Source organism: Phocoena phocoena, chromosome 15 (genome assembly GCF_963924675.1).
Source record: "Phocoena phocoena chromosome 15, mPhoPho1.1, whole genome shotgun sequence".
NCBI classification, from domain to species: Eukaryota; Metazoa; Chordata; class Mammalia; order Artiodactyla; family Phocoenidae; genus Phocoena; species Phocoena phocoena.
The window spans coordinates 66,789,655-66,933,833 of NC_089233.1; the positions used below are offsets into that span (position 1 = coordinate 66,789,655).

General features: G+C 43.2%; 2 protein-coding genes and 1 pseudogene across 3 annotated transcripts; all 3 read left to right on the forward strand.

Annotated features, from left to right (window-relative positions):
• Nucleotides 1-3,900: 3,900 nt before the first annotated feature.
• RALGAPB (Ral GTPase activating protein non-catalytic subunit beta) lies at nt 3,901-80,770 on the forward strand. Of its 2 annotated transcripts, none has more exons than XM_065892054.1 (29): nt 3,901-4,110; nt 7,806-8,008; nt 14,981-15,144; nt 16,720-16,906; nt 19,762-19,893; nt 28,247-28,425; nt 29,482-29,630; nt 29,757-29,973; nt 33,472-33,673; nt 36,476-36,643; nt 37,162-37,276; nt 37,648-37,795; nt 41,102-41,166; nt 42,607-42,736; nt 44,547-44,680; nt 49,136-49,318; nt 50,579-50,730; nt 56,482-56,669; nt 59,016-59,122; nt 60,740-60,892; nt 63,261-63,470; nt 68,314-68,472; nt 70,087-70,252; nt 73,165-73,287; nt 74,545-74,681; nt 76,373-76,481; nt 77,257-77,335; nt 79,586-79,734; nt 80,577-80,770. In XM_065892054.1, the coding sequence occupies exons 1-29, from the start codon at nt 3,925-3,927 to the stop codon at nt 80,768-80,770; spliced, it is 4,488 nt and encodes a 1,495-aa protein (XP_065748126.1). In that variant the 5' UTR covers nt 3,901-3,924. The 2 variants fall into 2 exon arrangements, with proteins under 2 accessions (XP_065748126.1, XP_065748125.1); XM_065892053.1 differs by having other exon boundaries at nt 3,925-4,110; nt 44,559-44,680.
• Nucleotides 47,073-47,782, forward strand: LOC136134807 (small ribosomal subunit protein uS3-like; annotated as a pseudogene).
• Nucleotides 80,771-86,966: 6,196 nt separating the features above from the next.
• On the forward strand, nt 86,967-90,931 carry ADIG (adipogenin). Its single transcript, XM_065893577.1, has 2 exons — nt 86,967-87,093; nt 90,819-90,931. Exons 1-2 carry the CDS (start codon nt 86,967-86,969, stop codon nt 90,929-90,931), a joined length of 240 nt encoding a protein of 79 aa, XP_065749649.1.
• The last annotated feature ends 53,248 nt before the right edge of the window (nt 90,932-144,179 follow it).

The following is a 144,179-nucleotide window of genomic DNA, read 5'->3' on the forward strand; positions in this document are numbered from 1 at the left end:
GTTTTTGGATGGAATGTCCTATAAATATCAATTAAATCTATCTGGTCTTTTGTGTCATTTAAAGCTTCTGTTTCTTTATTTATTTTCATTTTGGTTGATCTGTCCATTAGTGTAAGTGAGGTGTTAAAGTCCCCAACTATTATTGTATTACTGTCTATTTTCTCTTTTTTAGCTGTTAGCAGTTGCCTTATGTATTGAGGTGCTCCTATGTTGGGTGCATATATATATTTATAATTGTTATATCTTCTTCTTGGATTGATCCTTTCATCATTATGTAGTGTCCTTCCTTGTCTCTTATAACATTATTTTAAAGTCTATTTTATTTGATATGAGTATTGCTACTCCACCTTTCTTTTGATTTCCATTTGCATGGAATATCTTTTTCCATCTCCTCACTTTCAGTTTGTATGTGTCCCTAGGTCTGAAATGGGTCTCTTGTAGACAGCATATATATGGGTCTTGTTTTTGTATCCATTTAGTTAGCCTGTGTCTTTTGGTTGGAGCATTTAACCCATTCACGTATAAGGTAATTATCGATATGTATGTTCCTATGACCATTTTCTTAATTGTTCTGGGTTTGTTTTTGTAGGTCCTTTTCTTCTCTTGTGTTTCCCACTTAGAGAAGTTCCTTTAGCATTTGTTGTAGAGCTGGTTTGGTGGTGCTGAATTCTCTTAGCTTTTGCTTGTCTGTAAAGCTTTTGATTTCTCCATTGAATCTGAATGAGATCCTTGCTGGATAGAGTAATCTTGGTTGTAGGTTCTTCCCTTTCATCACTTTAAGTATATCATGCCACTCTCTTCTCGCTTGTAGAGTTTCTGCTGAGAAATCAGCTGTTAACCTTATGGGAGTTCCCTTGTATGTTATTTGTCGTTTTTCCCTTGCTGCTTTCAATAATTTTTCTTTGTCTTTAACTTTTGCCAATTTGATTACTGTGTGTCTCTATGTGTTTCTCCTTGGGTTTATCCTGTATGGGACTCGCTGTGCTTCCTGGACTTGGGTGGCTATTTCCTTTCCCATGTTAGGGAACTTTTCGACTATAACCTCTTCATATATTTTCTCTGGTCCTTTCTCTCTCTCTTCTCCTTCTAGGACCCCTATAATGCGAATGTTGTTGAGTTTAATGTTGTCCCAGAGGTCTCTTAGGCTGTTTTCGTTTCTTTTCATTCTTTTTTCTTTAATCTGTTCCGCAGCAGTGCATTCCACCATTCCGTCTTCCAGGTCACTTATTCGTTCTTCTGCCTCAGTTATTCTGCTGTTGATTCCTTCTAGTGTAGTTTTCATTTCAGTTATTGTTCATCTCTGTTTTTTTGTTCTTTAATTCTTCTAGGTCTGTGTTAAACATTTTTTGCACCTTCTCGATCTTTGCCTGCATTCTTTTTCCGAGGTCCTGGATCATCTTCACTATCGTTATTCTGAATTCTTTTTCTGGAAGGTTGCCTATCTCCACTTCATTTAGTTGTTTTTCTGGGGTTTTATCTTGTTCCTTCATCTGGTACATAGCCTTCCGCCTTTTCATCTTGTCCATCTTTCTGTGAATGTGGTTTTTGTTCCACAGGCTGCAGGATTGTAGTTCTTCTTGCTTCTGCTGTCCGCCCTCTGGTGGATGAGGCTATCTGAGAGGCTTGTGCAAGTTTCCTGTTGGGAGGGACTGGTGGTGGGTAGAGCTGACTGGTGCTCTGGTGGGCAGAACTCTGTAAAACTTTAATCCACTTGACTGCTGGTAGGTGGGGCTGGATTCCCTCCCTGTGGTTGTTTGGCCTGAGGCAACCTAATACTGGAGCCTACCTGGGCTCTTTGGTGGGGCTAATGGTGGACTCTGGGAGGGCTCACGCCAAGGAGTACTTCCCAGAACTTCTGTTGCCAGTGTCCTTGTCCCCACGGTGAGCCACAACCACCCCCCGCCTCTGCAGGAGACCCTCCAACACTAGCAGGTAGGTCTGGTTCAGTCTCCCCTGGGGTCACTGCTCCTTCCCCTGGGTCCCGATGTGCACACTACTTTGTGTGTGCCCTCCAAGAGTGGAGTCTCTGTTTCCCCCAGTCCTGTCAAAGTCCTGCAATCAAATCCCGCTGGCCTCCAAAATCTGATTCTCTAGGAATTCCTCCTCCCGTTGCTGGACCCCCAGGTTGGGAAGCCTGACGTGGGGCTCAGAACCTTCACTCCAGTGGGTGGACTTCTGTGGTATAAATGTTCTCCAGTCTGTGAGTCACCCACCCGGCAGTTATGGGATTTGATTTTACTGTGACTGTGCCCCTCCCTCCGTCTCATTGCAGCTTCTCTGTTGTCTTTGAATGTGGGGTATCTTTTTTGGTGAGTTCCAGTGTCTTTGTGTTGATGATTGTCCAGCAAGCTAGTTGTCATTCTGGTGTTCTCACAAGAGGGAGTGAGAGCACGTCCTTCTACTCCGTCATCTTGGTTCAGGGCCACAAATTTTCCTGTCCGTTTTTGAGAGTGCTTATTTTAGGGCGGTGGTGCTGGGGGCAGGGGGAACATCAGGATATCCTTAGGGGGGTTCCTTATAAATCCTAAGGAAATTGAGGCAACTTTAACAGTCAGTCGCATCCACCCATCCTTCACATTGTAGGTACCTTGTTCGATTCTGGTGCATCCTTTCGGCCTTCCCATTTTCAGGGCCTCTTGGTTCAGAGGAGGACCATATCCTCTTGAAAAACACTGATACTTATTGAACTGGAATGAGGATAAATGTAAGATAGCTGGAATGTAAGATCAAATTAAACAAAGCTACCAGTTTGAAGAAAAACTAGTTTAAGGGATAGAACTTTTTAAAGCTTAAATGTATCCTTAAACTCTGCTGGCTGGGCAAACAGATTTCAGAGCAAGTAGAAAATGAAAGTTAATAGAAATTAATTGGAAAGGACTAACCATCCTTGATTCTAGTCATGAGTATGGCATTTATGATTGTAATATTTACATTGCATTCATATAGATATGTTTTCTGTGGCTAAAGTTTCTCGTTTGTATGGTAGACTTAGATGTCTTTTCATGGAGAATATACAGCATAGGGAAAAGCAGGACATGTCATGGATAATGTATAGGTTAGTGAGGGGCAGTACATGCTATAGTTAAGAGCATGGTCCCTGGAGCCCAACAGATGTGGACTCAAAACCCACCTCTACCATGTTATAGTTGTGAAGCCTCAGGGAAGCAGCAGACCTCTCTATGCCTCAGTTTTTTCATCTGTGAATTAGGGATAGCATTATTTAATTTTCATAGAGTTGTGTGATTTCATGAGTAGTATGTAGTAAATGCTCAGTAAGTGGCAGGTCTTTACATGTTTTCTGAAGGACATTGACTTCCAGGGGACCCATTACCAGAAGAATGTATGCCACTGCTGTAGAGAATGAAATATTCTCAAAGAATTTTATGTCTGATTTGAGGGCATTGGTGGGAAATTGCAGGGGTATGTTTCTAGCAAGTAATAGGTACTTGGAAACTGTTGACTGAAAAATCTGGGACCTAGAGTAAACCCTTTCCTTTGTCTCCCTTTCCTACTTAGAGCATACCCTTCTTCTGTCTTTTTCTATTCTGGAACATGAAATGTAGAAGGTTCCCTCATGCTGTGAGTGTACCAAATTTGATTATTTTATCCCCTTGCACGATGATCATCTGCCCCAGCTCTACTCTGGGCTTCTGAGGGCTCTTTTGGGGAGGTGCTCAGAGAGCTGCTTCCCAGGGTCTGCCTTTCCTACCTGATCTCACTAAGAGGCTATTTAGGACATTCTCAAGACATTTAAATGTTTTTTTTCCTCAGTCTTCTCAAGGCAATATATTTACAGCTTCTTTATCTTGCTATGTAGGGTAAATATGTATTTTACTAAGTTTTATTAGTTTGCAACAATATAGTTTGACTTGTAATTCTCTTTTGTCTTTTCAGGTGCCATTTGGATAGTCCTTTAGCGGCACGATGTACTCTGAGTGGAGGTCGCTGCATTTGGTGATTCAGAATGATCAGGGCCACACCAGCGTGCTACACAGCTATCCAGAGAGCGTTGGGCGAGAGGTGGCCAATGCGGTGGTTCATCCTCTCGGGCAGGCCTTAGGTACCCTTTCAGCGGCTGGTGGTGAGAGTTTGTTGAAAACTGACAAAGAAGTAAGTGTTTTTTCATTTCATTCTACTCTGTGAAAATATAAGTTTGTTACAGAATAATTTGTCTAGCCTTGTCTTTTTAAGTGGATTTCTGCTCAGTGTAGTGTGACGTCTTAATTTGACCATATTTGGGTTGAGGGTCGGGGCCCAGAGTCTGTGGGAGTTATGAGGAATAGGTTGTACCATTGTGCTGTTGGGACTTCCTGCTAGCTGGACCCAGTTCTCCACTTGAGCTGTGAGCTGAGACAGAGACTCCCCTGTCAGGTCCCTTTCCCTAAGTTTTAGGCTTAGTCTTCAGATTTCCATTCAGAGGTTGTGTTTGGAAGGTCTTCATTCCTGCGTCTAGATGGCCTCTGACTGAAGGCCCATCTTGTGTTGTCTTCAGGCTACACATGTGTGCTGCACTTGAGGCTCTCCCGCTGTCTCCATCCCAGTCTACCCTTGTCTGACTTCTAGGTTTAAGAGTGCTACAGAGCAGCTAAGTCTGTATAGCTGTGAGCCCACGTGGTTGGAATGGGGGTTGTGTTTGCTGTTCCTAAAGATGAGGAGCTTTTGGAGTGGCTTGGCCTAGAGCTGGTCCTCTGTTCTTGGGTTCAGGGGACGGGGCTGAAGTTAAGTTGCCAGTGGGGAGTCATGAAGGGGCCCTGAGAATGGAGTGATACAGAGCTTGCTAGTATGAGGTCTGGCTAAGATCAGGATTAGAACTTGTCCCCTGTGCTTGAGGACGTTCATACAACCTTTAGGCTTTGGGTTTACCTGTTCCTCAGACACCGCACCGTTTTTCACTTACATTTTGATTTCTTGTGAAGGAGAGATTAGGCTTAATCTAGATATAAGACAACTCTAGTTAGGAGACTAAGGTTTATAGCTCAGGAAGTATTTTATTTACCCTCTGTAGACCAAAGAGCCTGGGTTGCCAAAGGGGAAGCCCCTCATACTGAGGAGCATTTTCTTCTCAGAGTGCCCTGGCAGAGACTTACCCCAAGGACCAGGACTTGTCCTGCACACTCTCTTCTTGGTGTCTGTAATTCCTTCTGCCCTCTCCTGGGAAGAGATGGCATGTGAGTAGATAAAGGTGCTCAGTGCAGCCCTTGTTTTTTCTCCTTTCCTACCCTCAAAAGGATATGAGAGAATAGGTCTTGAATCCAGTGTCCTCTCGAATTATACAATTGAACTATTGTGTGAATTACCAAAGATACCTTCTCCTTAGTCTTTCCTGTGATAATTAGGGACTTGCAACCTGTTTTAAAATTCTTTCTCTTGTTCAGCTAAATCCCACCCCCTCCATACCCCTTCCCACCTCATTTGTCACAGCTTCACTGTGTTTTTATAGTCACTTTTAACATTTATTGCTGTTATATGTTACTTTCTATTATATTATATTGTTGTTATGTATTTTCTACCCTTAGCCTTTGTAGTTCTGAGGTTAGAAATTTCAGTACATGTATTTATCTTGTTAGATTCAGCTTTAGTTTTAAGCTATTATAATCTTTTTTTAAATTATTTTATTTATTTATGTTTGGCTGCGTTGGGTCTTCGTTGCTGTGCGCGGGCTTTCTCTAGTTGTGGCGAGCAGGGTCTACTCTTCATTGCGGTGCATGGGCTTCTTATTGGGGTGGCTCCTCTAGTTGTGAAGCACAGGCTCTAGGCATGCGGGCTTCAGTAGTTGTGGTGCACGGGCTTCAGTAGTTGTGGCTCACAGGCTCTAGAGCGCAGGCTCAGTAGTTGTGGTGCACGTAAGTGCTCCACGGCATGTGGGATCTTCCGGGACCAGGGCTTGAACCCGTGTCTCCTGCATTGGCAGGCGAATTCTTAACCACTGCGCCACCAGGGAAGCCCAAAGCTGTTATAATCTTTTTGAATCCTGAATTTCTATTTAACAAGTTAGTTGTTTTTTTTTAGCTTTGTGATATCTACAAATGGTCAGCATGTAATCTGTTTTTCTCCAAGTTAAAATCTTGGCAGAGACTTTGGCATGCTATTGGGCATCTTCTTCCAAAATGATCTTGGTACAGTAATCCACTGCTATTCTCCCATGTTATTTTGACCAGTTACAAATCCAACCATTCTACCTCCTTCTGGGCTGTATCTTTCCATCTTGTCCACAAGGACCAAATTTCTTGTTAAAGCCCAGTTCCCCTTTTGCCAGAGAAGGCTGTTAATGGCATGGTGAGAATAGCTTTAGATTTCTGGTTGGAAGACCAGGGATCAGATTTTCAGCTCCAGCATTTCCAAACGAGTGCCATGGTCCAAATTGCTTAATTTGCTAAACTTCAGTTTTCTTATGTATGAAATGAGGATGGGGACTTCCCTGGTGGTCCAGTGGTTAAGACTTCACGCTCCCACTGCAGGGGGTACACATTTGATCCCTAGTTGGGGGACTAAGATCCCACGAGCCATGCAGTGTGGCCAGAAAATAAAAATAAAAAATAAAAATAAAGTGAGGATAGTTTACCCTCTCACACCAGTTATTTTGATGTTTAGATAATATTTATGAAAGTACCTCAGAAACTGGTTTTAAATCAGTGCCAGGTTTCTACATTTGTCAGCTGCCTTCATAGTAACCCTCTTAATGAATGAAGCTTGTCTGGCATGACTTGTTCTTTTTGAGCAGGCTGGTTCTCAGTGACCCTGCTTCCCTTTCATAAGTGCTCACTGATCATCTGCTTAGTAATTTGTCCCAGAGTTTTGTCTGGAATTCACTTAAACTTTCCAGTCTACATTATCTGGAATATAGTTTCATCCTCTTTTGCAAATTAGGCCATTTCCCCTTTCTCATTGTGCCTTATTCGTTCATGACTGCAAGCAGTGGGTCAGCAGTCTCTTAGGCACCTTCTCTTGGACCCTGTGATTCAGACAGGTCAGGAGGCTGGAACTCGTTTAGTGCAGCCAAGTGCCTTTTTAAGATCTTACCCAGCTTCAGTCCCTTCTGACCTCTGTTTGTTCTTGGCCTTCCATTTAAAATATTGTTTTCTTTGCCAATGAAAATAGTCACAAAATAAGAGTTGGGCAGTTCATCTTCCTTCTTGTTGTTTGTTAAAGTTGCATAATCTGGAAATGGAATATAATTAAATTTATGTAAGTGATTTGCTAAATGACACACATACCTGCATGCAAATTAAGTGGAGAAAAATATCTAAAATTTTCTATTTCTGTGCCTCCGATCTCTATGGAAAATCAAGATGACCTGTACTTTTTATTTTACAGAGCAAACAATAATAATATTTAAGGAGTGAAAGCCAACATAGGCTTAATTAGAAATAACTAATTTATTTTCTTCTTAAATCTTTTGCTTAGGAAACGTTGTCTATGTCTTTTTTTTTTTTTTTGCGGTACGCGGACCTCTCACTGTTGTGGCCTCTCCCGTCGCGGAGCACAGGCTCCGGACGCGCAGGCTCAGCGGCCATGGCTCACGGGCCCAGCCACTCCGCAGCATGTGGGATCTTCCCAGACCGGGGCACAAACCCGTGTCCCCTGCATCGGCAGGCAGACTCTCAACCACTGCACCACCAGGGAAGCCCCCTGATTATGTCTTATACATGGAAAGTACATTCTGTAGAATTAATCTGATGTATGTTGAGATGAATATACTTCAGTTGAGAGGTTTTTGACAATAAGAGGTTAACATTTTAAATCAATCTACTGATATACAGATAGGAATGTGTAATAATTCTATATGTATATTTTCTTCTGTTTAGGTAAAATGGACCATGGAAGTAATTTGCTATGGACTGACCCTTCCATTGGACGGAGAGACTGTAAAATATTGTGTTGATGTATATACTGACTGGATTATGGCTTTAGTGTTGCCGAAAGATTCTATTCCATTGCCAGTCATTAAAGAGCCTAATCTATATGTTCAAAGTATACTAAAACACCTGCAGAATCTTTTTGTACCAAGGTAAGCTATACTAGTCTATCTGGCCTGTTATTAGGATCATAATAAACTACTCATCAGTGTTACTATTTTATATATAGGAACTGATTTCATTGTTAGACCTTTGAACAGTAACTTTCATTACTTGTTCAGTTAAAGAGTGTGTTAATATGAATGAGAGAGATGGGCTTATGTAATGTTTACTAGGACTTTTTAACAAGTGTGTGTTCATTTTAACGGCTTTTGGCTTTGCTTCTAAGATCTGATAGCTATTAGATGTTAAAATACTGTGACCCCTTTCCCTTCCAGTCAAAAAAACCCATACTTTTGCCTAACATAATTCTTGTCTCCACTTAAGCTAATGGCGACTAAGCCATCTACCTTAAAATGAATCTTTCTTATGAGAGAATGAAGACATTGAAGTAAGCAGATTTGAAATTATAGGCACATTTGTAGTAGACCAAAAGAATACTCTTGACAGTTTGTTACTGAGTTTTTCCCCTATCTCTGCGGCAGAGACCTTAAATATTGTAATGTAAGATTGCCTTACTTGTGCCTAAAACATTTTTTTCCCATTCTAAAAGAATTATATGTCACTATAAAGAATTTTGGAAATATAGAAAATAATGGAGAAGAGAGCATTAGTTGCCTACCTATTTGTAGGGATTTCCTTTGAGAAAAATCTGTTTTCAGCTGTTTTTTTGTCTGTGGAAGGGGCAAGTGGGCTTCCCTCCTTTTGGAAAAGTTCTGGTTAGGGGTTTTGATCATCAGATGATGAGGACTTTGAATCATCCAAAAACCAGCCCTGTAAATTTTAACTTTTTAAATTTAGAAGGAAGATTACTTTGGAAAAATCTGAATTAAAAAAGAGGAATCTCCATTAAGAGCTCTGGTCTATAGGATCATTTGTACAAACATACCTCAAGATATTGCAGGTTTGGTTGCAGACCACCACAATAAAGCGATCATTGAAATAAAGCAAGTCACATGAATATTTTGGTTTCCCAGTGCGTAAAAGTTTTTATACTATACTGTAGTCTGTAAATATGCAATAGCATTATGTCTAAAAAAACAATTACATATCTTGATTAAAAAATACTAGCATTGCTGAAAAATGCTAACCATCTGAGCCTTTAGTGAACTGAAATCTTTTTGCTGGTGGAGGGTTCTGCCTCAATGCGATGGCTGCTGACTGATCAGGGTGGTGGTTGCTGAAGCTTGGGTGGCTGTGGCGATGTGTTAAAATAAGACAGCAGTGAAGTCTGCCACATTGATTTACTCTTCAGTTCATGAACGATTTGTCTGTAGCATGCAATGTTGTTTGATAGCATTTTACCTACAGTAGTTCTTTCAAAATTGGAGTTAATCCTCTCAGACCCTGCTGCTGCTTTATCAACTAAGTTTATGTAATATTCTAAATTCTTTGTTGTTATTTCAATAATTTTCACAGCATCTTCACCGGGAGTAGATTCCATCTCAGGAAACCACTTTCTCTGCTCATCCATCAGAAGCAACTCCTCTTCCATTAAAGTTTTATTATGAGATTGCAGCAATTCAGTCACATCTTCGTGCTCCACTTCTGATTTTAGTTCTCTTATTATTTCTGCCACATCTGCATTTACTTCCACCACTGAAGTCTTGAGCCCCTCAAAGTCATCCGTGAGGGTTGAAATCAGCTTCTTCCAGACTCTTATTAATATTGATGTTTTGATCTCTTCCCATGACATAAATATTCTTAATGCTATTTAGAATGGTGAATCCTTGCCAGAGGGTTTTCAATTTCCTTTGCGCAGATCCATCAGAGGAATCGCTGTCTGTGGCAGCTATAGTCTTAAGAAATGTATTTCTTAAATAATAAAACTTGAAAGTCGGAATTGATCCGTGGGCAGCAGAATGGATTTTGGGTTAGCAGGCAAACATTAATCTTGTTGTACATCTCAGTGTTGACTGAAAAAAATGCACAGTCGAAAAGTTGAGAATTATGTTATATTCGGCGGACTTACTGAAGACTATAGCCCGGATACTGTTTCTCAGTTCTGAGGGGCTGTTCTAGAGAGGTAAGGGAGGAGCGAGGATGTATAGGAGTTTTGCTGGGAAAAAAACAAAACTGTGTAGTGGAACATCAAAAGATTACTGCTAATCAAAAAACAGACATCTCAAGTTAATGATTTTAGTGCCTTTCTGTGTATGGGAAGCTGCAAGAGTTTGGGATCATTGAAATTATTCCTTTGGTATGCATCTTAACTACCTAGGGCCACTATTTTCTTTCTCTCTGTCCTGAAGTCCCCTCAGGGTGCACCATGGGGGTGGGGGGGCAGCTGCAGTGGCTGATGGCTTTATGGCCACAATATTGTTTGTTTACTGAAATGGCAGGTGACATTCTTTGTCCACATCCATTAGAGCTCTTGGATGACCCAGGTGCATTGTTAATGAGCAGTAATATTTTGAAAGGCATGTTTTCTTCTGAGCAGTAGGTCTCACCAGTGGGCTTAAAATGTTGTAAACAGATGTGCTGGCATCCAGGCTTTATTTCATTTATATGGCACAGGCAGAGTAGATTTAGCATAATTTTTAGGGGCCCTAGGATTTTCAGAATGGTGAGTGAGCATTGGCTTCAACTTGAAGTCACCAGCTGCATTAGCCCCTAACCAGAGAGTCAGCTTGACCTTTGAAGCCAGGAGTTGACTTCTCTCTAGCTATGAAAGTCCTAGATGGCATCTTCTTCCAATAGAAGGCTGTAGGCTGTTTTGTCTCCATTGAAAATCTGTTGTTTAGTGTGGCCACTCTAATTATCTTGGCAAGATCTTCTGGATAACTTGCTACAGCTTTTACATTAGCAGTTGCCGCTTCATCTTGCACTTTTTTTTTTCTTTTAAATGGAGACATTTCCTTAAACTTCATGAACCAGCCTCTGCTGGCTTCAGACTTTCCTTCTGCAGCTTCCTCACTGCTCTCAGCCTTTATAGAACTGAAGAGAGTTAGGGGCTTGCTCTGGATTAGGCTTTGGCTTAAGGCAGTGTTGTGGCTGCTTTGATCTTCTATCCAGACACTAAAACTTTCTTCATATCAGTAGTAAGCCTGTTTCTCTTCGTATCATTTGTGTATTCACTGGAGTAGCACTTTTGATTTCCTTCAAGAACTTTTCGTTTGCATTCACAATTTGGCTAATTGGTGCAAGAGGCCTAGCTTCCAGCCTGTCTTGGCTTTTGACTTGCCTTCCTCACTAAGCTTAATCATTTCTACCTTTTTACAATGTTGTGTTAGATTCTGGTGTACAGCAGTGATTCAGTTTTTTGTATATATATATGTACACACGCATACATATATAAACACACACATATATATGTATATTCTTTTTCAGATTCTTTTCCATTATAGGTTATTACAGGGTACTGAATATGGTTCCCTGTGCTATAAGGTAGGTCCTTGTTGTTTCTAGCTTTTGATTTAAAGTGAGAGACATGATTCTTCCTTTCACTTGAACACTTAGAGGCCATTGTAGGGTTATTAAATGGCCTAATTTTAATATTGCTATCTCTCAGGGAATAGGGAGGCCTGAGGGGAGAGAGAGAGCAGGAAAATGGCTGGTCGGTCGGTGGAGCAGTCAGAACACACACAACATTTATCAGTTAAGTTCCCTGTCTTATATGGGCGTGGTTTGTAGTGCCCCAAAACAATTACAATCACCATAACAGGTATAATAATGAAAATATTGCGAGAATTACCAAAATGTGCCACAGAGACACAAAGTGAGCAAATGCAGTTGGAAAAATGGTGCCGATAGACTTGCTCAATCAATGCAGGATTGCCACAAGTCTTCAGTTTGTAAAAAAAACTGCAATATCTGTGAAGTGCCACAGAATGAAGTGCAATACAGTGAGGTATGCCTGTAGACCCCTTATCTGGTGTGAAATGCCTGCTGTAATCTGGCCCCTAACCAGATTAGCCGCTGCTAATTCTGCGTGAGCCCTGCTCTTCGGTCAGACTCATAAATTAAACATTCTCCCAAGACTCCTTAAAGATCTTCTCCATCATTACCTACTCTTTTTCCATCCTCATCCTCGTCTCCCTGTCCTAGATGTGTCCTAGTTGTCCACATCTCTCTCTTGATGGTTCATCTTAAATTCAGCCTTACCTGATCATCCAGGCCCATAGTGATCACACCTTCTTTGAGCCTGTGTACTTCTTGTATCTCTCCAGTTTTATTGCTTATCTTTTAAAATGTGTATGTCTCATTTCCCCATCTAACCAACTTGAGGGTAGGAACTAGGTTGTATATAGTTTGGACTTCCACAGTACCTGGAGCAGTACTGGTATTACATTAGGGTGAATAAGATGCTGGTTGCTTATATTTATTGATTTCAAATAGAATTATAACAGGAAGTGATGGGAAGTAAGTGACATATTGTTTGTGGCTAAGCAGGTTCTTCTAAAATGATATAATACTTTTAATGCTTTCTTGTCATCCCATTTAGGAGACTAATTTACTAGGTTTTTTCTTAGTGCGTGGGACAGTCTCATGGATAGTACCGTCACTGTGTTTCTTTCCTCTTTGTACTCTTACCAACTCTCAGTGCTCAGTTTGTATTGATGAGAAAAATCAATGACATTTGAGTTAATTAGGCTTTTGCTTTGGCTTTTCTCTTTTGAGAAACATGACTACCTTATAAACTGTTCATCTTACTGTTTGGTAGTTAGCTTATTTTCTCAAAAGTGTGTGTGTGTGCATACTTCTGAGTGAGTGCTGAACTGAGTTCTCATGGCCAGTAATGTCTTAGGGAGCTGAATATTTTCAGTGCTAAATATTGGGAGTTATGATCTCATCTCCTATTACTGGAAGTTTCATTTTTTTTTTGATTCAGATAGTTCATAAAATTGTCATCAAGTTTACTTAGTTGTTTTTATGAAAACTAACACTCAGAATAGAGGAAACAGCCTCTACTACTTTGCTAGAGATTATGTCAGAGTGGATGTAGCCTTTCTCTTTTTGCCTATCAGTTGTTTTTTTTTTTTTGCATAATTGAGTGAAGAGTGACCCATCGTTTAAAATTGATTAGTGTCTTCATTGCTCAAATAAACTTCTTTAGAAAATGTGATGTTCTTCTAAAGCAGTGGTTGGCAAACTTTTTGTGAAGTCATATAGTAAATATTTTAGCCTTTGTGGGCCATACGGTGTCTGTCACAACTATTCAACTCTGCTGGTGTAGGGAAGCAGCCATAGATGATATATAAATAAATGAGCATGGTTGTGTTCCAATAAAACTTTATTTACAAAAACAGATAGCAGGCCAGATTTGACCCATTGGCCATACATAATTCACCACCCCATGTTCTAGAACAGTTTTCTGAAGTTCACAAGTTGCTTTTGAAAATATTAAGGGGAAAGGAATATTTTTGGTGTTTAGACCTTTCTGTTTATTTTTCAGTAAAGATTACCTTGTTTCTCTTAGCTGTAGAAACTTGGACACTGCTCTTAAATTTAGGCTGTCTGAGTGAGGCTACAGTACCTAAGGAGCAGATGTTTCCTTTTCTGCCACTGGGCAGGTGGTACCTAGAAGGGGTGGGTAGGCCTGGGTTACCATTTGGGAGGCTTCTAATGTCATTGCCATCTTGCAAGAGTGTCACCCCCAGGACTGCTAGTGGTATTTTTATTTCTTATTCTGGGTTCCCTCTTACATGGCTACATGAGGTTTGGGGCTGTTATGTATTTCTTACTCTTTAGTAGCCAGAGCAACAGACACAAGCTTGAGCCTCATGGCTTCCCATGGACTGGATTCACATCAAACTGAACATGGGACATCTTCCTGCTCTTGGGGACTCTTGGCTTTTCCTAAGTGAATGTCTCATCATTTTACTTTAGATCTGACTTCTTTAGGGAAAACTTAAGGTTGTCATTTTTTTTGCAACTCCAGTGTAAGTTTCTGGTTTTCTGGGTCATGGCCCAGAATCTGAGAATCTTTATTCTAAGGTTGTGATGGGAGTTCTAAGGGCACTCACTTCAATTTCTGGATTTCTTGAGGCAGCTCTGCGATTCCCTACTCTCATTCAGACATGTTTTATGAATTTGTAACATGAGTCATAATATATAGAAACTTGGCCTCAAGATTTACTTCAGTAGTATTAGTTACTTGTCTTGGGTTTCACATGAGAACTCTGGAGGGCAGTTCAGCATTTGCTGGTTCAGTGGGTTTACTACGATTCTTGAAATTCTCAAGGTGATCCACTTTGGACAGTGGGGATAAGGGCTGGAGCTTGGACCTGATATTGATCTAATTCTGTTGGAGAAAAATGGTCCTGTGGACTAAAAAGTGTTATAAAACTGTTCTTCGGGAGTATCTTGGGTACCTTTGGAGCCCCCATCTTGGGTTATGTTGCCTTTTTTTTTGTAGAGCAGCAGTAGCAGGTGCTCATTTCTGAGGCAATTGCCTCTATATCTCGTCAGTTTTGGGGATCTGTTAGGATATTCCATTCTGTAGGCTCTTCTGTAGCAGACATTAGCTTCAGAGGGACTTGTGAGCACTATGAAATCACATGCAGAATTCTTGTAAATGTGTGTTTAAAATTTTTTAAAAGAATACAAAGGTCATTCTGCTGTGTGAGCAGCGGAAGTGGCTGTGGGTATTTACTCATTCATTCAGCAGAAACCTATTGAGTATCTGTTGTATGCGCCAGGCATATTTCACACTTAGAAAATCTAGAGGTGAAGTTTATTTTCTATTATCCTCTAAAAATCTAGAGGTGAAGTTTACTTTCTATTATCCTCTATCTCCCCAGGAGCTCTTCAGGCTTTTTAAGAGTGGTAGGCTGAGATCCCAGAGGGCCAAACTGTATGATGAGGAAGTAGCTTTGAACTGAAGAGGGTGCACCTAATTCTGTCTGCTGATGCTGTTAGGGAGTATCATTGGGTCATTGCTTGCTGTGTCCAAAAGTCGCCTGTCCTTAACTGTTGCATTCTCTCCTCAAGGCTTGTCAGTGATGTCTGTCTGTCTTCTTCAGACAGGAACAGGGCTCCAGTCAGATCCGACTATGCTTACAGGTCCTGAGAGCCATTCAGAAACTGGCCCGTGAGTCATCCATTATGGCCCGAGAAACCTGGGAAGTCTTACTGTTGTTTCTTCTGCAGATTAATGACATACTTTTAGCACCACCAACTGTTCAAGGTTTGTTAATTTTTTTTCTAATTTATTTCTGAGCTCCAAATGCTGTTTACTTTTAGACTTAATGAGTAGTAGACTCTGTGGGGATTTAAATTTTGGCACTACAGTTGACAAACCAAGATGAACAGTTCTTAGAATGGAAAACCCTCAAAGGCACAATGGAAAGTTATGTTACCTTCAGTGATGATTTTGCTAATATAGTGAGGGGCTCAGTGAATTAGTGCATGTTTGATAATGACAGTAACAGTAGCTTGTTCAGTATATTAGGATAGAGCCTATATACGAAACAACTCATGTACCTGATTACAAAGTAGTTATCCAGGTAGACTCTGAAAACTTGATAGCTAGAAGATATTTTGTTTAGCAAATGAACCCTACAGAATCTTAAAGTGTTCTGTTTGGAAGTATGACAGTATGTCATTCATTGCCTAGCCATTAAAAAGCCTCCAATTTTATAAGATTTTAGAGGGTATTTTAGACATCCTGCTTTGTATGCACAGTATACACAGACAATAAGTTGATATTCTAGTTCCAAGTTCCCTTATTGCTTATTCATCTGTGTAGTCCTTTGCTAACACATGTGAGTGTGCTTGTGCTCTCACACAAATGCAGTGTCCAGGAAGATATCTTAAAAAAACCCCTAGAATTTTAGTGTTGCAAGGGACCCCATAATAGGAATACCCTGTCTGGTATTGATGATAGCTGGCCAGACACAGATAGTGTGTCTCTCTGCTACACACTCCCCATGGCAGGGATTTCAGCACCATAAGGCAGGCAGTCCATCCACTTCTGGGACTTATTATTGTTGAAACTTCATCTTTGCCCATTTGAAATAGGAATCCTTAGAACTTTTCCTTCTCGTCCCAAGTTTGTCTTTTGGAGCTATGCAGAGTACAGACCACTGCTGTTCTTCCTAGTTCCAGGGCTTGGAACAGAGGAGCCGCTCTGTTTTCATGGTTGAGGCTCTGTCCTGCCCAGTACCAGTCCTTCGGCTCCCTTCTTTGTCTCCTTCTCCCTTGAAGGGTCGCTTTCAAACACCTGAAGCATTTTATAGCAAAGTTTAGAGGTAAAAAGTCTCGGGTATTTGTTCTGATTCCTTTACTTATTGGCTGTGTGAACTTGGGCAAGTTACTTAAATTTCCTGAACCTGTTTTCTCATCTTCAAAATGGGTATAATCGGTAATTGGTAAGAGATTATAAATACCTATCCTGCAGAATTAATGTGTATGAGCTATGTGCACAGAAACTGACTCATAGCAGTCGTTCATTATAGACACTCATCCTTTCCTTTCTTCCCTCTGTACTCCTTGTCCCACTGCTGGAAGATTAAGATCTGCAATACGAACCGAGCAGGGCCACTTGAAAACTTTCAAAGTGATAATGGGTTGATATATCCATGATTTCCTTCATAGGAGCTTCTAAGAATAGTTTTTTGTTCTCTCTGTTAAGTGATTATTTGAAAGTCAAAACTTAACATTGCAGTTATTTTAAGTTTTTGACCAGTTCTCCCAAGTCAGTGAATTAAAGATTCTGCTTTACAAATAAGTATGCCAAAGATGTTTTCTTTTTGTTGGTAAGGTGGCATTGCTGAGAATCTAGCAGAGAAGTTGATTGGTGTTCTCTTTGAGGTTTGGTTACTAGCTTGTACTCGGTGCTTCCCAACACCTCCTTACTGGAAAACAGCCAAGGAGATGGTGGCTAACTGGAGGCACCACCCGGCAGTGGTGGAGCAGTGGAGCAAGGTCATCTGTGCGCTCACTTCAAGGTAAGTTATCATCATCCACTTGCCTTCCTTCATCTGTCTGACCTTGGGTAGCTTTCCCCTAGTTCTGTGTCTTTCTGGGATTCACAGAGTACATGGTAAAAAGTCTCTATTCTGTGTCTCTCGTTACTGTACTTTAGACAGAGAATCAAACCACTTTTTAAAAATAGATGTGTCAGTTTGGCTAGTGCCTGTCTAATCTAAAACATTTTAGATTAAGCAGGTTTTGGAGAGGCAGATAAATTCTGAGCCCTACCACTCCCACCCCCAAAATCCCACTCTTATTCTGATTATTAAAATATTCATGATCATTATTTTTAAAAAACAAACCAAAGAAAGGTATAACAGAAAGAGTTAAGTTCACCAGAAGTCTTATTATATATGTTTATACATTATTTTACAGAAATAGGACCATACTATAATGTTCTCCTGTGTAACCAAAGTAGGCAGTATTTTATTATAATAATTTAACTTTTTTTTTTTTTTTTAACCATTTATATATAATGCCATCACTGTTCTGTGAATAAACTGTTAGGCTTCATTTTTTTCAGACTTGTTTTTTTCATTTCTTTTAATATGACTCTAAAAGTTGAGCATTCTTTTTTTTTTTTTACTTATTTACTTATTTATTTTTGGCTGTGTTGGGTCTTCGTTGCTGCGTGCAGGCTTTCTCTAGTTGCAGCGAGTGGGAGGCACTCTTCGATGAGGTGCACAGGCTTCTCATTGCGGTGGCTTCTCTTGTTGCGGAGCAAGGACTCGTGGCATGTGGGCTCTAGAGCACAGGCTCAGTAGTTGTGGCGCACGGGGTTAGTTGCTCCGTGGCATGTGGGATCTTCCCGGATCAGGGCTCGAACCCTTGTCCCCTGCATTGGCAGGCGGATTCTTAACCACTGCGCCACCAGGGAAGCCCTGAGCATTCTTTTTTAAACATAATCACAATACCATTTATCACACCTAAACAAAATGTTAATAGTTTGTTAATATTGGTTAGCTGTTGAGTGTTCAGATGTCCCTGAATGTCTCAATTTTTTTTATAGTTGATTCCATTGAATCAGAACACAAACAAGGTTTGGACATTGTATTTAGTTGACATGTTTCTTAAGCCTATTTTAAACTGTAGGTTACTGTTCTCTCATATTTATTTCCTTGCAGTTTTTTTGTTGAACTGGATTGTTTGTCTTATAGAATGCTTCACATTTTGGATTTTTCTGATTATGTCCTAGTTGTGTTAATTAGCATGTTCCTCTGTCCCCTGTATTTCCTGTCGACTGGTGGTTAGATCTAGAGACTTGATCTGATTCAGATTTGATTGGGGTTGGGGTAGTGGTGGAGGTGAGAACAGATCATTCGTAGGTGGTATCATGTATTAGAAGGTAGACTGGTCATTCTGAGAGTTAATAAATGTTTATCTCTTTATCATCGTTTAAACTAAGATGAAGGTTTGGAATATTCTATTGATTCTGGTATATCTTTGTGAATGTCAATATTATGAATCTATTTTTAAATAATATATCATTTTATCTTGATTATAAAAGCAATACATGCTTATAATAGAAAACTTGGAAGATGTAGGGGGAAATATCCATCACTTACAAATAACCAAAGTTTGAATGTATTTTTCCTGTTTTCTCTTTTTTAAAAAATAAATTTGAGATTATTTGATATAGTATTATCTGCTTTTTTATTTGTTGTCTGATTCTTGTCCCAGTAATTACATGTACCTTTTTTCTTCTTAAATAGATCTCAAGATCATTTTTTAATGGCTTTATAGTTTTTCATTTTATAAATGGAATTATAATTCATTTAATAATTTCCCTGCTGTTTTGATATTTAAGTTTTTCCCTGTGTTTTAAAAATATTGTTGATATGTGAGTACTTTATACATAGTCTTTGTGTATATTCTGGTTATTTTATTAAGACATAATCTTTAGATTACATAGCTATAATATAATAGATTATAATCTATTCTAATTATAATAGGTTAATAATTGGGTCAAAGGGCTTTGAACAGTTTTAATACATTTGGAATATTACTATTTAGTTAAGTAATTGAATTGTCAAGTTCATTTTATGGCACACACACCATAAATTCTAAACTTCATTTAAAGTTATATAGCAGTTATTATGAATAGATTATAGCTTAGTTGTGTTGAAGGCATTTGCAGTGCGATGAATCTTTTAAAAATAATTTAAAGAATTTATTATTTATATTGCATGACTATGTAATCAACATAAGCATAATTGTGTATTATTATATGATTTGTTATTTGCAATTTTAAAGTAAACTTTTAGGTAATTTTTAATTTTATAAAGTAATATTTGATTTGTAATTTATGTTATATATTATAAAAGTATATTATGTATATATTATATACACCATTGTATGTTACATGTTATACATATTATAATGTGATATACAAGATATATTGTAAATTTTATATGAGATATAATATTTAATTTATAAAATCACTTATTTGATAATTATAATAAAATCATATAAGTAAAATAAAATTACAGTTAAATAAATTTATAAAATGATAAAGAAGTTTTATAAGTAAATAAAATAAATTTATAAATTATATAACTTAAAAATATATGAACTAAATTATAAATAACATTAATTATTTAAAAATAGAAATACATGTTTTAAAAAATCCTTTACAAAACTGGAAATCCTCTTCCAGTTTATCCATTTTATAAACAAGGGTTTTCATTTATTTTATTCACTTCAGTGAGGTATAATACAAGTTTCATCTATTTTCTCTTATCATATTTCTCTTAGTATATTTTAATGTTTGAATGTATTTTCCATTCTGTTACAAAATGAACTTGCTGGTATGATTTTTTTTATTTTCTAGATTGCTACGCTTTACATATGGTCCTTCATTTCCTCCATTTAAAGTTCCCGATGAAGATGCCAGTCTGATCCCTCCTGAAATGGATAATGAGTGTGTTGCACAGACATGGTTTCGCTTTTTACATATGTTAAGGTACTGTTGTTGTTGTATTTCATGTGGTCTTTACGCAGTGAGTGTCTTAGGGCAGGAACGGTGCTATAACTCCTTGTTAGAGTTCACAGTGTGGCTGTTAAGCCCAGTCATCATATGGAGCCAAATTGGACAACACACACATCTACATCATGTGCCCCTGCTCTCCCTGTCCCAGCAGGGTCAGGCTGTCCTCAGCTGCTCTTGGGCCACACTCTCTAGAGGCTTGTTCCCTGCAGTAGGTGCAGCATTTGTTCTCTTGCCTGTTGGTGCAGCTTGGATGATGATCTCTCTCCCAGGACTTTGTCACATTCTGTGGGGACTGGAGACTAGCTTGTTCCTCTCTATGACCAGCACTGAATGGTCCGTCTGGCTCTCAGGACCTCTCCTTTAGTAGCGTGGTTTAAAATTTCACTGAGGGTACACCATAAAATTTCACAGAGGGGCAAATTGCTAAAAGTAATACTTCATGCTCTTTCTTTTTTTATAGTAATTCTATTCAATTCAATTTCATTGCTTCCTACCTTTCTCTCTACTAGGCCCATCCTTGTGCTCTGTGGAACTTTGGTTCTGTTGTATACTATCTTGATTTGTAAACTTTTTCCTTGCATATCTTTTCTTTCTGGTTTGACGAGCCTCATTTTTCTTTTTGTGTATTAGTGATTCTAAATTACTCTGTATGACCTGTTGATAAGTTCGGGATCTTAACCATTTTCTATCATGTTTTTTTCAGTTTGTATTGTGTGTTTTTCATCTTTCAGTGATTTTAGTTTATTTTTTTAAATCTGTCTTTTTCTGTGATTATTTTCTGTTTCCTTTAAGATTAGAAAGTCTTCCTTTGTTTTTTGATCAGATAGATATTCACCTATGATTTCTTCTGACTTTGTTTCCTTTGTGCCATTAAGTTCCTTTATATATATGGATTTTGTCTTTGGGTCGCATATTATTCCATTGATCTTTTAATTCATTCTTATAGGAGATTAACACTTTTAATTATTTTAACCTTATAATAGTTATTGATATTTGGTGGGACTAATATCTTTTTCCCTAAAACATTTCTTGGAATATTTTAAAAAATCTCTTCTTGCCTGTTTAACATTTTAGATGAATTTTAGAATCCATTTGACATGTTACAAAACACAAGTGAACAGAAGAACCTCACATCACAAAACCTTTTGGGGTTTGGAGTGTGTGTTAATTAGGGTAAGGAACATGTCCTCCTTTAGCAGATGAACCTGAAAATCTTAGTGGCTTAGTACAGTATGTTTCATAAAGTCTTGGGTAAGGAGCAGCTCTGCTTAGGTAGTTGTTCAGGGACCCAGGCTGGCAGAGTCTGTGCCATCTTCAACATGTGGCTTTATGAGGGCCTTAACTTTGTAGGCAGTGCCTCTGTATCTGGCTAGAAGATGGAAAAGAGAGAGAGCAAGGAAAATTGTGTGGAAGGTTTTCATGGACCAGCTCCTGAACTGTGATGTAGATCACTGCTACCCATATTCCATTGGCTGGAACTCAAACATATGCCACACTTAATTGCAAGAGAACATAGGAGGAAAAGAGAAGCTAGTGAACATCTAACCAGACTCTGCCAAAGATGAGAATTGCATTAAGCTTGTATTTATATTTAGGAACAGCTGACATCTTAATATATTGTGTTTGCTTTTCTAAGAGTAGGTATTTTTCTTTTTTAGAATCTTATTTAATTAATTAATTTATTTAGGTTGTGTTGGGTCTTCGTTGCTGTGCATGGGCTTTCTCTAGTTGAGGCAAGTGGGGGCTACCCTTCATTGCGGTGTGCAGGCTTCTCATTGACATGGCTTCTCTTGTTGCAGAGCACAGGCTCTAGAGCGCAGGCTCAGCAGTTGTGGCATACGGGCTTAGTTGCTCCGCAGCATGTGGGATCTTCCTGGGCTAGGGATTGAACCCATGTCCCCTACATTGCAGGCGGGTTCTTAACCACTGCACCACCAGGGAAGCCCCTAGAATCTTAAATATCTTGCAGAAGTGTTTTGTAGTTTTCTTCACAGAGATCTGCATAATTTTTTTCTTTTTACCATTATTCCTATGTATTTATTGCTGATGTTGTGAAAGGCTAACGTTTTTTCTACTGTTAAATCTTGTAAGTGGCTATTGCTGCTGTAAAGAAAATGTTTTACTTATTTTATTTTTGTATATTTTTTATATACTTGGGATTTAAAAATGCTCTGAGTATTTCACTGATTCTTTTTAAATTTCTAGATATAATGAATACATATCTGCAAATAAATGTCTCCGTTCTAGTAATTCATACTGGAATCTGTGGTAATTAATTATAAGTGCTTCGATTGCAGTAAGATCTGTTTATGAGCTCATGTTCTGCTACTTTTTTCTTTGTGAACTTGAGCAAGCAGTTTAGTCTCTCTGAGTCTCAGTCTCTTTTTAATCTATACAATGGGGATAATAATACTATCCATCTTGTTACAAGTATTGAAGAAAAAGTATGCAAAACAGTACATCTAATGCTTGAAAAGTTGCCATTGTTGTTATAATTATTTTTGTATGTGTTTTACTACATGAGGCAGAATTTCTAGAACATTGTTGAGTTAAAATGATACTGTTTTAGCATCCTTCTTTCATTCTGATTTTCATTGGAATGACTCTGTTGTCTGAAATTTTGAGTGGGATATTGGTTGTTGATATTAGATAGTTATTCTTTTCTTTGTTCCTGATTTCCTAAGCAATGAAAAAAATTTTAATTTAAAAATATAAGTAAAATTAGAAATACTACTGAATTATTTTCAAATCATATTTTGGCATCCATTTAAGCAATTAAATGTTTTTTCTTCTTTTACCTATTGATAGTATGTTAATTTTTCCCCAATACTGAATCATCCTTCATTGTTTAGAGAAAAATTCTGCTTGGTTATGGAATACTGTTCTATTGAATCATCCTTCATTGTTTAGAGAAAACTTCTGCTTGGTTATGGAATGCTATTTTAATGTTTTCCCAAATTATCTCCGTTTCTATTTTTTGACTAATTTATATTTTGGTAACTTAAATAGGAAACTACCTATCTTTTTCTATGCTCTGTTGCATGAAAGTTATATATTCCTTAAGAGTTTGTAGTTCTTGGATAATCTTTTCCTATTCCTTCACTATTAATTGATCTCTTCAGGCTCTATCTTCTTGAGCTGAAAGATTTTAGTATTTTAGTCAGGGTTTTTTTTGATATACAGAATAGGAACTTACTTAAACAAATGCAGGTGAAAAAGAGGGGTTATTGTGTGATGATAGAGCGGTCTCACTGGGCTCCAAGTAGCAGTGAACATTCAATCATGATAGGGAGGGGTCAAGGCAGCCTTGGGACAGACTGCTCTATTGTCTATCTCTTGGCTTTTTTGCTCCTCTTGTGCACATGCACTGCTCTCTTTCTCCGGCACGCTCCCCCTGAACCCCTGTTTCTTTCTCCCCAGTTTTTGGTATCAAGCAGATATGAATTTAGCAGAGCTCTGCTGGACTGAGGTGTAGTCCATTCCAAGCTTACTGCTTATTTTTCTAATTTTTGAACACAGAACTATAATCCCCAGTAGGTACTGCTTCTAGAGGCTTCTTATCTTTCCTATGCCACATAGTGGACCACAGTTCTTTGGATACAGTGTACTAACACTAGAAGCCCCTTTTCCATACATGCACACACATGCCCCTGTCCCCACTTGCAGTTATGTGAAATTCAGAGTCTGAGTAGATGGAAAAAGGTTTCAAAGGCCCAGGGCATCTATAAACCACTGATTTATGTTTCTCAGCCTAGTTTTTTTCGTCTTGAAGCTAGTGGAAGTTCTTTCCGGGTGCTGGCTGTAGGTTGACTAACAATATTACTTTGGGTTGGAAAGGCTGTTTAATGGACAGATAAGCAGACTATTTTGAGTGGAAGCCGAAATCTATTTTTTAATGGAAATGTTTAAAATTATTTACATATAAAATATACCTCAAGCCCATTGTTTTAAATACATTGAAATGGGTCTGCTGCCCTATCCTACGCATCTGCCATGCATGCTGGGGTGTTGCCCCAGGACCTTACTTCAGACATCCGTGTGGCTGACAGGGTCTTGGTGCTCCGGCCTGGTGTCAGGCCTGAGCCTCCAAGGTGGGAAAGCCAAGTCCAGGACATTGGACCACCAGAGACCTCCTGGCCCATGTGATCAGTCGGAGAGAGCTCTCCCAGAGATCTCCATCTCAGTGCTAAGACCCAGCTCCACCCAACGGCCAGCAGGCTCCAGCTTGGCTGGAGACATTCCATCGAAAAACAACAGAATACACTTTCTTCTCAAGTGCTCATAGAACATTCTCCAGGATAGATCATATCTTGGGTCACAAATCAAGGCTTGGTAAATTTAAGAAAATTGGAATTGTATCAAGTATCTTTTCTGACCACAGTGCTATGAGACTAGATATCAATTACAGGAAAAAAACTGTAAAAACTACAAACACATGGAGGCTAAACAATACGTTACTAAATAACCAAGATATCACTGAAGAAATCAAAGAGGAAATCAAAATATACCTAGAAACAAATGACAATGAAAACACGACGACCCCAAACCTGTGGGATGCAGCAAAAGCAGTTCTAAAAGGGAAGTTTATAGCAATACAGTCCTACCTCAAGAAACAAGACAAATCTCAAATAAACAACCTAACCTTACACCTAAAGCAGTTAGAGAAAGAAGAACAAAATAAACCCCGAAGTTAGCAGAAGGAAAGAAATCATAAACATCAGATCAGAAATAAATGAAAAAGAAATGAAGGAAACAATAGCAAAGGTCAATAAAACAAAAAGCTGGTTCTTTGAGAAGATAAACAAAATTGATAAACCATCTGCCAGACTCATCAAGAAAAAAAGGGAGAAGACTCAAATCAACAGAATTAGAAATGAAAAAGGAGAAGTAACAACTGACACTGCAGAAATACAAAGGATCATGAGAGATTACTACAAGCAACTGTATGCCAATAAAATGGACAACCTGGAAGAAATGGACAAATTCTTAGAAAAGCACAACCTTCCAAGACTGAACCAGGAAGAAATTGAAAATATAAACAGACCAGTCACAGCACTGAAATTGAAACTGTGATTAAAAATCTTTCAACAAACAAAAGCCTAGGACCAGATGGTTTCACAGGCAAATTCTACCAAACATTTAGAAAAGAGCTAACACCTATCCTTCTCAAACTCTTCCAAAATATAGCAGAGGGAGGAGCGCTCCCAAACTCGTTCCATGAGGCCACCATCACCCTGATACCAAAACCAAAGATGTCACAAAAAAACTACATGCCAGTATTACTGATGAACACAGATGCAAACATCCTCAACAGAATACTAGCAGACAGAATCCAACAGCACATTAAAAGGATCATACACCATGATCAAGTGGGGTTTATCCCAGGAATGCAAGGATTCTTCAGTATATGCAAATCAATCAGTGTGATACACCATACTAACAGATTGAAGGGTAAAAACCACATGATCATCTCAACAGATGCAGAAAAAGCTTTCGACAAAATCAACACCCACTTATGATAAAAAAAACTCTCCAGAAATCAGGCATAGAGGGAACCTACCTCAACATGATAAAGGCCTTATATGACAAACCCACAGCCAACATCGTTCTCAATGGTGAAAAACTGAAACCATTTCCTGTAAGATCAGGAACAAGACAAGGTTGCCCACTCTCACCACTGTTATTCAACATAGTTTTGGAAGTTTTAGCCTTGGCATTCAGAGAAGAAAAAGAAAGAAAAGGAATCCAAATCGGAAAAGAAGAAGTAAAACTGTCACTGTTTGCAGATGACATGATACTATACATAGAGAAACCTAATGATGCTACCAGAAAACTACTAGAGCTAATCAGTGAATTTGGTAAAGTAGCAGGATGCAAAATTAATGCACAGAAACCTCTTGCATTCCTGTACACTAATGATGAAAAATCTGAAAGAGAAGTTAAGGAAACACTCCCATTTACCATTGCAACAAAAAGAATAAAATACTTAGGAATAAACCTACCTAAGGAGACAAAAGACCTGAATGCAGAAAACTATAAGACACTGATGAAAGAAATTAAAGACGATATAAACAGGTGTTGAGATATACCATATTCTTGGACTGGAAGAATCAACATTGTGAAAATGACTGTACTACGCAAAGCAATCTACAGATTCAATGCAATACTTATCAAACGACCAGTGGCATTTTTCACAGAACTAGAACAAAAAGTTTTGAAAATTGTATGGAAACACAAAGACCCCAAATAGCCAAAGCAATCTTGAGAAAGAAAAACGGAGCCGGAGGAATCAGGCTCCCTGACTTCAGACTCTACTATGAAGCTACAGTAATCAGGACAGTATGGTACTGGCACAAAAAACAGACATATAGATGACTGGAACAGGATAGAAAGCCCAGAGATAAACCCACACACATATGGTCACCTCATCTTTGATAAAGGAGGCAAGAATCTACAATGGAGAAAAGACAGCCTCTTCAACAAGTGGTACTGGGAAAACTGGACAGCTACATGTAAAAGAATGAAATTAGAACACTTCCTCACACCATACACAAAAATAAACTCAAAATGGATTAAAGACTTAAATGTAAAGCCAGACACTATAAAACTCTTAGAGGGAAACATAGGAAGAACACTCTATGACATAAATCACAGCAAGATCTTTTTTGATCCACCTCCTGGAGAAATGGAAATAAAACCAAAAATAAACAAATGGGACCTAATGAAACTTAAAAGCTTTTGCACAGCAAAGGAAACCATAAACAAGATGAAAAGACAACCCTCAGAATGGGAGAAAATATTTGCAAATGAAGCAACTGACAAAGGATTAATCTCCAAAATATACAAGCAGCTCATGTAGCTCAATATCAAAAAACCAAACAACCCAATCCAAAAATGGGTGGAAGACCTAAATAGACATTTCTCCAAAGTATACATACAGATTGCCAACAAACACATGAAAAGATTCTCAACATCATTAATCATTAGAGAAATGCAAATCAAAACCACGATGAAGTATCACCTCACACCAGTCTGAATGACCATCATCAAAAAAATCTAGAAACAACAAATGCTGGAGAGGGTGTGGAGAAAAGGAACCCTCCTGCACTGCTGGTAGGAATGTAAATTGATACAGCCACTACGGAGAGCAGTATGGAGGTTCCTTTAAAAACTAAAAATAGAACTACCATACGATCCAGCAATCCCACTACTGGGCATATACCCTGAGAAAACCATAATTCAAAAAGAGCCATGTCCCACAATGTTCATTGCAGCACTATTTACAATAGCCAGGACATGGAAGCAACCTAAGTGTCCATCGACAGATGAATGGGTAAAGAAGATGTGGCACATATATACAACCATAAAAAGAAACGAAATTGAGTTATTTGTAGTGAGGTTGATGGACCTAGAGTCTGTAATACAGAGTGAATGAATTAAATCAGGAGGAAAATAAATACCATATGCTGACACATATATTTGGAATAAAAAAAATGGATATGAGGAACCTAGGGGCAGGACAGGAATAAAGACGCAGACGTAGAGAATGGAGTTGAGGACACGGGGGTGGGGAGGGAGGGGTAAGCTGGGACAAAGTGAGAGAGTAGCATGGACATATATACACTACCAAATGTAAAATAGCTAGCTAGTGGGAAGCAGCTGCATAGCACAGGGAGATCAGCTTGGTGTTTTGTAACCACCTAGAGGCATGGGATAGGGAGGGTGGGAGGGAGACACAAGAGGGAGGGGATATGGGGATGTATGTGTACATATAGTTGATTCAGTTTGTTGTACAGCAGAAACTAACACAACATTGTAAAGCAATTATACTCCAATAAAGGTGTTAAAATAAATTAATTTTAAAAATATGGAACAGAAAAGAAATAAATACATTGAAATGTATGGCTTTAGTATGTGCACGTGAACACAAACACTAATCCCAGTTTTCACATAGTTTTTTAAAAATTGGAAATGTTAATATTAAAGTAAGATTTTCTCCTTGGGTTTCTTGTTGATTTATTTATAGTTTTACCATTCCATTGCTTAATTCCAAACATATTACAAAATATCCATGTATATGTTAAAAAAATTAAAAACTAGTCTTATTTTGATTCTCATTCTCTGAATAGGCCAAGTAGGTTCATGTAAGCACACTTCTGTAAAGTAATGTTGGTGTTTGAGTCCCTAGCTTATTAAATACAGATTAATCTCCTCTCTGAATCAAAGAAATAGGCACAAACAGCCTGTTCTTAAATTAGATTGCATGCATTTTATTGCTAAAGAGATTTCTAAATGTATAATTAATTCTTGCTCTCTCTTTTGATAGTAATCCCGTGGATTTGAGTAACCCAGCCATTATAAGCTCTACTCCCAAATTTCAGGAACAGTTCTTAAATGTGAGCGGAATGCCGCAGGAATTGAATCAGTATCCCTGCCTTAAACATCTGCCTCAAATATTTTTTCGTGCCATGCGTGGAATCAGCTGTCTGGTGGATGCATTCTTAGGTGAATTTTGTATATGTTGCTAGATGTTTGAAGATAACTTTAGAGTCTAGTTTTAGAAACTTTTGTGGACAGCCGAAAGCAAAAGATGATCAGAATTGATTACAAATAATAACCTGGGAAAAATTATTTGCAACAAATGTGATAGCTAGAGGGTTTTTGTTATTATTATATAAATAGATCAAATAATGCAAAGAAAAAGAATAAGACCTGGTAGATAAATGGACAAAGACTATGAATAAATAATTTGCAAAAGAGAAAAGTGTTCATTCTCACTAGTAATCCAAGAAAATACAGATTAAAATGCATTAGGTGTCATTCTTATGTGAATCATTAGGAAGCAGTTTATACTTTTTGTGAACCATTGTTTTAAACTGTTTTTCACATGAAAAGTCAGATTTTTTTTAATCTGTTAAAAAGGCAGTGATATTTAATACCTATCATTTTCAAAAATGTTTTGTTATGTGCAATTAATGTATTACAGAGGTAATATATTAGTTCAGTTAACTTTGGCTGCCACCTAGCCAAAAGTACTAGTGGTTTAAACAAGGTAGTTTACTTTCACACGTGTTAAGCGCAGGGCTAAGCTGTATACAGGGCTGCTATAGCAGTTCCACCATTGTCAGAGACCCAAGGCCCTCCCTTCCATCTTTTGGCTCTTCATCCTTTGTGCACACTCTCGTGGGCCATGATGGCTGAAAGAGTTTCAGCTATCCTGTTCAGGAATTGGGAAGGAAGGAGCATCTACCTTTGATTCGTTCTTTTAAGGAGATTTCTTGGGGAAGACCCACCCAATAATTGCCCACTTCTCTGTGGTCAGAACATGGCCACATCTGGCTGTAAGGGAGCCTTCAAAAGGCAGTTGTTTATTCTGCGTAGCCATGTCCAACTAAAATTTGTGTTTTGTAACTCAGGAAGAAAGGACAAATTGATACTGGGAGGCAGCTAGCAGTCTCTGCTGTAGTCTGTTGTGAGCCTTCACTGGTGTTGCTTGAGGAAGATTTACTGACCACACATTTTGAATTATGAAGAATAACTCCATTTTGTCTTTCTTTAAAGGCATTTCTAGACCCCGATCAGACAGTGCTCCTCCAACACCCGTGAATAGATTGAGTATGCCTCAAAGCACTGCTGTCAATACCACCCCACCACATAACCGGAGGCACCGGGCTGTTACTGTGAACAAGGCCACCATGAAGACAAGCACAGTACGTTTTCATGACCATTGTTATACTGTATAAAATGGGCTTTTTAATCTGCCTTGCTTTTAAAAAATCCTGCTGTATTCTCAAACTTTTCATGAGTGTGGCTATATTCTTGTGTTCTTCTAATAGGTTAGTACTGCTCACGCCTCAAAAGTTCAGCACCAGACATCCTCCACCTCTCCTCTGTCAAGTCCAAATCAGACTAGTTCAGAACCCCGGCCACTGCCTGCCCCACAGAGACCAAAGGTTAACAGCATCTTGAATCTCTTTGGATCATGGTTATTTGATGCAGCATTTGTTCACTGTAAACTTCATAATGGGATAAACAGAGACAGCAGCATGACTGGTAAATATTGCTCAAGAAATACGTTGTCATTTTTTTCTTTTCTTTTTTTTCTTTTTAATCTTTCCTACCTGCAAGATTAATATGTATCTTAAAAAGCTCTCTGTCTCTGACCAAGTAGTGTCTTGTGCTTAACCCCTTCCAGCTGAAGTAATTTTGAAAGTTTCCCTACTTGTCCTTTTTATGTTCGTTCTATGAGGTTTGGCTTTTGTCTGGCTTTTGTCTAATACTTCAGGTTAGCCACGTTTTGTTAAACCAGATTCCTAGGTGACCTGGAAGTTCCCTTCATGTCAGCCAGGATAATAATATTGATATAAAGAATTAAACATAATTGACCAGAAATTTATTCATAAGAAGTGTTTTCTTAGATTTTGACAGCCATTCACTCATTACTACATATAAATATCAGAAAATTTCTGCTTCACAGAAGACTCTAACCTTTTAGGTTTTAGTCTAGAGAACTTTATTTCAAGGGCACACTTCGAAAAATATATTTTCTCTGTAAGTAAGACTGGTGAAGAATTAATAACTCAGCCCTGATATCTTTATTTAGATTTTATTACAGAAATGAAATTCTATCTAAATATGACTTATTTTTGTCATCATACCATTACACATGGAAGTAGTGGCATAGGGTGCAGGATGGAAGGTTGGGGTACTGCAGAATATACTGAATATTTATGACTGTTTTATAGAGCTGAGCAATAATAATGGCTAGCACTTACTGACCTGCAGTTACTCTGTGCCAGGCACTATGCTTTATGAATTAATTGTGCTTTATGTAATAATATAATTAATATTGGTTGGTTGGTAAGAGAAGCACTTTTCCACTGGGGTAGGAAATAACTTGAGATAAAAGGATGCCTAATTGCGTTAGATTATGCATCTCTAGGGAGAGTGTTAATTTCAAGGATAAAACTAATAAAATGGTCATAAGGGTCTCTCCTTTCTCTCAGAAATGCATTCTTTGTTATTATGTATCATCTCGGAACTAAGGGTCTATGACTGTTAGCATTATATACATGTAAATTGTTTTGGTTGTTCTTACAAATCTTTAAATAATTTAGAAAAGTAGTGCATATAAAGGCATTTTCAGGAATATAATTTGAGATTGCATGATTGAGTTTAGGGATTCCTTTGTTTATTTTGTTCAAATTCAGACACTTTATATTCTACCATTTCCATATTTTATTTGCAAGTTTGACTTATGGATAAATAAATGTACTTATTTGATGACTAAATGAAAACATTTAAAAAACATTTTGGCTTATGTTTTCTAAAGTTCATGCGCCTTATATTTTGAGTTTTATGACCCATGTTTATATTTGTTAATTTGTATTGTATATTCTAGATTGAGTTAGTCATATTTTTATTTTTTATTTTTATTAAGATACAATTCTTTACAGTGTAACTTTTGGGTATCAAGCTGTTGACACTAAAATCCCTGAATCCAGAGTGGTTCAACCTGCTGCTTCCTTGGTGGGCTTGCTTAAAGGGAATTTATAGATCTTCCCACTCTCTAGGGAGTTTTTAACAGCTTTTCTCACCCTCTTGTGCCAAAAGATAGAAACTAGAATTCAAATCATGTGTGGGCTACAAATTCCTACTTTTTAACTCTTACCATTTTCTTTGGTGGGAAAGGAATAGAAGGTCTTCTTCCCCCACCTTGTGTTCAGAGATGAGAAAGGCTGTTGTATTACCCAGGAGATAGGAGGTGTCCAGATAGTTGAATGGGTTAAAGTGCTGTTGGGTGCTACTCTTGAGGTCTTGCGGGTGGTGGGAAGGTTGAGAATACTGACTCTGTTAGTCTGTTCTCTTAAGTACTGGCTGCCATTAAGGAATTCTGCCATGTAGTTCACCTCTAAAAATGTTTGCTTCTGTGAACTGGTTAGCTTTAGAGTTACATGACAGTACACTGTGCTTTGTAATTGTAACATTGAGCTGGGAAGGGTTAATGAACTAAAATTTTAATGCACGTTATGGGCAGTTCAAAACCTCAATTTTTTGTACTTGTGTAATTTTCTTCGTTCATTGTTTTGCATGATACAAAAATCATAATTTTGGATCTGAATGCACAATTTCCTGTTTTTGAACTAGCTTGTGGTATCATAAAGCTTTTAATCTAACTTTTAAAAAGCAAAAAAGCTTCTTAACTTATTGTAAAATTTCACCATCTTTAAAGTATTTTATAATTACTACTGTCCTTTGATTTGTTTCCATTTATTTCTATTATCTTGCAGCATCTTTTATCCAAATTCTTCTTTCTTATAAATCTTGTAAGTAGGAACCAGAAGCTTCTCCTTAATTGCAGTCATGTTTTTATTTTTTTTCATAATTCCATTAAAAATTTTGATTGTCATTGTCTCTTGTAGTTTTTGCACTTGGGAAGAAAAATACTTTTCTGTGTTTTGAATGGGGAAGATTGTTGGCAAAAGCAAATTAATCTGCCTGAATCAGTCCCATTATTTTTGTACACTAGTCTGGTCATGTCATGAATTCCAGGATTTTGCACTAACTGTGTTTTGGCTTTTTTTTTTTTTTTTTTAATTTAAAGCTTTAAGCGTATTTTTATACAGATTTAGTGTTTGATTTGTATGCATTCTGCATGTAGTGTTTTTCAAATGTATTATTGCTGGATAGCTTATTCAGGACTAAAAATGGCTCATGGGAAGTTGCATAAAGATTTATGCTTGACTCTGCATTCTGTTAAATCTGTTATTACAAATAATTTAAACATTTCATGTAGAGTGATAAAAGATTTCAGAGTGATTTTCAATACACTGTGAAATCTTTTGTTAAAAATAAAAGCAACTTTCGAAGGGCTTCTGTTTCAGTGACAACGAATGACCATGATAATCTTTCTTACCAATCCAGTTTTCTGATTTATCAACCTCAAGTTAGCTGCTGTCTGTGGTTGTTAAAATTCATTCTCATTTTGCTTGGTTGGGCGATTCTTTGGTGTGTGTTTTGGAGTTGGTTGGGTGGTGGGGATGCTCTCTCTTCCTACCCATTTCTTATCCTTACCTTGCCCTCTCCCTAAAGTATACAACCTGGCATGGGATTACCCATTCAATTATGATGTCTGTCTGGGGTAATGTGTAAATTTGCAGTACCTATTTTTCTTAATGTTTAAGCATCATTTTATAGGGAGAGAAAAAAACAGAATAAATAATAGAAAAGCCAAATTCTGTGTTATATATCTGTATGTATGTGAATACAGATATATACAAATGTACTCTGCTAATCAGAAATTCAGTTGAAAAATGCATCTTGTAGAATCTGTTAAACTGACAGTACCACTGTAAATTGTTACCCCTTTTCAAAGAAGATTTCAGAGAGCCCTTTAAAAAAAAAATTAAGACATAATTGCTAAACAAAGCATTATTGGATTCTATTCAAGTAGCAATTTAATGACACCAACATTTGATCTTTGTGTCCAGGGTCCCATGAGCCTATTTGCATATCAACAAATATAATAAAACCCTCCTTTTTTCTCCCCAGCCATTACAACACAAGCTAGCATGGAGTTTCGACGGAAAGGGTCACAAATGTCCACAGACACCATGGTTTCCAATCCTATGTTTGATGCAAGTGAATTTCCTGATAACTATGAAGCAGGAAGAGCTGAGGCTTGTGGGACACTGTGTAGGATTTTTTGTAGCAAGAAGACTGGAGAAGAGATTCTGCCAGCTTATTTATCCAGGTCTTAGAATTTTTTTTGTTTATTTTTCCATTTATATAGTTGTGATAGTGAAACTATTATAGCATGGCTTAGTAGGTTGAATTGATAAGTAAATGTTGGTTTGAAATACCTGCAAATGTATGTAAGTAACTGAAATTTTTTGCTTGAATTCTTCCTTTTTACCTACCATACCAGATTTGGTGAGGACTCTTAACACCCTTTTTATTTTAGAAGTATTGTTAATTCCATCTTACATGACGTTTGTTAATTACAGAGAGATTTGAAGGGCCACACTAAATTTTTAATACATTTTTATCACAGTACTAGACAGTATAGATGGTCCAGAAATGTTAGCTGTCAATCCTGCGTCTAAGGAGCTTATTTTCTCAAGTGAGCAAAGCCATGTACACGAGTAACACCAATCCAATAGCAATAGGAAGCTGGTAAGAGAGAGACACAGAAAAAGTGCTATAGGCATTCAGAGGAAGCAGCAGCATACACTTGCCCTGGGGGTTCAGGAAAGAGTTACAGAGGATTGGATGATTGTGCTGGACTTACAAAAGATGACTAGTATTTAGACTATGTTAGCAGGTTGGGTAGGGTCATCCTATCCAAATTTATGACTTCAGCCAGTCTTTTTGAATGGCTCTGCCATCCATTCAGTTGCTTATGCCAGAAACTAGGAGTCATTTTAGGCTTCTCTTCTCTCCCTCTGTATCTTTAGATGGTCAACCGACTCTTGCCTTTCTGCTACTTAACCCTCTTTCTAATCTCTCCACTCTGTCCCCTCCATGACACTTCAGGCCTTGTCACTTTTTTGCTAAATTAACTTGTAGTGGCCTGCTATTTTTCTTGACTGTCCTTTGCCCTCCTCAGCTGATCATTCACACAGCTCCTGAAGTGATACTAATATTAATAAGAACATTCAGGTGTCTGTACATACTAGGTTCTCAGGAGAGAGGATTAAACTGACTCAGAAGGAAAAAGGGTAGAAGAATACAGATATGAAACAGAATGGTACATGCAGGGAAGTAAGCAGTATCTTAATAGGCACTTGACTTTAAGTAACAGAAAACTCTTTCAATGTGACTTAAACAAAAGGGGAATGAGATATGAGAAACTCACGCTATTGAATACCTTCTAAGGTCAGGACATGCAGCAGGGTCTCACAAAGGGCAGGAACCAAGAGCTAGAAAGTGTTCAGGGACCAAAACAACTTTCCTCCTTTTTGTTTCTCTGTCATCATGGTCTGCCAGAACTGCTTCATTCTTCTCTTACCTGCAGATCATGTTCTTACATTGTAGTATGCTTCTAAGTTCAAATTTCCGTGACCTTTGTCTGGGTGACCAGCAGGGCCAATTAGCATTCTGAATCCTAATTTCAGATTCCTGAGAAAGAGGATCTGATTAATCAGGTGTCTACCTCTGGTCTAATCAGCTACAGCTGTGAAGGTGGGTCACATTGGATACTGGCACCCCATGTGGTGGGGGCACATTTCTTAGGAGGGAGCCCACGGGTTGGGACGATACTCCAAAACGGTATCAATAGCAGTAAGGGAGAAGGCTGTGAACACGAGCCTTCCATCTGGCCCATAAGATTAGATGGGTGGTAGTGTGACTGAAGAGCGGATTTGTGACGGGGGCCAAGGATGGGGTTAGTGTTGAACCTGTTGAATTTGAGGTGCCTGCGGGCTATTAATCAACAAATATTTGTTAAGTTCCTACTTTGTGCCAGTCGCTGTGCACAGGGAGTACTAGAGTAATCAGTAGACATGTCCTGCCCTCAGGTCTGCAGTATGCTTTTGGCTAGTAGATCTGGAGCTAGAGACTGATTTGATTATGTTTGGTGGCTTAAGTAGTGTTTAAAACTAGGCTAGTAGAAGAGATAGCTTAGAGAACTGAGGTTGGCAGCCTGAGGAACCCCCAGTGTTAGGAGGCACGTGGAATAAGATCTGTTAAAGGAACTAGCCATAGAAGTCAGAGAAGAATTAAGAGCGGAAGGGAGTAATCAAAGGGTTGAATGCTTTAAAAAGGCAAAGTTAAGACTTAGACATGTCTTTTGGATTTACCATTTGAGAGGCCATTGGTTATTTGCTATAACATGGTTTTAGTTGATTTCTAGAAAGAGAAGATGGATTGAAATGGGTTGAGCAATGACCAGGAGGTGAGGAAGTTGTTTCTGAGGAGGTTTATGGAGAAAGGTACCTTACAGTAGCAGAAGAGTATACTAGTATAGTTGCTCTTGAATGATGGAAGATTGAATGCTTAGTTCATTGGGGGTTAGGGGAGGATGTTGAAAGTAAGGTATGTTCAAGTACATTCCTAAAAGGATTCTTATTCAGAGTGACCTTCATATCATGGTGAGTACAGGGTCGAATGAGGTTTCTTTCTTTCATTGTGCCCCCAAAAATAATGGGGGAGGGGGAAAGGGACACAACACACTTTTTTTCAGGAGTTGTGAAACGCTACAAAATTTTACTGACATGGAAATCAATTCAGTAATTCCTCCAGTTTATTGATAATTACTGCAGCCTTTTGTTTTTATCAGTAGTTACTTCATTTGCAGGCACCTGTAACTGAGTTGCAAGGCTTAAAACCTCAAGAAAGTGTAATAGACATGAATCTTTTTTTCCTTTTGATTAGGAAATATAACTTGGTTCTTAGTGTACTTGATTCTGAATTGTTCTAACTCCAGTAATACCTTTTAAAGGATAGAAGTAGTGAAGATTGGAAATAGACTTTAAGATGACTGTGTAGAAAATATTAATAATTATGAAAACAGTTGATCAGCAGTTTGTTTAAAATTTTTTTCTTGCTTTCCTAGATTTTACATGCTTTTAATTCAAGGTTTGCAGATAAATGATTATGTGTGCCATCCTGTCTTGGCCAGCGTTATTCTAAACTCCCCTCCTTTGTTCTGCTGTGACTTGAAAGGGATTGATGTTGTGGTTCCTTACTTTATTTCAGCTCTTGAAACCATTTTGCCTGACAGGTAAGCTTTCATTCTGTACTAGTATGTCAGTTGTTGGTTTTGGCCTGGTCTGTTTTGGTGCTTCCTCCCCAGTTTCCCAATTTATCCTGTCCAGTTGTCTTCATAGCCCAGGGGGACTCAGGCCATATTAAATGAGTGTAGAACAACCAGGCCTACCTCGTCCCTGAACTCTTTCCGTTCTCTTTGTCCACGGGTGTGTTGAATCCTTCTTGGTCTGGTCTAGAGGGGTAAGAATAGCCCCAGCCCAGAGGTCTTTTGTGGAGTAGGCCTTACATTTAAAATCAATCAATCAGTCAATCAGATTCTAGTTTAATTCCATAACAGTTTAACACAGAGATTCTCTCTCACACACACACAAATTGCAGAATATGAACTCAGTGGAAAGTAGTTACTGCATTCTTTATAAAACCAAACCCAGTACGTGTATTATAAAAAATTGGCATAATGTATATTTGGCGATAGCTAAAAACATACTTTAGTTCAGAAATACTAATAGCTATCTTTTTTTTTTTTGGCAGAGAACTCTCAAAATTCAAAAGCTATGTAAATCCAACAGAATTGAGAAGATCTTCCATTAATATCCTGCTTTCTTTGTTGCCCCTCCCACATCACTTTGGCACAGTCAAATCCGAGGTAAAGTTTTTTATATTCTGTATTCTCTTTTGTGTGTTAATTCAAGTCAAATTGTTTTTTTTAAAATGGAACAGGAGCTTTTAAAAAATTTTTCAAATTATTTCAAGTGAATCAACAAAGTTGATTTGTTGAGGTATTTCTTCTGTCAGTGAGCCAGCATGCCCTTGGCCTACCATTTAAAGCAGTGATGGGCTGGTGATGTCTGATCTCATATGTTGTGTGAGTTAGTGACACACTTAGCACAGTGGCTAATATTAGTCAGACTGAAAGCCTTGCTTGTTAGACTGATCTATGTGTCCACTGTAGCAGTTCCTACATGGGCGTAGTGTACCACAGCAGACGATGTTAAATGTTATTTGTTTCTTCCGTAGGTGGTCCTGGAAGGAAAATTTAGTAATGATGACAGCTCTTCTTATGATAAACCAATAACTTTTTTGTCACTGAAGCTGAGACTTGTGAATATACTAATAGGTGCCTTGCAAACGGAAACGGACCCCAACAACACTCAAATGATACTAGGTTTGTGTTCACATGTTTTTTTGTAGGTGAAAACCCAGGTGGTATGTTGACCTCAGGCATGTTGAGGAGGCAGGGGTCAGGGATGGGAACCTAAGCATAATATAGCCCTACTTATTCTGAATCAGAGGCAGAATTTGTTTGCTTTTATATGTGAAAAATTTTGAAGGGGTGAGATGAGGGAAGGAAAGCATCCTAGTTGTCTTGGTAGGTGATGTTGGCTTAGTTTTATTTGTGTTCTTTATTTTTCTCTTTCCCTCTTGCCCTTCCTCTCTCCTTCTCTCCCCTTTCCTCCCCTTCTTCTCCCCTTCCCTCTCTTCTCTTTCCTTTCTGTCCTCATTACTTCTGCCTCTGCCTCTTCCTCCTGCCTGTTACGTACATGTGAAAATATTTGGAGTTGGGTGTAATTCTGGAAGCCATGTTTGAACACGCCAGGAGGAGATTGAAGAGTAGCTGTTGCTGTGCCTCCTCCCTTTTTCCTTATTGTTTCCTGTTGGTTTTCTAATCATACTGACTCTCTGTCTTAAATGGCTCCTTATTATTATTGCCACTTACATATTTTAAACACTTATCACCTCTCAGCTTGGTTACTGCAGCTGTCTCTTACTGTACTTCTGGTTTTTTATCAAAGCCAAGGGCATAGTCCTATGTGCAGGTACTCCAGGGAGAAAGAAGAGAATGGCATGGCTTTTATCCTTGAGCAAGTTTCATTGCAGAGGTTGGAACACCTTCACAGAGTACTCAGATAACAGCAGAAGGCAGTGCTGATTGCATGTCATGTTGAGTGTCTTCAGGGTTGAGAAAGAAGAAACCAGAAGAGCAAGGAAACTTCATAGAGGGAAGTGGAAGTTAAACTGGATCTTGTAGGGCAGGATTTGAATAGGCGCCAGTGAGGTTAGGATTTCATTCCAGGAGAGGAAATGACAAAGCCAGAGAATTGGTGGTGGCAGTAGTGGTTGGAGTGGGTACTCAGGAAGTATAGTATGTTATGCAACAAGAGAGGGGAATAAACAGGCAAGAGTAAATCCTTTCATTTTGGAAAGGAGTTGAAGGAACAGAGGTTAAATCTCGATATGAGAGAGCCTCCAAATTGTACTTCTTTAGGTTATTCAAATAACATCACTTGAAATCAGATAATTTCTACAGTTGATAGAGTATTTAGTTCTGCTTTATCCTTGTTCTGAAGAGGCTCCCTATGTGTGTTCCAAGGAAGAATCAATTGTTGGTCTTGCCATAGATTGGCAAAGCTGTGTCTGTCCTCTCTTTATCCATGGTGCACAAGAGCACTCCCCCACTGGGATGAGAAGCAGTGTGCTAGGCTCACTATCTTGTTTCCGTCCTAGTCTTTCTAGGGCTATGAGTTCCTTGGTTATAAATACAGGCAGCTTGCCTTCAGAATATGCAGCCATGGGCGAGCCCTAAACCATTTGTAAAAAGCTGTTGGTCAGAAAGGTATAGCTGTGATTTTTATTTTGTTATTTTATATTGAAAAGATCAGGGCTTCCCTGGTGGCGCAGTGGTTAAGAATCTGCCTGCCAACGCAGGGGACATGGGTTCAAGCTCTGATCCAGGAAGATTCCACATGCCGTGGAGCAACTAAGCCCGTGCGCCATAACTACTGAGCCTGTGCGCCACAACTACTGAGGCCGTGTGCTAAAACTACTGAAACCTGCGTGCCTAGAGCCCGTGCTCTGCCACGAGAAGCCACCGCAATGAGAAGCCCACGCACTGCAAGGAAGAGTAGCCTCCACTCACTGCAACTAGAGAAAGCCCATGCGCAACAACAAAGACCCAGTGCGGCCAAAAATAAATTTAAAAAATAAATAAATTTATTAAAAAAAGAAAAAGGAAAGATCAGAATCTGGTTTTGAAAGTATTACATAATATTTTTCTTAGTTTATATTACCCTCGAAATTGAGATGTTTACATCTGGTCTTTCACACCAATTAAAAAATACCTGAAAACGGTCATTTTTTTATATAAAGCAAAGTTTGACCTTCAGATTTATTTTAGGAAAACGTTATTTTAAAATTTGGGGGAGAGATCAGGAGATTAGGTCACTTCTAAAGAATATCTTTTCTGGACTTCCCTGGTGGTGCAGTGGTTAAGGGTCCGCCTGCCAATGCAGGGGACACAGGTTTGTGCCCCTGTCCGGGAAGATCCCACATGCTGCGGAGTGGCTAGGCCCGTGAGCCATGGCCGCTGAGCCTGTGCGTCCAGAGCCTGTGCTCCGCAACAGGAGAGGCCACAACAGTGAGAGGCCCGCATACCACAAAAAAAAAAAAAGATCTTTTCTGACCAACCAGTGGATTTATTAGTTATTTTATGGAAATTTCAGGAATACTCAGCTAAAGTAATATTCTTATCTCTGTATTAATGGAGATGTTTTAGCCATTTTAGTATTCTTGTTATGTATTTAAATATATTTTTTTAACATCTTTATCGGGGTATAATTGCTTTACAATGGTGTGTTAGTTTCTGCTTTATAACAAAGTGAATCAGTTATACATATGTTCCCATATCTCTTCCCTCTTGCGTCTCCCTCCCTCCCACCCTCCCTATCCCACCCCTCCTGGCGGTCACAAAGCACCAAGCTGATATCCCTGTGCCATGCGGCTGCTTCCCACTAGCTATCTACCTTACGTTTGTTAGTGTATATATGTCCATGCCTCTCTCACGCTGTCACAGCTCACCCTTCCCCCTCCCCATATCCTCAAGTCTGTTCTCCAGTAGGTCTGTGTCTTTATTCCTGTCTTACCCCTAGGTTCTTCATGACATTTTTTTTCTTAAATTCCATATATGTGTGTTAGCATACGGTATTTGTCTTTCTCTTTCTGACTTACTTCACTCTGTATGACAGACTCTAGGTCTATCCACCTCATTACAAATACCTCAATTTCGTTTCTTTTTATGTTTGAGTAATATTCCATTGTATATATGTGCCACATCTTCTTTATCCATTCATCCAATGATGGGCACTTAGGTTGTTTCCATCTCCGGGCTATTGTAAATAGAGCTGCAATGAACATTTTGGTACATGACTCTTTTTGAATTTTGGTTTTCTCAGGGTATATGCCCAGTAGTGGGATTGCTGGGTCATATGGTAGTTCTATTTGTAGTTTTTTAAGGAACCTCCATACTGTTCTCCATAGTGGCTGAACCAATTCACATTCCCACCAGCAGTGCAAGAGTGTTCCCTTTTCTCCACACCCTCTCCAGCATTTATTGTTTCTAGATTTTTTGATGATGGCCATTCTGACTGGTGTGAGACGATATCTCATTGTTAAATGTATTTTTTTGTTGTTTCAGGGGCAATGTTAAATATTGTTCAAGATTCAGCACTTTTAGAAGCCATTGGTTGCCAGATGGAGATGGTAAGAAGCGTACAACATGTAATTTGTCAGAGAATATCACCTTCTGTTTTTATGTAAATTACATTCCCAAATGTCTGTCCTTGTGTTTTTTAAAGGCATTCGTTTGTAAATTCAGCTCACTGATTCAGAAGGGATCCTTTTTAAAGTATCTATTTTGAGGTTTCTTACCTTTCAGTGCCTCATCAAGTCCCTGAGAGATTCTGCATGAGAGAAATTCCAGCTAAACACTGTCTTTATTCCTGGACAGTGTTTACTTAAAGCTCTTACTTCTTCTTTTTTTTTTTTTTTGCTGTACGCGGGCCTTTCACTGTTGTAACCTCTCCCGTTGCGGAGCACAGGCTCCAGACGCGCAGGCTCAGCGGCCATGGCTCATGGGCCCAGCCGCTCCACGGCATGTGAGATCTTCCCAGACCGGGGCACGAACCTGTGTTCCCTGCATCGGCAGGTGGACGCTCAACCACTGTGCCACTAGGGAAGCCCTAAAGCTCTTACTTCTTTTGCTGTGTTGGTGAATTGGCTTGAATAATCTAGAAAAAGTCCCCTACTCCATAATTCCTTGTATCCGTTGTAGATCTAGTGTTGGCTGTAAACAGCATCTAGTTTATTCTTTTCTATCTCATCAGCTCTTTCTGGCCCCTCTAGACCAAAGTTTGAAAATCCCCCCAAAGCACCAATGCTTCTAACTCAAAAAAACTTTCCAGAGACTCCCAGTTCCCCTGCTTCTGTCTTCGAGATATGTGATCCCTCTACCTGGAGTAGAGGTGGAGCAGTGGGTGGGTGGGGAATTAATAGAGTATACTGGAGTGAGATGAGTGGATGTTGGATGGGTGATCAAGTTATTATTAAGGAAATTATGTTCATGTCCCAGTAGGTGGCTAATAACAGTCACCTTATCTGGATAAAATGAATTGTGTTTGTAGGGGAAGAAAATGAGGAATGTCTTTAACAGACACCTTTGTTAGCCCCTATACATACAGGAGTTAATCTTTGTACTAATCATATGTTTTATTGTTTGTGTTTTATCATATAACTACATTTGAAAGTTGTTGTTTGTTTATTTGTGTTTTGTTTTTTTAAGATTGTATTCCTGTTCTGATGTTTTGCTTGGGAGGCACTAGGGTATTTCTTTAAGGACCCAGAGTCATTAGCTAGTGAAGTCTAGTGAAGATGGAAAAGGTCTGGCCCTTTTAAACAGCAGCAAAGAAAACCCCAGAATGGGCACCGCCTCTAATCATCAGACCCTTGATACCTTCAATAGGTGGTGTTTATGTGAAAACACCACAGCAGTTTTAATCCTTTGTCAATTTTTATCTGTATCAGTTTATGCTGTTCAACTGGCACATTCCATTTTATCAACATGGCTTTAGTGATTGACTTCTGTCTATACTTGTAAACTATGGGTCTAGCTGTCAAATATTTGATTCATTTTTATTTGACTAGGGTGGTGGAGAAAATAACTTGAAGAGTCATAGTCGCACGAATAGTGGTATTAGTTCAGCAAGTGGTGGAAGCACGGAGCCCACAACTCCTGACAGTGAAAGACCTGCTCAGGCTCTTCTAAGAGATTATGGTAATCCACGTTTGTTTGGTTTTTTTTGAAATCTAAAGTTTATAGAGTCACTTTTAACGCACAGATATACAAAACAAACAAGCAAAGAAATTTTAAACCAGATTTTAAGTTCATGACTTTTATGTATCTAAGTGTAACAGAGAGGCTATTAGTCCAAGACATTAAGAAAAAGAAAACATTTAGCTCTGTAGCTTTTAGTAGTTAGATTTTGTTTGGTTTCTTAGATTTTATAAGTGATTATAATGTGTGGTTAGGAAACATTTCTAAATTCTGTACCAGGTGCTAGTAGTACAGAGTCAAATAGGATTTACGCTCTGCCTCAGAGTCTAATGGTAGAGTCAGCCAGTATATCAGTTTTTGCAGTGTGGTAAGGGTGGGTGATGGTTTATGCATTAAATGGCAACCCAGAAGAGAGTCTGTCTTTGTGTTTGAAGGCTATATACCCTACTATATCTGGGATTCTTCAGTCACAAAATGTAAGGAAGAGTAAGGAAACACTTGCCATTAGAGCATCCTATTCAATAATGTCCTTTATCCTGGGCAGTTACTTTATGGGTTCTGTGAGTTTATGGGTGCCTTTATGTTTTTACACATAAATACTAATGGTGTATTGAATCTGTAAGTATTAATCCAGCTAGATTGGAATGAAATCTAGCTCCTTAGATGTGAGCTTAAGTTTTTTAATCATTTGGAGAGTTCATTAGCCCAGGAGTCCAGGCATATTTCAGTGATTTAAGTTTGTTTTAAGTATCCTTCAACATGTCAGATACATAAGGTCATTATGTGGCTATTAAACACATTTAAATATTGCATTTATGAAGAAGTTATTTAAATTGCTATCTTACTCATTATGCTTGTGGATTTAAGTGTAGGTGAAAATTTGTTTTTTCATGTTTCTAAGACACTTTTAAACTAAAGAAATTTTCACATTATTATGTGTTCTAATATAAATGTTTGAAGTGGTTATTGTTTGTTTCAGTATTTTGAACTGGTGTTAGTGAGTTCTGCTTGTAATGTCATAAAATATTTTTCCTAAGAAATCCAGATTTGTGTTAGTGTCGCATGAATGTCTCTCTTTAATGATCATTCCTTTTTTTGTTGTCACTGCCCTCTTTCTGATAGGATCGACAGGTATAATGTCCCTAAAGCTTCCTTTATAAATTCAATTTAATTTGTCCTAATTTATTATTAACTAAGTAGTAATTACTTTTAAATATAGAATTGGAGGCTAAATAAAAACACAGTAACTTGGTTATTTAATTTTTTTAGAAGTATTAAAGTTGTCTTAGAGAATTCAATGTTAAAATTTGTTTGAAAAGGGATTGCATGTAACTTTTAGTGGTTTAAACCCTGAAAATAATCTCAGTAGATGCTTTAGGATAATTCCCAGCATCTGAGGAGATTCTAAAATTTGAATTCTTTCCTCTATAAAATTCCAAGGAAATAATTGATAGCCTTTTTATTGTTTTGCTTTTTTTTTAATGTAACTCTGTGAGTTAATTTAGAAGTTTTAAGATTTACATTGCTATAAAAATGATATTGAAACTTTCAAATCCCAGTGGATGTCTGTATGAAAGTACATGAGCTGGGAGCTAGAAGCTGCTCTGGTCCAGTGTGTGTGCCCTGTGCACTGTTGTTCAGTCAGGCTTGACGCTCAGGCCAGTGGGGCGGGGAGCATAGCGCTGTGTGGGTGCCCATTGTGCTCACTGTGGCTGCTGTGGTCTGTGCCTAGTGGAATGCTGTGCTTCTCGTTACTAATGCTTAGTTGTTTTCCCTCCCTGTGGGATGTGGCATTGGGGTTATATCCTAGCTCTTAATACAGATTCAGCTGCCGGGCTCCTGATTCGCAGCATTCATCTCGTCACCCAAAGACTCAACTCCCAGTGGCGGCAAGACATGAGCATATCACTGGCAGCTCTAGAGCTCCTCTCTGGCCTGGCGAAGGTGAGAAGGACAATCCTTTTATTTTAGCCCAGCGGCCTTGGACTATATGGCTCTTTTTTCTGTATCTCCTGACCCCTTCTTGGGGTATTGTGGTATTGGTTATATTCAATGCAGTTGATATCAAGGTGTGCAGAAATGAGCCTCCAAGTGAGATTTTACAAAATGATCTTTACTATTTTGTTTAATAGGTTCAAAGAGTGTGAATGATATTTTTTGCTGTTAAATTACTGGAAACATTTCAATACTTGCTATTCATTTGTACATAATAATAGAATACCTGTTGATTTATACCTGTTGATTTTGTATTTGCTTATAATACCCTTACATTTTCAACAACATTTTGTGCCATTATAAGATCATGTAACTTCAATGAACAAATGCAGATTTGGCAACAAAAGAAAAGCTTATCCTAAAGTATACCATTTGGGACTACCTGTGATTCTTCCATCTTCCATTATCAGAGATAAGTGAAAATTGGCTATATTTTCAAATTTCTTTCATAGGTCTTTTTCAGTTTTGTGGAACCTTAGAGCTGGGTGTCCATTTGCATTTCTCTAAGTATTTTCTTTTTTTTTTTTATTGAGGTGAAATTCATATAACATAAAATTATCCTTTTAAAGTGAACAATTCATTGCCTATTAGTACTTTCACCGTGTTGTGCAACCACCACCTCTGTCTAGTTCCAAAACATTTATAACCCCAAAAAGAACCCTGTACCCATTAAGCGGTTGTTTCCTGGTCTCTGTTTCCCCTAATCCCTAACAACCACCAATCTGCATTCTGTCTCTATGGATTTACCTATTTTGGATATTTCTTATAAATTAAATCATACAACCTATGACCTTTTATGTATGGCTTCCTTCACTTAATATGTTTTTGAGGTTGATTTATGTTGTAGAGTCTGTCACAACTTCATTCCATTTTATGGTTGAATGATATTCCATTATATATTTATGTACCAATTTGTCCGTTGCTCTGTTGCACATTTGGGCTGTTTCTACCTTTTGGCTATTGTGAATAGTGCTGCTATGAACATGGACATACATGTGTTTATTTGAATACCAATTTTCAGTTGTTTTGGGTATATACCTAGGAGTGGAATTGCTGGGTCATATGGTAATTCTATATGTAACTTTTTGAGGAGCTGCCAAACTATTGTCCACAGCGACTGAATCACTTTACGTTTCCACCAGTGATATAGGAGGGTTCCAGTTTCTCCACATCTTCACTAACATCTAAATGTTTTCTTATCTGTAAAATGGGCAGGATTATCTTGTGTGTGTGTGTGTGTGTGTGTGTGTGTGTGTATATATATATATATGTATATATATATATATATATATATACTTGTATAACACCTGGTGATGTGAGGATGAAATGAAATGAAATATATAGAACACTTTGTAAACACAAAGGTGATGTACACACATAAGGTGATATTGTCTGAGATAAAATTTAAGCCCTCGTTTTACAGATGAGGGGACAGGTAAACAGAGGCTGTGACGTACCTAAGTCATGAGAGACAAAATAGGCAAGTCACCACCACTTAGAGCTTACCTTTACCTCAGAGATTCTCAAGGATAGATGAAATGGCCATAGTTTTGTGAGGAGCAGTATTAATGCAGAAGGTAAGAATAGCCATTTGTGAGACATGCAGGACCACACTGTCTTTGAGAGCAAGGTACTGTTGCCTGTGACCTTCAGTACACTTGCAGTGGTAAGGAGTAATTAGTCCTAGATGGAGTGCTCTCTGGACCTAACGAACTATAAAGGGCTAACACTGCGTGATTTCAAGACTTGCTGTATAAAGCTATGGTAATCAAAACAGTCTGGTATTGGTATAGGGTTAGACAGCTAGATCAACAGCGTAGTATATAGGGAGTCCAGAAATAGATCCACACATGTATGGACATCTGATTTTTGACAAAGGTGCCATGATAATTCAAAGGAGAAAGGATAGTCTTTTCAACAAATGGTGCTGGAACAATCAGGTATTCATATATCAAAAAAAAAAAAAGAACTTTGATTCATACTTTGTACTATGTACAAAAATTACCTCAAAATGGATTGTAGACCTAAATATAAAACCAAAACTCTAAACTTCTAGAAGAAATAATGGGAGAAAAATCTTTATTGGTTGTACAGAGATCTGGGTTATACAGAGATTTCTTAGATATTATACCATAGAGGAACAGACTATTAAATTGGACTTCATTAAAATTAAAAACTACCATTCTTCAAAAAGTACTGTTAAGAAAATGAGATGACAAGTCACAGATTGGGAGAAAATCTTTACAGAGTATGTATGTGATGAGGGACCTGTATCCAGATCATATAAAGAATGCTCAAAACTCAGTAATAGCCTTTCGTTTTGGTGGTGTGCAGTAGTAATATGGTGGTGAAAATTTCCAAGAAGAGGACGTTTGTTGTTGATGGCTTTTTCAGAATTAAACTGAATGAGTTCCTCACTCAGAGGCTGGCTGAAGATGACTGCTCTGGAATTGAGGTCTGAATTATACCAACCAGGACAGAAATCATTACCTTGGCCTTCAGGAGCAGAATGTTCTTGGTGAGAAGAATCCAGGAATTGACTGACGTAGTTCAGAAGAAGTGTGGATTCCCTGAGAGCTACGTAGAGCTTTGTGCTGAAAAGGTGGCCACACGAGGTCTGTGTGCCATTGCCCAGACAGAATCTCTGCATTACAAACTGCTAGGAGGGCTTGCTCTGCAGAGAGCCTGCTGTGGGGTGCTGCAGTTCATCATGGAGAGGGGGGCCAAGGGCTACAGGGTCATGGATGTCAGGGAAACTCCAAGGACAGAGGGCTGAATCCATGAAGTTTCTGGATGGTGTGATGATCCACAGTGGAGACCCCATTAACTACTATATTGATACCCCTGTGTGTCAGTGTTGTGCTGGGCATCAGAGTGAAGATCATCTTGTCCTGGGATCCAAATGGTAAGACTGGCCCTAAGAAGCCCCTTTCTGACCACATGAACATTGTGGACTCTAAGGATGAGATGTTATCCATCATTTCCATCTTGGGACAGAAGGATAGGAAGCCAGAGCTACCTGCCATGCTCGAGCCAGTCCCCATTGCATAACATGGTCTTCTTGGCACCTGCATCTGGAGTCTGGATGTTGCTTTGTAAAGACCTTTAATACAGTCTTTTAAAAAGACAGTATAACAATGACAGCAAAAGCCCTCAATAATACAACAAACAACCCAGTTTTAAAATGGGCAAAAGATTGGACAGATATTTTACCAAAGAAGATATACTGATGGCAAATAAGCACATGAAAAGATGCTCATTATCATTACTTATTGGGGAAATGCAATTAAAATCACAGTGAGATACCACTCCATACCTTTTAGAATGGTTAAAATTTAAAAGACTGACCATACCAAATGTTTGGTGATGATGTAGAAGAATTAGAGCTCTCATATACTGTTGAAGGGAATGTTAAATGGTGCAACCATTTTAGAAAACAGCTTGGCAGGTCCTTAAAAAACTAAACATGCATCTATCATATGATTCAGTCAGTCCACTCCTAGAAAATAAGAGAGTATATACGTGTACAAAGACTTGTACATGAATGTTTTTAGCAGCTTTATTTGTAATATTCAGAAGCTGGAGACAATCCACATGCAACAGGTGACTGTATAAATTAATTGTGGTATAATCCATATAATGGAATACTACTCAGCAATAAAAAGGAATGAACAACTGATACACACAAAAATATGGATAAATAATTGTGCTGAGTAAAAGAAGCCAGACTCTCCCCCCGACCCCCACCAAATAGTGCAGTACTCTATGACTTTATTTGTATAGAACTCTAGAAAATGCAAGTTAACCTATAGTGACAGCAAATCAGCAGTAACCTAGGGAGGGGGCAAAAAGGAGTGAGAGGAAGGATTACAAGGGTGCATGAGATTTTGAGGGGTGATGAATATATCCACCGTCTTGATTGTTGTGATAGTTCACAGGTGTATACTTAGGCTACAATTTATCAAATTTTACACTTTAAATATATGTCGTTTACTATATGTTAATTATACCTCTGGGCAGCTGAACAGAACTTTGTAGCCCATAGAGCATTGCTGTGGGGTTGGGTTAGGGGGCTTAAAAAATGTGCACATGTTCCATTGCCAGCTATTCTTTTGATTTGTGGCAGTGATGAGTAGCTGCACCCCAGGAGTTTAGGTTTTAGAGCATGAAAAAGTATGCTAAAGTGAAATACTGTTTTAGGGTTTGAAAAATGCCCTCTATTTTTATAGAGTAGTATATGATAATACATCTGAAATGTTATGTTCTTCTATATAAATAATACTTTAAAAAGCAAGGCTTCCTGTGGTGTGTCATATTCTCAGAAAGGCTGGGCCTCAGTGTTGAGCATTTGACATTGGTTCAGTGGTTCCTGGCTAACTGTGTTCACCGTACGAATACGCTCAGGTGAAGGTGATGGTTGACTCAGGTGACCGGAAGCGAGCCATCAGTTCCGTGTGCAGCTACATTGTGTACCAGTGTAGTCGGCCAGCTCCTCTTCACTCCCGGGATCTTCACTCCATGATAGTGGCAGCTTTTCAGTGTCTCTGTGTCTGGCTGACAGAGCACCCTGATATGCTTGATGAAAAGGTTAGTCTACTAGATCTTAAACCAGTAAATAGAAACAAAAATGTATGTTGGGAAAATATCTTTTGAAAGAGAATATCTAAATTTAAATACAACATTGCATACTTTAAACTGAATATACTTGTTATATTTCAGGAAAACACTTGTCCTAGTGAGCATAATTCAAAAACTGTCATTGTACTTATACAGTTGACCCTTGAACAATATGGAGTTGAACTGTGTGAGTCCACTTATATGCAAATTTTTAAAATAGTAAATACTACACTATTACATGATTCCTGATTGGTTGAACCCGTGAATGTGGAACTGTGGTTAAGGAGGAACCGCATATATGGATATGGCTGACTATACATGTGGATTTTCGACTGAACTGAGGGTCAGTGCCTCTAACCCCCATGTTGTTCAAGGGTCAAATGTATTTGGTTGCAAATTAACCCATAGAGAAGTTCTTTTCAAAGATGGACCTTTGAATAATTTATCTGTGAACTGTCAAGAGATGGCCAGTAGGTACTTTGGTCACCTGTCATCAAACCAAGAAGGGCAGTTGATAGCCAGGCTGCAAACCTAGAGCACTGCTTGTTCATAAAGGTTGCTTGTATATAAAAATTTCATTTCACACATGGTTCTTTCTTTTCAAGTAGACACATATATCTAGGCTGCTTTCTCTACCATTGTTCCATGTAATACTTTTCTTATGGGAAGGCAGACAGTTACAAAGAATTCACAGTGTAAATAAAAGAAGAGATACCAGGTTTATTGGAAAATTATAGAGAGCTTTATATAGTTTTTAAAAAATAATACTGTTGATTAACTCTTAGTCATTTTCATGATGACTTGTAAAGTTATCATACCAGAAATTGCTTTAAAATGTCAGTAACCTATGAGCTTCCCTTTGGATAATGTAACATATTTTACACTGTCTAGGTTTAACTGAATTACTGTTACATCTCTTTCACTCAGCCTTTCACGATTTACAGTCCATGGTAATTTTATAAGAATTGTGACTGAAAAAATTGAATTGAATTTATCATTACTTATTATCTAAATCTCTTAACACTCAAATTTAGTTCTTTAAAGAAAAATTGGGGGGGGGGACAAGTTTATTTTATTAAATTATTTTGAAGTTAATATATATCTATTCAAGAAAATGAGAAATTAGAGTCCCACCACCAAAACACACCCATATTGACACTTTCATGTATTTCCTTGTCGTCTCATAAGATAGGTGTATTACAAAAGCTAATCTGCTTTTCCTTTTTCTAGGACTGTCTTAAGGAAGTGCTAGAGATTGTGGAACTGGGTATTTCAGGAAGCAAGTCCAAGAACAGTGAGCAAGAGGTCAAGTACAAAGGAGATAAGGAGCCAAACCCTGCATCTATGAGGGTAAAGGATGCTGCTGAAGCCACCCTAACATGGTATGAAAGTGACTGCACAGGGCTTGTGCCTAAGAGTTAGATGGGATTAGATGTGATCCTGTGTTGTTTCATCTCCTCCCCAGTTGTTCAGCATTAGGTGACACAACCCCATTTAGGATACTGTTTCTCCAGAAATAAAATGGAAAAGGAAATGTCTTGTTTTTTGGACCAAAGGAAACCAGGAACTTGGGGCTGAGAGTTTGGGTCCTTGTTTCTCTATGCTGGTTGTCAGTTAATTCAAGTCATATCATTTTAGAGCTGGAAAGGATCTTGGAGAGCCTTACCCACCCCCTCATTTTGATGGCTGAGTCCAGAGACAGGGTATGTCTGGGTCACACCATTAGGTCTCCTACTTGCCAGCTCAGTGGTTTGTATTCTCTGCTATACCATTTATATTACGTTATAGGTTCATTCAGCAAGATTTATAAACTTCCTCTTATGAACTGGTAATAGGATGTAAAGATAAATCAGATTCAGTTATCGCCCTCAAAGAGCTTCTTGTCCAGTAGGGAAGATAAGATGTGAACACAAATATCTATAATGCTAGTTAGATTAAATGCTCCAAGAGACGAGGTACAAATAAAATGCTGGGGTGTTGGAAGGAGGAAATGAATACTTCCAGATTCGGGGAAATCAAAATAAGATTCCTAAGGAAAAGGACATTGACCTGACTCTTAGAGAATGGATAAAGTTTGAGCTACAAGTCAGATTGCAGGGTGGTTAGGCAGCAAGAGAAGACTCCTATGTCAAGCAATGTGGTTGTGAAGGGACAGAGACAGGTTGGTATCTTGAAAAAGTATTAGAATTGAAAGAGTGTGTTTGGCCAGTTAGTGAGCAGAGTAGAAAGAGGGAAGAAAGGCAGTTTATCAACTGAAAGGAAGAGGTAGGTGGAGAAGATTAGGTGGAATTGGTACAGATGGAAAGATGAGGCTTATGAAAGGGTAAATGTAGATGAGACCCCAGAACAACATAGAAACAGGAAGGAGGAATGTCAAGTCAGTCTGGGTTGGCTCATCTTGGTCTTCTTAGTAAAGTGGTAGGTAAGACAGCTTGTAGATTTGTATGTAAATCAGCCCTTACCAAGATCCCAGCATCTTTTATGAGTTCTGTGACCTGTTGAAAGCTTCACACTAAAGTATGCACAATAAAGTTGGGTTTATTTCAGTTCCTCATGGGCTTAGGTCATTCCGTGAAGTTTTAGAAGCGCACTTGCTTTAGTTCAGTCCTGCTCACTATGCTAATGATGGGCTTTCATTGACTTTGTGGGGGTTTGGCTAATAGCTAGAAAATTAGAAAAATGCAGTTGAGTACTAGAAATAATAAAAGTCCAGAGAGAAGACCTGTGTGGGCTGGGGTGGACTTAAAAGCATTATTAAAAAACTAAGACTTGATGTGTGTACCTTGAAGAGTAAGGGATATGGAGAAAGGGGGAAGGACATTTCTCACTGGGACTCTGCATTATATAAAAATAAGTTTGCTCCATCCTAGGCTGGATGGGACATTCCATTGAGAATATGATTGGCAGTGAGGATTGGATATGAGCTCGGAATAAGTAGAGAGTCCTGGGATGCTTCCAGAACTAGCCAGTAGTTATCGAGGTGGCTCATCTGTCTTATCTCTGCTGGCAACTCTACAAAAGGCATCTTTAGTTTTAAGTCTTGAAGAGGGCCCTGAAGAGTCATCATGAAACATATCCAAATCACATTTTCTCTGTTCCCTCACAATTACAGCTTTATGTCAGTATCATTGCTGTTTTCCAGTTATGCAAACACAAAACTTTGACTCATTTTCTGATTTATCTCTGCTTTATCTGTTATTCCCCATATGAAGCCAGTGACTGAGTCCAATAGACTTTACCTTTGAAAGTATTTCCTCCATTTGTTCTGACCTCAGATAGCATTCCCAGTCCAGGCCCTTATCACTTCTTGCCTGATTTCTCTGTTTTCAGTCTCTCACACTTTTCATTTTGCATTCTGTTGCTGAACTCATCATCTTAGGTACTGTGCTTATTCTGTTGCTTGAGTGATTGAAAACTGAATAGATGGCTGTTTACTGCCATATGGTGTGAAATTTTTGGTCTCGTTTTCAAGGCCCTCCTTGAGTCCCCACTCAAACTGTCTGATCTTTCCCAGCACATCCCTTCTGCCACAGCTGGCAGGCCACTTGTGGCCGTGAAGTGTACATGTTCATACCTGTCTATATACTTCCCCTGGGTTTCAGGACTTCCCTCTTCTCCTCTTGGCCACATCCTCCATTGTTTGGTGCTCACATCATATCCACTACTTCCATGGACCTTCTTTGGTCATTCTGCTTCTTTTCCACACCTCTGTGCTCAATTAGTCTGACCTTACCACACTGCATGAATTCTACAGTGTCACGATCACACCTGGTTATATTTGATAACATGCTAGTGTTACCTCCCCAACCTGGGTAAAGGCCACATTTCCCTCTTCACACCGCTCACAGTGCTGAGCACACAGGAGATAGTTACGGAATGCAGATCAGCTGGTTGGTGTTTTTTCCCTTGTATAATATACATTAGGACTCTTGGAAGACATTTTAGTGGCCCCTCTGCTTAGTCACCTTTAAGACTTATTTACCAAGTTATTTGGCCTCTAATTTGGGGGTACTTTAACCCTCAAGTTTGCCCATTTCATTTTAATTGTTAAAAACTTGATGTTTACACTGAGCTGAAGTCTCTCCCACTTTAACTTCTACCCATTGTTTCTGATTCAGACTTTTAATAATGAAACCCTTTTTTCCGAGGAGTGGTGGTGTCCGAAGACAATGCTCAGGTTCTTTCTAATTCATTTCTGCCAGTACCTTCAACTGTTTTTCATATGACAGAGATTTAGAGTACCTTTATCATCCTCGTCTTTTTTCCTTTCAATGGTGCAGGTTTGTCTGTGTACCTCTTTAAAGGTCAATGACCTTTAAATTGTAGAATATTATATTTTCATTAAAGTGTACTTAGAGACTGCATTGGGTTTTTGAGAACCTGGTGATTTGTACTAAGTCAACTAAAATCTTAGAGCCTTTTTTTTTTTTAACGCATTTACCTTTTGTCTTTCTCATCCTGTACTTATTTTTGGGGGGTGGTATTTGGATGTAATGTACAGAATTTTACATTTAACCTTGAAATTTCTTTATGTGAGATTTACCTCATTATTATTAATCTTTTAAGATTCTTTTGGATCTCAATTCTTACTCTGATATATTAACTCTGCAGCTCAACTTTTGATCAACTGCAGATTTATTTATTTATTATTTTAAAATTTATTTATTATTTATTTTTGGCTGTGTTTGGTCTTTGTTACTGTGTGCAGGCTTTCTTTCAGTTGCAGCGAGCAGGGGCTACTCTTCATTGTGGTGTGCAGGCTTCTCATTGCGGTGGCTTCTCTTGTTGCAGAGCACGGGCTCTAGGCCAGCAGGCTCAGTAGTTGTGGCTTGTGGGCTCTAGAGCACAGGCTCAGTAGTTGTGGCGTACGGGCTTAGTTGCTCCGCGGCATGTGGGATCTTCCTGGACCAGGGCTCGAACCCATGTCCCCTGCATTGGCATGCGGATTCTTAGCCACTGTGCCACCAGGGAAGTCCCCAACTGCAGATTTAATGAGCCTGCCCTGTGTGTCCTAATCAAAGATGCTGATAGGGTTTTCCCTGGTGGCGCAGTGGTTGAGAGTCCGCCTGCCGATGCAGGGCACACGGGTTTTTGCCCCCGTCCGGGAAGATCCCACATGCCGCGGAGCGGCTAGGCCCGTGAGCCATGGCCGCTGAGCCTGCGCGTCCGGAGCCTGTGCTCCGCAATGGGAGAGGCCACAACAGTGAGAGGCCTGTGTACTGCAAAAAAAAAAAAAAAAAGAAAGATACCGATAAAAATATTGAACAGGGTCTTCCCTGGTGGTCCAGTGGTTAAGACTCCGCTTCCATTGCAGGGGGCACAGGTTCTATCCCTGGTCGGTCGGGGAAGATCCCGCGTGCTGCACAGCGTGGCCAAAAAAATAAATGAATGGTTAGTTCTTTAAAAATATATATATATTGAACAGAGAAAGACTCACAAAGCACATGATAAGAGGTTTCCCTTCAGGTTCACAGAGGTTTTTAAATCTTGTCTGTAAGTTTATAATGATACACTGCCAAATACTTGCATGTCTTGATTTCAGAGATATTTCTCTGCCTTTCCAGTCTAGTAATCATCAAGAAGAGAAAATGTGGTTAGGCTGGTGTGACGTGTACCCTTGCCAGCAACCTATTTGATAATGTCTTAGAATCTTGCATGGAACATAAGCTCACATGGTCCATATGCTTTGTGACAACCATCTCTGTCCCATGTTAGAAAGCCCACATTTTCCCATTACTTGTCTCTTGGTTTTTCGTAAATTCTTAGGCCTGAACTCATCATGAAGTTCTCCTGGTCCTTGAAATTCTTAGATAGTCCTCCTCCTAGGAGGAGAGAAAATGGAAGGAAAGTATCTATTGAGCAGTGTTGCCTTCTATTATCAGAGAGATTTGGGTTCAAGCATTAGAATGAAAGAGAAAGGGAGAGGATTGCAATGGTGTTGGGGAATACTAATTTTCAAATGAGTTACGTATGAAGGATCAGGTGATATTAGGACCACAAGGTAAAATCTTTAAGTTTTCTTAAGATTCTTTCTGTGTTTCAGTTTCTTAATTATAAAATGGGAATAATAATGGTAGCTATCTCATAGGGTTGTTATGATAACTAAATAAAATGTGTAAAGTGCTTAGACCCAGTGCCTGGCACATGGTAAGTGGTATATGTAAGTTATTACTATTATGCATTGAAGGTATGCAGAAATCTCTGTGGATATATATAAACATTTCAGAATGGTAAGACTTGATCAGTTGAATTCCAGTTTATAAAGCATTTTTTCATATATGTTCTCATTTAATAATTACAATGGTTCTGTGAGATGTTAACTACTAGTGCATCAAGTTCCTTATCTGTAAAATGACGGTATCTATTCATGGCCACACAGTGAGAAGGCAGTAGGCCCTGTTTTCTGGTCTCTTGATGATCACTTATCTCTTGTGAGCCTGAGTTTCCCCGTCTGAAAAATTGAGGGGTCTTGGCTGATCTTTGGATCCTTTTCTAGGTCTAGAATGCTTTAGCATTATCCTGAAACCTGGAGCACACACATTTTTAAAAATGTATATTTAGGAGCTTCATGATTTGGAAGTATGATTAGTCAGGTTCCCTGGGTAGCAGACTTCAAGAGAGAGAAATTTGCTTGCAGGAAGTTTATCGGAAAGTGCTCTCAGGATCAACCCTTGTGAGGGAATGAAGGAAGTAGGATTGAGCAGAGGGAAGACATAAACTGTGATGCATTTGCAACAAAGAGCTCTGGAGCTGGGCTGGCCCTTCAGGAGTCTCTCATGTTGGGGCCGGGGGCCTGGGACTTTATACCCCTGCATTAACAGTTCATTGGACGAGAACTGCCCCAGGAGGAAGCTGTGATCTTGAGTGAAGTGGTTCTCATTGGCCTCTCCAGGACTCAGCTGAAAGCTATGGCCACCATCTCCCTGCATCTGGGCGACTGGGTCTTTCCGTCTTGGAGAGGGAAATCTGGACAGCACACCACAGCATCTGCCACAGGGAGTAAATCTGACTCTCAAAGAGGAAGCGTGGCTGTGGTCAGATAAATCCAAAAGAACAGAAGGACAGATTGATGCATGAGGTGAATTTAAGATTTCCCTTTGGGGATTAACTGTTATCTTTTGCATTCTCCGTAGTATTATGCAGTTGCTTGGCGCATTTCCTTCACCCAGTGGTCCTGCCTCTCCTTGTAGTCTGGTGAATGAGACCACTTTGATTAAATACTCCAGACTGCCAACCATAAACAAGCATAGTTTCCGGTACTTTGTCTTGGATAACAGTGTCATCCTGGCAATGCTGGAGCAACCTCTTGGAAATGAACAGAGTAAGTTTCAGCACTTTGGGCTTTTTCCATTGGTAAATCAACATGTTCATCAGTATTAGCAAGCTGTTTCCAGGATCGGGGAAGGAAAGACTGCAAATTCTAAGTAATTTTGCATTTGTCAGAAAGCCTTCTAGCTGATGAGATAATAATAGCAGCTAAAAAATAGAGGGTCAGAAAATGCAATATACATATTAAATAGAATCTTTTAGAGGCCCTTTATATCTATTAGAAAAGAGCTCCATAATTTTATAAAAAGTTTAGTGGGATATTTCTGTTGTTTACTGTGTATAAAAATCATTATTACTCTTTCGTCCTTCTTGAACTTTGGATCCTGCCCCTCTCCTTTCCCGCCCTTCACTCCACATTGTTCTTTTTCAGTTATTGGTGCCACCCAAACAGGCTGGGAATTGGAGGAGTCATCTTTGCCTTCTCCTTCCTGTTTGTTACTCCCTTATGTAGTTGGTTTCCAAGTTTCTACCCTGCTAGTGACTTTGGAATCTTCTTTTCTCTGCATTCCTCCCAGTACAGCCAAATGCAGGACTTTATTATTTCTTATCTGGATTATTGCTTCCTACCTGATCTGATTCTTCCTCCTTCCAGTTCCAAAATTTGTTACCGTTACCTCCATCCTACTTGCTGCCACCATTGCATTCATCCTCAAATGCAGATCTGACCATGCCAGTGCCCTCCTGAAAATTCTTCAGTGATTTTCCATTGACATAACATGCACTGTTTTCTTCCCCTCTTTCCCCCAATTATAAACCATCTCAAGGTGTGTGATTACCACTGCAACGCAGACTGCTCAGAGTACATTTTTTTCTGATGGTAATTGGAATCAGCCAGTATGTAAAGGAAGCATGTTCTTAGAGAGACCCTTATTGCTGGGAAGGTAAAGTAAAGTGAAGGTTACAGAATCGTTGGGCATACAAGGAATCACCTAGCGTGCAATTCCCTCATTTACAGGTTAAGAAACTGGGGCTCAGAGAGGGTATGTGACTTGTCCAGGGTTACTTGAGAAGTTCATGGTATGACCAGGACTAGAGTCCAAATTTTCTGAACCTCATACTGTCTCTTTGTTATTGTTGCCCCACAGTGATAGGATTTCCTCAGTGATTAAAGACTTACCTTCTTACTTTTGCAAACGTGAAAAGGATCTTAGAGTCCCATGCAAATTCTGTTGAGTATATATAGGTAGGATCTCATAAACCCCTAAAATGAAATGAGACGTTTCCCAGTAGTTCAGGGACGAGTGAATACCATCACAGCTTTCCTTCCTCTTGTGGTAAGATACAGTGACTTTAATATGAAGTGGATGGGGCCTTTAATCGTTGCCCAACTCCAGAAGCACTGGTCCCAAGTCTTTCCTTCTTAAGGCACCTCATCCTTCTCTACCTTAGACCTGGGTGTTGCTTGACTTTCTTCCCTGGTTTGTGCCAATTATTCATGATTCCTCCAGTTTCCCACTCCCAAGCCACCTGCTAAAGAGGCTATAAAATCCCAGTATCCTCTCCAGGTTTCCTGGCCTGAGGGGTAAATGTCAACCCTTTTCCAGATTTTTTAGGACTCCATTACTCTCATTCTAAGCAATTTCATTGCATTGGAATTCTACCAAAAATGTAAACAATTGGGATTTTATAGAAGTACAAGGATATTTTAATGGTTCATTGTATGGTTCATTGAACCATTAACTATGAACAATGGTTCATTGTTAATAACAGAAGTAAGAGAGAGAAGTTTGAACAAGTTTGACTCCTACACCAGAGACAAAAGAAGGGAGGGAATAGGAAGAGGGATCTGGGTACTCAGGAAGTCCATCCTGAGTTCTTTACCTCCCTTCTTCCTGCCCCTGAACTTGTGTTGGGATGAAACAGTGCCTGCCTGTGGTGGGCCGTGGTGCACAAAGGCATGGGTGAATGTAGCATCAGCACCGCAAGCACCCAGCCTGTCTTCTGCATTTAGGTCATTCCCAACACTGAAAGTTAAGAGTATTTGCTAGGATAGTGTTACCCAAAAATGTGTATGTGTATTGCTGGAGGTATGTGAGATGATGTTGGTTGATACATCGGTGAACATTATTTTATGTATTTTTAAACATGTGTTTTAAAAATATATAATTAGCACACCAAAATTCATGATTTTCCTTTTAAGGTAGAAATACATCATTTCCTTCAAAAATTTTAAGTTTAAATTTAAATAGTAATAGCGGTACTTGAATATGGCAGAATCCACAGAGATGGTTCACAAAGGATAAACGTTAGGGAAGCACTATGCTAGGGCTTTGATTATTAGAGGTGTATTTTATATGTTGTCAGAAATAAAAACTTTTCCACCAACATTTTATTCTAGATGATTTTTTCCCCTCTGTCACTGTGCTGGTCCGGGGAATGTCTGGAAGACTTGCTTGGGCACAACAACTTTGCCTTTTACCCAGAGGAGCAAAAGCAAATCAGAAGGTATCCATCAGAAGTTACAGGGAAGTGACTAGGAGTGAGTGTGTGTGTGCACGTGTTTGTGTGTGTTGTGATTTAAAGGTTAAATAATATTACAACAAAAAATCAGAGATAAATATTTTTGATCCTAGCCAGATTCTCAGTCAGTGAGTTCACATCAGAATCATCTTAGGAGCCTAAAATTCCAGGTCCACTGAAATACTCTTTAAAGACGTCTTCAAGGCAGGTGTATTTTCAGAAAGCTTTCCGAGTGACTCTGACATCCACTTATGATTAAGAACTACTGTTCTGAACAGTGGACCGAATTTTTTCCATGCAGTGTTTAAAATAATAAAATTTAGGTACATGCCATTATGAAAAAAATTTTGCCAGAGCCTTGATGTCTCTGGCAACAGTACTTAGTTTCAAATTGTTTCATATAACTGTATAATTGGTAATATGCTCTATAATTTTTTAATGTGCTATATAATTTAATGAAATCTTTCTTTGGGGTGGCACAGTTTATTTTCTTTATAACAGTTGTAATCATGTGAATAAAATTTGCTTACGGGAGAAAGTTGGAAAATTCAGATAATAAAGAAGAAATTTTAAATCACCTGTACTCTTACTCTCCAGAAGTAGATAGCCACTGTTAATATTTTAGTGGGTTTCCTTCCAGTCTTTTTGTTCCTTTCTGTACATAACACTTAAATAGAATTTTAGTCATTTTTGTATATACTGCTCTTTTCACTTATCACACTGTAAGCTTTTACTTATGTTACTAAAAATTCTTTAAAACATAACTTAATAAAATTTTACCAGCATTTAAGAGAGACGCTCACAAAATTGGAGCAAATGCCTAAAACAATTGAACATTCCATATGTCTCTGTTAGATGAGATGAGTTTGCTGTGAGGAGCACACCCCTATTTGCTCCTGGTGGCGTCGCGCCAGTCACATTCTGTCAGCAGAGCACTGAATAAGCCACTGAATGCCATTAAAGACTGAGGAAGAAGGAGATCAGGAAAGGCACTAAAACTGTGTGGTAGTTTAATATGTGCCATATATCTTTTTGTTTAATCCTTATGACAGTCTTGTGGTGGATTATTTCCATTTTTCAGGTGTGAAAACGGAAGTCACACAACTAATATATATTAAAGCAGGGATTTGGCGCCTTGAAGACCTAGATTCGGTGCCATATCTTTTCACTTAAGCCATGCTGAGGTTCTAATTATCGAACCCACATCATCATCTAGAGATGCCCAGTGGATGTAAACTTGTACTTTATTATATGGAATGATTTGAGAGCCCTTAGGGAAGAAGGAAGTTTGAGCCTTAAGCTCTGAAATACCTTACCTATTGGCTTACCACTGAATATGGAAGATTCAGGCCTGGTGCAGTGGAGGTCCGTAACCCATTTATCAGGCACAAAAATCTCTCATAAGTTGATGAACATTTTTATAAAAATAAAAGAGTACATTGGTACCTTTACCATTAGCAGTAGTATTTGCAGATTCTTACTGAATTTCTGTGTTATGCAGTCCTAGGGAAACACAGGCTTCTAAGAGACCAGGGAAATACATGTCATTTCAGATGGCACCCAAATGTAATAAACGTAATGTTATTTGTTTTACTTTAACAGCTTTTTGTGCCTGAACCTCGTCCAGTTCCTAAAAATGATGTTGGATTTAAATATACTGTGAAACATCGACCATTTCCTGAAGAGGTGGACAAGATTCCTTTTGTGAAAGCAGATCTGAGCATTCCAGATTTGCATGAAATTGTTACTGAAGAAGTAAGATAAATTATTATCAGCTGTTGTTAAGAGAATGACTATTAACATTCTTCAACAACTTCTGTGGTCAAGACACTGCCTTTCTTTGGTATTCCTGGGGGTGATTCATAAGGTGACCTGGGTATTTGTCATCCAGGAGGTTACCATGTAGTAAGACAAATATAGATTGTGGCTGATTGAAAGAAACTGGACATATCTTATAGAGAGGTGGCACTGGGCTGCCTGGGCTGGTCTGTGGTTTCAGTAGTGTTCTGATATGATCAGACCCTAGTGGAGGATATTTGGAGAAGGGAGCCCAATTCAGAGACAGTTATGACAATCTAGGCAGGGGATGGGAAGGACTACCTCATTGATAGTGGAAGTTTAAATATATGGCCTGTCTTGTAGAGGTAGATCCAGACAGTCTTGGATTGACAAGGGAAGGAAAAGAGCCAAAGAACTTTAGATTTCAGGCTTGAGTGACAAAGATAACAGTGCCATTTATAGAAATATAGACATTAGGAAGAGAACAGGTTTGGGAAAATGGGAAAAATTTATTTGGTTTTAGATTAATTTAGATACTTAAATAGATTAAGTAATTGGTCACTTAGGTCAAGAGAGAAGAATTTTAAGAAATGGAAGACAGGTATGTCAGGGCATGAGAGAATATAAGGTTAGGAATGGAGGCTGCCTGCAGTTTCCAATGCTAGAGAGATCAAGGAGAAGGAGCACTAAGAAGAGGCCCCTGGATTTTGTCATGAAATGTTGGTGACCTTTGAGAGCAAGTTCAAAGGAGTATTAAAGTGTAAGGGTCTGGGGAATGAATGGTTAAAGAGGAAAAGGCAGTGAATATAAACTACACTGTTACTGTTAGCAGTAAAGGGAAGGGTACAGAGTGAAAAAGAGTGTGAGGACATAGCCTTAGCTAAGGAAACGCAAGGCTGGTTTTTCTTTTTCTTTTTTTTTAATTCAAGAAGAATTAGAGGTGGAAGGAGCCAGTGGAAAAGGGTCTGCACCTGCCAACACTGTAAGGTGGGCTGGGGAAATGATGAGTAACAGAGTAAAGCCCTGGAGGCAGTAGGGTCAAGAACCTGTCATTGAGTTTAGAAAAGGGACACTTCTGGTAAGACAGGAGAGGAGAGGGTCAGTGAAGGTTCAGAGACATTTAGAGGTGGAAAGGAGGAAAATTAAAGCAGCTTATATAAATTTTAATCTTAGTTCTTAGCAATGAAATGGGGAAGCAAAGATGATTCTCAAAATTGCCAGGCAGCCCAGCTAGGTTTAAGTAGCATCATCTGTAGTGAAGTTACTTAATGCACTCTGCTGACTTTCTTCAAAAGTCCTTGGTATCCAGGGCTTCCCTGGTGGTGCAGTGGTTGAGAGTCTGCCTGCTGATGCAGGGGACACGGGTTTGTGCCCCGGTCTGGGAAGATCCTACATGCCGCGGAAAGGCTGGGCCCATAAGCCGTGGCCGCTGAGCCTGCGCGTCTGGAGCCTGCGCTCCGCAGCGGGAGAGGCCACAGCAGTGACAGGCCCGCATACTGCAAAAAAAAAAAAAAAAAAAAGTCCTTGGTATCCAGAGGCATAAGTAAAAAATTTGAATGGTGTGGAGATTGGCTGGGTGAATAAGGAAGAATAAGGAACAACACAGCCATGTTATATGCTTAGAAGAGGGTATAAGATGTCAGATTTGGGGATTTAGTTTTGGTTGGGAGGTAGATGAAGCCAGAAGGATGCTAATGGCTTGGGGAAATACGGGGAGGGGTTGTTTGCCTCTCAGTGATAGTAAAGGGGGAGTAGGAGTTTGGGTGAGCTGTAGGAAAGGAATTTCAGGATTGTAGCTCTTGAAAGTACAGCACATCTGAGGTACAAAGTGTGCCATGGATGGCAAGAGTTGTGAAGGTTGAGGAGGTTGTAGGAATATAAGCCAGGCTGTTCACCAAAGAGGATGGAATTTTAAATAGGATGGATCAGAAGGGAAGCAGAGGTAACTCCAAGAGTATAGCAACTAATGCTATGGTTATGGACTTCAAAACATGAGGGGATCACTGCAGGATGAAGATGGACAGGGATCTGGCAGAGAGCAGCAACTGTGCCCCCTTTCTTGCCAATGTGAAGGGAAGCAGAGACAGAGTGGTTTCACTTACAGCAAGGAGATGAAGGAGCAATTTTTGAGGCTGTAGGGACATGTTTTGGGTATTTGTTTTAACCTTGTAACGTATTTGCTTGATTGTATGCTCTTGGTTGTACTGAATTGAAACTCAGTGTTGATCACTGAAAATTATCTTCATTTATTTTGTTGCTTGTAGCTTTATTTTCATTTAAAACTTGATTAATTCTATTACTTTTATGATAATTCCAAAAAAATGAAATGTTCGGTTTATTTCAGTTAGAAGAGAGACATGAAAAATTAAGGAATGGCATGGCCCAGCAGATTGCTTATGAAATACACCTTGAACAACAAAGTGAGGAGGAATTGCAGAAGAGAAGTTTTCCTGATCCGATTACAGATTGTAAGCCCCCACCTCCTGCCCAGGAATTCCAAACAGCACGCCTTTTCCTTTCACACTTTGGATTTTTGTCCTTAGAAGCGTTGAAGGTAATTTCTGTAAACTTTTATGAGTAAATATATTCATATATTAACATTCAGCTGCTGATAGCTAAAGCATTTTTATGAAGATAGAAGGAATTTTAAAAAACAAACTGTTTAAAACCTTACCCTTCATACAGGGAAATGAAATTCCATGATGCTGTAGGTTATAATATGAGCGCCAAGACAGTTTTCCCATGAATATATTTAGAGTTCTGTCTGAGGGGACTGCTTATAATATAATAATATATGCGCCTCTGAATTTTCCTAGGTAATGTAGGACTCATATCACACATATTAATGAAATCTATAGATAATTAGAAAAAGGAATGTTAAAACTCTTCCCCAGTACACTTTATTACTGAAAGTATGGGCTACAATTTACTCTGCTCTTTTATGCCACTTTTAAAAAAGAACAAGTATAAGCACTTCTTATATTGTGCAGTTCCTGAGATCAGACTGTCTAGGTTTATGTCCTGGCATCACTACTTGCCAGCTATGTGATCTTGGGCAAGTTGCCCAACTTTTCTGAGTCTTAGTTCCTCATCTATAAAATAGGGGTGGGCTTCCCTGGTGGTGCAGTGGTTAAGAATCCTCCTGCCAATGCAGGGAACACGGGTTCGAGCCCTGGTCTGGGAGGATCCCACATACCGCAGAGCAACTAAGCCCTTGCGCCACGACTAATGAGCCTGTGTTCTAGAGCTCGTGCACTGCAACTCCTGAGCCTGCCAGCCACAGCTACTGAAGCCCGCGCACCTAGAGCCCGTGCTGCACAACAAGAGAAGCCACTGCAATGAGAAGCCCGCGCACCGCAACAAAGAGTAGCCCCCACTCACTGCAACTAGAGAAAGCCCGTGCACAGCAACAAAGACCCAATGCAGCCAAAAATAAATAAATAAATAGATAAATAAAATAGGGGTGATAAGGGTATCCATCTCATTATGATCGTGTCAGGTGCTTCATGTAGTACGTAGTACAAAGTCAACCAGCCTGTAAGGTAAATAATGTCATTATTCTTAATTCCATTAAAACAATTTTACAAGGAAAGTAATGGTATATCTATTTCACAGATGTGGAAACAGGGCCTCAAAAATGTGAAATGGCTTCCCTGAATGTGGATTTAGAGTTTGTACTAAGGCCTGTTTGTTTTGAAAAGCACAACTGAAGATTGCCAGGCAAGAAGTTGCTTATTGCACAAGTTGCCCCCTGCCCTTACTTGCCAACAGCTACTTGGTTAAAGGCCATTTAACTTTTAAGGAAAGCAGAGGGGAACATTGCTGACTGAGTTTGGATTTCAGCATGTAGATGAAAAATATTTTATGTTGTAGAAAATCGAGTTAGTGGTGGAGAGTAAAAAGTAAAAAACTCTTAAAATGCAGAAGAAAACAACAGAAAGAGGAAAATAATGAGAAATACAGTGGTAAATATGGAAGGCCAGGAACAAAAATACGACCTAAAAATGATTAGTGGTATTCCTAGTGGAGAAAATTGAACAGAGTAGAAGCAGTATATAAAAACATACTAGAAGAAAATATTACATTCTGTGGACTGAAGGGAGACAAGAAGAGGCATGGACTGAAAGGAGACAAGAAGAGCCTTAACAGCCCTGTCTCTGAGATTGAAGTTTTCCTTTCATGTTATCTATTCTGCTTGAAATTTTTAAGCTTTCAAGGAAATAATTCTCATGCTTTCTCACCGGGTTCAGAACATAGGAAAAAGGGACTTCCCTGGTGGTCCAGTGGTTAAGACTCCACACTCCCAATTCAGGGGGCCCAGGTTCAATCCCGGGAATTAGATCCCACATGCCACAACTAAGAGCCTGCATGCTGCGATGAAGATTCCGTGTGCTGCAACTAAGACCCAGCACAGCCAAATAAATATTTTTTTTAAAAAAGAGAGAGAACATAGGAAAAAGTCAGAAAGTAAACTGGTTTATTTTATGAATCTTAGCTTATCTCTAGTAACTTATACCGGACAGCACACACATGAAAAAGCTATAAACCAATCTTTACTTATGAATATATGTGCAAAAGTGTTAAGGAGAATGCTAGTAAAACTGAATTCAGCAGCGTGTTAAACAAATTAACTTCTACAACCAAGTAAGGTTTATCCTAGGAACATAAGGAGAGTCAGTTATTGGTAAATATTAGTAAAGTTATTAAGAAAATAATTTGATCCTATTTTAGCAGATCAGTCAATAAAACAGTCAGTATTCAGTAGAATAATATTCAGTCTGATTTTTAAAAAATGAATAAACAAAAAACCAAAAACTTAGTCAGGGCCAGTAATGTAGATCTCAGTAAATGGCAGCCTGTTTAGGAAACGAGATGGGGAATGAGGAAACTAGAACCACCCTTTGTTAAAAATCAGAGGTAAAGGATATCTACCTTGGCCACTGTTTAACACTGAGAGTTTTTTAGTTAATGAAAAGTTATTTTAATTTTATTTTTAATTAAAAAAAATTTTTTTTTTTGGCTGTGTTGGGTCTTCATTGCTGCACGTGGGCTTTCTCTAGTTGTGGTGAGTGAGGGCTACTCTTCATTGAGGTGCACGGGTTTCTCATTGCGGTGGCTTCTCTTGTTGCGGAGCACAGGCTCTAGGCGCGTGGGCTTCAGTTGTTGCAGCACGTGGGCTCAGTAGTTGTGGCATGCGGGCCCTAGAGCATGCAGGCTTCAGTAGTTGCAGCAAGTGGGCTTAGTTGCTCCGTGGCATGTAGGGTCTTCCCAGACCAGGGATTGAACCCAAGTCCCCTGCATATGCAGGCGAATTCTTAACGACTGCACCACCAGGGAAGTCCCTATTTTAATTTTTAAATAATTATAGATTAACAAAGTTTTTTTTAAAAATATGCAGGGAGGTTCCCCCAATGGGTAACATCTTACATAACTACAGTATAGTATCAAAACCAGGAAAGTCAGTGAAAAATTAAAAGAAACTAAATAAGAGGAAAAAAACCATTGGAAAGGAAAAGACAGTTCAGGTAGTATGATTTCTAATTAGACAGCCATAAGAGAATCAATAGAATGTTTAAAGTAAATGAGAATTAAGATCACTACACACCAAGTATAGATATTAATGACTGTGGCTCTAATATGCAGTTACAAATATGATGCCAAAATACCTCAGTTACAACTGCAATATTGACAAAAGTTATTCTAAGAAAATGTATTAAAACACAGACCTAGAGGGAAAAACTTTAAAGTTATTAAGAGTTAAGAGATATAAAATATATGTATGTTATGTTCCTGAATCAGAAGATCATCCAAAGAGCAAGCTGATGAGATAACTTATTTAAAAAAGAAAGAATGAGGAGCCTTTGTCCTATAAGGTGTATCATAGCATGCTGCAGGTCTGTAGTTCCTTATCCATGATTTCAAAGTGAAAAATGGAAACTAGAAGTTCTTTTGTATGTTTGTATAAAATTCACTTAGTGGAAAAATCTGACCTGAATTGATGCGAGGCTATTTGTAGTCTTACTTATTTCATAGTGTGAGTACTCTTCTGTTTGACTGCAAAAATAGTAATGTTTTTGATGATAGGGTGTTGCCTCAACCCTTGTTAGGAATGTTATATAATGGACTAGAAGACCAGGCTCACGATCCTTGCTGTTGTAGAAGAGAGTAATCCTTGCCATCTCTGGGGGATGCTTTCCTGAAAAATATCATGGATGGCCCAACCTGCTGGGCAAGATCAGGATCTCAAAGAAGATAAAGGATGGGGGGAAACAAAACAAAAAATGCCTTAAAAAATTAATAGGCTATTTTTTAAAGCAGTTTTACGTTTGCAGAACAATTGAGTAGAAAGTAGAGAGACTTCCCATATAACCTCTCTTCCTCCACACACATAGTTTCTCATATTGTAACATCTTGTTGCATTGTTGTGACACATCTGTAACAAGTGATGAACCAGTATGGGATGGATTATTAACTGAAGTCCATAGTTTACCTGAGTTCACTCTGTGTTGTACAATTCTGTGGGTTTTGACAAATGCGTATAATAACATGTGTCCATCATTATAGCATTATACAAAATAGTTTCACTGCCCTAAAAATCCAGTGTAGTTTTCTTAGTCATACTTCCTCCTCCTTCCCCCACCCAACCCCTGATTTTTTACTGTCTCTACAGTTTTGCCTTTTCCAGAATGTCATATAGTTGGAATATATAGTATGTAGCCTCTTCAGATTGGCTTCTTTCACTTAGTGATTTGCATTTAAGTTTCCTCCATGTCTTTTTGTGACTTGATAGCACATTTCTTTTTATTACTGAATAATATTCCATTGTGTGGATGTATCACAGTCTACTAATCCATTCACCTACAGAAAGACACCTTGGTTGCTTGCAAGTTTTGGCCATTATGAATAAAGCTGCTTGTAAACATTTGTGTGCAGGTTTTTGTGTAGACATGTTTTTAATTCATATGGGAAAATACCAAGTTATGTAATTGCTTCACTGTATGGTAAGACTATGTTTAGCTTTGCAAGAAACTGCCAAATTGCCTCCGTGCATGGCTGTACCATTTTGCGTTAAGACCGGCAATGAATAAGAATAAAATACATATAAAATTTTTTGCTAGAAAGCTTGATATTTTATAGAGAAAACAGGATTTTAAATTGTATACATATTAAGATTTCAACTGTCTTTCAGCAGAAAAAGGCAAATAAGAGAACTGGAAGGAAGAACACAAGCATGTTAAATAGTTTCTGTAGTTTAGGATTATGGTTGTGCTTATTGCTGCCACTTTATAATTTTTTTTTTTTTTACTTAATGTTTATTAAACCGTGAGCAAGTATTGCTTTTATGATTAGAATGATGAAGAGAGATAATAATTTCTTCTTTCTTCCTTTGGCGATAGGAACCTGCAAATAGTCGTCTACCTCCTCACCTTATTGCACTTGACTCCATGATACCTGGATTTTTTGATGACATTGGGTATCTGGATCTCTTGCCATGTCGTCCCTTCGACACAGTTTTTATTTTCTATATGAAGCCAGGTCAGAAAACAAACCAGGAGGTAAGATTTCTGGACTTTGGGGGTAAATTTTTATGCTGTAAATTTTATAAACCCTTGAGGTAATTGTTACACCGGTTGAGTTTCCTTAGCTTTCTAGGGACTGAGTGTGACTAGAAAACAATAAGATTCTCTGAGGCCTCCTTTAGAATGGCTGAGACCTGCCTTCCCTAGTCACAGGGAAGATTTAGATTAATTTCCAGCTGCCAACCAGTGGCCTGCAAGTTGAATTTGACTGACTTATTGCATCTTGACTAAATTTTCAAGTTGTTTATTTAAAAGTTTCACTTCTGAAAAAAAATTTTAATTGGAAGAAAACGAGAACTGGCAGTCAAATCAGTTTCCTGGCACTTAGAAAAATATGAAGGGATATGGGTGAACTAAACAGGTACACTTCTAAGGAGATGATGTCTTTAAGAGTTGATACGTTTAAGAGATAATGGCCTGGCAACGATGCCCAGTGGATTGAGAAGTATTCGACGTAACACACCACATATTTTGACTTCATTAGGCCTCCAGATGGTCTTGCCATAGATTAACATTGTATCAACTACATCAGTGATCTGTGGACTGGCTGCATCAAAAGTTACTTGGGAGAGCTTTTAAAAGTGGTAATTCCAGGATCTTACCTCTGCTGATCTGATAAAGAAGTTCTGGAGTAGGCTAAGAGAATCTTATGTTTTAACAGATTCCCCAGGTGATGTTGATACACTACCCCTCTCCCCATCTCATTTTTAATTTGTAGAGGATTTCTCCTTTTTCTTCCTCTAGCATTAGGTTTTCAACAGAAGCACTGTTGCTATTTTGGGCCGGATAATTCCTTGTTATGGGAGCTGTTCTATAGAATAGGACATATAGCAGCATCTTTGGCCTCTACTCACTAGGTCCCAGCAGTGCCCCACCAGTTGTGATATCAAAAATGTCTCCAGACATTGCCAGATGTCCCCTGGAGAGCAAAGTCACCCCCATGAGAACCACTGTTTTAGAACAAGGGACTTTTCTTTCTGAGGCCCAGGAATTAAGTTTGGTACTTGGTGAAGAGGAGAGACCCTTCTGGTCACTTCATTTTTTTCTGGAATGGTTACATTCTCTTCTTTGGACTAAGAGAAGGGTGTTTTCCCATTCATTAATGATTGAATTTGTAATAGGTTTATACTTTTTATAGCATTTGTCAAGATTTGTAAGTAAATAATCACATACCTATGTAATGTTTTTCACTAATCAGACTCTGTGAAGGCAGGGACTTAGTGTTTTTTGTTTACTTTTAGTAAACACATCTAGCTCAATAATTATTTTGCTAGGGAGGGAGCTAAAGGATTTTCTTGTATTTCTTACCTCACCTAATCTTCACAGCCATCATTATTACTCACTTTATAGATGAAGAAACTGAAGCAGTGGGGTTAAGAAACTTGCCCAAGGCCCAGCCAGGATTTGAACCCAAATCTATCTAACTTGGAAGCATGCATTTTTAACTACAGTGATATATATAGTCCTCAGTTTATTCTAAGCTTGGGCTTGATTTATCAGACACTTCAAAGTGAATCGATTTTTATGAAGCTTATTTTGATACGCCCTTTTGTTTCCTTCATTATATCTGATGATTGGTATATATTTCAGATTTTAAAGAATGTGGAGTCTTCCAGAAATGTTCAGCCACATTTCCTAGAATTTTTGCTCTCCCTTGGCTGGGCGGTAGATGTGGGCAGACACCCTGGCTGGACTGGGCATGTTTCCACCAGTTGGTCTATTAACAGTTGCGATGATGGTGAAGGACCTGAACAAGGTAAAACTCATACGTTCATTTGGTTTTTCTTGTTTTGTTACTCTTGGCTTTTCGCCTATTACTATTAGTTTGTAGTCTTATTTAAAAAAAAACAAGCAGAGGGCTTCCCTGGTGGCCCAGTGGTTGAGGGTCCGCCTGCCGATGCAGGGGACACGGGTTCGTGCCCCAGTCCGGGAAGATCCCACATGCCACGGAGCGGCTGGGCCTGTGAGCCATGGCCGCTGAGCCTGTGCATCCGGAGCCTTTGCTCCACAACGGGAGAGGCCACAGCAGTGAGAGGCCTGCGTAGCGCAAAAAAAAAAAAACAAAAAAAAAACAAGCAGAGGTATAGAATGGAAAAGTCTCTTTCCTCTAATCCTCACAGGAGGTCACTTAATAATTGTGTGGTCTTCCAGACATTTTCTGTTAATATGGGGACTACTTATGTATATATAAATGAATGTATATGTTATATACATATATAATGACAGAGTTAATTAATATAAAATTAATGGCATAATTATCACAAGGTTAATAAGTTTCTTTTTTTGTAGTGTGAGTGAACAAATTCCATTTAATATAACAATATTAAAATAAATTTAGATTATAGCAAACAGTAGTTTCCTAACAAGTGTATTTTGTCTAATAAATATAGTTTTCTATTAACAGATGTGTTTTTAGACTTTGTGGCTGTCATTTAAGTTACATTCTTGGGATATTATGTAAGAATCCTTGTAGTAAACAGCTGACTGTCTCTGAGAGATTCATGCCCATCTCTGCAAATCCTCCTGAGGAACTGTAATCAGGATAACAAGTGCCAGAGCAAGTATAAGTTTAAACTTAAGGCCTTTGCACCACCTGGCTAGAGCTTTTTGTTCTGGGAGCTCTTGAAATCACTGGAAAGTTAATAATACCTCTCTCAAGTGGGTAATGCCTGTGTCCAGTGCTTTGAATTAGCAGAGTTTCTCAGTCAACGAGATTATACTCTCTCAAGGTTTCCCATTGAATATCATTGTGACTTGTAATTTTTTCTACTTTCAACCAAGGTTGAATCAAAGTATTTGAGGATATGCTCTAATTTTAATTGCCACATAACCTTTAATATGTGCTTGAGTGTATTTATAGACTAAGTTCTCATAAGTAGAATTGATAAAGGATTTGCACATTTTTTAGTTTGATAAATGTATAAATGTATCAGTTGGATGCTTAAGGTTGCAGGTAACAGAAAACCCGACCCAAATTGGCTTAGAGTTTGAAGGTCATTTATTGCCTCATATAACTGAAAATTCCAGAGATTAGTGTACATTTTTTGTTGCCATTTGATCAGCAGTCCTGTTCTATTTCTCTGCAGTTTTTCTTTAGCTCTGTTTTCCATGTGTTGGCTTTGTCCCAGCCTGGCTTTCCTCATAGTGCAAATAAGGCAGTTCTAGGCTTTACATTCACATACCACACTAGTCTGAAGAGGAGAGATTAGCTGAGTCTCAGAACCTCCCGTCTCCCCAAATCCTGAGATACGCAGTGATTGGACCACCCTGAGCCTGTCGCTGTGGCAAGAGAGATGGAATGATCCTGATAGAAACAAACAAGGTAGAGGAGGGGAGGGTGGAGTGGATGTTGGGGCAGTAACCACAGTGTGTACTGCAGTAGACGCAAGTGCTTGCCCAGCATCTAAACCGGGAGTCAGCAACTACAGCCCATGCCTGTTTTTGTAAATAAAGTTTTTTTGGATCTCAGCCACGCTTCTTTACGTATTATCTGACTGCTTTCATGCTACAACGGCAGACTTAAGTAGTCGTGGCAGAGACCATATGGCATGCAAAGCCTTATTTACTATCTGATCCTTTGCAGAAAATGTTTGCTAACGTCTGGGCCAAACTTCCTGTTTGCCACATCCTCACCAATTTAGGTGTCTTCCAGTCTGTTAGGTGAGGAATTTTCTATTTTTAATTATGATTGAGTTTCAGCATCTTCTCATATTTTTATTTCTTACCTGAGAACTACTTGTTTATTTCCTCTTCCCAGTTTTTTGTCAGGTTGTTGATGTTTTATGTATTACTGGCAGGGCATTGTGTCCATTTTAATTGAAAATATACTAGCTCTCAGGAGTGTTACTTTTGTTAATTCAATCTTGCTGGCTTAGAGCAGATACTATTACTAAACAGCCTGTACACTTTCATATTGTATCACTGATCACTGGGGAAAGTGGAACAGAAGCAAAGCTGAGGAGCAGTAGAGAGAGACCAGGGTCAGGAAATGCCTTGAAAGCAAGAGTACACACACGCAGACATTTGTCCCCCTTCCCTTCAGAGGGACTGTGGTAGTCTTCTCCCTTTTGATTACTGTTACCTCTTCCAAAAAGACTGTTGCCTAAATCCGCCTTATACAGGTGAGCTAAAGGTCCTGCTAATCAGAAGTGGTCTGGTTTAGAGTAGTTTCAGAAAGTATGAAATTAAGATTTTATGATTTAAAGTTAGTGTATGTGCACCACAACTACTGAGCCTGCACTCTAGAGCCTGCACGCCACAACTGCTGAGCCCGTGTGCCACAACTACTGAAACCCGTATGCCTAGAGCCCGTGCTCCACAACAAAGGGAAGCCACCACAATGAGAAGCCCATGCACTGCAACGAAGAGTAGCCCCCGCTCGCTGCAACTAGAGGAAGCCCGCACGCAGCAACGAAGACCCAATGCAGCCAAAAATGAATAAATAAAATAAATTTTTAAAAAATACAACTTCTAATTTAAAAAATAAAGTTAGTGTAAAGACATTTAATGAACATTTATGGTTTATTCTTCTTATACATTAATTGGCTCATGTTGAAAACGTACCTTCTATTTATTATCACTTTATTAACCAGTTAAAATTTCAGGAAGCAGGATGATATTGGTTTTCCCCACTTTTTAGAGCAGTAATGTAGTGTTTCTCATTCCTAGATGAAGTGATTTCCTCTGAAGATGCTGGGGCTAGCATTTTCAACGGACAGAGGAAGGTGCTGTATTATGCTGATGCCCTTACAGAAATAGCTTTTGTGGTTCCTTCTTCTGTGGAGTCCTTAAGTAAGAGCATTTTTTGTATGGAACTATTTTTGTATTCACTGGTTTGTGCAGTAGTATTGCATTGGGGGAGATTCTGACGTCATCTAAGACATTCTTCAGCTTCAAAGGCATGATAGCTTTTAGATTATGCAGAGGTACAGGATGTTATCCCCTCTTAACTAAAGGACAGTAGTTAAAAACAAGAAGACTGGCCCTCTAATAATAATTTTTAAATAAAGGAGATCCACTTTGGCCCATTTTTAAACTTTTAAAAATCTGATTAATACATAGAAGCCCTATTTTCCAGTTTATTCATTTCTTTCTCTAATTATGAGTAAGCTCTCACCTGCTTCCCTGTTTCCATGTGAGAGCCTTTATATGGAACCCCAGAGAACCCTGCAATTGGAAGGCCCTCATGATGACATCTGGCTGATCTTCTAACACTGAGGAGGAGAAACTTCAGCCTAGAAAAGGTGGTGATTAAGCCTGTTCTTCTCAAGGATCAGGAGTGATCATTACTTCTCAGTCTGAATTCTTAGTCTTATTTTGCCTAGAACCTTTGCTTCTTGCAAATTAAACTCATTTCTTTGTGCCTGACCAAGCAGTAGGTGGAAAACTTCAGCTTCTTCATTGAGACCATCCATAGGATAGGATGCTGCACATCACACTTTGATGATCTCATCTCTAGGCTAATGACTTTTTGTGTACCCTAGCCTACCTAGGCAGCCTCCTCACCTTTGTATTTGGACCCTTAATTTTGCACTCTAGGCCCCTCTCTGTCTCTTACTCTGGGGCCAGTTGTGTCCGTGGCAGGAGGGGCCTTCCATGTTCTAGGTCAGTGTCTTAGCAGCTGTTTGCCTTCATGTCAAGGCTGTGATCTACCACCTGAATTCCAGAAGCCAGGCCCCATCTGTCCTCTATGAACTGAGTCCCTGCCTGGTGTCTCTGGCCCAGCCTGTTTGCACCAACTCAGTAGAGCCAGAGCCAGCAAATTATGGCACGCAGGCAAAATTCAGAACACTAAGAATGGTATTTACATTTTTAAAGGGTTGTAAGTAAACTACAAAGAAGAATATGCAGTAGAGACCTGTATAGCCAGCAAAGCCTGAAATATTTATTACCTGATCCTTTGCAGAAAAACTTTGCCAACCCTTGCTCTAGAAGCAATGCTTTGCTTAAGTGACTTAGGTTGGACTGTTAGCATAAGTAGTTTAATAAACACGTTTGCTCTAAGGAAGTAGTAGGTATTATAATTATTTTTTTTTCTTTACGCTATAGCTGATTCATTGGAAAGTAACATCTCAGACCAAGATAGTGATTCAAATATGGATCTTATGCCAGGAATTCTGAAACAGCCATCCCTGACACTTGAGCTTTTCCCTAATCACACAGACAATCTTAATTCCTCACAGAGGGTAAGTCACTTTGTTGATAAACCTCCAAAAATTTGTAGTGAAATGGAAGTAATTATAGAATCACACCTGAAAAGCTTTTAACTTTAACCCAGAGAGTAATTATAGCAGTACTGATTCGTTAGTATCTTAATTTTTTTAATCAAATTCTTATGCTTTTCTTTTTTTCAGCTTGCAACAAATATTTAATTCTAATTCAGCCTTTGTTGTTTTCCTTGATTTAGCCATTTCAGTTCCGTGCTCGGTTCTTTCATCCATTCCGTCTCAAGCCTAGGTTATTATTTGGTCCCTAAAATATCCACTAAAGGTACAACAGTTACTATACATTTCATAGCATTAATCATGCAAAATTCAACTTAAGTCTGACAACATACAGATGACAGCATTTTGAAGAATCGCCCAGTGTTTGAATAAATGCACTGAGGCAACACAGCAGCTACTACAAGAAAACAGCATTTTACTTTTATCCTTTTTTCTTACCTTATCAGATGTTGTGTCTTATCTGTGTTCTCCCCTCATGTTATGTCTTAATCCTTACTGGAAAGTGACTGAGTAAGTGATAACAAGATTACAGAATCAGTTTACAGGTGTAAGAAAATTGATTTAGAACAAATAGTAAAAAAGACAAAAGAAGTGTAGTGTAAACTTTCCTGAAGCCCTTCTTCCATTGTAAAGGGGTTTAATTTGGCTCTTTCTACAGTTAAAATGATTTTTAACATAAGTATTTGCTTAAAAGAATATGGGAGAGGTTCACCTTTAAAATTGATTTAGGAAAAGAAGTTAACTTGTATAAAACTCTCTGAAGTCGACTGATTTTGAAAATCATGAGTTGCTACCTTTAAAAAGGTTTTACAGAATACAGTTTGGAGAAGAACAAGTCAGGTAATGCAGAATTTTAGTCAGATCTAATGGTCAGGGATTGCTACTCATTTTCTGAATGCCAACGTGGTTACGATTAGAAGGGAACTTCCTCAACCTGAAACAGAACTCTGCTAGAAACCTGCAGCTAACATTATACTTACACATTATTCTGAAAGCTTTCCCCCCAAATGGAGGCAAGGATGTTTGCTCTCACTACTTCTATTCACAAGATAGTAGAGGTTTTATGCAGGGAAATAAGAAAAAGAAATAAAACGCATAAAACTTGGTTATTTCTTAAAATCCAAAGAATGACAACTCTTAAAGCACCATGTTTTCATTTACCACATACTTTGCAGACTACTAACAAACTTAAGGAAAGAAAATTCATATCAGTAGATACAGGAAAAGCTGTTGACAAGAATTCAACACTGAAAGGATCCCCAGGCAAATCAGTGATGTTGCTATGATGGAAAAATCGTCCTGCTTTCTGACCATAGAGAGAGACTCAGATCCTTTTTAAGCACTCATTAAGGCATTGCGTCAAATTTTATTTTTATAACTATAATTGTTTACTGTTCCTTATCTTTTTTCATTTGAAGTTTCTAGACCTTCATTTCCTTGTTCTAGTTTGAGACTTGATAAACAGAGGAACCAAAGAAGGGCTTTTTTTGCAAATGTATTTTATACTTTTTTCCAGAAGTGACTTCCCATGATGTGATCCTTATTTCACTGGGTAGCTTGATGAATGTATGGTTGTAGTTTTATTAAGCCAGTGTTTTTTATTTGTTTGTTTCTTTTTCTTCCCCTCTTCTGCTTTTCTCTGCCTCATATAGCTCAGTCCCAGTTCCAGAATGAAGAAGCTGCCTCAGGGGCGCCCTGTGCCTCCCCTTGGACCTGAGACAAGAGTTTCTGTAGTCTGGGTGGAACGCTATGATGATATAGGTACTGTGTAAGGACTTTGTCCATTAATAAGATTATAATAGGATGACGATGACTTGTTAAATGTCTAAAGGGAGTGGCAGCATAGGCCCTATATGGTGGCCAAGAGCTGGGACTGGAGTTCAGCAAGCCTGGATTTCATTAAGCCTTAGGTCACTCATGTGTTAAATGAGTGATCCAGCACTTATTTCATAGTTGTGAAGATTTGATGAGTCTCACGGTTACAAAAAGCCTTTAGCTCTTCTTGGTATGACAGTTACTGGTTTGTGGCCACTTGGTCCCACTGCATGTAGCCCCCAGTTACCCTAGAACCTCTGGAAAGGAGAAGGGGGAACACCTCCCTCACCCTCTTTCCACAGACCCTACTGTCCTATTTTAGTGTAAAGATTAATTTGTCCTTAGGGATTGTGCTATGGATATGTTTCTCATGATTTTTATGTAAGCTGCATTAAGAACATTAGAAATGTGTATTTATCCTAGAATCTCATCCAGCTCAGAGTTTATAAGAAAGTGTGAAAGTTGCTTTCCAGAACTTCTAAAGCTATTTCCAAGCCCTCCAAGACTATAGATTATGTTCTGTAAAAACTCTCTGCTTTAGATGAACTTACCTAAAATACGTCTAAAGGGAGAATTTTTTTTTTAATTTGTGAAGAATAGTTAGGATTATATATTTTAGGATAGCGCAGTCCATATATATGTTGCCCGCTATGTGAAGAGATTAGGAAAATAGGTTTCCTAGGAGGGAGATATTAATTGTAATGCTATGATTTTCTTCCAGAAAACTTTCCCCTCTCAGACCTGATGACAGAAATCAGTACTGGTGTGGAGACTACTGCAAATAGTAGCACTTCTCTGAGGTACGCTCTATACTTGCTTGAAGTTTGTCAGCATTGTGTTTAAGCATAGAGAAACCTATTTTTTACAGTATGTTGATTGCAGTTTCATTAAGAGATAAGGACTTTAATGAAACAGAAGGGCTGAAGGCAGTAAGAAGTAAACATAATTAGGGGAAAAGAATCAAAGAGAGAAGTTTGTAGATTAATGCACAAGGTGATCAAATTAGCAAGGATTTTTAAATGGCATAATTAATTGCTGTTTAAATTTATCTGAGGCAAAAAAGAAAGGGAAGTGGAGGCAATTAAGTATTAATGAAGGCTGATAATAGAGTAGCAATATTAGATAGAAATAATGGAATTAAATTGGTCAAAACATTCTGGATAGATAGCAGTTAAAATGTCCTCATCACATAGGAGCTATTTAATGGAAAAATATTTCTAAGTAAAACATAATACTAACTTTATTATAATATTAAGATTTTTATTTTAGCTTCTCATGCACAAAAAGGATAAAAACAGAATAATATGATTCTAAGAATAATAAGAACGTATCTGTGCAGGCTTTATTGTTTCAAAGCTTTTTGCTTGCTTGTCTTTGGTTTAAACAAATAATTTATATCAAGCTAAACTTGATATTTTAACTTTGAGTAAGTTCCTTCTGTTTCCATGATCTGGTTTGTATTGCACGTAAGATGAATTTAGATTACTGTTGTAGAAACGAAGTCAGTAAAGGTGGTTTATTTTAACATTATCATATTAAATTTCTAGAATAGGGCAAGTCATTCTTAAAACTTCCATTTTTGTTTTGGGGTTATTTTGGCCTCACTGCGTGGCACGCGGGATCTTATTGACAGTTCCCCGACCAGGGATCGGAACCCATGCTCCCTGCAGTGGAAGCACAGAGTCTTAACCACTGGACTGCCAGGGAAGTCCCCATGTTTTTTATGCTAAAGTATTTTAAAGCAAATTACAGATTTTCTAACATTCTAAATATGCACCTCTGAAGATTAAGAACACTTTTCAAATAGATAAAGATAACATTATTACAGTAATAAAGTTAGTAGCAATTTTTTAATTTCATCTAGTAGCCAGCTCACATTCAAATTTCTCCATTTTCCCTAAAATAGTCTTTATAGCTGGTTTGTTTAAACCAGCATCCATTTCATCCATCTGGTGTTAATTCTTTCAGTCTCTCAATACAGAACAGTCCTGTTTTTTCTTTTTTTTGTCCATGACACTGACTTGCTGAAGAGACCAGGATAGATTTCATGAGGGGTACTTTTCTAGAACTAGTTTGCAAGAGAACTTTTAAGTGTCTTATACTGTTTGTTGTTTTAATCTTTTTAGGTCAAAAGTTCTAATATGATTGGACTGTAAAATTTGTGTTTTACTAGTAGTTTAGCAAAGTTTAGAATTTGTCTTGGGGACAGAATTAGTATAGGATTGATTTTTATTAAATGTCTTAAAAAATTGACTCACTGTCCCTTTGGCCAAAATCACTTTAGAAAGAAAGCTCATTGTGTTGCAAAACAAAAGCAAACCAAAACCCTGGCATATAGCATCGAAGAGTAACATGGGTACCTTTAGATGCATTGGCATAGCCCTGACACATGATGTGTAATTCAGTCTTCTAAAAGTACGGTTGCTGACCTTGGCAGCTGTGTTACCTGTTCAGAGGCTTTGAGGGCTTTGACTGTGCTAAGATTCAGCCAGTTATCACCTCTGCTGAGGAGGACAGTTGCAACTGACCCAGACTAAGGTACTCCTGACCTCTTTCCCCAGCCCCTAAAAAAAAAAATCATATCAGGGATTCCCATAGTGAGCCTAAACTGTATTTCCACTTCTGCTCTGAGGTGCCAGCATTGACTGTGGTGGAATTCCCTGCCCTCTGGCCAGCCCCACTCTTGTTCCCTACAGGAAGGAGGAACTAAGTAAAAGTAAAAAAATGGCTGGCTGCTATTGATGGTTCCCCACCATACATTTTTCTGGCCTTTCCTTCCACCCCGTGTCCCCAGTGATTTTCTAAGCACAATTTTTAGCCCCTTTTTTGGTCAGCTTCAAAAGGCCAACCCCATTGATGGGTAATTAGGGTCAGGTGTTGGTGTGGGGAGCTTCACCGTGGGCTCCCAGAAAGAAGATTCTGAGCAGACTGATCACTTGTCTCTTCTCAAATACTGCCTGGCAGTAAGTCCCCTTGATATTCTTATATTATACATGGGGGACTTCAGCTCTTGAATATCTGGGGTAAAAAGAGTTTTTTCTTTTCTTAAGATCTACTGCTCTTGAAAAAGAAGTTCCTGTCATCTTCATCCACCCTTTAAACACTGGATTATTCCGGATTAAAATTCAAGGAGCCACTGGAAAATTTAACATGGTCATCCCTCTTGTGGATGGGATGATTGTCAGTAGGCGAGCACTCGGTAAGCTTCATATGTGGCTGAAGGATTGAATTTTCTTTTCAGTTCTTTTTTTTAAAATAAATTTATTTATTTGTTTATTTATTTTTGGCTGTGTTGGGTCTTTGTTGCTGTGCGTGGGCTTTCTCTAGTTGCAGCGAGCAGGGGCCACTCTTCATTGCGGTGAGTGGGCTTCTCACTGCGGTGGCTTCTCTTGTTGCGGAGCACAGGCTATAGGCTCGTGGGCTTCAGTAGTTGTGGCACACGGCCTCGGTAGTTGTGGCTCACGGGCTCTAGAGCACAGGCTCAGTAGTTGTGGTGCACTGGCTTAGTTGCTCCGCGGCATGTGGGATCTTCCCGGACCAGGGATCAAACTCGTGTCCCCTGCATTGGCAGGTGGATTCTTAACCACTGCGCCACCAGGGAAGTCCCATTGGGTTTTCTTTTTTTTATTTAACATTTTCATGAACCAAAAAGAAGTATAAATAAGGAAATGATGATATTACTTAGTTGGTCCCACATGTGGAAAATCCTGTGGCTCTTGTTAAAAGGAAGCATGTTTGGTTCTGTTCTGAAGTGTGCTTAATCTGCTAAGTAGGAGCACAGCTATAATTCACAAACTTCCAGTACTGGAAAACGAGCATAGTTGTTTGCACTCCAGGGCAGGAAATGGGTTGTCAGGCTAGATTTTGATTTTGTTTTTCCATGTCATTGTGTGTTTCTTCTGACAGTTTTGTCTTAGTAGAGCTCTGTCTCTCTGGGGACAGGGAGTTTTGCAAATGGAATGAAGTGGTTTGAGTTTGCAGAAAATAGTTCACTTGAGTACTGATGGCTCACCTAGCTGACTAAAACCCTCTGTTTTCAAGGTTTTCTGGTGAGGCAGACTGTAATTAACATTTGTAGAAGAAAGAGACTGGAAAGTGACTCCTACAGTCCACCACATGTCCGCCGGAAACAGAAGATCACCGACATTGTCAACAAGTACCGGAACAAGCAGTTGGAGCCAGAGTTTTATACTTCACTTTTTCAGGAGGTTGGACTCAAGAACTGTAGTTCTTAGGCCACTGTCTGTCTGGGACTATTGAACTCTAGTTTGGAGCTATAATATCAAAGCAAAACAATTCGATAGGTGATCACTGTAACAATAAAACAAATCACTCCCCAAGAGCTTACTGTTTAACCGCCAGAATAGAAGAGACACATTATAAACCCATCTGAGAGAAGACTTTTCGGCTTTTTAGTGAAATGGGCTCCCAGACACAATCACATTCCTGCTGGTAATGATGATATACGTTTTAGCCATAAACTTTCTTTTAAAAGTGACAATTTTAGTTAAATATAAGCCTTTTGAGGAGAAAGGCGTTTATGCATCTCAGTTAAACATGTGCATTGGTAGTTTCAAATTTGCAAATTAGAAGTTGAAGATAGTTTTATACCTCACTTTTTAGGAGGTTGTGTTCAAAAGTAAAATCTGTCTCAGAATCTTCCAGGACATTTAAAGACTCGTGTTGATAGCATGGAGGAGAAGGAAGGAAACCTCAACTTTCTGCTCACTCGCAGGTCCATTTGTCATCCAGCTCTCATCCAAATGTCAAACTGACGGAAAAGAACTTAAGTGTTTTTTGCTCAGATAAGAAGTCTGAGATTAAAATATTTCATAGTTTTTCTCCACACTTCAGAAAGTTACTCTCATCACTGCAAAGGTCTGTCTGAAGGCCTCAGTTTCTGGGCAGCCCAGGAACAGATCTAAAATGGAAGCATGGCCCAGTCCTTTAATGAGGTTACAAATGGAGTTTGTGGAGTTAAGTTAGAAGACAGCTGTGATGCCTCCACTCTCTCCATTATTGTCTAGCTCCGTGACATTATGACAGGTTAACCATTTGTAATTCCTTGGTAATTTCTTGGTTAAATATTAAGAAATATAAATTCACAGCAAAGGTTAAACCTTATTTGGTTTCATCCATTGTCTCATTTCAGGACCAAGCAGGAAACTGCAGTAGTTTATGAAGGATTCTAATTTGGGGTTCAGGAAATAGCCTCTCAACGCTACTAATTCAGATCTCTCCCAGAGAGCTACTAGGTTTCATCATAATTGACAAACATTAGTGACCACCTCCTTGGGTGGCTGCTTTTAGAAATGGCTGTTGTCATATTTTCTGGACTTTGCCGGCTGAAGGCACAACAAATCCCTGCCCGGGTTTTTGAAATACTTCTGTTACCTCGCTGCTACTTTTCTGCCAGGGATAAATGTTTTGAGGTGGCCAGACCCAGAACATCCTTACAAGGATTCCTGTTACAGTGCTAGAGTATACACTGCTCATTTCTCCTATTCTTATGTACTTTCTTCTTTATTAAGATTATTTTATGTTAAGAAAATAAGTGACATTTAAAAGTCCAAAGAGGAGTGATCACAGTTGTATAAGGGGTGATTTCCCACTTGAACTCTGATGTCAGTAGATTCTGTAGGTCAGGCCTACAGCGGTCTGTTTGGTTTGATGTTTTGGTAGTTTAATTAGAGGGTGGGGAATAGTATAGGACCTAATTCCCTGTGCAGATATTTCTATTCCAGAAGTACAGGTTGATATCTATGAGCAAGAAACGGCATAGCAGCTCTTGGTTTTACGTTTGCCGTACCTTTTTCTTCGTGTTTGTTTTAAGCTCAGGTAAAGGTAACCTCCTCCTTCTATGACTCCAGTTTCCATTCAGGGTATAATACTATTCAGTAATTGATCTTCTTTTTAATCTGGGCAATAAATTGATGTTTCCAGATGGTAGCATGGGGGAGGGGGTTGTATGATTAGCATGTTCTACCCTAAAAATGTTTTAGTAGCTCAGCAGGTGTAAAGTGAGGTTTAACAACTTTCATGGAAATTCCAGATTGACATTTCATGGGAAAAAATGAGCACTTGTTCTGATGGATGTGGACAAAGAAGGCTATAAATTAACGTGCAACTTATAACATTCCAGAGGTTAAAAATAACTGATGCAGGTGTACCTCTTCAGTGTGACTCTTCAGATAACACTTTTACCTTTGGCATAGTTCTGCCGTCAGCAAAATGTACGGTGGTGTGTGTGTTGGGGTGGCCTTCCTGATGCTTCAGTTTGCTCTAATTTCTGACAACTCTTTGTAATTCTAATGGCTTTGATAAGTCAGTGAACAACCATGTTGAATGCATGTATGATCTGGAAGACTTTGTGGTCTCCCAGGCAAGGAGGGACGGATTTAGGACTGTGCTGCTCCCAGAGACGTGAAACCCCAGTGTGCACAGCACAGACAGAGTATGGGGCACACATACCTCGTCAGGTGCCGACTCCTTCTGCTCAGAATCACATCTACCTAAAAAGGGAGTGTGGTGGGGACCCTTGGACCTTTCACTAGTGTGGGTTTGAGTTCATGGTCACTAAGTCCTCTCAACTGCCTTTGTAAAAGTCACTTTGAGTGCAGTGATGCCAGAGGAGCATATTTAGTCTCTAATAATAATCTTTCGTAGTCCACTTGATAAATTTGCTAACACAGGTTCAGAACCTTTGGGGGGAAGCCAGGACCACTTCGGTCTTTGGCTTAAGCAGTTTAGTTGCTGCATATGACAGGTGCACCAGGGTGTGGATGAGAGTGGCATTTGTTGACAAGGAAAGCATTACCCAGGGGACAGAGGCAGGTAGCCCCTCGTAGTCCCTTCTCACATTTGGGGGGTAGGGGCTCTCTCCCCCTCTCTGATTGGGAGCATTGAGGACAGAGGAGGGCTTTTGCCTTTTCCTGTTCAGCCGGCTCTCTTTTGTCAGTGCTTCCTCCTAAGACCCCCTCCTGTCCTTTGGCCCTTTGACCTGGATAGTTACATGGTGGTTTGACCGCCTCCCGTCCTGGCAATATATACACAACATGCATGCATGCTGTCCTCCATTTCCAGGTCTTCAGGTCCCCTGAGGCCGCCCATTCTCCTCTGGACTCATTTATAAAAATAAAATACCTACATCTTTGGCCAGTAATGTCAGTTCCCTACAGGTTTTGTGTGTGAGGGCTTCATGAATGGTTACTTCCTGCATACACTGAGGAAGCATTTGTCAGACTCTGCAGAGTGATTTTTAGAGAAGCAGTGTCTTCAAGCGTATTTATTTATATTGGAAGGTGGAATTTTACCCAAAGAAAGTGGAAGTCAGCCTTGCTCAAAGACATGTAGATGGTAAAAATGTATCGGAGGTAATTTGACACTCCTGCTGGTAGTTCTCCATTCAGCATTTTTAAACCCCTTCAGGTTATATCTTCCTAAAAAGAATTGATTTATATGTTTACATGAAATGGTAAGTTGCGTTAGGTGGTCTGTTTTAGGGATTTCCATGACAGCCTCTTTTCCCGAGATGGAGAGATTGGAGGTAATCCACCCGTTCAATGTGGAATCAAACTGTGGGTTCTCAGTAGCTAAAGAAGCCATGTACTGTATAGTGTTTTTCTCGGAGTATCAACTCATGTTTTTCAGATGCTTTTCTTTTTTTAATGGTGAGGGAAAGGTATAATTTGGGATTCCACAGTGCCTTGCATACAGTAGGCGCCCAATAAATATTTGTTGAAGCAAACCAAGTTTCCCAAGTCCTTGTCTCTTGCGGTGACCAAGAACATCTTTCTCCTCTGAAGGGCTTGGCAGTTGTGGCTAAAAAATAAGCAGTATCATTATTTGCTTGAAATCATATACACAATTTGTATGAATTTTGGTATGTTGCCAAGACATGATCTTTTTCTTATTGTATTTTCTGTAAATATTTCTGGCACTGAACTGTAAAGTAAAGGCGAAATGTAAATATGAAGGTGTCCTGTGTACCCTCGCCTCCTGTGTTTCCTCTTCGTCAGTTAGGGAAGAAGGCCCAGAGGCTTGTTTGTATTTATGCAGCCCCTTTGTCCAGAAGAAACCTATGGAATATTGAATGTAATACATTTAGTCAATTAAATTTTAAGGAGATTCTTATCTAAAAATGTCATGTGTGCTTTTGGTTTGATTCTGGCATGGGTGTTCTTCATAATTTAGATCAGTAGGTTTTCACCCTGGTTTTGTAGAGTATCATGAAATACTCAAAATTTGATAAATTTAAAAAGAAAATGATTTGGCCTTCTATGCTGGAAGGAGCTTGTGTAACTAAAGCACTGCCAACAGAGGCCCACCTTACAGAAGCTAGCAGTTGCTGAGCGGCTGGCTGGCTCTCTGTGTCCTGGGAACACAGAAATGCCCGCTGAGCTCCCTGCCTGCAGAAGATCTGAGCTCTGCCAGGGCTGGCCAGTCAGGAAAGCAGAGATGCAGGGTGAGGTCCTCCCGCTGCCCACTGGCCCTTTGAGTAGGATCTTGGCTGCAGAAGGTTCCATGGGGCCAGATTAACACCTAATGCCTAGGTCACACGTGGCGGGGGAGGGGGGGCGGGTGGTACCACTTGAGCAAACAGCTGTGGTGCGTGACTCTGCCAAGAGCCACCCCTCCAGCCTGACACTGACTCCACGTGACAATGCGTGGCCCCCCAAAGTGCAACTGGAAGCCAGGGCTGCGAGTTGCCTCCCCTCAGGTGTGTGTCCACACCTGCTTGCCTCCTCACCACAGGACCTGCTGCTGGGTTCTGGTGGCCGGGGGAGCTTAGCCCTGGGCTGACTGCGCGGTGGCCCTGTTTTGGGGTCTGGCAAGGGTATGTGTGTTCGAGCCTTTCTCAGCTGTGCTGCTCAGCTCTTTCTGACCCCAGCCCCTTCAGAACCCAGTGCCAAGGGACCTCCCTGGTGGTCCAGTGGCTAAGACTCCGTGCTCCCAATGCATGGGGCTCGGGTTTGATCCCTGGTCAGGGAACTGGATCCTGCATGCCGCAACGAAGAGTTCGCATGCTGCAACTAAAGATCCTGCATGCCACAATTACAACTGGCACAGCCAAAAACGAACAAACAAAAAACAGTGGCAAGAAATCACCCCAACCCAGACCACCCAGCTCTTGGTCTTGGCCCCCGGGCCCTGAGTGGCACAGCTTGCCAGGCTACCGTGTTTCATGGATGCACATTCTAATACCATCTGCCCTGACCCTCCTCTGCTGGGGACTCGGGTCATTCCACAGCTGGGCTAAGACTCCCTTTAAACACACTGGCCCTCCAAACCCCAGCTGTCCCCGCCCCCATTTTTACTGTGGCTGGACCCCTCTTACCCTTCTCCCTGGGCCAGTGTCTTCCTCTAAGGGGGCCCTTCCACTCCATGTCTCCCCTAGGTCTACCACCCACTTCCTACAGCGGCTCCCCCAGCCTGGAACTGGGTCTGCCTGACTTTCCAACCTATGCTCCATGAGATGCCGTGGTCTAAAAATCAAGTCGGCCTCAGACTGGTTGCCCACTGACGTGTGGCGTCCGAGCCTCACCCCCTGGAGGCTCTGACTCTGCAGAGCAGGGTGAGCACGCCAATCGGCATGTCTCATAAGTACCGTCCAGCCCCCTCCGCCCCTCTGCTGGCAGTGGCTGAGGCAGGTGGGCCAGTTGGAGGATACCACGCTTCCACCTTCCTCCCCTCCACAGGCAGCAGCCGCTCTTCGTGTGGACTTCCCACACCCACCAGGCTCCCAGCCTGGCCAGAGTCTCTCTCCAGCTTAGGGGCTGTCAGGCCCTGGGAGGTCCAGCGCCTCCTTCCTGTCGTGGGACCTGACGCGGAGATTTACTGACTACTCCATAATGAAAGAATGACAGAGGCGAGGGGGAGAGAGAAGCTCAGCATTTGGGGGTGTCTTGCCCATTTGGGAGATAAAGGAACAAGGTTCAAGTCTTAGAAGCTCTTCACTGAAAACCCTAATAAGGAGAGATGCAGAAGCTTCCAGATTAAATAACAGTCATTTACTGAGGGCCTTGCTGGCTCCAGAAGGAATATGTGACCTCAGATATATGAACACCCACCCGGGGGCAATTTGTATCCACTTTTCTAACTTCTAGCAGCTTGGCGAGGTAAGGATTATTTCCATTCTACAGGAGGGTCGGGGAGGTGTCACGTGAACCCACAGCATCTTACAAGGATTCAAACCCAGGCCAGGAAGCCTGAGCTTTTGTTCTCAGTCAAACTGTCCCACTGTCCCCAGTTTCTTCCCACTCGTCCAAAACAGCTCTCTCTTCAGCTGCCTGAAGGACCTTGTGGTTTCCTTATTACGTCACCCGTTCAGTCACAATTGGGCTGAGAGCGGAGCGTGGCCCGGCCCGCCAGGTCCCCAGGGCAGCCCTGCCAGCCCAGCCCAGGCCAGCCTGGCCTAGCCACACACGCACCATGAAGTACCCTCTGGTGCCGCTGGTGAACGAGCTGACGTTTTCTTTCCTGGTGTTCTGGCTCTGTCTGCCCGTGGCTTTGCTGTTGTTCTTGCTGATCGTCTGGCTATACTTCTTACTCAGCCAAGGTGAGCTGCCCAGGCCCGGGCCCTAATCTTGGAGGCTGGGCAGGGCGTGGGATAGGCTGGGAGTCCCCAAACAACTGCCGAGAGAGGGGCGTCCTTCAAGCAGAGGGGTTTCCTGCTGGCTCCGAGAAAGCATGGACTTGGTAGTTTAGCGTTTCTTATCCTGGAGTCCCAGAGTGAATCCTGAGTTTGGAAAACAATGTGTATGTGTGCACGTCTGGCCCTTCAGGGGCCACTGCTAGCATGTAAGGTCTTTGATACATACGAAAGTATTGTGAATGTGATTGTGGATTTAGTTAAGATATTCTAGATAGAAGATAAAACAGTTTATTACTTTTGCGCTATAATATAAATATATTTGTGGTAAAATAAACTTGAAGCAGAAATGTACTTGGAATTGGTTATCGTGTATACAAAATTCATATTATTTCTGAAGAGGCAGTAGTCATGTACCACCGATAATAGAAGCTATTATTATCAAAATGTGTATGTAAACTGTATATATATACAGAATAATGGAACTATAATTTTTGTGTGAAATATGGTGTCAAATGTAAAATGTATGTTTCAGCATGGCAGTAAATGCTTTCTGTTTTTGTGACCAATCATTAATTTAGAAGGAATTGAATCTTTATAATAAATAAATAAATAAATACACACACAAAAAGGTGTCCCTTCAGGGCCACAGCTAGCACATAAGGTCTTTGGTACAAATCAGAAAGAGGTGGCCCCTCTGGGCAGATGAATTAGTAAAAGACGTCCCTTCCTGTGAATGCAGCCAGGGCACAAGGCTTGGTGAGCAGAGCGTGGGCTGGCATTCAGTCCCTCTCGGCCCTCAGCCCTGTGCCCTTGCAGTCAGCAACCAGCTTGATGGGTACAGCAGCCTTCAGCATTTAGCAGGTGCCCAGAGACCACTCACACAGTTTCCTGCCCAGACCGCACATCAGGGAGATTCTGGGTTTCTGTGGGACACAGGATCACAGAAGCTGACCGACACCTGTCCTGAACTCAGCATGCCACCCAGAGGAGTGGGAGGCAGGGCGAAGCAGGCCTGAGGGAGGCTGGGAGCGGTGGGCCGGTGGGGACGGGGGACAGCCTGGCCACGTGGCAGGAATGACACTCTGCTCCTCAGGTGTCCCGTCTCCCCCGGCACTCCCATCACCTAGGGGCCTCTTCCTGGGGACTGCTTGACCTCCCACTTCCTGCTCAGCAGCCCCATGACCTTTGACCGCCTGCGCAGGGAGGGCACTGAGTGTGCTGCCAGCTCTGCTCAGATGGTGCTCAGACAAGCTGAGCAGTTCACCCCCAACTTGCCCCATACTCTCACATGTAGGGGCCGGCAATTGTGCAATTGTTACGAGTTCCTGGCGAGAGCTTCCAGAAAATGTTTGTTTACCAGGGTGGACGGCAGCCCTCCCTGAGGGCCAGTGTTGGGTAGAAGGCAGAGCCCTTGCCTGCAGTGGCTATAAAATCCTGTTTCTCCAGAGTCTAGGGGATGTGGGCCCGGGTTTCAGCTTTGCCCCTTAATCGTTCATAACAATAGCTTTTTTGAACACTGTGCTAGGCCTGTGCTAAACACCTGGTGTACCTTATTTCGTTTAATCCTCAGACTAACCCTGTGAAATAATCCGTATCATACAAGTGAGGAAACTGAGGTTTGGAGAGAAGTTACCTGTGCAAGGCCACACCCTTAAGAGTGCCGACTGTCCAGTGTCTCACCTGGGCTCTGACACCTACCAGCTGTGGGACTTGGGGCGAATCCTCTCTGAGCCCCAGTTTTCTCACCTACAAAATGGAGATAATAACGGTCCCTACCCTTTGGGGCTGTGGAGAGATGCATGTCAGGGGCCGGGTACCTGTACACCCATGGCATATAGCAGGTGTTTGGAAGCTGAGAAATAATCCAGGCAGTGTCGGTTTTGTCAAGGTAGGAGGAAGTGTAGGCGTAGCTTTAGATGGGTTTTCTGGAAGGTGGGACACCTTCCCTGAGGTCCAAGGCACTAACCTCCTCCAGCAGTTCGTTCTCCTTGGAGGCCCATCTCTAAGCCATCCACAGCCTGCCCTGTCTGACCCCGCTCTCAGACTTTCTCCTGAGAGGCTGTTCACCCACCGACATCTCACACGGCGGTTTGAAACAGGTCCTTTTGTTGATTTTGCATTGAAGAGAAACTGTCCTTAAAGTGAGGCAAGCAGCCCTTCCTCAGGGTCCCCGTCTTCTTGGGCATCTCAGTATTACTGTGTTCTGTCTTTGTGCTGAGAATTGGCTCAAAACCAGGGTTTGGACCTGCCAGGGATTGGGGGGCTGGGGCTCGGGACACCCTGGCCTGGGGTTTTCTCTTCTGCCATGGATCTGTGGATTGGAATCAGTCTGGCCTGGAATCCAGTATGAACAGCCGTCAAGAGGAGCTCTGATTCCCCCCTCCCCAACCCCACCTGGCCTGGCTCAGCAGGGCGGTTTCAGAGCCCAGAAGGGAGAAGGTTGAGTAGCAAGTGCCACGTGGCCCACGAGGATGTGAGGATGCCAATGCGCTTTTCCAAGTGGAGGCTGGAGCAAGTGGGGGGGAGGGGGGAGCTGCCTGGTGAGATGGGTACAGAGGCAAGAAAAGATGGTTGGCAGCTGAGCCCTGGGGACGCTGGCCAGGGAGGGCAATGCTGATCCCCAGCCTGACATAGGAAGGGAGGATGAAGCCTCCGAATTCCCTGCCTTTGGACAAGGGCCCCCATGGAACCGCACGGGACTGTGGAGCCGGTACCTGCTTTTGCGTCCAGCGCTGCCACCTCCCAGCGGCAGGAAAACCTACACGTGTTATTAGATGGGTACCACCTGAGCTTGCTAACACGGGGTATCTCGGGAAGGCAAGGTGAGAAAAGAGGGAGAAGGGGGAGATTATTGTTTTTCTGAGTATACTCAAGTTGTTTCACTGGTTACAGAGAAGTAGAGGAGGTTGAAGACAGCCCCTCAGATTTCAGACCAAGAAAAGGCCGAGGGGGTTTCCTGGTGGTCTAGTGGTTAGGATTCGGTGCTTTCACCTCCGGGGCCTGGGTTTGATCCCTGGTGGGGGGCTTTGGTGGGTGAAGGGGGCGTTCTTTTTTTTTAAAAAAGGGATTCTACCATATACTTCTCTGCAACTTTCTTGTAATATACCATAGACATCCAGCAAGTTACAAGATACAGATCTAATGCGGGTGTTTTACAAGCCTCCTGACATGCCACACGTGAGTGTGCCACACTTCATCACCCAGACCTCTCATGATGGACACACACATGGTTTCCAGGGTATTTTAGTGTGTGTGTGTGCGTGTGTGTGTTTCACCATAAAGCAGTGCTGTAAGGGAAACCATTGGACACATATACTCAGACATTTGTTAATGAATGAACTGGTGGATGGATGGATGGACAGGTGGGTGGGTGGGCTTGTGTCTCCTCGGTGACCCCTCCTGGACCATGCTCAATACAGGTAGGTCATTTGCTCACCCCTAGGGTCCTTCCTCTTCTAGAAGATGGATGTGTCATGGGCCAACCTTCTTTCTTGGTCCCAGCTCACCATTCAAGGTCCTAAAGTCTTCCTGATGTCTTGGGGCTGTCTCACCTGCCATGATTCTGCCTTGGCCCCCTGGCCTCAGATAAGGCTGCAGGGGATGCCTGGGCCCTGCAGGAGCCTCCTTTAGCATCGAAAATAGGAGCTAGGATGTGACCACTGAAGAGGCCTTGTCTTGTCCCTCCACAGCTTCAGAGGAAAATGACTCAGATGTTTGCTTTGATTGGGAGCCCTGGAGCAAAGTCCCCGCCAAGTTTTGCCAGAAGGCGTTGCATAGCCAAGAGGAGGAGAGGCCCTGCTAGTGAGGCTATTCGGCCAGGTGAGGCCCCTCTAAGAGGTGGGGGGCTGGAAACAGGAGCCTCAGGGCCTGCCCAAAGCCTAGGGCGGCTGCCACGTTGGAGCTCTGCTCCCTCTACCGTGTTGGAAATCTTGCTGTCTCTGCCATGTCAGAGAACCTTCCGCCTTATTGTGTGGGAGACCTGTTTTTGCCACCTCTGCCGTGAAGAGTTTCTTTACAAAGGCCCCCCCCACCCATTATCGCTATGACCTCACCTCCGTTCACCCTCCTTAGGGTCTTTGCACTGGCTGTTCCCTCTGCCTGGAACCCTTCTCCCCACACATACCTCACGTCGAAGGGTGCTGCTCAAATGTCACTTTTTCAGTGACAACCACCCTCCTTAATGCTGTAATCTTTTCCCCACTCTGGCTCTGCTCTGCGTTTTCTTTTGCCATAGCACTTATTACCCATGACATGCTCGATAATTGATGTCTCCAAAACATCCATAGCAATGCCTGACACACAATGGAGGCTCCATAGATATTTGTAAAAGGAAGGAGAAAGACATGATAACAATAGTAATAGTAATAATAATGGCTGATATTCATTGAGTGTTTAATAGGTACCAGAGCTCGTGCTAAACGTTCACAAGCTCATTTACGGAAGTCCTACGAAGAAGATATTATTTTTATCTTCATTTTACAGATGGGAATTCAGAGTGTCAGTGCAGTTAAATAATGTGCCCAAGTGTCAGAGCTCTACCCTCACTGAACAGCGAGGACACCTCATCCATCCCAGTGGGATTAAATGCCATTTCTATGCCAGTGACTCCAAATGTATCTCACTCTAATCTCCCTTCTGAGCTCTATTATCTGTCCCCTCCATGCCTTTTCATGGCTAGAATGGGATTCTTAATTCCCTTTGCTACCCAACAAAGCAAAACACAGCACCCGATCTTCTGCCAGCTGGTCCGCATCTCCATGAACAGCATTGCCGTTGGTTGGTCTAGTTGCTTGAGCCGCAAGCCCGGGAGTCATCCGTCACGCCTTTCTTTTCCTCCCACCCACGTCCAGTCCATCAGCAAGTCCTAAATGCCATCTCTCATGCATCCACTTCTCTCTGTCCCCAGGGCCCCCATGGCCTGCCCTACCCCAAGGTCTGTCCGTATGTCTCACTCTTGGAGCCCCTGCCTGTCCGAGTGGAGAAAGGAGGTGGTGGTGAGAAGCAGGGACCCTCACTTAACCTCAGTCACACTGACCTTGTCAGGTCATGACCTTGACAGTTGAAAAAGGAAGTTGAGGGCCCTTTCCCGAGAAAAACACACACTTGGACACGCACTCAGAGTTTTGTGCTCAGGGCCAGGTTCACAGGTTGTCACCTGTGCAGTTCCACAAGGTCACATGTTCAGAAGAGCCCCATGCTTCGTTTAATGTTCTGCTGTCACTGTCTTGAAATTCTTAATTTTTTCTTTTTTTTGGCTGTGCCACGTGGCTTGTGGGATCTTAGTTCCATGACCAGGGATCGAACCCTGGCCCTCGGCAGTGAAAGCCCAGAGTCCTAACCACTGAACCACACGGGAATTCCCTTGAAATTCTTAGTTTTTGAACAAGGGGACCCACATTGTTCATTTTTTTAATGGGCCCCACAAATCACATAGCCCGTACTGTTTGTGTACAATTAATGGGGTAAGAAAAGGAGATATTCGGACTCTGATATAGAGCCCTTCCTGCCCCATCGTGGTTCTGTCTCCCTCTTAGTCTTTCATCTCATTGTCACCCTAGATCTAATGTTCCACTGCTTCCCAGCCTGGTTTTCCCAGAGTCAGCGGGGCTGCAGCAGCGACCGAGGTGGATGGGAGACTTGCCAGGGAGGGGAGAGGACTTTGGCGAGTGAGGTGCTCCCCAGGGACCCCCGACTCGTCTCCTCCACTGATGGACACACGAACGCCTCCAGAGACCCGGCTCTTCTCCGTTACAGACCACCTCCCAGTCCCCCCAGGGAGGAGCCTGAGCCTGTGAAGACAGTATAAGCTGGCCCTTGGGGGGAAGCTGCCGACTGAACTCAGAGACCTGTGAGGGCAGGCCCCTGAGAAACCTTTTGGGCCTGACCAAGTCCACTCATTTGACAAGCTGTGCAGCCCGGGCCCAGACCTGGCACCACCTTGAGCCATCCTGACCTTTGGGAATCCCTTTCCCACCTGTTCAAAGGGCTGGGGATCTTGCTCTGAACTTCTGTTCTCTAATTTCAAACTCACTGTATGTGAAATCAAGCTCAAAATCACTCATCTCAAACTCACTCCTTGATTAGTCTTCAGGTTGATTTTAATAACAAATATTAATTTTATAACTATGTACATTATCTACCATTTGCCTAGTTACAATAGGAAGAGCTCACCTTTAGTGGGTGCTTACTGTGTGCTAGGTGCTTCACTATGCATTTTTTATACACATGATTTTTTTTTTTTTTTGCCGCGTTGGGTCTTCATTGCTCCACACGGGCTTTCTCTAGTTGTGGCGAGCGTGGGCTACACCTCGTTGCAGTGCACGGGCTTCTCATTGCGGTGGCTTCTCTTGTTGTGGAACACGGGCTCTAGGCACGCGGGCTTCAGTAGTTGTGGCACGTGGGCTCACTAGTTGTGGCTCGCGGGCTCTAGAGCCCAGGCTCAGTAGTTGTGGCGCACGGGCTTGGTTACTCTGCAGCATGTGGGCTCTTCCCGGACCAGGGCTCGAACCCATGTCCCCTGCATTGGCAGGCGGATTCTTAACCACTGCACCACCAGGGAAGTCCCACATGATGGTTTTTAATGCTCACAAGCATTCTGTGAGGTAGGGTCTTTGGTTATTCCTGGTTTACAGATGGGGAAACTGAGGCACAGAGTGGTCAAGCAACTTGCTCAGAGTCACACGGGTAGGGTTGGGATTTGAACCTGGACCCTGACTCTAGCGCCTGGTCCCTGTTCCACTGTGCCAGTTCTTCTCCAGGTTGGGGTGTTGGAGGAGAATATGGAGGAGACACAATGTTCTGACCTTTCAAGAAACCCCCTGTCCCTGTACCCCCGCTGGCTACGGGCAAGCAACAGGGTTGATGGGCTGGAGAAGGGGACAGGCCCTCTCAGGGATCACCTGGATGTCATCTTTGTGTCCCCTCTTTCTCTCTCACCCCACATCCCACCAGCCACCGTAAGACTTCTAAACAAAGGCAAGAGAATGAGTCTGAATTATTAGCGCCTGAATTATTAGCTAGTCTCCTGAACTTTGTTCTCTCTGGCTCTGCTTTTTTCTGCCCTATTAGAGCAATCCATCCAAAACACAAATCGGAACGTCTCTCCCTACCATCCCTATCTTTCTCCCTCTCTCTCTCTGTCTCTGTGTGTCTCTCTCTGTGTGTATGTGTGTGTGTGTGTGTGTCTCTCTCACACACACACACACACACACGCCCCTTCTCCACACACGCTTTGTCACGAGGTTCTGTCAGTGCTGTGCTTTCTGGGGGCTTTCCTGGCATCGAATAAACACTTTTAATAACAAAAAGCTCCCCTTTGGCTGAAGCTACCCCCCCCCCCACCGCTGACTTTGTCTGACATTTTCTCCAACTGCCCTGCTCCATGCAATGCCATGTACCGTTTAGTGCCACTGCCCCTTTGCTGCTGGGGCTGCTGGGGCATCGTTCGGCTTCCTGCTGACCCAGAAAAACCACCAAGCCGCCCCCCGACCGTCCACCACCCGCCCCCAGCCATTCTGGAGGAGCCAGAGGAGCCTCCTGGGGCGAGCTCAGGCCTTGAGGGAGGGTGGCCGCAGCCTGGCTCTGCAGGAAGAATGTCCGGCCGTGCTCCCGGAGCGTCGCCTGCAGCAGAGGGCGGGCCAGACAGCTCCCTGGGGCCCCTGGAAGGCTAGCAGCTCTGGAGGATTGTTGGCTGTGTGTGTACGGGTTGTCTGTGGAAAGATGCCCTCCCTGCTTGGGTGAGAGGCTGAGACCCCAGGCCTCTGAGGGAGTGGATTGAGGCCCCCTTTCTGGCATTTTGTCTGGTAAGGCAGGAGGGGTGTGTGTGTGTGTGTGTGTGTGTGTGTCCTTCTCCCTGCTGCCCAGATGGCCCTGGTGGCCCTGGCTTCACCGTGTCCCCAGATCCCACGGGCCCTCATTGCCAGGCGGCTGGGGCACTGTGCCTGGCGCTAGGCAGACCTGGGCTGCAGGTACAGGAATCCCAGGAGAGGAGAGGGAAGGTTTGGGCCACCGGTGTCTCAGGGTCAAGCCCGAGGGGCGAGGGGACCAAGTTGAGTACCCATATGTGCTGGGGGCGTGCATCATCTCACTTCATCCTCACCACACACTTGTGAAGCAAGAATTCCCCTCTCATCCTACAGATGAGGAAACAGACGCTCTGGGAGGTCAAGTAAATGGCCCAAGGTTACCGCCAAGGGGTGGAGTGGGTTTCTTTTTTTTTTTTTTTTTTTGACTGCATGTTGAATCCATGCCCCCTGCAATGGAAGCACGGTGTCTTAACCACTGGACCACCAGGGAAGTCCCTGGAGTGGGTTTCAAACCTTGGTCCGTGAGACCCCAAACCCAGGCCTTTCCTGGGCCACACACTACCCTGGGTCACTGATTTTTGGATACTTTGAGCTGTGAGTAACCCACAATATGTGCCGTTTCCCCTTCCTCTGGATGAAGAGAGTATTAGGGACTCCAGGGCTTCTTTGGGGCTCAGGATTCAGGACCCCAAGCTGTGGAGTCTCAGCTGGGTTAGTGTGGCCATCTCGACTGAGAACTGTCACCCCCTTCCCCCTGCTCAGTGTGCCTCTCACAGCAAAACCAGAATTTTTATTTATTAAAACAATGTCTTTAAATTTATTTTATTTATTTATTTTTTTGGCGCCGTTGGGGTCTTTGTTGCTGCACGCAGGCTTTCTCTAGCTGTGGTGAGCAGGGGCTACCCTTCGTTGCAGTGCGCGGGCTTCTGATTGCGGTGGCTTCTCTTGTTGCAGAGCACGGGCTCTAGGCACGAGGGCTTCAGTAGTTGTGGCTCGCAGGCTCAGTAGTTGTGACCCCTGGGCTCTAGAGCGCAGGCTCACTAGTCATGGCGCACGGGCTTAGCCGCTCCGCGGCATGTGGGATCCTCCTGGACCAACGCTCGAACCCATGTCCCCTGCATTGGCAGGCGGATTCTTAACCACTGCGCCACCAGGGAAGCCCTAAAATTTTTATTTTTATTGTTATCATTATTTTTGGCTGTGCTGTGCGGCTTGTGGGATCTTAGTTCCCCAAGCAGCAATTGAACCTGGACCCTCGGCATGGAAGCATGGAGTCCTAACCACTGGACCACTAGGGAATTGCCCAGATCAGAATTTTTAAAACGTCATTTCTCCTCGACTGTGATTACAGCATATTACAAACAATGTGATTCTGACAGAAATTCAAACAGTACAGAAGTATATGCGCCTATTTCCCAGAACCTACTACTGTTAAGGTTTGGACATATACCTTGGGAGAATGTTGTGACATATATAAAGCTGTACCTATATAGTTCTACGCAAATACAACCATGGTAGTGGTTGTGCCTTTACGCTTCCTTTCAACCCTTAATTAATGTTATGGACATCTTTACATGTCAGTAACATAACGATCTAACTTATTCATTTTAATGGTCTCCCAGAATCCAGTTTTATGGGTATCCTTTCGTTAATTAGTTCCTGGCTAATTTAGACATATAGATTGGCTCCAATTTTTAACCATTCTAAGCAAGCAATACTGTAATGGACATCTTTGGGGATTTGTGTGGGTAAAACTCATTCCTAGAAGGGTAATTGTAGGTTTTAAAGGAACAGTTAGAGTCTTGATAGTTCCTGCCCAATTGTCCTCCAAAAAATGCTGTAGCTCAGAACACGCCTGCAGCAAGGGAGCCCCGTTGCTCTCCTCATTTCCACCTGAGGACCAGATTGCTGCCCCTGACCAGAGTTTCTAATTCACTAATTCTCCAGCAAAGACTGAGATTTGGCAGAGTAGATTCGTATATCCAAGTTTTCAAGCATCCAGTTTTAAATTTAAATTAGTTAAGATTAAATAAAAATTCATTTACTCAGTCATACCAACCACATTTCAAGAGCTCAGTAGCCACACGTGGCTAGTGGCTACTGCACTGGCCAACACAGCATAGAAAATAGCCTGATTAAGTGACTCAGGCAGGGACAGGCTAGTGTTTATGGTGGGGAAAGAATGGGTTCAGATCACTGCCTTCATACCTAAGGGCCTCCTGAAACCACAGCGCATACCAGTTGAGAGCACTAGAGCTGGGGCTTGCAACGTGGGTTCGAATCCTGGCTCTGCTGCTTGCCAGCTGGGTACGTATGGGTGGGTCATCTACTCCTGGGTCTGTTTCCTCATCTGTAAACTGGGGACAATAGCACCCACCTGTGAATATTAAACTGATGCCTGCGCGTGTCTGGTGCTGGGCATGTAGTAAGTGCTCAGGAAACACTGGAAACAAAATGACAACAGGAAACGGTTATTCATGCTGTACACGGAGGATCTATGCACTTTTCTGCATATACTGTACATCAATAAAACACTGAAAACAGAACAAACAAAAAATCAGCTGTTAGTGATGCTCAGAACAAATTTTGTGGATGTGCTGAGTGCCCTTGTTCTCTGGTGAAATGGGGGACTCACTGCAGCACTGCGTCACGTGACCTTGGGACAGTGACGCCATTGGAACTGTTAGGGTTTTATTTCATTTCTGTCCCTTCCTGCGTCCCATCTGACCTCCTCAAAAAGTTCATCCAAAGAAACGATCACTCCCCTCTCCCTGCTTAGCTGTCAAAAGGGGACAAAGGTAATGACTTTTGTTTTGGTTGAGACACCGCAGTTTTCAAATTGTCACCAAAACACCCAGAGGCTGGTAATTTTCAAGCAAATCACAAAGCAACTAAAGAAATCATGCTGTGCACCAGCAGGGGTTTCCAAACGGACACAGGAGGTTCCCGGAAGGGCAGTTTTCTCGAAAAGCATAAATCAAGCTAAACCGCCAATTTTATAATTAACTGGGAATCAGTCTCCAGTTAAGCTTCTGCTCGGTAAAATTGGCCAAGAGGTTGCCCAGGGAGAACTGGTGCCCTGCCTCTTCCTTCGGGCACTGGCAGACCTGAGATTGCTTTGCTTTACCACTTTCAAGGATGTTTCAGGATGGGAGGGTGGAGCTCAGCGTGTGGGCAGGACACTTGGGGGAAAGGCACAAGCCAGGGCCTGTGGGTAAGGTGCTGGCGGGACAGGCCACGTGCAAAATGAGCCTGGGGGCCCCTGTTCAAAAATTATTAAGAATTTCAAGATGGTGATAGCAGAGCACTAAACCCAGCACGCGCTCCTCCTAAGCCTGGGATCCTGTGGGATTACCCAGGTCACACACCCGTGATGCTGGTCCTAGGTACTGGATCACACCTCCAGAAGTTGGGGGGACATCCACGGGTGGGGTGTCAGGCTGAGGGCAAAATACAGCCTCAGAGACTCCAGGGCACAGGACCCCACAAGGCAGAAGCCAGGTAGACAGCAGGAGCAAAATTGGCCCCTGTTCCAGGCTATAGCAACTACGACAACAACAGAGAAAAATCCAATAGAACAATTCTACGGGGGAGGCAATTTGGCAGGAAGTGTCAAAATTTTATACAAACCCTTTGATTCAGCAATTCCACTTTCGACTCTCTTCCACTGCTACCTCTGCGCAAAGGTACAAGGTCATAGATATGAGGATGCTTTTTACTCATGACCCGATGGAGGCAATCCAAGCAGCTGTCAAAAGGGCGTAGGTTAAAAAACCAAGCTACCTCCCCAGGTAAGGATATTTCAAATGCACTCTGTGGGTGAACGTCTTATGATTCGACTGCTCAAGATATTATCTAAGGCCCCGCTTTTAAAATTTCTTTTTATTGCTGTGCATGGTATCCACTTTGTTCTAAGCCCGGATCCCCGCTGGGTGACTGCCGACACCTGGGGGCTACTTATTTTTCGCACATGTCTTCAGCAAGTTGTCTACATCTCAGAATTCCCAACGAAAGTTCTGAGTTGTATCTTCTTGAAACAATTCCTGTGGCTGGAGGAATGCAAGCAATAGTTCTTTTCTTTTCTGTTTTTTATTTTTTAAAACAATAGCTTTATTGAACTATACTTCACATATCATACAATTCACCCATTATAAAGTACACAGTCCAACCGTCTTCAGTCTATTCCTAGAGTTGTGTAACCCTCATCACTATCGATCCTAGAACATTTTCATCCCCTTAAAAAAACTCTGTACTCATCGTCACTCACACAACAGTTCTTAATTCAAGCTTACCTGGACCTGCGTCTGTGACTAGGCTGGGGGGTGGTGGTCACAGCTGCTATAATGGGGGATCGTGGAAAGGATGCTGGGGAGGCAGCCACAAGGCCCACCACATCCGTGCTCCGCTCACTCGTGACGTTGTGATGTCCCTTTGTCCTCGTCTGGCCCCGAGATGCTGACGGCCTCCTGCAATACGCCTTCCTTACCTTGCCAAGCTCTTATTGTAAGACTGCCTTTAGTGCAGTAAGAGTGAGCCAGATCTCATGTAAAAGGGATACAGTGGCCAGGATTGGGGAAACCCCAGCCCTGGCTGGGGGGACAAATTATGCAAAGACACGGAGGTCTAAGAGAAACTGGAGAACTTGCCAACTCATAACTGGCAAGCAACGTTCACGTGGGGAAATGGCAAATGATGAGGCCCACGTGTTTCTGTCAATCTCACATTTCTAGCCGTTCTTTTTATTTTTCTTGCTGTGCTGTGAAGCGCAGAAATGTTCCTCACGGTCATAGGTTCTTTGTGGATTTACTCTTTTTCCCTCCTTGGAATGCTTCTCAATCAGAAAGTGCTATCGATATTCGGCCATTGTGTTAACATTTACCCAATATTTGGCCCACCTTTCTTACTTTTAACTTTGGTTCTTTTACATTACGTGTGTTTTCCCCAGCTTTACTGAGATATAATTGACATATAACATCGTGTAAGTTTAAGGTATTCAATGTGATGATTTGATACACATATATTTTGTGAGATGATTACCACAAAAAGGTTATTAAGATCTTTATCACCTCACAGAGTTAGCACTTGTGTGTGGTGAGAACATTTAAGATCTACTCTCGTAGCAATGTATAAGTATTTTAACTGTAGTCGCCATGCTAATCATTAGATCCCCAGAACTTACACGTTGTACAACTAGGAGTTGCCCTTTGACCAGCATCTCCCCATTGCCCCCACCAACCCCTAGCAACCACCGTTCCACTCTCTGTTTCTATGAGTTCTGTTTCTGTGAGCTGTTTTAGATTCCATCATACAGTATTTGTCTTTGTCTGAATTATTTCACTTAGCATAATACCCTCAAGGTCCATCCATGTTGTCACAAATGGCAGGGACTGGGGAGCAGGAAACTACAGTCGTTTATGCTCTTCTTTATTTTCATTTACCCTTTACTTCTTTGCTTTTATGCATTGAAAGTCCCCCCTCATCCAGCAAACTAACTATGCACCTACATGTGTTTTTCTAGTTGTGTTTTAAAAATTAATTTTGGTGTCTGGTGTGAGAGACCCACCTTCTTAGATTTTTTCTTTTCCGAATGTTCAATTGTCCCAGTACAGTCCCAGACTCCCAGTAAAGTGCACAAATATTTACCTTGTACATCTTGATGTGTGTACCTGTGCAACTACCACCAGATCAAGATATAGAACACTCCCATCACCCCAAGGCTCCCCCATGTCCTTTCCCAGTTAATCCCCCCTCCCCCCAGGGTAACCAGGCTTCTGATCTCTCATCAGGAAGTCTTTCCCATGTCCTCGTGCTGCTGAAGGAAGAGGTTCTTCATTGATCATATTTTGATGTGGCTGGATAATCCTAGGTAACAATTTACTGAGGACTTCCCTGCCCCAGGAGTTGTTCCAGAGGCATCGTTCACATGCACTGGCTTGTTTCCTTACCTCACCCTACGAGATGGGTGCTGTCATTGTACTCCCACTTTATAGACAGAAAAAAGAGAAGTGAAGCTCAGAGGGAAGTGATGGAGCTAAACTGAGCCCCCAGCAGCCTGACCCACAGCCTTCCAGATTGACCATTACTCCTCTTGCTTAGGAAATTTGTCCTCCACCCCCACAAGAACCCCAGTCCAATGTGAAAGCACTGTCCTTCCCTCGAATGGAATCTTCTTTTAAACCTTTTGTTTTGAAATAATCTTAGACTCACAAGAAGTTGCAAAAATAGTACAGAGTTCCCATGTACTCTTCACCTACTTTCTCCCAGTGTTAATATCTTATGTAACCATAGTTCATCAAATAAAAATTTTTAAATAATGACTTTCTATTCCTAAAGCATCGGAGATAATTAATGTTCAACATTATCTTATCTTCTCATCTTGGTAATTTGATTTTCCCCACTCAGCTATGAATGATGATAATAATTCATGCTAAAGGGTACCACATATTGCTGACCTTTTACCGTGGATCAGTTATTAGACCAAGTACTTTATATACGATTGAATTTCATTCTGTTATGTTGACAGTAATTATCTATAAATAAACTAAAAAATAGTAACAGTTATAATGACTGAGTACTCAGTATATGTCAGGTGATGTGGTTTTTGGCCACGTGGCTTTTGGGATCTTAGTTCCTCGACCAGGGATTGAACCTTGGCTCTCAGCAGCGAAAGCGTAGCATCCCAACCACTGGACCGCAAGGGAATTCCCTCAGGAACTGTATTTTATACGCTTTATCTAATTTAATATCCCCAACAACCTTGTGAAGTAGATGCTATTATTAGCCCCATTTTACAGATGAGAAACTTGACACACAAAAGGGTAAAATTATCCAAACTCCCAGGTAAATTCAGAATCCGAGCCCAGAGAGTGTGACTCCATAGCCCATACAACGAGCACTAGGCTGTATTGTAGCCACAACATTATTACCGACAGCCACCGCATGATTCCTTTCCATTCTCAGAGCACTCTAATGGGGCACTGCGGAATATTCTGGTTAAGTCTTCCGGTAATACTGAAGAAATCTGTCCCCCCCTCTCTCGGCAATTTTCACCTCCCATAGCAGGAATGCCTGCAGATCCCCACTATTGCCTCTAGATGGCGCAGTCTAACATCATTTATTTTTCAATTAATATTCTGTCGTTACGCAGAGTGAGGAAGAGGAACATTGGAGCTGTGGGTGACACGGCCAAGCGTAGGGACAGATTGGGTGAGAGAGAGCAACAAAGGACCTGAATAGACACAATGAGAAGAGGCCTGTGGGGTGACCACTTTCCTCCCGCCCCTCCTGTTGGAATGCAGGTAGTAAAAGCATCTTCCACTGGGGCCTCTGGCACCCGAAGCACTTTACACCCCTTAGCCCATTTTACCATCGCAAAGACCTCACAAGGTAGGCACAACTTTATGATGACAAACGGGGAATCAGAGGCTCAGAATGTGACCCCATCAGCCAGAGGTAGAGCTTGAACTTGAACCTGGGATGGAGTCCTGAGCCCCTGCTCTTCTCCACTCTGCGCTTCCTCTTCCTGGTTGCCTGGGCGGATGGGGGAGCCTCAACGCACATACTGGTGCATGGCTTGAACGATTGTTTTTCCTTTTCTCCCTAGAAATTTAGGATCCCCAAGGGCAGACTTGGCCTGACTAGGGTAGGAGACTTGTCCTTACAGGATATCAGAAGGTCCCTGCCTTAGCCCTTATCGATCTGACCACACTCTGTGACGTCCTGGGCTTGGACCCGAAAAAGAGCAAGGCCGGCAAATGGAAGGCGACAGGTCAGCGGTCCCAGCGCATCAAAAACCCTGAGGCTAAAGTCCCAGCTTTCTCATCGAGGGAGCTGCCTGGGGAATGTTCCACCAAAACATGCTTAGCTGCGATATTTCTTTTATATATATATATATATATATATATATATAATTTTGCATGTGAAAACAATTCCTGCTCGTTGTAGGACATTTGGGAAATAGAGCAAAAATACAAAACTGAAAAATGCAATTCAGATATAAGCTCTATTAACTTTCAGGGTATCATCTTCCTTTTTGTTTTTCATGTGTGTGTATAGCCTTTTTTCACTAAATATTCTAGAATTATGGGCACTTCCCAGTCACTGTATCGTTCAGCTATTGTCACAGTAATGCTACATAATATAGAACCCCAAAACTCATGACTTAAAACAATTATTTACTCTGTTTGGGGGTGAACTGGGGGTCAGTTGGCTGATCTAGGCTGTTGGCAGGGTCTGGGTCTGCTTCATATTCCTCTCATTCTCCTGGGACTAGAAGGCTATCTGGAGCCTGTCCTTATGGCAAGAGGGCACGAGAGGGCAAACCCTACCACACCACGCATTTTAAACCTCTGTGTGCATCACAGAATCTACTGTTCCACTGGCCAAAGCTGTCACCTGAATGACCAGCAAGGAGTGGGAAAGTACTTTCTGCTTCTTTCATGGGAAGAATTGCAAATTCACATGGCCAAGGATATGGATACAAGGAAACAGTATTATCATTTACCACAACTATTAAACATTCTTTGAAAACATTATTTTTAATCAGGGCACTGTTTCCCTCCTTGTGGATGTGATTTATTTAACCATTTCTTATTAGTGGACATTTATTATTTCATGATTTTCTATCATAAAACACAATCACTATGGCTGCACACACAACTTTGAATGCATCTTAGATTATTTTAGAATATACTTATTCAGTTCTTGGTATATATCAGCCTTCAATAGTGTAGGAGAGTGTTCATCTCACTGCATCACTGTCAACATCACACACTGTGATTTTTTTTGTTTGCTTCTTCAAGGACAAGAGGATGGGGGATAAGAAAGGCCAGGGGTAGGGGTTTCGCAGAGAAGCATGTAGATGGTTGAAGAGAGAAGGAAGGAAATTAGAGAAGATTGGGAAGGAGGAATTTGCCCAAGAAGACTGCAAGGTAGGATGGGAAATACATTTCTTCAGAACTCAGCCTGTCCTTGCAGACCTAGACCCTCTACCCTAGGCCATTGTCACATGTCATACCCAGCACTCCCTGGGGCTGCAGCACGTTTTCCTTTGAACATCTCTTTATCCAGCTGAGATTTACTGCTCTGTGGTGCACCTAATGTTTTCATGATCACTGAGGCCAAAGGTTCTGTTGGAGAGATGTGGAGAATTTTTAGCTCAGCCATCCTCCAGAGAGCTCAGTGCGAAAGCGTCTGATTCTAGTTACCCACGAGATCTCGCAGGTTGGAGCCCAGCTGTCATTCCAGGAAGTGAAATGCCCCTTCTGCTCTTTGACTTCCGCAGAAACTTGCCTTTTCAGCGTGTCCCTCGACACCCTGCTGGAAGCTGACCGTAGATCCCTCCCCAGCACCCAGGTCCTGCTGGTCCTTCAAGCCGGAAGTTATCCCCAGATTGGGCTCATTTAGCCCATGAGAGGCTGGCTCTGGAGCCATTATTGGGAGACGTCTAGCCTGGGAGATAAGAGTGTGGACTATAGAATCGGGAGACTTGGGTTCAAATTCGGTCTCTGACATTTGGTAGCTGAGACACTTGGGATGAACTTTTTTTGAATTTTTAACAAAGGAGTCTTTAATAATGTCTTAAACTTTAAAAAATTTTGCACAATCAAATAACAGAATTTAACATTCAATTGGAAGAGAGTCAAATTTTTACGGTTGACCCTTGAACAGCACGGAGGTTAGTCCACGTGTAACTTATACTCATCCTTGCGATGAATTTTTAAACCTCTATGAGCCTTTCTTTCAGTATCTGCAGAGGAAGGTTAGAATAACAGCATGCTCCTTTTATTATGGATGAAATGAGATAAATGCACGGAAAGCTCTCAGAACAATCCCTGGCTCATGGCAGCGGCCAAGAAAGCTGTTCTCCTCATTTTGAGGGAAAGCTCCTCCAAACTCTCTCTTCTTTCTGGTTTTCATGGGAGACGAACACACATGGTTGAAACCCGGTTTCCAATGGTTGCTGGTTTAAACATTGGTTTCTTTCTCCCATAGCTGCTGTCCTGTTTGGAAGAGAGACGGCTGGACACATCGGGCATTCTCAGGGTGCCAGGGTCAAAGTTATGGTTTGGCTTCCCCACTTCGTTGAGGCTGTGTCTCCCAGCACCCTCCTCCGTGCGTTAAGCCAGGAGAGAATCCATTTCATGGTTTATCAGTGTTCTGTCTTTGGTATCTGTTTGGGTCATGGAATCCCAGGAGGGTTTGGAAGGGTGAAGTTGGCACAATACAGCAGAGGGGTTGAGAGTGCGGGCCCCGGAGTCAGACTACTCACATTTATTGAGCAAAACCCTGTGCTGACTTACACCCATTAGGCCATTAGACTCACACACATCTTATCACCACTTCGCAGATGAGGAAACTGAGGCCCAGAGGAGCGGCAGAGTGACTTTCACTGGAGCCTTGAGCCAACTTCTCATCAGCGCCCCTCCTTCCTTCAGGGGCTGGAACACAAGCTGAATCACAACGACGCATCTGATTTGCTCCAAATGCCCCTCCAGGCACTGCTGGCGCCTCTGCTCACCGCGGAGTACCTCCAGGCCTTCCCTGTGCTGCCCAGTGAGCATGCCCAGCCCTTTGTGTTTGGGGGGAAGAGTGTCTGACTGACAAGGCACTGGCCTTGGCCGGAGAGGGGAGGTGGTGGGAAGACAGGACTGTCCCTGTGACCTCAAGCTGTGAGTGCGTGCACATTTGACTATGTGTGTGGATGTGTATGGTGTGGATGTGTATCCATGCATGTGCTGTGTGTGTATGCACACGTGTGTGTGTGTGTGTGTGTGTGTGTGTGTGTGTAGTGTGACAGGAGAGGAGAGGAGGGTAAGGGTTTGCCTACCACAGTCCCTATCAGTCCCCACTGGACCGGTTTTCTTCCCTTCAAGATATCCACGGGGTCGAGCCGTCTGTGTGCCCGTCTGCAGACCGGCATGAATCACATGGATCTCTCTCTGTTTATATCCCACATGTATAAGTTCCTGCCTGGACTTCCTCCCAATCCATAGAGAGTAAACACAGTCACTGCTGGTTTTCGCAGAAGAATAAAGCTTTCGACCTTGAGAGAAACCCAAGGATACGCTCTCTTTCCCTCTCTCTGTGATTCTCCGAAAAGCTTCAGAGCTCAGGCAGTCTGATCTCCACTCCCAAGCAGAGGGCAGGGACCCTGAGAAATCCTCTCCAACATTTGCTTCTCATATAGATGGAATCAGAGATGATCACTCGACAGCTTCAAGCTCTCTGAAACCCACTGGGAATAAACTCTGACTCCGTACCCATCTCATGCCCTTCTCTGTCGCCACCACCCGGCCAGGTTCTCCTGCTTCGACGTGCCCGTTTCTCTTTCCTTCTTCTGAGTGCCTGCACTTGCTGCTCCTTCTGCCTGGAAATTCACCCCTTTATTAGGCTGACTGCATCTTGGCACTCACATGTCAGCTCAATGTCAAGGCTGGAAGGAGACCGTCCTGTCCTGGCAAGCCTGCCCACCCAGGCACCACTTGTTACAATACTCTGCTTACGTTCTTCTTAGTACAAATCAGTGTTTGAAGCCACTTAGTTATTTCTTTGCTTGATATTGTCTGTCTTCTCCCCCTGAAACATACACTCCACAAACCTGCCTCTCTGTTTCCTTCACCACAATGTCCTGGGTCCTCGGACTGGAGCCTGGCACCTAAAGGATGCTTAACCATATTTGCTGAGTGAGTAAATGAATGAATGAAGGCCACACAGGATCTGAGGGATGAAACCCTAGGCACTCAGCCTCTGTGTCCCCCACACAGCTGTTCCCCGGGCTCCAGCTGGCTCACCGCTGATGGGTGTGGTCTGGCTCTGGTGAACTGTTCCTCTGAATTCTACAACACCAGAGATCCTGACCTCAGGCGTGGGACAGCTTTTCCTTTCTAACCCTCAAAACACAAAGGTTCTCATTAATCCTTGTCTCCAGGAGCTATTCAGTTCCTAGAGATGACGGCTGGTTCCTTGCCTTTCTGACCCTGGGCCATAGGTCTGAGGCTGCACATCCGGGCATGTGTGTGTGAGTGCATGTGAATGTATGTGTGCATGCACACGTGTGTGTTACTTTTTATTCACACAGTACAGAGAGTGAACCTCGAGACCAGCACTGGCTGGGCCTCTGTCTGAGCTACACTGGCCCGGGAAACAGTTCCAGGCCTTAGGAGGAAAGATTTCCTGGCCGTTCCTGTTCTTTCCAGCTCTAGAATCTCCCCTCCTCGAGAAGGGGCCTCCAACCCCAGGAAGGGATGGTTCCTGAACCTCTCATGGGGACGGGAGACCAAGCCCTCCCTCTTCCCGCAGACATCCCGGACCTGACCCAGTGCCTGCAGTCCCTTCACTGTTCATCCAGATCCTCCCAGAACCCAGCAGAAACATCCCGAAGGAAAAGTTACCACGAGCTGCCTTCACTCTACCACCTCGGCCTACACCCAAAATAATGCCTCCAAATGTGCTCAGTCATTCATTCCACAACTATGCCAGGTGCTGGGGTGCAATGGTCACCAACCATGATGGCCAAGACATTTTTAAAAAATAAATTTATTTAATTTATTTATTTTTGGCTGCGTTGGGTCTTCGTTGCTGCGTGCGGGCTTTCTCTAGTTGCGGCGAGTGGGGGCTACTCTTCGTTGCGGTGCACGGGCTTCTCATTGTGGTGGCTTCTCTTGTTGCGGAGCACGGGCTCTAGGTGCGCAGGCTTCAGTAGTGTGGCTCGTGGGCTCTAGAGCGCAGGCTCAGTAGTGGTGGCACACGGGATTAGTTGCTCCGGGGCATGTGGGATCTTCCCGGACCAGGGCTCGAACCCGTGTCCCCTGCACTGGCAAGCAGATTCTTAACCACTGTGCAACCAGGGAAGTCCTGCCAAGTCTTTCCTGAGACTTTTTCCCTAAAGAAAGCAGATGGGTCTTGGAAGGGAATGGTGCTTCCCAGAGTGGGCACTGCGAACATTAGTGTTACGTGGTGTTAACAGGTGTCACTGGGAAAAGGGGCTCTGTATCCAAATAAGATGGGTAAACATTGAGTTAATGAAACAAAGTTAAGGATCATTCTTTCCTACAAGACTTCTCAGAGGCTTTGATATGCTAAGGCTTCCTGAGTTTCCAAGTGGGACTAGAGAATATAGCATTTTCCAAACTTAGTTGTTCACGGACCTCTTTTGTTGTGGAAGATATTGTATGGCACTGGTATTCTCTGGGGCACCCGTTTGGGAAACACTCTTAGGGAGTTCCCACTGTGTGTTATGAGAGTGGGTGCTCAGCACTGGGGGCTGGGGCTGGATGTAGGCTTCACTTAGCTCCCAGCACTCTCCTGGCTATCCTTGGGTCGAACTCAAGATGCACCTCTAGGGTGAGGCTGTGAGGAAACACCAGTTCTACCGGAACCCTTGTCTGGAGTAAACATAGGAGCCCCCGAGAGGTGTCTGTAACCAGGTAGTGCTGGGCTCAGGGGACCTCCTCTCCTTATGCCTTAGCTTTGGTTACAGAGACAGCCTCTTAGAATTTCTGTTCCTTTTTCAGTAAACTGAGGATAATAATAGCATCTTGTGTGATTGGGGAATTACAAGAGCTAACACATGAGGAATCATAGAGTAGAAGATGTAATACTTTTCAGTATTTGCCCTTCCTTCTTTCCATCCTTTCTGCCTTCCATCATCCATCCATCCATCCATCCATCCATCTTTCCTTCCATTCCTTCCTCCTTCCCTTCAGCCTTACTGGCTATGTGGCCTTGGACACATTCTCCAAACCACAGTTTCCTTCTCTGCAAAATGGGTACAATAATAGAATCTATTTTATAGAGTTGTGAGGATTAAGTGAGAAGATAAAAGTATGTAAGGTGCTAACAAAGGGGCCATGAGTGCAAAGAATACTTAATACATTGTAGCTGTTTTCATCTTCCCCCTTTCTTCCCATTGTCTCTGCTTCCCCATTCTTTCCTTTGCATTCTGGGCAGATCCAGACTTCAGAAGAAGGAGCTGACGTGAGGCTCTCCAGGAAAAGACCCACTTCCTGGAGTTGTGGTCCTTTCCTGCCTGGGAGGTGTGGTCTGACCCAGATGTCTCAGTAACATCTGGGGGAGCAGGGAAGTGGGAAGGTTTGGGCCACTTTTTGCGGAGCAGGAAACTGAGACACAGGTTGTGGGATGGGCTGATGGCAAAGCTGAAACCAGAACCCCTATTCCAGTCCCTGGCTCCTTCCAGGTGTCCCCAGGTTGTGCAACGTGACGTTCTGGGAAGGGTAGGGAGCACCAGGGGTGTGCTGAGGTTTGAGGGAGGTTCTGTGTCCCACCTCCAGGCACTCCTGGAATTCTTCCCAGTGGCCCGGGGGGCCGAGCAACAAGATGATGCTTTGGAGCGTTTCCACGGAGATGACCCCTCATCTCTTCCAGCACCGAGGGGGACCCCCAAACTCCCCAGGGGCAGAGAGAAGCAGCTGGCAGAGGGTACAGCTGAGGTGGTGCGGATGATAGCGCAATACCAGGATCTGCTCTGGACGGTGAGTGCTGTGGGCAACCACGAATGGAGGGGATGGTGCATCCACCCAGGTAGCAGGGACAGGCCCCGTCTTCCTCCAGGTACAGCTGTCCTGATGCCCCTGCCCTCCAGGGTTGTGGGTACTGTCCTTTCAAATCCCCAGTGGTATCTCTTGCGGGACCTTTGCTGGATCCTACGTGTAGGCCAGAGTCTTCTTCCTCCCCCTGCCTTTGCATCCAAGAGGGGTCTACACTTTCTGTCTCCACTGCCACACCTCAGTCAGCCCACTGCCGTCTGATGTACCCCAGGTTATGGGTGTTCTCTGAGCCCCCGCAAAGATTCCTTCACATCAAAGCGTTAATGATGCTGAGAAAGCCCCACCCCTGAGACTCAGGAGCACAGGGGCTGCCGAAGACAGAGACCGGAGTCAGATGACCAGGACACCCCCGCCCCACCGTGAGCCTTGCCCTGAGTGACAATCCAGAGCAAGAGGGAGGGGCAAAAGTAGGGAGAGAGACCCCACTGCGGTCTACCTGTGGTCACATGCCAAGGCCCGTGGAAGTTGAGGGTGGGGCCGGAGCACAGAGAAGACCCGGCCGGCACTCCCATGACTGCAAGGTAGCACCGCCACCACTGCTTGTGAGACCACTCCACTGAGACGTGCAGCCTCCTCCATCCATCTCTCCGTTCGTCCTTTCATCTAGTCACCCATCCATACACCTCGATCCATCAGTCCACCCACCCACCCATCCAGCCAGCCCTCCACGCATCCATCCATCCATCCATCCACTCAACTTTGGCCCCTCCCTTTCTCTCTCTCACCTTCCCTCTCTCCCTCTCTCCCTTCCTCCCTTCTATCCTTCCCTTCATCTCTGAAGTCATAAGATAGTTAATACCTTAATGACTTCTTGTAAAACTTTCAGGCAACACGGATGTAGATAAAGTAAAATAGGAAAATCCTCTTCCACTCCCTCCCATATGTGTCACCTTGTTTGGGTGTCACACAGCCAGTAAACAGAGGAGCCCAGAATGGAACCCAGTCCTGTCAGAGTCCAGGGCACATGCCCTTTATTATCAGGGTCCATGGAGTCTGGATTCTCCTGACTGTCTGCTGGGTTCTGATTCGACAGAGGAGTATGGGTTGATCCAGGCGTCTTTGGGGATCTGCCAGTGAGGGCTGGCTGGGGTTCTCAAAGCCTTAGCCCACTGCAGGTGTGTTCCTTGGGGACACCCCCGCTTGGGTAAGACAATGAACACCTGTCCCACAGCAGGTGCAGTGCCCTCCAGCCTCTGTCTTGGGAGATCCCTGTCAGGAAGCCCAAGGGTGGGCTCTGCTCTCAGAGTCCCCTACTCCATGGCCCCCTTTAGGGACTAAATGGCCCCCCTCCTCCCATCAAACTAGTGCTTCAGCCCCAAGTTCAACAAATACATCTTGCCAAGCTCTGTTTGAGACACTGGGACAGGGAAGAGGCCCCAGTGACCCTGGCGGCTCTGCTTCTCACCCCAGCAACCCGACGCCCCTGCTAAGACTTGATTCTTTCTGGCCAGGTTGCTTTCTTGGTGGCCCAGGTGTGAAAACTGAACGACAGCATTCGCCGGTGCCCCCAGCTCTGCGATGGGGGACTCAAGACCTGGCTGCGAAGGATGCACGCAGACAGGAACCAGGCGAAGGACGGCCCCGAATTGGTAAGTGAGCCCTGCACCACCGCCCGCCCCCACAGGTGGAAGAAGAAAGGGGCAAGGGGTGGCGGGAGGGCACCTGGTGACCGTGCCTTCGCATCTTCTGCATCAGCCGGGACTCCTGACCAGGCTGCCGGGAACGGCGCTGCCGACTGTGGCCACCAGGGGGCGTCCCGGGCCCGTCTCAGCGAGAGAGGAGGCGGGGTCTCAGAAACGAGGGAGGTGACGCGGCTGAGCAAGGAGGAAATGGTGGGGCAGTGCGGGGTCTTCTGGAAGCTGTCACCGCTGCCTCATTTTTAGGCAGCACTTGTGTGCTTTGCCAAGGGTTAGGAAAGTGGGGTTTGCTTTGTTGGGTGTCGAGTGATTGGGGTGGGGAGGGGGGCAGTAGAAGAGAGGGGACTTCTAAGAATACTGTTTCCAGGAGGAGTCCAGAACGGGGAAGTTGGCAGTGTCGCCTTGTGCATCATGTGTATTTATGTAAACCTAGATGCATGCGTCTGGAGGTGCCCTGCACGCACTCCTGTTGTGTGTGAGGGTGAACGCATGTGCACACGTGTTTCTATAGCCTGTGTTTATGTATGCACGCTTTGGGGGACATTGTGTATGTGGACGTATGATCCGTGCACAAGCAGCTGGTGTGGGTGTGTTGTGTGTGTGCATACTGTATTCTGAGTGCAGGCCACCTCCCTTTACCCCTTACAGGAACCTCTCCCCTGCAGGGAACAGGGTGCTGGTGCAGGGAGAGGTCAGCCCCTTGGAGCTGAAGGCCATTGAGGGGAGTTGTGCCTGCTGTTGACCGTTCCCTTTCTGGGGTGGTCAGAGCTGGGTTCTCCAGCCTTCTCAGAAAACTTCTTGGCTCCAAATCGTCATGGTGATAGCCATGATTCATTCATTTATTCATTCATTCATTTCACAGGTATTTAATGAATGCCTATTCTAGACCAGGTACCATGTGGAATGCTAGAATCACAAGGAAAAGAACAGACAGGGGCCCTGGACCTACAAGTTCACAGCCCTGTGGAAGACATAGACATGAGTCAAATAGCCATAAAGTAAATATCAAGTTACAAGCTGTATTAGGTTGTATAAGAAATACAGGGAACAATGCGAATGTAAAACAAGGCACCTGGTATAGTGTGAGAAATGAGGTAAGGCATCTAGGCACCAAAAACTGCATGTGCAAAGGTCCTGAGTCGGTGTGGCCAAAGAGCTGGAAGAGGATCCATGGGGATGATCTGCAGCTGTCACTCCAGGTTGTAAGAAACAGCTTGAACTCTCAGGAGCCTCCTTGATGGAATTGGCACAAAGGCCTCTTGGACTGTTGGTCCTTAGCAAGTGTCTAGTCCAGTTCCTCCTTGTACAGATGGGAAAACTGAGGCTCAGAGAGGGAAAGGGCCTTGCCCAGAGCCACACAGCAAATTGGGGACAGACTTTGGAATTGAGCTCAGAATATCTATAATTATATGATACTTACATACTAATTATAATTAACATACATACTCATACAACATTCATAATCCATCTTGACTTAGAATTTGCCCCCCCACTGCAGGCTCTTGTCCTCATCTGTCACTCATCCCACTACTCCCACAGCTTCCACTCTGATGCCCAGCAGGAAGGGGCCTTGTGGCAGGGGACCCATGGCTGGCCCTCCCCTAGTGCCGTCCAGCTGCCTCTTCCCTGCCTCTGGGTGCTGGGCTCCTTCCTGGGCTCCGGCTCTCTCAGGAGGGTCCGTATGTCTCATCTTCCACCTGTGACCAAAAATCAGTGAGACCGGCCCTTCCAGTCCTGGGCTCCATACGCAGTGGTTCTTGCTGCCTCTAGAAGAGCCAGTGGCTTGCTTCTCTCTGTCTTACAGCAACAGGTCCATAAAGTCAGCCCGCAACCTCCTCCACGGAGTCAGAGGGAATATCAGTAAGTTTCCAGTGGGGAATGAGTCTGAGCCCAGGTCACTGGGAGCTCTTTGACCTTGAGGGCTCACTGGACCCCTCTGGGGGAGGCCAGAGTCCACCCTGGGATGAATATCCCCCTCAGGCCTCTGTCTCCCGTGAAACCAAGTGGAACCCTGCTGTGAGGTCAAGGTTAGCAAGTGTCTAGTCCAGTTCCTGTGAAGTCAGAGCTAGACTGGGGAGAAAAAAACTTGAATGAAGTAAAAGTGACATTTAACTTATGCCCTTAATGTTCAAACAGTCCAAGTCAGCTTGTGCACGCCTTAGGATTCCGTCCTGGAGCTTGGAGTTTTGCCTGGAGCTGGCATCAGACACGGAGGGGGCAGACTTTTTGTTTAGTGTGACAGTTGTCAGTACCTCCAGTGAAATTGATGCTTCTGGGCCAGCCTAGCTGAAGTGGACCTCCTCCTGGGCCAGTGACCGTGGATTCCTTAAGGAATTCTGTAAACATGTGTCCAGCTCTGAGAGTCCCCAGCTTTGTGGGGACCGAGGATGGGCAGCTGTCCTCAGTTGCATTCTCTGGAGCAATGATTCTCAAACTTGAGTGGTGCATCAGAATCACCCCGAGGGCTATTAAGACACAGGTGGCTGGGCCCTGAGAATCTGCATTTCTAACAAGTTTCCAGGTCCTGCTAACGCGAAGACCACACTTTGAGAGCCACCGGCTAAGGAGCAGAGGCTAAGACAAGGCTTTGGGTGTAGTGATACTTTGAGGGAGGGTCCTCAGACAAAGCCTTACAAGGGAGGGAGGGAAGGAGGAGAAGGGGTGATGTCCAGCCGTGGCCACAAGGGGGCTCTGGAGCACAAATTGCATCAGAGTGGCTCCCTTTGGCTGCGGGGAAGGAGGCTGGTCTTTCCTACCTCAACCTCCTTCAACCCTGCTTCCCACAGGTGAGCATCGCCTGGACCCAGATGCCCACCTTTTAGATCTGTACTGCACCAACCCCCATGGCGAGTGGGGGTCATCATACAGAACCCCACCTAAGCCCCTGGGCTCTAAGAAGCAGCCTGGATGCCACATCCCTGCCCCTGCGGGCTGGGTGTACTCGGCGTGGGAGCACAGGTACTTAAGGAGAAGGTCGAGATTGTCCTCCAAGGTGACCTTCTCCTCTGAGATGCCTCTCAGAACCCACAAAGTACCCCGTAGAACCACACACATTGAGCCCTCACTCCAGGGTGGGCTCCTACACCATGCTTGCTGTATGCCAACACCTCTTGGGGACTTAGACCTGCATGGATTTTTGTCTGTGATCTCCAGCCCTGAGGAGAATAAAAAACATAGCACCCCTATCAAGGGGCAAGTTTTCCTTTTTTTCCAGGAAAAAATTGCTTTGAGAGTGGCCCTATGATGTATAGTGGACAGAACTGGAGAAGAAGCCAGGAGAGCTCTGTGGCCTTGGGCAAGCCTCTTGGCCTTTCTGAGCCCTTGTGAAAGTGAGAGGATTGGGCCTCGGTGAAGGGGAGCAAGCACTGTGGCCGGGGACAGCCCCAGAGGGGACTGGAAAGAGGAAAAACCTCTCCCTTCACAGTGCCCATATTTTAAATATTGCTTTGGACAATCATGTCATTTTGTAAAATGGTATTTAAGTTCTGTTTGAACATTAAGGGCATAAGTTAAATGTCACTTTTACTTCATTCAAGTTTTTTTCTCCCCAGTCTAGCTCTCAGTGGGTGTTGTCCTTCCAGTGAGCTAACATGGGAGCTTGGTGATGAGGACGTCTTGCTGTGTTTCTCAACGTGGTCTGTTCACACCTTGAACCTGCAGCCACCCAGAAGGGCCAGGAAGAGAATCAGAGGGGGAGGGTTGGAGTCATGACGACAGTTGTTGAAGGGCAGAGGGCTGCAGGGGCAGCTTCTCTGGGATCCTGTCCCACCCCTCTCCTATGGTCCCAGGTCTCTTCCTCCTCGTTCCGCTTCCCTGGGTCTGTCTCCTTGGGACAGGTGAAGCCTCATTCATTCAACAATGAATTTATTAAGCCCTTCATATATGCCAAGAGCTTTATAAGTTTAATTTTCACAGTAATCCAGGTCTTCATTTGTGTTCCCCCTGAAGCAGACCCTGAAATAATGATTCAAGGGCAAAGAGTGATCCCAGGAAACACAAGGGAGTGGGAAGTTAAGAAGGGGAGGCAGCCCATAAAAGAATGCATCATCAAACAAGTTACCACTGTGGGCACCAGAGCTTAATTCTCCTGGAGAACTCTGAGAAACAATGGAGAAGATACTCATCAGTTATCCACACCCAGAGGGCAAGGGAGCTGGGTATTCATTCATCAGCTCCTGTGAGTGATTGGCTGAGGACTCCTCCTGACAAGCGTGGGCATTTTGTTCCCTGGCACTTCCAGCCGGCATGAGCACAGGCATAGTTTGCTCCGGTAGCCAGAGATAGCCCTCAGGTAAAGGGATGTAGATGCTGGCAATTAGAAGTTAACCACCGGACACTGAAATGGTAGGTGATGAAAGGGTATCGCTGGTGCATTGATAGTACCTGCTTGACCCTGTAAGGTGATGACGATGAGGGCGATGCTAATGGGTGTGATGGTGATGCTGGTGATGCTGGTGATGTTGACGATACCAAGAGTTTTATAAACTGAATCTTCACCATAATCCAGTGTTTTAGTTTGAGTGAGGATGTGATGACGGCAGCTAATAGTCACTAAGCACTAAGTACGTAGCAGGTGCTTTACGTATGTTAACTCCTTTAATCCTCACAACAGTCTTCTGAAACACGATATTATTATGGCCAATAAATGACAGGATTCAATACCAGTGCAGGTTGGTCTGGTGTCAAGCTGCGAGCTCTTAACTATTTTAGACTACAAATCCACGCTATGTTGCCTTAAATATCTATATTTTAAACTAGTTTCATGACAATCACTTTGTCAGTCTCCGCTTCTCTCTCCCCACCTCCCACAATGCAAACACCCTCAGAAGCAGAAAGAGGGAACCAAGAAAACTTAGTGAGGAGGGATCGACATTAATCCTAGAACTGCCTGGCAGGGCGTTTGGAGATTGTAGCAGGTTACGAGCCTTTAAGTGTTCTCAGTTTCCCCAGCAGCCACATCCGAAGAGCGTAGAATGGATGAAGCATGAGTTTCGCCCAGCAGTAGCCCCAGAATCCTGTGAAATAGGTATTACCATGGTCCCATTTTACATATGAAGGAACTGAAGTTCAGAGACGCTAAACTATGTGTCTAAAGTCACACTGAGAGTGAGAATCTTGGATGCCCGATTCCAAATCCATTGCTCTTTCAGCCACACCACAAGTGCCTGAAGCAGGAACAGGACCTGGTAGGTGCTAGTGGGAGAGGACAGTCAGGAGCAGACACAGGGAGATTGGGCACATTTTCCATGTGGGGCTCAGCTAGAGTTGCTGCTTCTGTTCCTCAGTTCCTCCCTGCCCGCTGCAAACCACCTCCAAGCCCTGTTGGATCTCCCACCAAAATGTACCCCAACCCCCCCCACTTCACTCCTTTGCTTCTACTATCATCCTAGTCCAAGCCTCTGTCATCTACATGCCTTTGATGGTGATGGTGATGATGGTGATGGTGGTGATGATGATGGTGGTGGTGATGATGGTGGTGATGGTGGTGGTGATGGTGGTGATGGTGATGGTGGTGATGGTGTTGGTGATAATGACGGTGGTGGTGATGGTGATCGTGATGATGATGATGATGGTGGTGATGATGGTGGTGGTGATGATGATGGTGGAGGTGATGGTGGTGATGGTGATGGTGATGACGATGGTGGTGATGGTGATGATGATGATGATGGTGGTGATGATGATGGTGGTGGTGATGTTGATGGCAGTGGTGGTGGTAGTGGTGATGGTACAAAGTCTCAGTGGCTTCCATGCCTTTTAACTACTCTCTCTCCTTGCCCTCCTATCTATCCTCTGTATAGCAGCCATAGTGACCCTTGTAAAACAAAAATTCAATTCTACTAAAAGCCCTCTTACTGAAAACCTTCCAGAGGGATCCCACACCACTTAAAGTAGTATCCCAACTCCTTACCCTGGCCTATGAGGTCCATCCATTGTCTCTGATGACACTTCACCCACCCTGCCTGTCACTTTGCAGAGCCAGCCACATGAGCTTCCTTTCCATTCCTCAGACATAGCAGGTTCATTCCTGCTTTTGGGCATCTGCACGTGCTGTTCTCTCTGCCCAGAACATTCTCCCCTCAGCTACTCTCACAGCCAGCTTCTTTCACCTCCTGGTCTCAGCTCACATGTCCCTTCCTTCCAGAGGCCTTCTCTGACCATCCCCTTTGAACTGTTTGAAGTTGCTTCCTCTCTTCCTCTCTCTCTCTCTCTCATCACCTTAATTAATTTTCTTCCTAGAATTTATCATTACCTGAAATTATCACATTTAATTAGTTTTTCCCCATCTGTGACCCTGACTAATATGTAACCCCGGGCTTCCCTGGTGGCGCAGTGGTTGGGAGTCCACCTGCTGATGCAGGGGACGCGGGCTTGTGCCCCGGTCCAGGAGGATCCCACATGCTGTGGAGCAGTTGGGCCCGTGAGCCATGGCCACTGGGCCTCCATGTCCGGAGCCTGTGCTCCACGGCGGGAGGGGCCACAGCAGTGAGAGGCCCATGTACCACAAAAAAAAAAAAAACCCAAAAATGTAACCCCATGAAAGCAGAGACCATGTGGGACTTTGCTCACCTTTGTGGATATAATGGTGCATAGTAGGTGCTCAGTAAAAATTCACTGGCTGAATGAACAGATGCACGAATCCCTCTCTGCTCCTCTATTTCCTCCAGAAACTGTTGTCCTCACTACCTGACTTAACTCTACCTCCCTGGTTTGATGTGTGAAAATGAGGAAATGACCTATAGCTCATTCAGGGTTGTCATTATTATTATTAATTATCAACAAGAGCCAGGCAGCTTGAAATGGTGAGTGATGATATTATCTCCCCCATGGTTCTCAGCACCTGCTCTGGTCCCATGGCATGCCTCACCCCCTCACTAACAGGGCTGGGATCCCAGGGAGCTGTGTGGTTGGAGGGATAATCCTTTAACCTTAGCAGGAGAGGGGCATGTGCTTCGGTGGGTGCCGGGAGCCCAGGTCTGGCTGTGTTAACTTTGTACTCAGAGAGGGCCACCAGCCATCAGCGGAGGAGCCCAGTTTAATCACATGTTAGTTTCCCTATTCATCTTCAGCGCTATCCAAGCGCTCACCTTTTCCCACCCTGTGGCATCATGGTGACTGATGATCTCACACCAGCCCTGCTGCTGGGTTAGCACAGCTCACAGCGGGTGCCCAGCTTCTGCAGGCTCTTTGCCGGCTGGACTTGGGCCGAGGTCATGTTTCTTTTAAGGCGCCTTGTTATGGACTGAATTCCATCCCCCACCCAAACTCATATGTTGAAGCCATAACCCCCCAAGGTGACTGTATTTGAAGATCCGGTTTTAAGGAGGTAACTAAGATTAACCGAGGTCAGAACCCTAACCCTGATCCCATAGGACTGGTGTCCTTATAAGAAGATGAGACACTAACATTCTCTCTATATCTGTGGGCACACAGAGGAAAGGCCATGTGAGGACACAGTGAGGAGGCAGCTTTCTGCAAGCCAGGAAGAGAGTTCTCACCAGAAACCAAATTTTCTAGCACCTTGATATTGGACTTCTAGTTCCCAGAGCTGTGAGAAAATAAATGTCTGTTGTTTAAGCCCCCAGCCTGTGGTATTTTGTTATGGCAGCACAAACAGACTAAAACAAGCACTTGCAGCCTCCAGTTTCTGAGAGGGAGGAGGGTGGGATTTGGAAAGACGCCCTCCAGTGGGAGCATTTCCTTTGGCAAATGGTGAAAATGACCCCTGAGCAGAGGAAATGTCTCACCTGGCATTCAGGTGAGTGTTTCCCTGGGAGGGGCAGTGCTTACAGGGTGTCACCCCAGGCTGGCTGGTAGATGGGGCTCCAATCCAGCTCCATGGGGCTACAGGTAACTTGCCCAAGAGAAAGATTCATCTGCTGTTTCTACACCACAGAGGGTGGGGAGGATGAAATGAGGGAGTCTGAAGTCACTAGCCAATGACATTCAATGCCAGCTAGAGCGCAGCGCTGGGTTAGGCTGGGGCGAGAGTAATAAACCATCAGGGAGGGTCCCAGGGCTCAGGGAACTCACAGACTACTGAGAAACACACACTAACTTAGAAACAAAATGATCTCACATCATGATAAAATTCAGAGAAAATGAAGCAGAGAGAGAGAGATGGGGGAGGAGGAGAGAGACAGAGAGAATGCAGGGGGTGGGAACGTGGGCGGATCTTTGTTTCGAGTGGCCAGAAAAGGGTCTTAGATTTGGGGCCCCTAGGAGCAGACTCTGAGCCAAGTATTTGGGAGGTGGTCTCAGGAAGACCCAGTGAGAGTAGAGACGTGAGATGGGGAAGGGCTGGAGCCGGTGAAGGGTGCATCAGTGAGCGTGTCAGAGCCGTGGGCAGCTGGGGCTCAGTGCTGCATGGATTTCTGGGAAAATGTGTAGTTATGCCTCTAATGCAGGCCAACCCAGGAGTACAGAAGATAAGGCATTATCCACAACTCACCCTTGATGGGTTGAGTGCCATCCCAGGAATGTTAACTCCCTGCCTGGTCCACCAGTACTACAGGCACACAGGCTGGACACCTTCCTGTACCAGAGAAAGATCTTGCGCAGAGAGGCCGGGGTGCTTACAATCGGAAGCCATGGTGGTACGTGCCAAGGGGCGTGCGTGGAGACAATGTGCACGGAGTGTCTGCTACCGAACACCTCTCTGAGGAGGTGACAATGGAACTGACACCGAAATGAGGAGAAGGGGCCAGCCATCAGAAGAGCTGGGAGAAGAGGTTTTCAGATAGAGGGAACAGAAACGACTCAGCCACGGCCGTAGTTGCTGGAGCGCCAGGGCAGAGAGGTTGTCTGGGGCAGCTGGGCTAAGGGATGGATCAGGCCCCCTCCCTGAGATTCCCCAACCCCTCCCCCACCCCTTCACCCAGGCCCCTCCCCCTCTTTGTCCTCACCTACAGCAGAGTCACTCCACACCTGTCCCCTTGCACCTCTGCTCCCCATGTTGGCACCACATTTTCTGAACTTACTCTGTCTTCTCTGGCCTCAGAGCCTTAGCTTGTGCTTTTCCCTCTTCTGAGAATGCACTTCCACCCCATTTCTGCCTGCTGAAAATTTCCAACATGCAATCAGCAAAAATTTCTACTGAGAGACAGGCACTGGAGATGGAGCGTTGAATAATCAACACAGACCTTCCTTTCAGAGTTTACCGTCTAGTGAAGGAACAATGATGTTAAAATAACTCAGCCCACAAATTGCTATTTGTTACTTACCATTGTATTGCTAACTACAGTCGTGGGGAGTGAAAGGAAAGAGAGGGGAAGTGGACTAGGTCTGAAGTTTCCCAGGAGGCTGAAAGCCGAACAGGTGAGAGGTGGAAGGGCCCCCTGGGCAGGAGGGGGTGTGTTAGCCGCTGAGCGGATGAACTTAGCGTGGAGGAGACGCTGAAAGGCTGACGTGGCTGGAGTTGAGAGAGGGCAAGGAGACAGTGGGCAGACTGCGCAGGGATGGGAAATGGATCCAAAGAAGTTTGGGAAGACTGGAAGGGCTTAAATCTACCAAACCACCGGCCTGGGAATTCTGAGACTGCCCCCAGGTTGGCTTTTAGCAAAACTAAATATGGCCCCAAACGCCCCTGCATGGGACTGTCTCTTGGTCTGCTCTGGGGTCTGGTTGGTGTCCCTCACTGCCCCAGGCCCTCCCAAGGGGTCTCATATATTCTTCGAGGCCTTCATTCAAGTCCCTCCTCTCGGAGAAGCCTTCTAAACTTGAAATCAGAAGAGATCGCGCCTCCCACGTCCTCCCTTGGCTCTCAGGGGCCCTGGTGTGAAGGTGAACATTCCTCTGGCTGCCGCTGGGGGAAGGGCAGCCCAGGCTCTGCGGGGATGAGGACGTGAGGGTGCTGCCTGGTACCTGGCTGTGGGCAGGTGACTCTCCCCCTGCACGTCCCGGGATCCACAGCCCTGCCTGCCCCTCACGCCTGGATTCTGTAGGATACGTGCAATTGTGATCTATAAGGGACCTCATCCATAGACTGCGGGTGGCGGGGATGGGTGGTCTCCTGTCCTGATTTTCAGGTCTTGGTGGGGAACAAGCCAAGATCCACTGCTGTGCTTTGCAAGTCTCTGGAGCCAGGGCTAGGGTGGTAGAAACGAAAAATGATTCCTGGCAAACCCTTCCTGCTGCCTCCTGCCCCCTCCGCGGGCTGCTCAGAGGGTGGGAGATGCCTTCTATTGAGAACCCCTCTTTCCACACCAGCCACTTTGCGTTCTGGGAGAGGGGAAGGGGAGCCACTTTCATTGTCCCTGAACGTTGGCTGGCAGGAGGCCCAGGGAGGGAGCTCCTCAATAGGGAATCTGCAGCTGCCTGTCTTTAAGGTAAAATTACCGTAATTACTCCAATTACCAAATCCATCAAGAGCTTTGCACTGAGGAGGCTCTGAGGAGTGTGAGTCATGGGGTTGGAGGCACAAAGTGTAGGGGGGGCAGCAGTTGATGTTAGACCAGGCTCTTGGTTGGGGTGGGGGTGGGGAAATGCAGAGAAATCATGATTAGCCAAGACCCTGCTTTGCTGCCTCAGTGAGATTTTTCTCTTATATTGGAAAGAAAGTTTTTTTTAAAACCCTCTCTCTGGCTTCTCCTTTCACAGAACCCTGCACCCCGTGGCCAACTGACTTTGTTTGTCTTTACCTCCTATGAGAGTTAAAAGAAACAAAACAAAATAAAACAAAAAAAAAGCAGCTGGCATCTCATACGCTCTTGCTGTGGGCCAAGCCCTGTGCAAAGAGCTTTTCAACTTTCATCCCTTCCAACCTCATGGAGCAGGTTTACTCCAGTTTTACAGATGTGGGCGTTTTGCCTTTCCTCTTGGCTTAGATGCTCCAGACACCAGACCCTGGGCATGGTTTGCTTCTGTGCGCCTCAGCCCTGTGGCACCTGGTAACTCTGCTCTTGGCACATAAAAGATATTTGGTGAAGGAAATGGAGTATGAGGCTGGCAGGTTGGGTGGGTTACTGCGAAAATCACCTTACTGGTCAGGCCCCCTTAAACCACCCCATCTCCTCCCTCCCTTCTCCATCCAGCTTACAGCCTGGACTTTGGGGCCTGGAGCTCCTGGTAGGGCTCACTCAGCCTGGAAGATGACCATGACCCCTGGGCCCACCCACTTAGACAGAAGGGTCACCCTGATCACCCATGAAGATGATTTCAATGCTGTGGAGTTGTGTATATTTTACCACTACTCAAAATGTATACATAACATAAAATCTACCATTTTAACCATTTTTAGGTGTACAGTTCAGTGACATTAAGTACATTCACATTGTTGTACAGCCGTCGCCACCATGCATCTTCAGAGTGTTTTCATCTTCCCACACAGAAACTCCGTACCCATTAAATAGTACCTCCCCACTCCCTTCTCCCTCCAGCCTCTACCAGTAACCACCGTTCTATTTTCCATCTGTATGAATTTGACTCCTCTAGGTACCTCGTGTAAGTGGAATCATACAATATTTGTTCTTCTGTGTCTGGCTTATTTCACTTAGCAGGATGTCTTCAAGGTTCATCCATGTTGTAGCATGTGTCAGAATTTCATTCCTTTTAGAGGCTGAATAATGTTCCCTGGTATGTATAGACCACATTTTGTTTATTTGTTCGTCCATTGATGGACATTTGGTTGTTTCCGTCTTTCGGTTATTGTGAATGATGCTGCAATGAACAGGGGTGTAAAGTATCTGTTTGAGTCCCTGCTTTCAATTCTTTTGGGTATAGACCCAGAAGTGGAATTGCTGGATCATACAGTTATTCTATGTTTAATTTTTTAAGAAACCATCATACTGGTATATATGTATTTTACCGCAATTTAAAAATACCCCCCAAAATGATGTTAACTGTTACATGATTTTTTCCCCCACACACTGAATAAAATGGACATTCCAAGAAGGGGCACCCTCTGGTACTCTGCCAGACTACTCATATACCCCTTTGAAAAGCATGGCTATCGTTCATTCATTTGTTTACTAATTCTGCAAATATTGTCTGGATACCCTGCGTCAGGGACCCTACTAGATTCCAGGGATATAATGATGAGGAAACTGGACACAATCCCAGACTCCAGGGCTTACAGCCTGGAGGGGAGGCAGGCCTCAGAGGCATCAAAGGCCCAGAGCCATTCTCAGAGCCCAGACCTAGAGGCAGTGTCTCAGCCCGCAGCAGGGATGCTGCTTGGTGGGCTGGCCCAGACCCTGGTGTCCCTTCTCTTCCCTAGGTCTCAGATTTCTCATTTGTGAAATGGGGATGATCAGTCCCCCCTCCCCACTTTATTGGCATGGCATCTCTTCCTCTCATTTTCCTTCCCCATGTGTGAGATCGGTAAGAGAATTAGCATGCCCATTTTACTGACAAGCAGACTGAGGTTTAGTGAGGCAGAGCCAGTCCCGTGCCAGCCCTACTGAGTTCTCAGCAGGGTCTTTCACTGGACAGTCTCCCTCTGTGGACCTTCTCTCCAGTCCCCAGTCTTCCTCAGCCTGTGAGGCACTGACCACTCCTCTAGCTGGGCTCCTGCTGAAGGTGTCTGAGGGCAAAGACACTGGGGCTTCACAGGAACCTCCCAGGGCATCTCCCCCTGACTTGCTTCCTTCTACCTGGCATGGACCACTGGGCTCCAGCTGAGGCATCAGTTCCCACAGTTCTGGAAGTTGGAAGTCCAAGATCAAGATGAGGCAGGTTTGGTTTCCCCTGAGGTCTGTCTCCTTGCCTTGCAGATGGCTGCCTTTTTGCTGCATCCTCACATGGCCTTTCCTCTGTGTGTGTGCATCCCTGGTGTCTCTTCCTCTTCTTACAAGGACCTCAGACTTTTATGACCTAACTTAACCTTAATTACCCCCTTAGCGGCCCTATCTCCAAATCCAATCACATTGGGGGTTAGGGTTTCAACCTCTGAAATTTGGGGGCGATGCTTGTGGACACAATTCAATCCATAACAACTACTCAGAAACTAAAAGGAGGAAATTAATGATAAATAAGAGAAGCCAGACACAAAATGTATACACTGTGTGATTCCCATGATAGGAAATGCTAGAAAGGTCAAAACAAGTCTATAGTCATGGAAAGCACATCTCTGGCAGCTGGGGCTGGAGGGATGGGTGGGAGAGTCCGTGGGGGGCTTGACTGCAAAGGAGCAAGAGGGAACTTTCTGGGGTGATGAAAATGTTGCATCTTGATTGGGGTGGTGGCTGTCTGGATGTATACATTTGCCCAAACTCACTGAACTGTACACTGAAAATGGGTGCGTTTTATTCTATGTACAATTATGCCTCAATAAAACAACAAATTAAAAACCCTACCTCAAAGGGTTAAAAATAAGGTTCAAGTTAGGTGGTTGTTCAGAGTAGGTGAGCTAACTGCCTGCAAAATGCTTAGCTAGGAGTCTGGCACAGAGTAAGTAAATGGTAACCATGGTAACCGGAAAACAAAACTTTTGCTCATAAGTGGGGCAAGAGAGAGAAATAAACACAGAGGGCACACGTGGGAGGGGAAGGGGAGGGGGATGAGGGGAGAGGAAGAGCAGACAAGCAGGGGCTGTGAACTTGGTTCCCTGGGATCATCGCTCCCTGCTGACCCAGGGGAGGAGCCCCCATCACCTGTCAGCATCTTCTGGGCCCCTGGGACCGGCCACCCACAACTCAGCCCCTGCTCTGTCCCCAGCCTGCTTTTCTTCATTCACTCATTCATTCCTCCTCTGAACATACACACTGGACCACTACCCAGTACATCAAAAGGCATCAATAGCTGCTTGTATTTACTGAGTGCGTTTTGGGTGCGGGACACTGCTCAGCGCTGGACATTTTATGTTGAACCAAATGAAAGAGCAGATGTTTGACAGGTTTTCACTCCCAGAAACGGCAGCTTACTGTGGTTCAACCAGATACATGAGCACGTTCCATCCTCTGTAGAGGAGATACTGTAATTCTCCCCTTTGCGCCTGAGAAGGGTGATGTTTGGGAAGGTGAAGTGGCTGGCCCGAGGTCCCACAGCTATGAGTGACTGCATTTGAATGCAGGTCTGACTCTGAAACCCTTACGTTACATGTTCCTTGCCCTTAAAGAGCCAGTCTAGTGGGGAGATGAACACATTAAGTATGTCTCCCTGGGTCTGCCCCCTGTGGATCTCCCCTGAGTCTCCAGACAGGCTGCCCTCTGCTCTTTAGACTCTGGATATGACAGTCCTTGGTCTTCTGAGGATGCCAAGGCCCTACCACGCCTGACCGTGGCTCCCTTGCCCACCAGGACATCCTACCCCAGCCTGGCCTGCCTCCTTAGGCTTTGGGGGGCTCGTTGTGCGGGCAGAGCTGGCTGGGCCCCGGCTGCGGCAGTGTATGTGCTCTTCTGCTGCCCCAGGATTTGGCCTCATTCTGCCCATCTTATCCTCACTCTGGGCCAGCCCCTCACCAGCCTTGCCCTCTTTCCAGCCTCCCTCTGAGTTTCTATTTGTCTTTAATTCACAGCTCATTAGCAGATGAAAGAAGTAGAGATACCCTGTGTCCGAGAGTCCCTCAGGCAGCCCCCACCCCCACCCCCGCCTCATACTCTGTGATGTGCCATCCTTGGCACGAGGCAAGGGACTCTCCCTTGGTTGCTCTTTGTGAAGCAAGAGAGAGGCCGGGACCTGGCTCCGGACTCCCCCATCCATAGCTGGGCCAGACACTGAGCTGGCGGGGGCTGAGGCTGAGGCGCTGGGAAGCAGCATCAACCCCCTCCTCCAGAGCCTGAGCAGGACAAGGACAGTTAATTCCTCTGGTGTTATCAGCTGGGCACAGGCGCTGGTTGCATAGCAACCCAGATTGCTCTCTGTCTCCAGTGCTCAAAAAGAAAAAAAAAATCAGCATTTTCTCCAATTCCACATCAGTGAGATGGAAACGGACCCGGGGCAGCTCTGACTCCCTGCCCCCAAGTGTGACTAATTTCCAGGGAGCTTCTACCCATACCCCTTGGTGGGGTTCCCACTCTTAAAGCCTGCACCTCCCTCTTGCCTCGCACATACCAGGTTGGGTGTAGGAATCCGCCAATCACAGCAGCATGCAGCTGGGCCAGGAGCTGAGTCTGGGTTTGTGCAGGGGAATGCTGGGCAGGTCGGGGATCTGGGTGATAGGGTGTGAACTGTGGGAGCCCCGGCCAGTGCTGGCAATGGCATTGATTTCTTCATTCATGGAGAAATATTTATTTAGCACATACCAGATGCCATAACCCTAAACTCCCCAGATTTGGTGGCTGCAAATTCTTTGCCACCCCTCTCATGGACAAGTGTAGTCTATTTCCTTTCCTCTTAAATCAGGGCTGGCTCTGTGGCCTGTTTGACCGGTAGAATGAGACAGTAGTGACACTGTGTAACTCTGAAACTGGGTCCTAGGAGATCAGCAGCTTCTGCCTTTGTTGCTTGAAATACTTCTTCCTGGAACCCAGCCACCATGATGCTAGGAAGCTCAAGCAGCCATGTGGAAAGGCCCTCCTGAAATCTGTATCATTTGCCATATGAGAAGTCACATGATGGCGTGTGAAGCAGAAAAATCACCCAGTTGAACCCTACCAAATCCTTGACCCACAGAATCACAAGCAAATAAAATTATTCTTGCTTTAAGCTAGTAAGTTTTTTAAAATTAATTTTTATTTTATATTGGGGTGTAGTTGATTTACAGTGTTGGGTTAATTTCAGGTGTACAGAAAAGTGATTCAGTTATACATATACATATATCCATTCTTTTTCAGATTCTTTTCCCATATAGGTTATCACAGAATATTGAGTAGAGTTCCCTGTGCTATACATAGGTCTTATCTATTGTTGATTATCTATCTTATATATAGTAGTGAGTATCTGTTAATCCCAATCTCGTAATTTATCCCTCCCCCCTACTTTTCCCCTTTGGTAACCATAAGTTTGTTTTTGAAGTCTGTGAGTCTGTTTCTGTTCTGTAAAGAAGTTCATTTGTATCATCTTTTTAGATTCCGCATATAAGTGATATCATCTGATATTTGTCTTTGTCTGATTTACTTCACTTAGTGTGATTATCTCTAGGTCCATCCACGTTGCTGCAAATGGCATTATTTCATTCTTTTTTATGGCTGAGTAATATTCCATTGTATATATGTACCACATCTTCTGTCGATAGACATCTAGGTTGCTTCCATGTCTTGGCTATTGTAAATAGTGCTGCAGTGAACATTGGGGAGCACGTATCTTTACAAAGTATGGTTTTCTCTGAAAGCTAGTACATTTTGGAGCAGCTTGTTAGGCAATAATAACCGAGACACCAGGAAAACTTACTTTTTTCATTCATAGATTCCTAGATATCAACAACACGGCTTAGGTACCTGCTGTTTCTGGGCCCTGTGCTAAGCTCCAAAGCAAAATGTCACCCAAGAGAGCTGAAGTCTAAAATGCTGGAGGGCTGAGGGGTATCAAGAGTTGGCAGAGACACAAGAGAATAGAACCAGGAGCTGAGACAGAAGCAGATAATGAATAGAGGTCATCTGTAATTAGAGGGGTCAAAAAAGGAGGTGAGGAAGGCAATCTCAGTTCCTGACCAGACCACATAGTTTTAAATTTGGGTACCAGCTCTGCTTATTTGGAAATGGGTGTCTGCACCATATTGGGAAACATTCTGAAGCTAAGTCAGTTCCAGAGAGCTGTGATTGATTAGTGATGTCTGCAGTGGGTAGGCAAGGAGAGTAGAGACATATGTGTCATACATGTGCCTCTTGAGCCCACACTGTCTGCTGGCCTCAGTGACTAACTCTACTTGGCCTGCTTGGGTGTGGAGAGAGGCTGGAAAACAGGGTGTTCAGGCAGGTTTCAGGAGGGCTGGAGCAGAGAGGACCCCACGTGTGCACTCATACTTTGAGACCCGGAGTTGCAGAGCTCCACATAAACTAGCAGGGCAGCTTCAGAGGGTTCATTTTAGCTTAGTTTTTGTTTTGTTTTGCTCATGTCTTGTATTCAATTCATTTCAAAATTCCATTGTCTCATTCTGTGAGGTTGGGTCAGATTTTCTTGACCCCTACCACACATCAAAACCACTGATTGGGACTACCCTGGCAGTCCAGTGGTTAAGACTCCACGCTTCCAACGCAGGGGGCGTGGGTTTTATCCCTGGTCAGGGAATTAAGATCCCACATGCCACGCAGCCAAAAGATTAAAAAACAAAACAAAACAAAAAGCCGCTGATCATGGCCAACAGGTATGGGGTGGGTCAAAGTTGTGGTGTGTAGAGGGTGTGGGATGGAATGGGAGGAGATGTGGCTGGAGACTTGGGTTCTCAAAGTGTGATCCACTGACCAGCAGCATCGGCAGCCTGGGAACTTGGAAATGCAAATTCTTAGGCCTTTCCCCAAACCTACTAAATCAGAAGCTCTGGGGCTGGGGCCAGAGGCTGTTTTAACAAGTCCTTCAGAAGGTTCTGGTGCACGCTTACATTTGAGAAGCCCTGGGTTAGGAAGAGCAGAGAGAAGAGCCATGGAGGGTCTTCTGTGTGACATGGAGGGATTCCGGGTGGTTTGCAGGTCTAGGACTACCCCCTTGCTGCCTCCAGAGTTTTCCTCCTTCTTGGAGACCCCTTGACAAGAGCTCAGCGGAAGAAGCAATTTCCTCACTCTCTTTTGGCAGCCCCTGTCCTTGTCTCTCTCTCCCACTCGAGGGACACTTTTGTCATGTATTCCAGCATCAGTCACAGTGACGTCATCACGGGTAACTGTGGGTAATTCCCTTACTCTGATATGTTCATGATGTGTGCAAGTATCGTATCAACCACTCCTACAGTTCAGTCCTCGAGCCCTGACTTCCAGGTGAAATGTGACTTCTGAGTCAGCTTCATGTGTGTGAGGCCTGAAGAGGGCTCCGCCAAGCACTGATGGATTTGCTGATGGGATAGTGATGGAGAAGGAATCCCCTGGAAGCATCCTCCACTCCTTCACCCCAGTCTTTGACCTACTGACTGATTCCCACACCTGGCCTTCCTGGGATGCCCCCTCTTCCATGAAGCCCTCCCTGCTTGCCACTCCCCACCCCCATCTGGATTATGCCCCTCCATCACTATGAGCCTACAGCCCCCTCGACTTTCCCCACTGTAGCACCTTTCATGCTGTTCTCTGATCACTTGTTTAACTGTCTCTTTCTCCACCACAAGGCTGGGATCTTGTGCATCTTACTCAGCGTGACATCCCCAGGACCTGCCCACAGTCACCTCCATTCCAGTTCCAGTATCACGCCAAGGGCTTTACGGGCATTGTGTCATTTAAAGTTGATACCTGCCCTATGAGATGGACGTTTTTTTCATCCCCATTTTACAGATGAGGAAACCGAGGAACAGGAAGAAAATACATTTGCCCAAAGTCACACAGCTAGTGAATCACAGGCAGCCTGCCTCCCATAGATAACGACATCTGGTTTTGTGAGTATTATTGTTCTTTTTGTTTTCGTTCCAGGGAGGGGGAAGATGAAAAAATTTCCTGAGCATCTTCATGGCCCCTGGAGTCTGCAGCCCCCTCCTGACTGTTGGCCTGAAGTCCAAGCAACACTGCTTTCATTCTGAGGGACACTGAGGAAGGACCCGGCAGAGCTGAGTCTTGTCTGGGACCAGGGGCCCCTACATTTTGGGGACAAGGAGCCAGTGTCTCTGCCTAGACTCGGCCATGGTCCAGGGATCTCAAGGGAACTATCCCTGCAGGGCGCTGGCTGGCAGCTCTGGCAGAGAGTACCTCCCAGCTCCCCCTCACTGGGAGCTGTAGCCATTAGCTCTGCAAATTAGCATCGTAATTGCCTTTTAACTATTCATAGATGTGAAAGAGACCAGGCTGGCCCCGCCCCTCCACCTCCCTACCCAGAGAATGCCTGGGCCTCCCTCTCTGGCCAGGAACACCCCGTGCCCACCCTCCCAAGAAGGGAGCTTCAGTTGCTCTATCCCCTAAGTGAAGGTGATCCAAACCTCAGAGGCCCATTGTGAGGCATGGAAAATGCCTGGCACGGTTCCTGACACCTGTGAGCGCTTGTTGTCGCTGTTGTTGTTGTGTTTGGAGACCCAGGGAGGGCAAACATTTGCAAGTCGGTAGCACTCAGGTTCTCTCTGCAGTGAGCTCAGGGCTCGTCCTGCGCCGCTGTATCGGTCTTCATCTTTCCCTGCCAACCACGACTAGAGGACCTGCAATCACATGAGCGGAGGGTAAACAAGACTTGCCTAAAGATATTCCCCTTTCTCATCATAATTTTAGAAGATTTTTTTTACTATAAGCCAATCAGGGCTTAATTAAGACAGGGGATTTACCCCAACTGTATTGACTACTGGATCATCTAGTTTGTCTACTGTAAATGTGAAGATGCAGCAGTCGTGGTTAAGGGGATTGATCCTACAGCCCAGGTGCCTGGGTTCAAATCCAGTTCTGCCACTTCCCACAGGGTGACCTTGGGCCAGTCGCTTAACCTCTCTGTGCTTCAGTTTCCCACTCTACAAAACAAGGATGAAAATAACAAACACCTCCCCTGTAGGACGGTTGTGAGGTAGCAATTGGTCAATATGTGTGCAGTACCTGGAATAGTGCTAAGATATAGTAAGTACTAGGTGTTTGCCCTTATTACTTATTAGGTGTCTTTTTTTTACTCGCTTGTTTGGCTTCTATATTGCATTTTTGGGGAGGGAGTTTCTGCAGTGATCTTCAGCAAGATGTTCTTAGGCCAGTCGCCAACACATGGACCACAGACAAAGTGCTTTCCTGCCTTTAGTTTCCACTTGAATTTGAGTCAAGCCAGGAAGAGAGAGCCTCAAGCTGGCCCCATTAACAGATGGGAAAACTGAGGCTCAGGAAGGTTAAATGATTTACCCGAGGTCACACAACTTGTAAATGGGAAGCCTGGTCTTGAATGCAATCAAGCCACTGGTGCTGGGAGCCAAGTGGCCATGGCACGCAGCAGGCCCTGCATCTTCTCAGCCCTTCCGGCAGCCCCTGTCACCAGCATCTCCATGTTGGATGCAAATACTAGATCCTTCTTCAACGTGAGAGGCAAGATACCAGGCAGTGGTTAAAAGCACTGATAAACTGAGGTTGATGCGAGGATTAAACAAACTAATATTTATAGTGACCAGCACGGTGGAAGGCACATAAGTGCACAATGAGTAATCTCTATTATTGTGACTAGTCCTGTTATTATTTAGCTCAGAAGATCAGCCCTTAATGACCTCACCCGATACACCACTTCCAGGACTGGATTTTAAATCACCTGCACAGTTTAGTGCTATGTCCTGGCTTCAAATAAGTAAATCCTGTTGTGAGAAGGACATGCCCTCATTAGTCATGTTTCAATTTTGCTTGGGCAGAGAAGAAAGTAGCAGCTTGGTGCTGGTGTGTCTTTAACATCCGCCTAGCACTTCCAATCTCCTTTTTTAAGGGGAAAGCAAGCAGCCTTGTCTAACTTGAGATTTGTAGCATTGTGGTTTTGCTGTGTTTATAGGTATTTTACATTTATGGCCAGAGCTACTGGTTTTCCATTTATGGCAGTAATATGAATTCCCTATTAAATAAATGTAAAAATAGCAAATAGCAATAGTTGAAATTTAGTAAAGTAGTTGAAAATAGTACCAGTTGAGTCAATTTAAAGAAAAATATTAAGTAAATAATTAATAGTACAGATGGCATACAGATAAAGCATACCTTTTGGTGGTGATTTGTAGATGATTAAAACAGGGAACGCTGGGACTTCCCTGGTGGTCCAGTGGTTAAGAATCTGGCTTCCAATGTAGGGGACGCGGGTTCAATCCCGGGTCAGGGAACTAAGATCCCACATGTCTCAGGGCAACTAAGCCTGTGCGCAGCAACTACTGAGCCCACACGCTGCAATGAAGAGCCTTCATGCCACAACTAAGACCCGACACAGCCAAAACTAAATAAATAAAAGATTTTAAAAAATAAATAAAGCAGGGAACTCTGCCTTAATCTGGAGGGTAAGAAGCCTGAGCGTTCAGAAAGAGGCCTGGAGGAGACTGGGGGCTGTGGGTAGCCCTTGGAGCCATGGAGCCCAGAACTGGGATCAGCCAGGCCACTGCATACTTCCCCTAGTGTCATCTGTCAAAGGTAAACAAAGCTGGACGCTGGCTGAACGTGGTAAGGATGGTTTTTAATCAGTAACGTACTACTGCAATAAAGAAGAGTCCAGTGTGAACTGAACTCAACCCTGATTTGTACAGTGGTGACTGGTCGTGTCAAAGGGAGAATGAGGGGATGAGGATGGTGAATAGGGGCTCAATGGAGTCAGTGAAAACTTACAAGAAGTGGGAAGTGGGGGTTGATCCATGTGAAACCCATCTGGGTTTGCTCCCGCCCTCCCGCAGAGGCAGGGAGACAGCGGCCCATTTTCAGGTGTTGGTTGGAAGACTTGAGTTTTCTCAGGCAGGCACTTTAAGGGGGGGCTTAAGGTATCCTAGGGAAGTGGCCTTGAGCTCTTAGAAACGATGTTAGTGTTTGTTCAAGTCTTTATAGGCCAAGGTTGCGGCCTGGCTGAGAAGAGGGCTCAGAAAAGCAGCTGGAGTTTGGTCAAGGAGAGAATCTTTGCCACTTCTGAGAGGGTCTCAGGCTAGCCAAGACCTGTGCTCTGCTTGGGGTATGTGGGTGCAGGCGTTGTCCCCAGGTCACATTTGTCCTCATTCAGTTTCCATTGTGTTTGTTGAAGTTCTGCTGCGAGCCCAGAGATTGGGGGAGGAGGCAGAGGTCATCCCCTGAGATGACCTTCAGAGTGTTTTAAATAATATAATGATGTCAACAGCTATCTATGAGGGCTCACTGTGTCAAGAGCCATCCACACGTCATTTAATCTTCCAAGAAACTGTGAGACAAATAATATTACCCATGTTTCACAGATGGGGAAACTGAGGTTCAGAGAGGTGAAGTGACTTGTCCAGGGGCACCGAGTAGATGCATGATGGAGTCAACGGGACCCAGATCTTGCTGACCCCAGAGTGTGTTTACTTGGCTAGTAGACAGCCAAAGGATACTGTGGTGGCTTTAAAACTTGCCCCAAAATTCTTGCACACTCACGGTCACGAGGTAGAGTTTATTCCCCTCCCCTTGAATATGGCTGGCCTGGGGCCGAGGGGCAGACCTACGGAGTAAATCAGACACTCAGCTCAGCACTGTCCAAAGGAAATATACTTCAAGCCATAAATGTAAGCCACATATATCATCTTACATTTTTTAGTGGCCATATTTTAAAAAAATACCAAGACAGGTGAAGTTAATTTTAGGAATATATTTTATTTAACTTAATGGATCCAAAATAGTATCATTTCAACAGAGAATCAATATAAAAAGTTATTAATGAGCTATCTTACATACTTTCCTTCACACTAAGGCTTCAAAGTTCCGTCTGCATTTTATGTTTGCTCCGCATCTCAAGTGGGACTCACCACCTTTCATGTGGCCAATAGCCATGTGGCTTGCGGCTCCTGTACAGGGCAGTGCAGCCCTTCAGCGCCAGGTTCTCAGAGTCTGAGGCTGGATTGGCCATGGGGGCCTCGGGAGTCAGGTCAGAGAAGGCCCCGCCCACCACGAGCACCGCCTTTCCTGACCTGACCTGCCAAGGAGATGCGCTCTTTGATCTGTCCACCCTGCCACCTTCTCTTCCATCATAGCTCCCTTGAGCCTTCACTTCTCAGGAAGAAGGAGGGGGAGGGGGAGGAGAAAGGCGAGAAGAGGAGAAGAAGGAAAAATAGAAGAACCTAAGACAGGCCAGGCACCCAGCTGGGTACCTGAGAAAGGGGTAGTGAGAGAGAAAGAGGCTGTCCTGCTTTGATGAAGCTTTAAATCAATCAATGTCTAATTACAAAATTTGCCATGCCTTGAAAGAGAAGAAAATCAACAGGGTGGTGGTATAGGGACTAAGAGAAGTGTGGGGATTCTACTTCCGAAAGGATGTTCAAGGAGGGCTTCTGGAGGAGGTGACAGTTAGCCGAGAGGGAAGGAGCCAGTCAAGCAGAGTGGGTCAACAGCTTTCCAGGCAGAGGGAATAACATGTGCAAAGACCCGAGGACACGAAAGCGATTGGCTTGTCCAGGAAACAGAAAGGACACTGATGTGTGGGGCACATTAAAGGGCACCGTGGTGGGCATGGGCTGCAGCAGGGGCGGGGGCTGATCCCACACGGTCTCGTCGCCATGGTGAGGAGTCAGGATTTATTCAACCCTGGGAGTCAGAAAGGATGGTCCACCCCAGTGCCCTGATAGGACGCTGTATGTCCGGAAACACTCGAGGTTGGGCCCAGTCTGGCAGGCCCCGCAGCCGCTGGGGGCCCCAGGCTTAGCTCCTCTCTCTCTCTCCGCCCCCAATTCTCCCAGGGCGGGGAGGGAGGGGACGCTAAAGGCCCCCGAGACCACGCCTGGCCCCTCCTGCCGTTGTTTAATCACAGGGCTCTCATTTTCCCGGCAACAAACAATTTTCCGCTCGGCTCCAAGCGGAACAGCAAAAGCAAAGCAGGGCTTTTTACTCGTCCACGGATGGCGGCAGAGCGAGCGAGCGAGCACCTCCTTATCTCGCGTCCAGGCCCGCTCCCGGTCCTCCCCCAGATCCCACTTCTGGACCGGAGAACCAGCACCGGACCCGACCTCCGACCTCCGTAGCCCGGCCTGTGGCGAGCGCCCGCCCCGCGCAGGCGCAGAGCGCGCGGCAGCCGCGGGGTTGGGGGCGTGGGTGGGGGGCGCTCGGGCTCCTACAGGTGCGCGGGCGTCTGGCTCTTTGTTCTGCAGCTCCCGGGCGCCCCGGGCGAGCGCTGCACTGGGGGCGGCACGTGGTCGCCGACCGGGAGCGCCACCCCACCCCCATCCCCGCCCAGCCCGTTATTCAGACTGGGGTGGCGGGTGGGAAGGGAGTTTGGGGGTGAGTTCTGATCAGTCCTACACCAAGTCGCGGGACCCGGGTCTCACCCTGTGAGATCTGGGAAGGCCTCCTGGAGGAGGCGAGTCCACATTCCCGGAGCTGGGGTGGATGGGGTTTGGTCTTGGAGGGCCTTGAATTCCAGACAAAGGACCTGGGGCCGTAACTGAGGGCAACAGGATCTGCAGGGAAACGAGGTTGGGGTGGGTAGTTGGTCTTGATCACCTTTGTGTTCTAGAAAGATCCCTCTGGCTTTGGGGGCTGGAGGGATGGGGCGGGGAGGCTGGAGTCCAGGGCACCAGGAACCAGGACGCGGCAGGAGAGGCTATTGTGAAACCTGAGAGAGGTGGGTCAGGGGGACAGAGAGAAGACATGAAGAGCTATTTAGGAAGTAAAATCTACCAAGCTAGTGACTGGTTATATTTAGGGAGAGGGGGAGAAGCTGAGGACACCTCCGGATCGTGACTTCGGTGACCACGTGGAAGGTGGCACCACTCCTGAGAAGCGGGGAAGGAGGGAATGTTGCTGGATTCGGCAGAACCTTCCCCATAGCTCCCCATGCCCTGCCCCTGCCCACTCTTTCTCCACAGTAATGACCACCTGAAGTTGTATTTGGATTTGTCCATTGGTTTCTTGTCTGTCTCCCTCAGTAGACTGTGAACTTCTTGAGGACAGAGCTTTCCTTTTGTTCTTTGCGGCATCCCCAGGTCTTGGAAGAGCACCGGCTGATATTTGTTTAATGAATGAAAGAGGCAGTGCAGGGACCAGGCCTTGCTGGTTTATCAGGCCCAGCCCTCAAGAGCAGTTGCTTCTAGAAATCCATGAATGAATAAATGGTCACTTCAACACCTAGCAGATAAACTCTAGAGGCAGAATGTGAGAAGTGGTGCCATGAGATACCACCGCAATAATAGATGAGTAATAGCTATGTTTATTGAGTGCCTCCTTCACCCCAGGGCAATGAGTTACCTCATTTAGTCCTTGCATCAACCCCATGAACCAAGGACTGTTGGTGCCCCCATTATGCAGATGAGGAAACTGAGGCTCAGAGAGGTGGAATAACATGTCCAAATTCTCATAGCTAGTAAGTGGCAGGACCAGGATCTGAACCGAAGAAGTTGGCTTCAGAAGCTGCACTATTGCCACAGCACAGTAGGTAAATGCTATGGCTTGTTGGAAAGGGTCAAAGCATCCTCCCAGCCACATGCAAGGCTCCTCCCAGCTAAGATGATCCCCTTCCCAAGGGATCAGAGGCTCCACGTTGCCCCCAGCCAGGCCCAGGGCAGCACAGATCTGAGTGAGTGAAAACACCAGCACTGAGTCAGCTGGCCCTGGCCTCCACTGGGACTGTCACTCTACTTTAGGTGTGTTGCAACATTTAATCTTCACAGCAAACTCAGTGAAGCCCCCATTGTTATCATTATCCCCATTTTCCAGAAGGAGAAAGGGGGGCATCGTGGGGTTAGCCAGCTTACCTAAGGCTGCACAGCTATTACGTCGGAGAGCTGGCATCCAAACCCTGTCAGTCTGACCCCAGGTACCACAATCTTGCTTCCTCTGTGTTGACAACAGTGGGAGGCCGGGTGTGGCTGGGCCAGCCCAGCCAACCAGTCGGTGTGCCAGGTGATGGCTGCCAGGTGTGTCCGGGGCACGATTTACCCTGTGGCCATCCTGTCTCTGCTCAGGGATGGGGCAGCCCCTGGGAGCATCATAAGCCCAGCTGAGGCTGAACCGAGATAGCAATCCTCATCCTCCATCCCCTGTCACTGGACATCCTGTATTCAATCACCCACATATTCATTTCTTTTAATCATTCTCTTCTTGACTGTGATAAAGTTATTTTTATAGCGCTGAGAACGTGCATTTCATTTGAATTAAGCGTGGCGGAGTCGATCAATTTTGTTGGAGAATCGGGCTGATAAAGGAAGACATATTTCAGTGGTTCCCTTCCTTTTAACCGATTGTTCTCCAGGGCACTATTGTGAGTCTCATTCAGGGAGTGTTTGTATGTGACAATTTGCATACCGACTTCTCCAGCTCTAGAATGCTAAGGAAGGCCACCTGGGAGCCTGTCTCTAGGAAGGGCATCAGGGTTTTCAGACCCAGCAAGGGTCCCTGTGTACATGGTTGACATTCAGACCTCAGAACCACATGTCTTCAAGGACTACAGTCAGCCCTCGGTATCCACAGGTTGTTTGAGTCCGCGGATGCAGAACCCGCGGATACAGAACCTGTGGCTACAGAAGGCCAACTGTACTGCACCATTTTATACGAGGAAGTTGAGCATCTGCAGATTTTGTTATCCTGGGATATGGACCAGGATGGTGGTGGTCCTGGAACCAGTCCCCCACAGATACAGAGAGATGACTGTATGTGAGTTTGAACAATGAGCATTTCAATAGCGACCGGTGGGAATGGAGAACGAGAGGATTCTCCCCAAGTGACCTGCTCTGAGTAAACCCTTATGACCTCAACTCAACTGGCAGAGGCGGAGGTGAGGTGGAGAAGCTCAATATGACTAGTTGAATTTTCTTCTTGGCCAGCTGGATGGGGATTTGAAACTGATCACATTTGATTTTAGGAAATAAGTGATGGGACAATTCTGACTCCCAAAATGATGGAGTTAATTCAATTTATTTCAGGGTTGTTAAATGGGGTTGCACAAGTACCCCTGATCCTGGAAACCTCTTTTAAGTTCTTCCTCCTGTCAAGGTGATTGCTTTGTTATAAGAGCTGGCATCTCCAAGACGCCAGGTGTACTGAGGCCTCACAACCAGTGGGCAACCTGTGGCTGAAAAGAGAGGATTTTTTTTTTTTTTTTTTAGATGTTGGGGGTAGGAGTTAATTAATTAATTTATTTTTGCTGTGTTGGGTCTTCGTTTCTGTGCGAGGGCTTTCTCTAGTTGTGGCAAGCGGGGGTCACTCTTCATCGCGGTGCGCGGGTCTCTCACTATCACGGCCTCTCTTGTTGCGGAGCACAGGCTCCAGACGCGCAGGCTCAGGAGTTGTGGCTCGCGGGCCTAGTTGCTCCGCGGCATGTGGGATCCTCCCAGACCAGGGCTCGAACCCGTGTCCCCTGCATTAGCAGGCAGATTCTCAACCACTGCACCACCAGGGAAGCCCGAAAAGAGACTTTTGAAAGCAGCCAGCCTGGGCCAGAGCTGCCATGTCTAGGGACAGCATGTCACCTACTCCCATGGGCCCACTCTGCCTTGGTTCCCTGCCTCATCTCATCCCCAGTCACCTCCTCCTTCCAGGGAGGGGCTTCAGCTTGGAGTCCCCCAGAGTGAGAGATGGCTATTAGGTACGTGACTGTGCGTGCATGTGTGGACCCCGGTGTGTGCATCAGTGCGGGTGTGCTTTTTGTGTGCATGCATTTTTGTGCCCTGCTTTGGGTGTGCATGTGCCTGTGCCTATGTGCTTTAGTCTTTATGCACGTTTGTGCCTGTCTCTGCATATGTGAGCACAGTCATATATGTGTGTGCCTGTGTGACCACAGGAGGTGGGACCCTTTGGTGATGGGAGGAACTTCCTCCTACCTCACCTGCTCCCACAGCAAGAAGATGTGTGTTGGCTAAGGGATGGGCTTCTGCAGCAAGGATTTACCTACTGGGTGGCCCAGGAGGTCCTAGTCACAGTCTGGGGTCAGCTGCTTCTCTGCCTCAGAATTCTCCTTCATGGTCCAACCACTGAGACGCAGGTTATTCCCACATCAGGAAAAAACAGTGACAACCTCAGTTCACCTGTTTGAAGAAACAGTGCAGCCCTGGCCCCAGACTGTCCAGGATTCTAGTGTGTAGGTGGAGCGGTATCGTCCAAGCCATCCACTGCTTCTCTCCTCCACCAGTGAGTAGGAGAGGGATGTCCATCATACAAGGGCCAGCCATTTTCACCTGGCTGTGCTAAGACCTTAGGAAAGTCATTTCACCTCTCTGAGCCTCAGGTCTCTTAATTAGATAGAAAACTGCACAAGATCGTTGCAAATTCCATAAAATTAAATCCTATGTAAAATGAGAAAATGCCCTCTGACTGGGTTCTTCCTGAGGGCATGAGACATGTCTTCTTATCTTTGGCCCCTAGTACTTTGTAGGGGACTTGATGAGTGGCAAGCTCTTAGTTTGTGTTTCCTGGAGACCTGGATGAGTGGATGAAAAAAGGAAAGTGTCTGAAACACAGTGGGTACACAATAAAAATTAGATTTAATTTTCATGTGCTCTCAGGCTAAATTTCTCAATTGTGTTCTAAAAGCATTATTGTTCCTTGAAGACTCAATAGGAAAAAAAAGTCATGGTAAAGGACTATTCTACAGTTAAATAATTTTGGAATATGGAAGCCCTTGGAGAGTCCCAATATTAATTAATTCAGTGCACATTTATTGAGCGTCTACTATATGTCTGGCACCATTCTGGGTGTTGGGGATTGAAAGAGCTGTCAATAAGAGAGGAAAAAAATCCCTGCACTCATGGAGCTTACTTTCTAGCGCATGTTTGTATCTCACATTAGGCTCTGAGGCCAGCAGTAAAGAAACTTGATAAATTTTGTTTGATCCAGTGTTCTCCATATTTATTTATTTATTTTTATTTTATTATTTTTTGGCTGCATTGGGTCTTTGTTGCTCCGCAAGGGCTTTCTCTAGTTGTGGTGGGGGGGGCTACTCTTCGTTGGGGTGCATGGGCTTCTCATTGCGGTGGTTTCTCTTGTTGCGGAGCACAGGCTCTAGGCATGCGGGCTTCAATAGTTGTGGCACAGGGGCTCAGTAGCTGTGGCTTGCGGACTCTAGAGTGCAGACTCAGTAGTTGTGGCCCACGGGCTTAGTTGCTCCACAGCATGTGGGATCTTCCCGGACCAGGGTTCGAACCTGTGTCCCCTGTGTTGGCAGGCGAGTTCTTAATCACTGTGCCACCAGGGAAGCCCTCCATATTTATTTAATTATGGAATCTTCCCCCTTTTTTCTGAAATGAAAATTTAATTTTGCCTCATTTCTCATTACCTGTCACACTCCAAACTCCAAGGTCCCCCAAAACTATGGAATATAGCAATGAAAATAATCAGTGCTAAAGCCAGGTTCGTGGTTCTGAATCACATCCCCACCACTTATTAGCTATGCGACCCTGGGTAAGACTCACTTTATTCATGTGTATAATGACGATAATAGCAAGGATTAAATGCTGTATTTTCAACAATGCTCAGTAATGTGCCTGGTATTTGGTAATTATTCTTTTAAATCGTATTTGTCACTCCAGGTCTCCTCAAAATCTACAAGATAATGGCCAAGTTCCTTACGTGGTATCCAGTGCCCTACTCACCTCCCCAGAGTCACCTGAAATCACTCTCCCTTTTATGACCTGGTCATTCAGAACCACTTCCCAGTATCCATGGCTCCCAAACAGCCCCCAGCCAGTTCAGACCTTTGCTCACATGCCGATTCTTCTTCCTAAAAGGTTCTTCTCAGTGCTGGCCACCTGGAAGACACATCTTCCAGACTCATTAGATCCGTACTCACTGTCTTATCCCCCAGCCCCAAAGGATCCACCTGCTGGTTACAGTTGTATAAGTTACCCAGGCAAGGCCAGTAGAAGAATCACCCGATCAGCAGAATCACAATAAATAATTGTTGTGTTACGCCTCTATGTTTTAGGGGTGGTTTATGATCCAGAAATAAACAATGAATTCAAGCTCCTTGAAGTCAACAACAACGGGCTTTAATTCATCTTCATCACAACTGCCAGGCAGACGAGTATGTAGGAATCCCTAGAACCGCTGGTGAAGCCAGGAGGTAGTGAATACACTGGATTATATTCACTCCAGACTGTAGCTGGGATAAATGAGGGACATCCATACATCATCGATGGAAGGACCCTAGTAGGAAAGCACTGTCTGAGAGTGTGCCAATAGACCAATGACAGACACCTTGAGCTGTCCAGGGTGCTGACTCTCTTGTTCGCTATACCTGGCCTCTCCTGCCCCAGGATCACCCCACTCAACCCCTACCCTAAGTTTGACAGCACCTGTCCATATCAAATTTAAGTCGGAGGTTTGTATCTTCACCTTACCTTCTCCCTTCCACCCTCCCTCTCGGGAACCATCTGACCATTATAATAAAAATCCAGCTTTATGTAAATACCCTATCCTCCAAGTAATAAATGCCATTAGCTAAGCCTGTCTGAGAAACCACAGGCTTTTAAACATCCATTTGAAGATCTTTGAAAGCTCTCTCGAGGCTGTTTCTCATAATTCACTAAGTGGGTGTTGGTAATAACTGTGTTAAATGGCCAGGCCCAGCAATTCGCAGGAGGTGTGTCTGTTTGTGTGTTCGTGGTGGTGGCAGTGGGGGGATGTGCTGGGAAGAGGATGCCCTTTCTTCCATGCTGATTGGTTACTTATTTTTAAGAGTCCCCCTGGGGGCTCACAGTCCTTTGATGAGCTACTAATGAGAGAGCCAGATCTAACAATTAATTTCCCCAGAGTTATTATGTTGTTTTGGCAACAATTCTATGAAAAGCCTTAATGCTCACCTGGTTTCTCAATGGTTGAGGGGAGCCGTGAGTTGAGGGCAGAAATGGATTCTACTCATCCAACAGTCATGTATTGAGCTGTGTGCTAGGCACTGCATTAGATCAAGACACACCCTCTGCCTTCATGGATCCTTCAGTCTGGTGTATGAGTGGGAATGTGGGGGTGTGGTTAAGACAGGCAAGTGAATAGGAAGTTACACTACATGTGATACATACTATGGAGAGGAAAATGGAGGGGGCTGTGGGAGTACGGGGGGCACATAACCCGGATTTGAGGAGTCAGAGAAGGCTGCCAGGATTAAGAGTCCTTAATGACTGCCTAGACTTAGCAGGATAAATAAGAAAATAGGGAAAGAGAATGCTCTCAAAAGAAGGATCAGTACGTTCAAAGACTCTGAAAAGAGAGATTATCCATAGAATTCTGGAGAGAAGGAGGAGTACCACAAACTATCAGTCATTGCTAGTGGGAGTGCAAGTTGGTACATTTTATAAAACAGTTGGGCATTATCTAGCAAAGTTGGAGATATGCAAGCCCTGTCACCCAGCAATTCCATTACTTTCCAGAGGCAGTTATGTACATAACATTAGGTGGTTCATACACAATGATCATAGCGGCATGGTTTGTAATGGCTAATAACTGGAACCAACCCAAATACCCATCAACAGCATAATAATTAATTGTGGTGTAATCATATAATAGAATACTATACATCAGTGAAAATGAATGAACTATAGCCATGCATAGCAACATGGATAAATCTTTCTTATATTGACACCAAAGGACACATACAACAGGAATCCATTTTTATTCAATTTATAGTAGTCAAAACTAAGATACTGTTTTTGGATGCATGCAAATGTGGTAAAACTATAAAAGAAAGCAAGAAAATAAATGACTGTAGCAAATGGGATAGTGGCTTATTCTAGGGGAAGGATGGGGGCACGATTGTAAAGGATCACATGGGGGGTTTCAGGCAATTTTCCATTTTTTAATTTGAGTGGTAGTTACACCGATGTCTACTTTAGAATTATTAAATAACCATGTACACTTATGTCATAAGTTTTTCTAGGTGTGTGGTATACTTCATAATTTTTGTTAAAAAAGGGTAGAAAAAGAAAGTGTCATTGTAGCCTCAATGAGGGGTCTCTACTCTGATCATGTCCATGAGAAGCCCAGCATGCTGATGGGAGGGCTGGAGGTGGTCTCAGGAACTGAAGCCAGCATTCTTCATCTATAAAGATAGAGAAATGGTAACACAGAGGGGAAATGAGTTGCTCAAGCACACCAGAGTGCAAATATCAGAGCTGGACAGGGTCACACCTCTAGATTCCCTACACAGGGTTTCTCACCCACTGTACAGCTTAGATCCTTGTGGTAAATTTTCTGGGAATTGCTAGAACAAATTTTCTCAGAGTATGATCTTCCTTCATCAGAATCATCTGGTGCTTCATTAAAATTCAGATTCTGGAGTCATACCCAAATCCTATCGAATCAGAATCTCTAGGAAGTAGAGCCAATGAATCTGCTAAGAGAGTTTTTAATGCTTTTCTTATATTCACTAAAGTTAGAGAACCATTACCCTAAAAGCTCAAAGTCCTTGCATAGGCACAAAGGGAACTGTCTAGGAAGACAGGGGTGGAGAAGTCAATGGGAAAATGGCATAGTAACTCTTCCTTACGCCACCACCAGCTGGAGAGAAAACCTATAAGGCTGAAGCATCAAAACATAGTTATCACTAGGGACCTCTTGGCCTCTTGCTGCCTTTAAGCCAAAAGCAAGCTTTTGTGGCAACAGGGGTGAATCTAATATATCACTTTCTTGCTGGTATAAAGGTGTAAGTGTCAATTTCTTCTCGTTTTTGTGAAGATTTGACAAAGCACTTAGAGCGGCACCCATTTTAATCAACAAAGAAGCCAGAAAGATCACAGGGCAGCAAGTGTGCCATATCTATCTGAGCTCTAGGTGGATTTGAAAATTGCACTTTTAATTAAAATTGGCATTTCTGAAGCTCAGAGTTGAAGCTGGCCGTTTTGCTGGGGAATTGCAGATCATGAGGCAAACAATCTGAGAGGGAGGTTTAAACGAGCAAAGAGGAAAGCCTGTGTATGAACAAGAGGTTCTTGTTTAAATAATGAAGTAGAGAAAAGATGATGTAAAAATGCCTTTGTCTGTGTTTAGATAGGTTTCCTCGGAGACCCGTGTAATTCTAGCTGAGCTGTCCGAGGTGCTGACGGCTGGATATGAGAGGAAAGCTTGTCAGAGGTAAATGCCTGGTGCATACTTCTCAGTCCACCAAGTTTGGCCTCTTTCAACAGTTTCTTTCCAGTCAATGACAAACACACAGCCAGATGTTATACTATAATATTATTCATTCAGTAATTCTGCAAAAGTTACTGATTACCTACAATGTATAGTGGGTGGTGCTCTGAGGAATGGAAAAAATGTCAACCCAGAATCATTGAATTCTGTTTTGCAGATGTGGCAATGAACCTCAAAGTTGATGTTATTCCAAGATTTAAGGAGTTTGTGAACCAGTAAAGTTAAAAACGATCAAGGGCAATTCCAAGTAAAAGACATTTAAGAACATCAACTATCACCTACTCTCTCCATCTTTTAATAAAAATCAGCACATTTAAAAACTAAAAAAGTAGGAGGGTCATAAACTCAGTCTAAAAT

Excerpts from the sequence above, each read along its gene's own strand:
- RALGAPB (XM_065892054.1), top strand. The coding sequence starts at position 3,925 with ATGTACTCTGAGTGGAGGTCGCTGCATTTGGTGATTCAGAATGATCAG. Across the intron at positions 29,974-33,471 it reads CAGAGACAGCAGCATGACTG|CCATTACAACACAAGCTAGC; the intron begins GTAAATATTGCT and ends TTTTCTCCCCAG. Across the intron at positions 41,167-42,606 it reads TTGGTTGCCAGATGGAGATG|GGTGGTGGAGAAAATAACTT; the intron begins GTAAGAAGCGTA and ends TTATTTGACTAG.
- ADIG (XM_065893577.1), top strand. The coding sequence starts at position 86,967 with ATGAAGTACCCTCTGGTGCCGCTGGTGAACGAGCTGACGTTTTCTTTC. Across the intron at positions 87,094-90,818 it reads ATACTTCTTACTCAGCCAAG|CTTCAGAGGAAAATGACTCA; the intron begins GTGAGCTGCCCA and ends GTCCCTCCACAG.